At 38.1% G+C, this 132,748-nt stretch overlaps 8 protein-coding genes, 2 long non-coding RNA genes and 1 pseudogene across 19 annotated transcripts; 9 read left to right on the top strand and 2 right to left on the bottom strand.

Annotated features, from left to right (window-relative positions):
• Positions 1-7,907: 7,907 nt before the first annotated feature.
• Positions 7,908-31,937, top strand: gne (glucosamine (UDP-N-acetyl)-2-epimerase/N-acetylmannosamine kinase). Of its 7 annotated transcripts, XM_084930840.1 has the most exons (16): positions 7,908-8,051; positions 14,752-14,820; positions 19,493-19,516; positions 19,623-19,694; positions 19,934-20,082; positions 20,752-20,998; positions 21,499-21,706; positions 21,793-21,945; positions 22,052-22,264; positions 22,746-22,833; positions 23,561-23,771; positions 23,879-24,008; positions 24,095-24,316; positions 25,398-25,580; positions 26,761-26,877; positions 29,832-31,937. In XM_084930840.1, the coding sequence occupies exons 4-16, from the start codon at positions 19,641-19,643 to the stop codon at positions 30,065-30,067; spliced, it is 2,211 nt and encodes a 736-aa protein (XP_084786966.1). In that variant the 5' UTR covers positions 7,908-8,051; positions 14,752-14,820; positions 19,493-19,516; positions 19,623-19,640; the 3' UTR covers positions 30,068-31,937. The 7 variants fall into 7 exon arrangements, with proteins under 7 accessions (XP_084786966.1, XP_084786963.1, XP_084786965.1 ...); XM_084930837.1 differs by lacking the exon at positions 14,752-14,820; XM_084930839.1 differs by lacking the exon at positions 14,752-14,820 and having other exon boundaries at positions 7,908-8,061.
• Positions 31,938-35,476: 3,539 nt separating this feature from the next.
• On the top strand, positions 35,477-46,822 carry clta (clathrin, light chain A). Of its 3 annotated transcripts, XM_084930831.1 has the most exons (7): positions 35,479-35,771; positions 36,430-36,458; positions 37,505-37,622; positions 38,170-38,281; positions 41,385-41,438; positions 44,231-44,266; positions 45,658-46,822. In XM_084930831.1, exons 1-7 carry the CDS (start codon positions 35,594-35,596, stop codon positions 45,827-45,829), a joined length of 699 nt encoding a protein of 232 aa, XP_084786957.1. In that variant the 5' UTR covers positions 35,479-35,593; the 3' UTR covers positions 45,830-46,822. The 3 variants fall into 3 exon arrangements, with proteins under 3 accessions (XP_084786958.1, XP_084786959.1, XP_084786957.1); XM_084930832.1 differs by lacking the exon at positions 44,231-44,266 and having other exon boundaries at positions 35,477-35,771; XM_084930833.1 differs by lacking the exons at positions 41,385-41,438; positions 44,231-44,266 and having other exon boundaries at positions 35,477-35,771.
• Positions 46,823-53,074: 6,252 nt separating this feature from the next.
• LOC146385227 (N-acetylneuraminate-9-phosphate synthase-like) lies at positions 53,075-62,959 on the top strand. The gene is made up of 6 exons (XM_084929970.1): positions 53,075-53,271; positions 53,379-53,594; positions 53,911-54,008; positions 54,989-55,145; positions 61,769-62,035; positions 62,229-62,959. Exons 1-6 carry the CDS (start codon positions 53,140-53,142, stop codon positions 62,412-62,414), a joined length of 1,056 nt encoding a protein of 351 aa, XP_084786096.1. The 5' UTR covers positions 53,075-53,139; the 3' UTR covers positions 62,415-62,959.
• Positions 62,960-63,590: 631 nt separating this feature from the next.
• LOC146385226 (uncharacterized) lies at positions 63,591-64,990 on the bottom strand (annotated as a pseudogene).
• A 3,454-nt stretch (positions 64,991-68,444) lies between these two features.
• LOC146385225 (uncharacterized) lies at positions 68,445-70,007 on the top strand. Its single transcript, XR_014800467.1, has 2 exons — positions 68,445-69,562; positions 69,738-70,007. It is a non-coding gene; the product is annotated as an uncharacterized LOC146385225 (long non-coding RNA).
• A 1,301-nt stretch (positions 70,008-71,308) lies between these two features.
• LOC146385224 (uncharacterized) lies at positions 71,309-72,250 on the top strand. The gene is made up of 2 exons (XR_014800465.1): positions 71,309-72,044; positions 72,144-72,250. It is a non-coding gene; the product is annotated as an uncharacterized LOC146385224 (long non-coding RNA).
• A 2,265-nt stretch (positions 72,251-74,515) lies between these two features.
• On the top strand, positions 74,516-77,075 carry LOC146385223 (N-acetylneuraminate-9-phosphate synthase-like). The gene is made up of 3 exons (XM_084929923.1): positions 74,516-74,536; positions 75,704-75,970; positions 76,890-77,075. Exons 1-3 carry the CDS (start codon positions 74,516-74,518, stop codon positions 77,073-77,075), a joined length of 474 nt encoding a protein of 157 aa, XP_084786049.1.
• Positions 77,076-85,110: 8,035 nt separating this feature from the next.
• On the top strand, positions 85,111-90,634 carry LOC146385222 (N-acetylneuraminate-9-phosphate synthase-like). 2 transcript variants are annotated; one of them, XR_014800464.1, is made up of 7 exons: positions 85,111-85,365; positions 85,982-86,197; positions 86,276-86,375; positions 87,404-87,558; positions 88,539-88,805; positions 88,934-89,196; positions 90,528-90,634. XR_014800464.1 is itself a non-coding variant. In XM_084930830.1 (6 exons), exons 1-6 carry the CDS (start codon positions 85,234-85,236, stop codon positions 89,141-89,143), a joined length of 1,080 nt encoding a protein of 359 aa, XP_084786956.1. In that variant the 5' UTR covers positions 85,111-85,233; the 3' UTR covers positions 89,144-89,759. The 2 variants fall into 2 exon arrangements, 1 of the variants encoding a protein (XP_084786956.1); XM_084930830.1 differs by lacking the exon at positions 90,528-90,634 and having other exon boundaries at positions 88,934-89,759.
• A 6,061-nt stretch (positions 90,635-96,695) lies between these two features.
• slc24a2b (solute carrier family 24 member 2b) lies at positions 96,696-111,694 on the top strand. The gene is made up of 9 exons (XM_084930829.1): positions 96,696-97,616; positions 104,428-104,463; positions 104,816-104,927; positions 106,174-106,257; positions 107,108-107,187; positions 107,345-107,482; positions 107,700-107,789; positions 109,026-109,192; positions 109,305-111,694. Exons 1-9 carry the CDS (start codon positions 96,696-96,698, stop codon positions 109,552-109,554), a joined length of 1,878 nt encoding a protein of 625 aa, XP_084786955.1. The 3' UTR covers positions 109,555-111,694.
• Positions 111,695-114,110: 2,416 nt separating this feature from the next.
• Positions 114,111-117,329, top strand: xpa (xeroderma pigmentosum, complementation group A). The gene is made up of 5 exons (XM_084930828.1): positions 114,111-114,517; positions 114,608-114,713; positions 115,243-115,408; positions 116,225-116,342; positions 116,437-117,329. The coding sequence occupies exons 1-5, from the start codon at positions 114,247-114,249 to the stop codon at positions 116,589-116,591; spliced, it is 816 nt and encodes a 271-aa protein (XP_084786954.1). The 5' UTR covers positions 114,111-114,246; the 3' UTR covers positions 116,592-117,329.
• Positions 117,330-118,675: 1,346 nt separating this feature from the next.
• Positions 118,676-122,517, bottom strand: kpna7 (karyopherin alpha 7 (importin alpha 8)). Its single transcript, XM_084930827.1, has 12 exons — positions 122,381-122,517; positions 122,141-122,284; positions 121,984-122,069; positions 121,556-121,724; positions 121,279-121,378; positions 120,985-121,067; positions 120,466-120,552; positions 120,195-120,371; positions 119,778-120,011; positions 119,208-119,390; positions 118,941-119,087; positions 118,676-118,823 (listed from the first exon to the last, which is right to left on the bottom strand). The coding sequence occupies exons 1-12, from the start codon at positions 122,444-122,446 to the stop codon at positions 118,737-118,739; spliced, it is 1,563 nt and encodes a 520-aa protein (XP_084786953.1). The 5' UTR covers positions 122,447-122,517; the 3' UTR covers positions 118,676-118,736.
• Positions 122,518-132,748: the final 10,231 nt, after the last annotated feature.

Here is a 132,748-nt window from a genome sequence, read left to right as displayed (position 1 = left end):
GAATCTGATACGTCAATTTCCATTATACAAAATGGACACACGTGATTAAAAATGAATGATGAAATGCTTTATGGCTGTACGTGACAAATTATAAAAGACATTGTGGTTCAAGTGTAGTTTATGTTTAAGCTAGATCAAAAGCTACTGTGAATGCTCAAATTAGCCTGCTCTTATAAAGTGACACCCCCTTCTCAGCCCCTGGAAAGGAATGAAAAACAAAGCGCAGAGAATCAGGTCCAAAGTGTCTTGTTTCCTGTGGGGAAGCATTTTCCAGTGCACTACATCTGACAGTCTGACTGTCTAACCAGCTTCTCATTTAAGATACCAGAGAGAGCTGCTTGCTGTCAGACATTCTGCAGTGCAGTCATTCACACAAATATTGAAGAGATAAATGCATGAAAAGCAAGGAAATAGGATTTTAGTTTTTCAGGAGCAATCTAATCTTTTTCATGGCTTCATTTGTTTTTTTGTTTGTTGAGACCAACCAGACTGGATATTTTTTAACATGTTTTTAAATTACATCTACCCCCACATCAACACCAGCATCCTGGTGTTGATGTGGGGGTAGAAAGTATGGACAAAAAGCAGAGCACAACAGACTTGTGATTCAGGTGAGAGAGAAAAAATGTGAGTGTGATACATGGGATAAGAGACGCACCACCCCCACCTTTTAGAGACTGAGAATAGTGTGTTTGTGTGTGTGTTTTTGGCTGGTCTGTGAAGTCAGCCTAATTAATAGCCAGGAGTGTTTGGCTTAAAGCAGTATTCTTAAATTAGAAAAAGCTTTCTGGTGTCCAGCTTGCCAGAATAAAGCAGCCACATTACTGCTATGTTCCTGAAAGATATGTAAAATATATTTTCTGAATGTTTTACTTTCTTAAACAAAATAATACAAAGCTGTATTCATCACATACCTGTCTTTCAGTCTGCCTGTCTATCTATTAAATAGATGCTTCATTGCAGCCCCAGTTACACAGGTCTACAGACTGGTTGGTGACCATCTGCCAACCATCAGTTGCAAGGGTATAATGTGTATTCTCCGACTGATGTTGAGTGATTATTGGCAATATCTGTGAAACTGATTGCTTAAGCCCCATTGAGACCAGTCGGAGACTCCCTGGTAACCACCAGTGAAAGTGTATTCCATGACCATCAGGTGACTGGCTGCTGGAGGTTACCTGCAGTTGCTAGTGTGAAACTGGTTGTAAAGAGATATAAAGTGATCTGCCCAAAACCTTGCGATTGCTTTGATTGGCAATATTTCGCATGGAAGATGTCAACTTGTCTTCAATCAAAAACTAATCACCAAGGGATAGTGAAATTGAAAAGTACCACTTAAACCAGAAATGGAGAATATTTGCCTTTAAAGGAAAAGCTGGGCCTTCTGAAATGTGATGGCAAAACTTCTGCTTTGTAGATGAATGTTTTCAGTGCAAACCATAAGCAGCATTAATTATGTTAACTAATAAGTTCCGTAACAGTTTTCGTCAACAACTTTTCTTTTTCTGACAAAAAGGAAATGATAACTAAATAAAAACTAAGGCATGGGGACAAAAACTATTACGAAATGTATTGACATAACTGAAAATATATTGGAGAAGCAACATCCAATCTAAACTAATTAAGTTGGGTAGAAAGGCAGGATAAGTTTGGAATTGACCCGATCAGAAGTAATCTCCTTGTTTTGTAAGGTTATTTGCTTGGGAGGAAGAGAAGAGTAGACATATGGGCACATTTTGCATTTCATGTCAAGGAAAATAAAATGCTTCATGTCAGTCACGTTTCTGGCTCTAAGCCTCTGCAAGATCAGTATTAACCACACCAAAGGGGAGGACTCTAAGCAATATGGTGGATTGGTGAATCTAAAGATGTGTGGGTCTTTTGGTATGTGCATGTTGATTAAAGTAGCCTGACTGTAGTGATCAATACTCTATGGGTCACAGTAGCTATATAAGCTATGGTCCTTTTACTGCTTTTATTTCATGTGTCAGTCACCAATGTGCGTTGTTTCTTTCTCTCTGTCTCACACACTGATCCACAGCACCTATCCTTTGAGGATAAAGATTCTGCTGACAGAGCAATCTTGCATTAACCACCCCATGGCTCATGTCCAGTGATAGTGTGTGTGTGTGTGTGTGTGTGTGTGTGTGTGTGTGTGTGTGTGTGTGTGTGTGTGTGTGTGTGCGCGCATTTCTTCCATGTATCATTACTGAGTATAAGCCCTCTTGGGTGTACTGACAGTAGTGTCATTCAAACATTTTTTAAGTATCATTTTAAAAGTTTGAAAAGGTTTACTTCCTGCTGCCAACATTGCCACTTAGTGAACCATACAAATCCTGCACAAAATGTCAGAGACCCAAAAGTACAGTGAAGTCATGGAATATGATGCACTTCTCAATCGGCTTTAATAAGAAAATATATAAAGTCATAGAGTTAAAAATCAGTTTTCAAATTAAGTTTACTTATTATTTCAGTTTTGTTAGTAACCCATATATGAGAAAGCATTGTTTTTTATTCTTTTTGATGATTGCACAAGCTTTTAGATATACAGAAATGTTTGCATTTTTAGTGAAATTTGGTTAAAAGCCTGAGAACTAGAGCCCCACAGAGCTGTGTGTTCTGTGTGCTGAGCACATATGATTACTCTGATTTCAGCAAAACATTCACCAAATTTCCAGATGACACTGCAGTGGTGGGGCTTATTTCTTGGGGGAGGAGTCTGCTTACCAAGATGAGGTGGAGCAGCTGTTTCAGTTGTGCAGAGGCAGAAACCTGATCTCTAACGTGTCTAATACTAAAGAAGTGCTCATTAGCTTCAGGAAGACATTAAAAATATTAAGCCTTTATTTATCAGCAAGGAGTATGTGGACAGAGTCACAGACTTCCATTTTCTGGTGGTTTCGGGGAAATAAACACCACAGAGCTGGTTGGGAAGGCATAGCTGAGACTTTACTTCCTGAGGGTCATCAGAAAGAGCAAAAAAGACTGTTGGTGTCCTTCTACTGCTGCTCCATATTTGAACATATTGCTTCTGTGTGTGGTTCTCCTGTTCACAGCGGCACAGATAAAGGAGCTCCAGAGGGTTATCAATATAGCCCGGGAAAATTATTTCTTGCCCCTCTCTGGATGACCTATACATGTCTGGCTACCTCAACAAAGGGCAGTGACATCATAAGGGATGGATTGTTAATGTCAGTTGGATAGTACTGAAAATTTTTTAAAAAAGGATAAAAAGACTGAAAAACCATTTTGGTCCCAGAGCAGTACAAGCATTAAATGCTGCAATAACAATATCCATATAATTGTGCTTGGTGCAATAAGAGATTTGTGAAGTTTGGGAGAATATAGAAGGGTTGTGTTTGTCCTGGTGTGGTTTCATCTCGTAGATGGTTTTATATAGTTTATATTTTTATATAGGTTTTCTCATGATTGTTGTGATCTTCACACTGTTGAGAAAAAACATTTAATTTCGTTGCACATGTTCCATGTTACAATGAAAAAGATATTCTATTCTATTAAAATGAAAATACATTACACTTTTGTTGACATATTCAGAACAAGCAGTCCAAAGCTGCTCACGCTACGCCTTTCTTCCAGAATGGGTCTTCCATGAATCATTTTATTGATTAGGTTTTCTGTCTTATTCTGAAGATGCACACACAAACTGCTGATGCAGGGTTTCCAGTGTGCTGCAGATCTGTGAATACATTATATATACACACTCAGAGGGACCATACATATTTGATGACTATAAAAAGGTAAGACCGGGGGAGAGCTATGATGGCTCTCCTGCCCTTTCAGGTTGAATAACACAGCTTCTACCTTACTATGCATCACTATGTGTAATAGCACATAGATTTTCATTAGAAGCAGCGCAGCAAGGATGCTGTCTGTCATTACCTTGATTGAAAATCTAATTTCTTGCAAAACAAGATGCATTTGTCATATATGCATCTGTCCTTTTTTTTTTTTTCATGTCAGCATGTTAGTAAATATCCTTTATCTGCTAAACCTACATGCTTGCAATTTATGTTTACTGGAAATTAAGGTTTCGCCCTTGAATATTTGCAACTACAACAAGGTGTCAGTGAGTGATTTGTGATTAGATATTTAGTGACTGTCTAGACTAAGCTTCAGCATTCTCTGCCCTACTGCATAGTCTGTGTGATAAGCCGAAAACGCCCATACAGCCTCTCCCTGCTTTACATGTGACTTTGCAGATATGATGTGTGCCCTTGAAAGAAACCTTGGCTTGCATTGCAGTCACGATGATGGCTATGAGAGCAGCAATGTGGCTGCGCTGCTGCTCCCCTGTGGACAAAATGAAGAAGTGCAACTGCAGAGGTTTTTATTTTTTTTAAAATGTGCTGCAAATAGTTTCAGCGTAAGTACAGAGGGGAAAACCCATTGAATGAGCTGAGCTCCTCTAGCACTGTTACCCACATCTATGATAATGATGATTAAAATGAGAGATGTGTTATGAGGATTATTTTTGATAAATTTTATGTGTGACAAAACCAGAACAAGTAAAGATAGGACTCGTTATCTTTATCTCTTCCTTTTCCCACCTCTTCTTCTGCCTTTCCTTCTTTTTCTTCTCTTACCTGCCATCTCTCCACCAACCTCTCTCCACTTTCCTGGAATCCCAACTGCCCATATACCCCTCCAGATCACATTCTCAAGAAACAAACAAGTAAAGTCTCCAAATCAAATTGGGAAAAACTGCAAGAGTTTGTCAAACTCATCTTGGTCACCACTAGCCTCTTTGGCATACAAACACTTCTGCAGATTAACTACCTGTCAGTGCCACTGACCTGCTGATTAAACTCTGCTCTCACTATTCAAATAGAGTTGGTAAAACTGCTGTCGGCTTCTGGGTTCTGATGCTTGAGTCCAAGCTCCGGTTTAGTATGACAAATTTCTGACTAAACATCTTAGGGAAAACTTTGGGTTCAATGTGAGTTTAAAAAAAAATTGATGTGGGCTTATTGTGAATTTGTGGGGAAAAACACCCTAATTAAAAACGAGCCACTACTGACAGAGCATATTGCGTGTTACTGTGCTGGCTGCTCACACCCAGATATCAAACTGCTCCAAATCTGTCAGCAGCTCTCAAAAGGAAATTACCCTGTTCTTCGGTGAGCGCTCTCAAATAAAAAAAAACAAACAAACCAGGCATCATTCTTTTTTTTTCAGACACAAGAAGTCTGACGCTTAATTCTGGATTCTTTTCCTTTATTTATTCCTAATGCACCTGGAGGGATGTATTGACCAGTGAAAGCAGATAGTGACAATGGGCCATAACAACTGATAACATGTGTATCTGGGTTTTGTTTGTCTGCTGTTTGTTTTGCTGATCTTGTGTAGGTGTTTGTCTTCAGGAAATCTGACACTCTCTGTTATCTCACAGAGCCGCTGTGATAAGCTTCTTTCTGCACCCCAACTGGGTTAGTCACGAAGAGAAATACAACATAGAGATGCTCAAGCCTGCAATGGCATGGATATAAAAGGAAGAGGTGGTGTGATTAAGGAAGAAAGAAATGCTTTGTGGGTATCCTGGAGCACATGCTCACAGCTGGATAAGGAAGGAGGTGTAATGTGTAAATGGGCTCACGGCCCTCATTTCTTTGCTGGTCCTTTGTTACCATAATTTTAAAATCTTTTAAACTCCAACAAATTGTTTGTCAGACCAATTTCACTGTATAAAGATTTTACATTTACAGGTAAAAAGAAAGGCACTGTCTTTGCGAGTTGGTCTGTCGAAATGGTACTATGCCTAGAACTGTAGCTTTAATCATGCCTATGCACATAAGCAAATCCACATGATGCAGTCACAAGTTCCCCACATGACTGTGTCACTCAAGCCTATTTTTCCTCATTCTCTCTCTCCCATCATTTACAGCAGATGTTCGGTGGCTTTTTAAAATCATTGTCAGATATCAAAAGCTGTCATTTGTGCAGGATTAAAATACCCAAATGTACACATTTCCCCAGTGTTCAATTTATTAATATGGTATAAACACTGATATAAACTTGTTTAAATGGGTAACATTTTTTCATCAGAGATTAATTTAACATATATCTGTGCAAATTTTATGATTTTAATAAATATAGTTTTTTCTCTTGATACATTTTTCTACATGTTTTTCAAGCTCCTCAGCAACTCTTCATCTGCCAAATGGTACAAGTAAATCTGACACTGAATGCAGTGGACTGCTCTTTTACACAGGCAAGCACTCTCATGCAGCTTCTGTTTTCTGTTTTGGTTCATTTCAGCAGCTGGGAAAACAGGTATTTTTTTACCCCTCAGCCATAAAAGTCTAATGGGGTATTGTTTTCACCATGCTGGACGGGTGGGTTGGCAGGCAGCGTACACACCAAAGTTTATGAACGTGATAACTTGAGAATGAGGCCACATGGGAATTTTCAATTCATACTATAGGTGCATCATCTAAAAATCTTGGACAAGTTAGAATCACTGTGATCTTGACTTGGTCAAAGTCAAATGTCAAGTTTTCATAAAATCATCCAGGATTTTCAAATTTATACAACAGGTGCATCTACTAGGAGGCTAAGGGATAGCACTGGTGGCCGCCAGTATTTTTTAATATATTAAAAATGATGGCACCATGTCGGTTGTGACAGCACATGGGACAGCTTTTACCCAACCACTATCAGGCTGTTTAATTCAGAATATACATCATAATTGGATATAGTACAAAAGCTGAGCACACCTTAGTCATGTATAGTTTTTATGTAATGTTCTTATACAGTGCAATATCATCTTTTATTTTATTGTTCATTATGTAATAGACAGTTGCATTACAGTCCTTGAACCAGGTCGACATAATTTCACACATACACAATACAACACTGCCGGGTGTTTTGTGAAATCTTAAGGCTAATTGGGAGGAGGAAAGAGCAAAGGGGGGAGGGCATGTATGAGTGTATCTCCTAATGCATTTCACACACTCACTCCTTTACTTGCTTCCTTGACTTCACAGGCCAGTTCAGTGCTCAGTCCTACACTTTTCATGCTTTTCAAACGTCTTTCCACCCTCTGCTGAGTTTCCTCTAAGGGTCTATCCAAACCACCATGATGCAGTCAGTTCATGCTACTTCAGTCCTGCTTTTCAGGGAATGAACTCTGCAATGCAGCAGTTATAAAATAGCATCAGTCATTGTGGGGGCTGCATCCAAGACGAAAACACTGCTATGTAAAGGTACTGCTTAGAAAGACATTCATTTATGTGTTTCTCTAGCTGACTAGGTTCATGCCCAAAGAAATAATGTCGTCGCAATGTTTTCCTCAAGGTTAAATCATTGTAACCTGCTAGTGCTACAATTTCTAGATTCAACATGCCCGTGCGTGTTGCACTATGTACTGTAACATAGTTTTAAATAAGTTTTAACAATTCCAAACCATGCGTTCAGTTTTCATTTACACAATATAACCAGTGTGTACAAATCTTTCCAGAAGAGATGTGCAGCATTCCGACTTCCCCCACCATATTTGACTACGTGTAAAGTCTAACTGCGTTATCCATATGCGCAATTTCGTTTAATTCTACGTTGTTGCCGGGTTTTTTAACGTATCTTAGCATTCCCCTGGAGTAATAATAAAGCTTAGGGGGAAAACTCAACCAATAGCACTTCCGGGTAGGGTTCAATAAAATAAAAGCTTAAAAGCGTGCACAATTGTGTTTTTAGCTACTATAGGACAGTAACTTTACAAGGGTAAAAATAACACACACACACACACACGACCGGTATTGTTACAGATTGTGTTGTTGAGTCCCGCCGTGTAAAAGGCATTTTACCAGGCGTTGATCGTGAGCGCTCTCGCTTTTATTTTGAAGGTCCAAACTATGTGCATCTGGTGTCGTCGCGATTTGCTTCATGTTTGTGTTAGCTTGAAACCCCCTCGTGTGAGAGCACCAATGTACAGTACTGGGGACGTAATCACAGAAACCCAAAAGCGGAATAGAAAAAAAGTGTGGCCATCGATGGTTTTAGCGTGAGATGAGGACGGCGTTTCTGGAGGATTCATGGTGAGTTTCTGTAAGTGGATTTCCACAGCAATCTGATTAAAAATGATGGCTACACAGATGGAAACTTCACGGAACTTTAGTATAATTTCGCCAGCTAACCATAGCTAGCTTGGAGTATCAGGCCACTCCGAAACGTTTGTTCACTTTTTGGGGATTGTCCGGATAAAGTGTCACTCACTCAAACTGGGAAACAGCACGCTGTTAGGGGTGTGCTTGTGTTAGCAGCACTCTTAGCTCATTTACTATATTGATTTCTAACGTGCTAGCTAACCCTAGCATAAGTTTCTGGCTAAACCAGGCGACAGCCGCCCTCATTTAAAACAGTTAAACTTCCTTGAGACAGCTATTCGTTTGAACATAAGGCGAAAATAACAAATTAGTCCGATTGTACCCGCCCGAGCATGTCTTGAATTCTTTAAACATTATTTTACGTTTAGAGAAGTCCGAAGGCAATCATTTTAATCTTTATCTAGTCTAAAAATATTTCTGGTTGCAGAAGGATGACTTTCTGCAACTGAGTTCAGCGATACGTAGTGGTGATTAATTTTTAAATAGAAATCAGGGCTTGCACTTGCAAACTTGCATTATGTAAGGGGCTGTTAAGTTAACGGTCAGTCACTGGGTGTCCCTGTACCCTCTGAGCTTTACTGGGCCGTGTATATTTTTACTGACCTCCTGAAAACAACTGAAAAAAATTATAATGGTTAAGGTTGGCATTTAGTGTGTTATGTTGCACCGATTGCACCGGCCACCTATAAAACATCCACACAAGAGCATTGATGTAATTTGAGCAGGTGTGTGTGGATGAAAGTTCCAGTTAGTAGTGTAACCACATCTACAAGACACCAGTGGTAGAACTGCCCTAAAAAGCTTGCTTTCTTAAAAACGACATTAGATGGCAGTGTGGTATTAATGTAACGTCTCAATTTGTCTGAACTGGATGACTTGAAGATTATGGTTGGTTGGATAGAATACTCTGTCCATATTGTAGATGTCTGCATGTTGTGTGTAAGCCTTTACAGGACAAGTGAATGAATATCATAATTGTAAAGTAAAGATCCTACAATAATACAAAGAAGACAGCAGAAAACAACCCCAACAGTCATATGACCCCCTATGAGCAAGTGCTTTGGCGATAACCGGTCGGGGTTATGAATGAGTGATGTAAAGGTGAAATAAAAATACCAGAGTGTAATGGATTGAAAATTGTAATACATTTATAAGGTATTCCTGCATATATTCAAACAGGTGTGATTACATAGCAAACCAGTAAAGAAGGATGGAAGCAGGATGTGTGCACATTTCCTGATTTATTGCTTTGTTTGCTCAGAAAAAGTATGGGAATAGTTGCTGCATATTTAAGAGTCATTTATGATTGTGTTTTATGATGTAAGCTCCACCACCACTGTTCCACCCTTGTAGATAATTATAGACAAGCAGTATTTACTCGGTCTTGTTTGAATGCTTCAATATGTTAAGACAGTGGTTCCCAAAATTTTTTGCTAGGCCTCCCTAGCACATCCTCCAACCACACACACACCCTTCTTTAACAACAATTAAGCAGATACAAGTAAACTGCAATAAATTACAGGTAGTGCTAAAATAAACTACTAACTCTTTTACGCTACGTCCACACCTATATGAGTATTTCTGAAAACGCAGCTGTTTCTATGCGTTTGGGTCTTTCGTCCACACGTAAACGGCGTTTCGAATCACTGAAAACTTTGATTTTTAAAAACTCCCTTTTTGTGTTTACGTGTGGACGAGGAATACAGAGTTCGTCACGCAACGTCAAAGGTATGTGCCTTTTTTCACGTCACGCTGTTCGACATGTTATTGTTTACATGAGATGAATTGCAGAATGGCAGATAGAGACAAAATACTGTTGCTGTTAATCTGACTATCTGCAGGTTTTACACGTTTACATATACACACGCAGTTACTGTCCCTCCATTTAGAAAGGCAGAGGCGTCACGGTGTAATTATTTTACGTGTGGTTGTGTTTTTTTCCTGTGTAATAATATTCAACATTGCTATCAATACATTTTTCAAAAAATGCCTCTCTGTGCAAAATAGGTTCAAAAACATAAACAACTGTGGGATGCTGTTTGTCCGTGATTTGAACCGGGGAAACAAATTGTGGCAGGATCAGCCTGATATTATTTGCATCCCACTGTAACTTTACTGTATAAAGAGCTAACATCTCCAACATGTCAGGAGTAGTTAGTCATTACAAGAAGTGTTTGTGAACTAAAAATCAAGAATGTGGGATACTGTTTGTCCGTGATTTGAAGAGCCCAGTGCTGCTCCCGACGCAGGGAAAACCAATTCTGCAGGGGAGACCTACCTTGGCACTTGTGCAGGTGAAGCCAAATGGAAGATATGCTTCACCATATTTTCTAGTCTTTGGCTTGGAAGGAAGTTGGTTTGGAAACACATTTATCTCCTGCATATATTTATATTCATCTCCTGCTTTGCGTTTGTGTGGAAGCCCCGTCAAAAGTCTGTCCATTATGCTAGCAGTGTCCAAGCACTCTTTTTTTTTTTTTCTTCTTCATACCGCACCCCCCCTGCAATGGCTTAAAACAGCTGAATAAATTATAACGTTTAAATATTTAAATATTTAATTAATTTATTATTTAATTTTATAAGTGTGCATCTACATTGAAACTAATCTTGAAACAGTGGATGTGGTATAATCTGTCAGGGATTGGAGGATTTCTGGGCTGAAAGCTTCATGGACAGAGAAATAGAGAGCTACTGAGTGGGCTGTGGGCTGGAAATCTCTGTACAACATGTTCAAGTCTTTGCAGCACAGTGTAAAACAATGTCCACACAGGAAGACCCTTACATTCAGTTCTTGGTCAGCTTAATGGGAAAAAAATGCAGATTATTCATGATGCCTTTTTACTCTCTTGGTCTTACCTGGGAGCTGCTTTTGACTCTGTATTGCTATTTTTGTGTTATTTGTCAGTCAGCACACCTGATCTGTTTAATTTGTATACCAGGATGTTCCAGCTGTATGCGGATGGTAATGTATTTGCATAGTTCTTAATAGAATTGACAGCTTGTTGAGGATGTGCAAACCCTGATGTCAAATATTTAGCTATCATGTGTCATAACCATTATACAGTACCATAAGGTTGGTAATAGTATTCTCAGTATTTCCTTTACATGGAAGTGTCACTAAGGTTACATCGTAGTTGTCTTTAAGGTCCTCAACTGTCATTTTGTCAGGCTTTATTTGCAGTTTTTATGAGCAGTGTGCAGGAGAGAAGCAATCATGTGACTACGTCTGGGCTTAGTTGTGACTGCTCCCTATTCTTTGGAAGACGGTGTGCTATACTGGTTGGCATTATACCACTGTGTTACATAGATTGGTAATACAAGAAAAGCCTAGACTGCAAATAAGGTGCTGTTGGCATTTTGGCAGCCATATTTAATAAATATTTGGTGTGGACTTTGGCCTATTTGTGTCTTTGCAAACATTTTAACTGCACAACAGAACTACAGAAACTGTGTACCTTTGAAAAGGAAAGCAGTTAGATCAACTTTTAAATTCAAAGATTACTGTCATGGATGAAGAGTGTTCTTCGTGTGGATTTCTTTGTGTTGCAACATATTTACTTAGGGCAAAGCAGGAAGTACTTCCCTCTGTGCTTTTTAATGAAGACTTTATATATCTGAATGAACATTTTAGCTGCTGTTGTTCCTATTTTTCAGTGTTCTGTCACTTTTTTCCCTGTAAATAGATAATTTTTCTAAGTTACCTTGAACTCCTATGCAAATTGAGTGAAGCAGGATCCTGCAGGTCCCTGAACTACTTAAATAAACAAAGTCCTACGGAGCCAGTGAGCACTATGACTCTCAATCCGGTATGGCAGAATGGAGTACGGTGCATCGTATTTGTGTCCGTTTTAATTTGAGCTCCCACAGTAATTCAGTCTTATGGGAGTAGGCGGCCACTTGGGATGGTTTTGACACATGAGGTAACAGCTTGCACACACATTCCAAGTTCAACTGTAACTTTTCAAGGGTTTGTCTGTGCCAGTAAGTGGGTGTGTGCACTGGCATGCAACCAGTCTTTATCAGACAATAAAAATGCTTTAGAAGTCTTAAGAGTTGAAATAACACAACACTTGCAAGGTTCCTGCCATTGTATTACAAGTCAGATGACTAGATAAGAAAACTGAAATATTCTCTTACCTCATGAACACAGACCGTAACTCAGACAAGGGAGGCCTACAGTTCTTTAGTTGTTTGGGATTCTTTTGTGAGCTCTTGGATGAGTTGACAATAGACTCTTATTTTGATTGGCTGGCCACTCCTGGGAATGTTCACCACTGTTCCAGGTTTGCTCCATTTATGGAGAATGGCTCTCACCATGGCTTGTTGCCGTCCCAAAGTGTAAAAATGGCTTTGTAGCCCTTTTTACACTGATAAATGTCAATAACATTGTTCTTGAGTCTCTTTAGATCATAGCAGTAGCAGATAGGGCTGGGCTATATCACACCGTTCAAAATGAAATATCGCGATAGAATATGGGTAAAACGCGCATGCGCAGTGCCTTTGTTTACATACTCACATGGCGCGACGCAGAATGAGAAGAGCGAAAGGGGATCGTTAAATGAAACGGATGAACCAGAATTGGTTTGTAAAAATGCTGCAACTTCAGTGGTGTGGAACTGGTTTAGCTTTCGTCCGTCAGATACACAAAGCGCTATTTTTGGTAGAGCATGCTAGCGGGCCGTCGTTATTACCGTGTTGTTTGGAAAATGCACACTTAAAATCAATCCTTTGATTTTTCTGAAAATCGACAGTGCCCCTTATAATCCCGTGTGCCTTATGTATGAATTCTGGTTGTGTTTACTGACCTAGAAACGATTTTATGTGGTACGCGGCGCTCGAAAATCTGTCAAATGTTTTAGTACGACTTTGCTAAGCTACGAAGCCGCACCGCTTGATGGATTGTCGGAGCATTACGGCTATATTAGGCAGGCGCCTTGCGGAGTGATACGTACTGTGCTTCAACATAATATTAGCGTATTGTGTGTGTATAACCTTTTTTTAAGTTTTGTGGATATTATACATGGTTATGCTGAGGATATGTCGGCCAATTTCCACTGGAAATGCCTTTTGGTTAAACTGTCAGCAAGGAATTTGCATTTGCACTGTTAAATTTTTATATAACTTTAATGCACATAAAAAACAGCTGCTTGTTTAAGTGAAAATACATTGATGGGGTTTTTTGCACTAATAAAGTTGTGGAGTTGTAAAGTATTTTGTCTAGTGTCAATTATATAGTCAGTTATATCGTTGTCGCAAAATTTTCAAATGTATATCGTGATAAATATTTTTGGTCACATCGCCCTGCTCTAGTAGCAGAATAAGTTTTTTGGCATTATTTAGCACAGAAGATTTGGCGTGATTTTCATCGGTGCAACACAACTCTGTTACTTAACCAAAAAATCTATTTTCCTTACAAATGTAAAACGTACTGTGAATAGGCATTGTCACAGTAAACAAATAATCGACCAAACACAAATTACTTACTTTTTGTGCCAAGTTATATAAGTGATTTTTTGAATCAGTAGGTTAACAGTCAACAGCTCTTGAATGAGTTGACAATAGACTCTTATTTTGGTTGGCTGGCCACTCCTGGGAATGTTCACCACTGTTTTATTTTTAATTTTATTTCAGAATATGTGCTTTCTTTGGTCAATATAATGGCAGTGAGAGATATTTCAAAAAAGTAAAACCTCTTTAAGAAAGCAACTTAACAATGTGTTACATTTCCTTTTCTTTTAACGTGTTGTGAACTTGGGAAGCTTGTTGTATAGGTTGCATGTATCGCCCGCTTAGCTGTTTAGCACTGCCTTTGCATATTATTGATTTTGCATAAAAAGAAAGTCCTGCTTCAATATTTATTGAAAAATACATTACATTCAGAATTATTTGTATTTATTGAATAGCATAAAGACCGATATATTTCAGAAATAAGCTGAAATAAGAAATAAGCACTGTCACATTCAGTGATTGATATGACTGGCTTTTGAACTGTACACAGATTTCAAGCTAGATTCTCCAACTCCTCTTTAGCGTGTTTTTTAAAGATGCGTTCAAATTTTTGTATAAGCCCACGCAGCTTTCAGCTTCACCTATTGATCTTCAGTCAGCTTGGGCCCAGGCAAAGCTGGATCCTTTACAAATGGTATAATATTTGCGTGTTTGCATGCTAAAGTGTTAGCTGTTGATGCAAGGACGAGCTGTTTCCTGATATTGTGATTTTTCACTACATAAACATATCTGTTTTCATTGCTTCCTTAAAGCCGTTTTAAGAGATGCAATGCATAGTGACGTTTCTGTCAGTTGTGAAATGTCCCTCATTCATCACTTTATTCAGACATCCCCACATAATTAAAAAATATAGTACGGTTGCCTCCTCTTATGATTCTCTCTCAAGTCTCATGCCCTATAGGGAGAATGGTCAAAACCTGTCTGAACATAAGAATTGCCTGAGTTGCACATGTCTGCTTACAAAAGGTTAATAATTAGACCCACCACTGAATGTAACCTTTCCCTACTGGTCAGTTACAAGTCGAGGTTGTATTTGTATCCAGCTATTTGACTTTAATAAATACTTTCAGCTTCATAGGATTAATAGCGTGCTGCTTTAAATGTGAATGTTGCATGTTTTTAGGCACATGGCCCAGCACTGATGACCTCCTTAATTATTCAGAGAGAGAGAAAGGATCGTTAGGGCCTAACGGTAAATTTCAATCTGTTTTTCTTCTTCTACTGACATAGGTAAGCTGTGACACAGACTAAAAGATTAGTTGTCAAATAATTTGTTAAACATAATGTTGTAGTCTGTTTTTTTTTTTTTTTATTCTTTGTATTTTTTTTGCAAAAGTAAAAATATATTTGTAAAGTTAACATGTTTATATGTATAAAGTCAAAGTCAGTATTTGCAGTAGTGGTTATTGTATCAATATATTGTGCATAAACGTTTTCCTGTAACTATCCCTACTGTGACCCCTTTAATCATTCATTTAAATTGACTTAATTAATGTAGTTCAATTCAGTTTCATGCTGACAGCAGATTTGGTTTGATAATCACTGAATTAATTGGAGTAAAATTCTTGCACCTTTTAAATGTACAGTGGCAGCTAAACACTATTTAAAGCTGCTTTAATATTTTTTGAAATTATTAGTAAATCATTACTATGTGTTTTCATTTTAGTTTAACATTGCATAGACGTTTTTTTTCTTTCTTTTTTTTAAACAGGGTCATGAAAAACAGCACTTAACAATTTCATGTCTATTACTGCAATAGGGAATTACTTTATTTTGTCATAATAACTAGAGGCATATGATATAGAGTATGAAGTGCTAAGCCTTTCTTCTTCATTGTTTGCTGTCACATACTCGGTGAATCATTGGCATTATTTCAATTGAACCCTACCCTCGTCTCCTGCAGCTCCTCCCCCAGCTCTATGTCTGTGTCGGGCTACCTCTCTCACTTCCTTTCTCTCCTGCTGTGTGCTGGGTTGCGCATGCTCTCCCTTCGTTCCTCAATACGTCCATGATAACGGCCAAAAACAAATCCTTGGATAATAAGAATATAATAATAACAATCAAAGATTGCTTTTTAGCCAAGAATCTGTAGAGGTGTGGCATGGATATGCATCTGGGTTCTGTGCAGATAAGTCCTCACGTAAGTCAGATGGGCCTTTTTCTCATTTAGCATGATTCTATATATATTTTTGTTCGTTTGTTTTAAATCATCATCTGATTATTGCTGCTCATTTTATTTTCTCCCTTCTGTACGTTGAGCATCTCTGTCTGCCTCCTATTGCTGTGTCATTCCTGCCTTTGCGTTCTGCATGCATCCCTGCCCCCTCCCACACCTTAATGCTGGCTGCTGATGCTGTCTTGTGATGCTTGAGTGGAACCAACCGCATGCTGAATAAAATTTAGGGTAAATTACAGGATTTACCAGTGTATGTAACACCAGAATTAATGTTGCTTTAACTAAATCACAGATATAACACTTGGCATGAATACTTGGTTGAAATTGGGTTGAAGAACATGGTGCACCACACTGCTGTGATAGCTGATTGAATTCTTAATAATTAAAGTGAGGGTGCCTTTTCCTGCAGCAAAGCCCTCATTCTGAACAAAACAAAACCAGCTTTTCTATTACTTAACGGTTAACAACAGACATCATCCACATTTCTTTCAAGGTACTTGATTTTGGAGGCAATGATGGAAAGCTACAAAATGCTACTGAAAACATACACTATATTTGAAAGATGTAGAGGTCCAGGCCTGAAAGTGAAGCCAATGTGGATACACCTTATACCTGCTATCTTAGCAGAAGGAAGTGGATTGTGTAGAACGCTATACATGGAAAATAGCGCTACTACCCATTTGATTTGTGACCCCAGTAAACACTTTCAGTGGAGCTCAGTGGCTAGATTCATGGCTCTGTCCTTCAGGGTAGCACCATCTTATGATACTTAAGCTTCTCAGTCTCAAACCTTGATTGTCAGATGTGGTTTCAATAGACTAGCTGCAGTTATTTCTTCAAGGCCATGCCTAGCTTACTAGTTTCTCTTGTGTTATTTCCATTAAACTCAAAAGTTTGCAACAGAGGCAGCATAATGATAACAACACACTGACTATCTGTGAGTTGCTAGCTGTATGTTCTGTGGAAGAAATATTGGCTAAAGTTTTAGGATTTCTGCTTTAAAATGGTGTTGGCACCTGACAAGAGCAAGACTGTTGATTTAGAGCTATATGCTAACAAGTGAAATGTTTAAATCTTTACCGTTGTACTCAAATGCCAAGGAAAAGAAAATGTTAAGCATCACTGCATTAGTTACATTATTGTATAACGATAGACTAACTTGGTTGTAGTTTCATATTCAAATCTTTCTCAATTTCACGATTTATTTGCATTTTTATATGTAAACATGGGTTTAAATAATTTGAATAACATCTATTTATGATTTTATTTAGATTTAACACACTATATTGTATACACGATATAGTGTGTATACAATATATATTGCCCTTGGTGCTAAACAAATTTCCCCTTGTGGGACAATAAAGTACTGAATTGAATTCAAACTTGTTTTTTTTCTCTAATCTGTAACCATAACATTATTCTATAAGGCAGAGATCATAGAAATTGATAAAATTAAGAACAAATTTGACAGCCTGGAACTTTTACCCCTTATGTCCTTATGTAAATTGGTCTTATTTATCTTTAGTGACAAAGGAAGATGAATGTCAAGATTTGAACAGGCTCATCTTTTACTATTGTGTTTTTAGGTGTGTCATTTATGTGCCTATTACTTCCCTTAAATGACATCGTTCAGGTTGTTTCCTTAAGACTAGCAGGATCTGGAACAACCTGTTTAAGCAACAGAAAGACACAGAGGATGTTTCTTAGACAGTACTACAAGGCAAGATCATCACAACCAGGCCATTTTACATTAGCAGTCAGGATAAACAGGTGCACAAAAGTGTTTAACCCAGGGTAACTTAACCCAAGCTAAAAGGAGTATTTCACAGGTCATATGGCCTCCTCCACAAAAAACAATCCCTATGAGTGACAGCTGTTCTATAGAAGTTATCAAATGGTGATTAAAAATCTATAAAGAACAAATAAAAACCAGTAAAATGCAACACTGGCAGAAGAAATTGCTGCATAAATGCATAAATCTAGTTATTTATCATGCAGAGCAGTAAGATAAACATTTTAATTCCAGTTAATTAATGTATGGCCTAGCATATTTTCAGTGCTGCTGTTTATTTTTAAGGTGATGGCTACACATTAGAGCTCTGAAATTTTAAACTGGATCCATTTAAAAACTTGAAGCTTACTGTCCCACAGTTTAATAAATGAGTCGATAAAAGTGAAATCAATTTCAGTGATTGAACGGGCATTCTTAGTGTGGATTAGTAAATGTAATTCCAGCAGTTTAAAATAAAGTTGCATTTAAGAATGAATTGGTCAATAGGTGGTGATTTGTTGCTGCTGATCTCTAATCTTATAGCACAAAAAACACAGGTTAACCATAAGGTTATCTGGATAAGCCAAAATCCTGATTCATAATAATGGCCTCTGGACTACCCCCCTGTTAATACTTATATTGTCTATGGCTGCATTTGTGTTGCAGTTGAACTACCTGGACACAGGACACATTTTAGGGTTGGTCATTCTGAGTTGCAGAATTATGATTTAGATATGTTTTTATTATGTAGAAACTTGGACTAAATTCTATATATGCCATCCAAATTGTTTGTCTTGTAGCTTTGTTAAGCTCTTTCACAGAACATCTCAAGCACATTATGGATAAACAGGGTTTTGAAACCTTCATCCATGCCACGGCTCCTCCTCCACCTTATCCTGGACTTTTTAAAAAAAGTATTTTTTGAGACATTTTTTGAGACTTTGTAATTTGACCAACTAAATGTAATACAAAGTTTTGGCTTATCCAGATAACTTTGTAGTAAAATAAAACAATACAAGCAGTTAAAACTAAAGGTCTTTCATTTACTGGAGTATATCACCCCTGAAAATATGCTGCAGAACTGAACTGCCCCATAGATTGGTATGTTCAAAATTAGAGAGCATGACTCTAAAGCAGCTAAACTAGGCCTATGTTTGATTTTTTTTTTCTTCAATACTTGCTCTGTAAAGTCTCTGTCTTCTTGATGGGGCAGTGATACTGTGTTAACTTGCATTCACACGCTTCTTTCTTTGCTTTAATAGGCTCGATTTAATCAACTAAATTATACAGCACGCATTCATACAGCACTTTTATTATGACTTATTATGAATATTAGTAGCTTGCTGCTACTACTGCACATTCACCCATTCACCCAATGTATATACTATATATATATATATATATAATGTTCTCTTCCCCCACCCCCCCACCCCCATTTTTGCACATGTCGAGGAGCGTGTCAGGCTACATTTCACTGTGTGTTATACTTGTATAACTATGCATGTGACAAATAAAGAACCTTGAACCTTGAATATTATATGTTACCAGCATTAGTGATATACCTCATTTGCCTAGATATATAGACACTTGGACTGGTAAAACACAACTGATATGGTTTCTTCCTTGCAGCAAATGGAAGCAATATTGTCTAGTGAATAAACAAAGCTATGAGGAATTCAGCACATTATATTTCAGCTGTGTTGGAGGAGCTATAAATCCTTTAAAATGACATATTGCAGGATCTGGTATTTAGTCAGAATAATGGGTGAACGGAAGAGGAGCAATATATTTTTTTCTCACAGAAGACAGTATGACAGTTTGCATTTAAAAAGTACTATAAATTATGTCTCTAAACTGTGTTCTTCATGTTAAATATGAATCATTTTTAGTGTAGTTTTGTTTATTTTCATGCTTCAGCCTCTGAATATTTGGAAGGCCCAAGTGAGTATGATCTGTGGGTGTTGTGTATAAAGAAAATAATGTATAAGATAATGTTTTACACATTCTTATTTTGATCTTACCTACAGCATTTTTATTTTTTCTCCAGGAGCAGTATTTTCTGAGAATGCAAAGGAACAAAGAGAAGAAATCAATGGAAAAGATGGGAGAGTCAAATCAGGTATGATTTTATGTCTTGGCTCAATTAAAAAAAAAATGTATACAGTTGTTGTGAAGCAGATGCATATGTAGTATATAGTTGAAATTCAAGGATGTGTGGAGATGATAATATTCCTTCAGACCTCAGTGAAATAACTGAGAGGAACGTATTTCTTTGTTTTGCATACTAAATTAAAATGACAAAAACTGTCTGTGTGTGTCTCTGTGTGCGTGTGGTGGTTACACTGTTTTCTGGTTTAGTGTAAGAGGAAACTGAGGGTGTGTGTGGCAACATGCAACAGAGCAGATTATTCCAAGCTGGCACCCATCATGTCTGGGATCAAATCCCACCCAGAAGACTTTGAACTGGAAGTTGTGGTGCTTGGTTCACATCTCATTGATGACTACGGGTAAGACGACCCAACTTTTTTCCTTTGCAAATGCCACTTTTTCTTTTCTTTTTCACTTGTGGACCTTCAGAAGATGCTCACAAAATAGCCAACAACATTTTGTTTGCTCGGTGACCTGTAAAATAAATAAACCCTCTAGAGTTGAAGGACACCAGTGCATCCAAACCACATAACTGATTTACTAGGAGTAAAATTACATAGCAACTCATGGGGTTTGGTTGCTGAGGAAAAGATTACAGTTGTGGAGTGATGGCAAAAAAACATTGATATCAATAGTGAGTTTGAGATTTGTGATATTTATCCAGTTTTGGTGTCTAACGGATGGGATTCGAACATTTGTAAAGGAGTCAAACAACTGCACAGACAGTATAACAATGGTCTGCATGTTTTTAAGCAAGACAGAGTATATAAGCCTAGAATATTCATAGAGACGTCATATTTTCCATACTCACTCAATATTTGTGTGCAAAAGATAACTCGGATAACTTGGTCAGCATTTAAAATTTGAATCTCACATTGCCAAGTTCCAAAAATAAGCTTCCAGTCTTTTTTTTTTCTTGCATCTCAAAAACATTGCAAAAATTAAACCTTTTGTTGCCATCCCATGATTTGGAACTTTCAGTATACATTGTGCTGTTTGCAACTTACCGAAATGTTTTGTTTTTGCAGAAACACTTTTCGGATGATTGAGCAGGACGACTTTGACATTGGCTCGAAGCTCCACACTATTGTGAGAGGAGAGGACGAGGCTGCCATGGTGGAAAGTGTTGGGCTGGCACTTGTAAAACTCCCTGATGTTATACAGAGACTGAAACCTGACATCCTGGTCGTACACGGTGATCGTTTCGATGCTCTCGCTTTGGCAACTGCTGCAGCATTAATGAATATTAGAATACTTCACCTGGAGGGAGGAGAGGTGAGCAAACCCAGTTGAACAGTTTCTCCTTCATTAGAGGCAATTACATTTCTTGAAAGCAGCACACAATGAAAAGAAAATTAAAATATGGGGGCAATATTGCATCATAAGTACTTAGATTTTTTATGCATTCTGCCAGTGCAGAATCTTTTCTTCTTTTTGTTTTACCCCTCAGCTGTAAAAGGCTGATGGGCTGGGCAGGTGGACAGCTTGGATACCCAACTATGACATAACAGTATCTCAAAAGTTGTCACCTAGAGTTTTCTAATTCATACAATAGGTGCATCTTCAAAAACATGCCAGAGGAGTTTGAATTTTGGTGACCTTGACCTTGAGATCAAGTTCAGAGGTCAAGTTTTCTGAAAATCTTGTTAATGTGATAACAAAAGAAGGGAGTCACCTAGAATTTATAACATAGGGGGTACTAGCTACTGGAGGATGGGGGTGGTTACATCATTATTTTTATTATTTTTAACTCTATCCTGTGCTGCTTGTTCCAGGTTAGTGGTACAATTGATGACTCAATCCGCCATGCTATCAGTAAACTTGCCCATTACCACGCCTGCTGCACACGGATGGCAGAGCAGCACCTCATAGCTATGTGTGAGGACCACTCTCGTATCCTCCTTGCTGGCTGCCCTTCATATGACAAGCTGCTATTGTCTCATCACAGAGAGGACTACATGGATATCATCAAAAGCTGGTTGGGTATGCAGAAATATATTCACAGGACAAAATTATTTAATGAGAAATAAGTCTACGTTTGTATTTTATGTCATATTTGCATCTTGCAGGTGACAAGGTCCAGGAAGGTGACTATATTGTAGCATTGCAGCACCCGGTCACGACGGACATCCAGCACTCTATTAAAATCTATGGGCTGATGCTGGATGCGTTGATTTCCTTCAACAAGAAGACTCTCATCCTCTTTCCTAACATTGATGCCGGTTAGCTCCACCTGTGGTTACTGTTTTTAAAGTCCTCTTTTCAATAAGGTTTGGACACTCAAACAAAAGTTGAGAAAAATAACATAAGCATTTCTCCTATAAACAGGAAGTAAGGAGATGGTACGTGTTATGCGAAGAAAGGGGATTGAGCAACACCCTAACTTCCGAGCAGTGAAGCACATTCCTTTTGAGCAGTTCATCCAGCTTGTGTCACATGCTGGCTGCATGATTGGAAACAGCAGCTGCGGGGTACGAGAGGCTGGGGCCTTTGGCACACCTGTCATTAACCTGGGAACAAGACAAACAGGCAGAGAAACAGGTAAGTGTAACAAGAATGTCAATTGCCCTGAGCTTATCTCATACAAAGCTTCACAGGAGCTAAACAAAGGCGCAACGTTTTCTTCTTCTTCTTTTTTTTTTTAAGTCACGCAATATCAAGAGGAAAAGGTGAAAACAAGTTACAGCGGGAATGATTATCCCATCATGAACTTTCTCATACTATTCCCATAATATACGCTATCAATCCCATTTCCAGGAGACAAACACCCAGCACTATTAGTAGACAGTCAGGTCATCATAGTCCAAAAGACTCCACTGAGACTCATGTTTTATTTATTTTTTTAGTATATGTTAATGATTGAGTAATATAATGTCAGTATGTGTGGTATAGCTGGAAAGAATCATTTACTGGGACAAAAACATCAAGGTTATTTTCCTCAACCTACCAAGCTGTATTGTTCTGCTAAATCTGTCTCAGGTTGTTTTTCTTATTAACTTGAGGACATTTTTTTTTCTCCCAGGTGAAAATGTTTTACATGTCAGAGATGCCGACACTCACAATAAAATCTACCATGCTCTGGAGCTCCAGTTTGGAAAGAGATACCCCTGGTATGGCCAGTGTACAATTTTCATTTGTCCCCTGGGTGTTTGACCAAATTTTTAACTGTGTATTTTCATTTGCCAAGCCTTCTTTCAATGAAGGAACTGCTGTATATTTTCAATAACTTTACTTACCGTGCCAGCTAAAGTCCTGTTGAACAGGATTTCAATAATATGTTGGAAATTACAGTCTGTCATTATCAGTTTGTCACATTCAAGTTGTGTGACCTGTTTTTCCTCTGCCAGCCAGTACTTACTTTTTGCATATCTATCAAATGAGTCAGTTGATGAATTGTCTTTGTTAAAGCCCTTTAAGATATTAGAAGTAGCAGGAAATGGCAAGATGTATATCCTAGGGTATGTTTAACATAACATGTTTTGTACAGAATCAGGTCAGGCTCATTAACCAACAATAGACATGCAGATGAATGTTATATACGTCTGTGATTATTGTGTGCAGTCTTGGAAAGAAGAAAACTGTTACTTTACCAAACTGTTCGTCTATAAGGCAGATTTTATCCAAATTATTTAAAAAAAAAAAAAAAAAAAAGGGGTTATGGCAGAGTCACTGTCTGTGACATAATTAAAAAAAAGGTTTGAGAATCAGGAGAAGGTAATAATGTAACAATGGGTTACACTGAACTGTATTTGGAGTCAAAACAAAATTTAAAAAAATGTTTATATTAGCATAATGCAAACACGCAAATATGTTTGTTTGTTTGTTTGTTTAAATCAGTTCTAAGATTTATGGTGATGGCAACGCAGTGCCTCGTATTCTCAAGTTTCTCCGTTCTATTGACCTGGACGAGCCTCTCCAAAAGACCTTCTGCTTCCCTCCTGTGAAAGATCCGATTTCCCAGGATATTGATCATATCCTAGAGACCCAAAGTGCTTTGGCCGTCGACCTGGGAGGGACCAACCTCAGAGTGGCCATTGTCTGCATGAGGGTAGGCTGGATGAACACTAAACTTTAAATGTTTTTTTAAATGTTTCTTCATTTTCACTTTCAAAAGCTTTTGTCTGTTCTGCTGTTTTGTTTTTTAAACTTTTCCAGGGCACCATAGTGAAGAAATACAGCCAGCCCAATCCAAAGACTTTCGAGGCCAGAATGGAACTCATATTAAAGATGTGCAATGATGCCATGCGGGATGCTGTGGGCCTTAACTGTAGAATACTTGGTGTCGGTATGAAAACACACTAATACTAAAACACGTTTACACATAGGAAAAAAACCCAGCACAACAATTTCAGATTTATTTCTGCTCTTTAGGAGTGTCCACTGGTGGGCGTGTAAACCCCCAAGATGGTGTGGTCCTTCACTCCACAAAGCTGATTCAGGAGTGGTCTTCTGTGGACCTAAGAACGCCCATATCAGATGCTTTACACCTACCCGTCTGGGTTGACAATGACGGCAACTGTGCTGCACTGGCAGAGAGGAAGTTTGGTCACGGCAAAGGAGTGGAGAACTTTGTCACAGTCATCACAGGAACAGGTGAGAAGTTTTTGTTTTTTTTAAGTTTTTCAGATGAGGATCTTCATCTATTTGCATGATAACTAGTGGTGCAGCGGATCACGGTTGATCCGTAATCCGAACCGATCCCACTCCACGGTTCGGCACGCACGTGATCCGAAGATTCGAAAAAGAAGAAAAAAAAAGTATGTGTATGGTGCGCGTGGTGGGTCTGTCAAGCGATAGTTATGGCCAGCGCTAGCGGTCCAAGTGGAGGAGCAGAGGAGTTTGCGGTATTTAAGCAGCCCTTTGCTGCCCAGTCCAACCGGGCTAAAGCTATTACAAAAGCTATTGGGGTGTTCAGCTGCAGACGGGATGCCGTATTCCATTGTGCTAAACAAGGGGTTTAAACTATGATGAACATGCTTGAAGTTGAGCCACACTATGATATCCCGTTCGCGTCCACTTTAGTGGCAAGATCGTTCCAAGCATGTATGAGCAGGAAAAGATTTAAGTTGTGGCTGAACTGTCCCAGGCATCTTCTGTTGCCCTAACTACTACAAATGGGTGGACCTCCAGGGCAACGGAAAGCTACGTGACCGTGACAGCTCATTATATCACAGCGGAGTGCGATATAATGAGTGGTATAGTGTATTATTGTAGGGTCTACCTTACAATATAAAGCGCCTTGAGCCCACTGTTGTTGTGATTTGGCGCTTTATAAATAAAATTGAATTGAATTGAGTGGTAGATACAAAGCCCTATACTGCCCTATATTGTACCATAATTTTTTTTTAATAATTGCGTGGAATGAGTCTTGAGTTGAATGTTTTTAAACAGGCAAAAAATACTTCAACAAGTGAATGTTAAATTTTTGTCTTTTTTCTTTTTTTGCTAATCCGAAAATTGATCCGATCCGAGACTTAAAACCATGATCCGATCCGAACCGTGAGATATTTGATCCGTTGCACCACTAATGATAACTGTGAGACCTGTATGAATTCAAACAAACTACGATGATGATATTTACAGCTGAAATAATATTTACTGCCTTATTCTTTTTGTAAATTACATCGTCTGGTTAAGTCTCAGGAAGTAAAAAATATTTTGACTCTGTGTGCAGGTATTGGAGGAGGAATTATCCATCACAATGAGTTGGTCCATGGTAGTACCTTCTGTGCTGCTGAGCTGGGTCACATCATAGTTTCCCTGGAAGGCCCAGAGTGTATGTGTGGCAGCCGTGGCTGTATAGAGGCCTATGCATCCGGGATGGCCCTTCAGAGAGAGGCCAAAAAACTGCATGATGGTGAGCGATTTGTTTTTTTTTTTTGTATAGTGGATATTGGCTATGCGCTTACCAACACTTGGCTTTAGAAACCTTTGAAAATGTAAAAATTGAAATCTCTCCACAAAAACATAAACACAAAATAAATCTTTATCCAGCAGCTAATCTTTTACAAGTTTTCTTACGATACCAGAGCAACAGAAAGTGCAACTAAATTTTACACCATCAACTTTTTTTTTTTAATAGAGCATTGGCAGGATCGCCTCTAACGAAATGAAAATACTTTGTCAGTGTCGTCAGGAGCAGGGTTCATATCCATGTTGCTTGTTATGCTGCTGTCATGATGACAGACTACCCAAGAGTGTGAATGTATTGACACTAAGTGGTAGCAGCAGCAATCAGCATTATAGTGCAATAGTACTGAAACAGCATAAGTTCAATGTAAGCACAGAAGTAGCCTAAGTAGTGTTTACCCAGGAAATTTTAAGCAGATGTTAACACATGGCTCCTTCTTTGAGTGATAGAGATTTATCCTGCATTGATAGATGGAGTGGTCAACCTTTTATCCCCAATCATGTTTCTGACCTGTTGCCAGTTAATATTAGTGTAATTAGTTCCCAACTTTTGAGATGCGTTGCTGGCATCAAATTCAAAATGAGCAAATATTTTTCATTAAATAGTAAAGTGACTATGTTAAAATGTTTGATACGATTTTATATTTTCTGTTTTGAGTAAAATGTGGGTTTATGGGTTTGGGAAAGTGTTGTATTCTGTTTTTATTTACATTTTACACAGAAGGCCGGGGTGGGGTTTTTTTGTTTGTTTGTTTGTTTGTTTTTAAATTGGGGCATGTATTTTCTTGATGGGGTAGAGAAAATTGTACCTCAACTCTTATGGTTTTATGTTGTATTCTATAATCTTTTTAAACAAATATATATTTATTGAGTTTTTGTTTAGCAACTCAGTCATCCATCACATGATAATCTGGTAAACAGTGAGATTGGTATTATTTAGATAAAACTGTATCCTGCAATGCTAGTTCCTGTTTCTTAAGCTGTAAAGTCAATTTAAATCCAGCACAGGAATGAACGACGTCAGGAAGTAATTAAACATAACCCTTCTTGTTGTATGTCTCAAGTGGCTTCATTCCATTTATCATTATCCATGTTCATTATCCATGTGGTTTGTTTGTTTTTTACAGAGGATCTGTTGAAGGTGGAGGGGATGGATATGAAACTCTCAGAGCCAATCACTGCTGCACATCTTATCAGTGCAGCCAAAATGGGAAACTCCAAAGCCGACGCTGTTCTGACCAAGGGTTAGTTCACAAAGGACACAGAGAAAATAGTAGAGAATAGTAGGTTCACCTAGCTTGAAAATGGGGTTGACAATATTTCTACCTCAGCAGTGGTCTAAATTAGAGATGGCACGATACCACTTTTTTGTCTGATACCAATATCATAAATTTGGATAGTTCATACTCATACTAATAAACAACAACACTAAAGCTATTCTGTTATACCTGTATGTAAAAAATACACTGCACCCAAAATATTTCATAGTTCAGCAGTACTGATCAATCTAATAAACTTAAACCTACTCCATCCTTCCTATTCTGGTATTTTAAAGAGTACTTAGCAGAAATATTAAGCAACCTAACTAATAGGGTTGCAAACTCCCAGCAAAAAAAAAAAATAGGGAACCACCCTCCACCTCATGGTGCTTAATCGACGTAATCAACTTTAATTTGATGCAGGTTGGAAAAAAAATGCACAGAAATAAATTATTTTTCAAGAATAATTAAATAGATTCAACATCTTTCTTCTACAGAATCGCAGACTGCACAGATGGTATCTTCCCAAAGGAAAAAGCACTATAGCTTACTAGGGTATATTAGACTTAACAGTTACTATATACAGTAATGGACTTCTATATATCTTACATCAGATTAAAACTTTGGGTGTAAGATTCAGATAATTATTTATTAAAAGCTAGACATTTTAAATGAGAATAAGAAATAAAAGTATGTCTTTGTGCCCCCTTTTCCCTGTGAATGCCATATAGAGATTGACAGACCACGTGACTTTCGCGCATTGCATGCCGGGAACTCGTGGCAAAACAATCCAAGTACCGCATTAAATGCAAGCATTTGCAGCACCGCAAAACGTTCATTCTCCGGTTCCAATAAATTCTTGCTTTTTCTTTGCCCCCCAAAAAAGGAATGTACAAAACAAAGGAGAACAATGCCGGTCCGTACAAAGACGGACTTGATGAAAAGTCAAAGAAAAGATACGAGGAAAAAAATCAAAGGAGTGAAAGAGTTAGACCCTTAGGAGCACACAGAGTGGACAAAAGACGTTAGCGTGGTGACCAACTTTCACCACGCTCACATTTATAATTATACGGTTCTTGGAGTGAGTGCATACACTCATGAAGTTTTTAGTAACTTCAGGTCACTGCAACAAGCCCAGGTACAGTTTACCGACGGATGGGTACAGGACCTTGAAATACACCGTGTAGAACGAAAGACCATCGTACGTATCATAAGTTTACCAGTCTCACAAATCGTCTTCATAAATGCACGTTCGTTAACCGTTTATTAATAGGACCTTTGAGCTCAACGGTAATTAATTAGTAGTGGAAATAATTTCTGGTACGGATTACAGAAATGTAGCAGTGACAATAATATTGTATGCTGTAATCGTACTGGGCAATTAGTGATACAAAAAAACCTGTTTTATCCTGTGAATAAAAGTATATGTTTTTGTCAATGTACCATGGTAATAAATGAAGCGAAACGCAATATTGTGTCAGGACAATTCACTATTTATGCACAATAAACAAAGGAGCATAGCGCGACAATTTCTGTTCAGCGCCAGACTTGCTTGTAACCTATATCACCAATTATGTTAAGAAAAATGACGTATTAACTACAACAGAAGACTGACCTTTGTGGAAATGCTTGGAGCAGACTAACCTGTGAGCTGGAGTGTTCTGGGACGTTATATTTGGTCTTTGAATGGCTGCAATCCAGGCCATCCGTCGCCTCTTTGTTACTTCGGAAACATGGCTCGAACAATTTCTCTTCAACGACGTAATCCGATAACAACCGATCTCTTTACCCGTCGGCTTCCCGTGGCTGACATGCGACCGGCTATTGCAGTTAATAATACAACAGCTTCTTGCCATTTTTTGTGTTTCTTTTTATCGCTGCGTAACTGATTTCAATTGAAAGCCTGCGTGCGCTAGTACCTCTTGCCACGAGTTCCCAGAATTCTTTGCGGTTTTACCCCTGAATGACGTCACATTTTCAATCTCTATAGGCCCCCCTGGCTAAACTTTGCTAGATCCGCCCCTGCACAGTTACCAGCCGTCAGCTACGTAGAAAAAGATCCTGGTCTAGAAAGTAATATTAAATAAATTCTAACAACAGCTTATCAAGCTTAAACGTGCTGCTGTTGTTCAGCCACTGGTTTCCTCTTTCTGGTGCAAAGTGGGCCAAAAACAAAGAAGAGAAACGGACTCGCGACAGAAAAGCCGATCAGCTGATCATTAAGCAGTTTCATGATTGAAGTAGCAACAGGAGAGGGAGAGAGAGAGAGGCAGTCGCTCCATATATCGGTTGTTAAGCTTAACGTGGGAATGCTTTACAAACATTCAGAGATGAACTTACACACTTGCTTTGCTTCTCTCTGGGATCACAGATGAAATGCCGGTTGAGGCTACAAATACACACAGCCGCTCTATCACGTGAGCACACTGCTCCGACGTGCTACGGTTATGGGCCGAGTTACGCCGTGTCGCAAGTTTTGTGAGGTGCTTTTTTGATATTTAATGGATCGGATTACATTTTTTATTTCTCTCCGATATCCGATCCAGTAATTTACGTCAGTATCGGACCGATACCAATACGTAATATCGGATCGGTCCATCTCTAGTCTAAATCTGATTTATTTTCACATGTACACAACAGCCTGAATTTAACTTAAGAGTCAATACTATAAATAAATTACTCGTGGACATATTACTGTGCATCTTACATTTACAGTAGGCATTATTTGAGTAGGAGTTCTTCTGTGGGGTTAACACAGCCGTGTGTTACCGTTTATAAAGAAAATTTCCCCTTTTGTTATATGAAAGAAATCTCAAAACCTGGCATTCCACAGATGGAAATAGGCAGCCTGTTATTTAGATTATGTGGTAATGTTTTAAAAGATATATTTAAAAAAAGATAAAATATATAACTTCCTTATGTGTTCTTACCCTTTTTAGCCGCCACTGCACTGGGTGTGGGCATCATCAACATCCTCCACATAGTCAACCCTTCACAGGTGATTCTGTCTGGAGTCTTGGCCTCTTACTACCAGGCGCCAGTGCAGCATGTCATCTCGCAGAGAGCGCTCTTCTCTGTCCAAAACATCAAGGTTGTAACATCAGACTTGGAAGAACCAGCTTTACTTGGAGCAGCCAGCATGGTGTTAGACTATGCAACCAGAAGAATATATTAAAGAACAAAATCATTAAAACCTGCAAGGCAGTTTTGTCCCTGTGGTCTAACAAACATACAAGTACAGTTACTATTCTCCAAAGTTGAAGTCTGTTAGTCGGATTAAAATCCGGAAACACATGTGAAGTGGGAGTGGGTCTAGTGCACGAACCAGAAATCCTAATTCTCTTTTGTACAGTGCCTATAGTATCGAGGTTGAATTAATCTCCAAAACTTATCTGTACAAGCCAGAACCTTCCTTCTGTGCTTGTGGTGTGGATGGATGGAATAGTCTATTTATAGAAACCTTGTGACCAAATTATAGCTGAATCTTGCTTCTGTTGCTTTCTTTCTATTGTAACTTTAGTTTTCTATCAATTTCGTGCAGATGTTGCATTTCCAATTGTATCTGTTTTCAACATTACACAATTTACATTTTTAGTTTTTTTGTGTGTTGTTCTTCTTCTTCTTCTTCTTCTTCTTTTTTTATGAATGAAATAATCTAAAATGGTATTAAGTAACTTTAAATATACACCAATCTGTCACAACATTAAAACTACTGTGAGGTGAAGTCAGTAGCAGCAATTATCAAATTGTTCCTTTGTTGATATTGTTGGCACAAACAACTCACTTACATGAAGAACACCCAACAATGTGGTAGTAGTCCCCAACAGCAGCACCAGCCTTGCCTTACTATAAAGATTCAAAGGAACCCACAAGACCTAAAGGATTCACCATCAACATCATGGTGTCAGATACCACATGACACTCGTAGAGTTTAAAAATCTTTGCCCCATTTAGAGGACAAGTGGGACATGCAGAGTACTAGGCAGGTGGTTTTAATGTTGTTGGTGTTTGGTGTATAATAAACATGATTAAAACTGCTTTGGATCTATGGATGCTATAGTATGATAAAAGGTTGGGGGGGGGGGGTTGTTTGTTTTGTTTAAGTTTTTCCCAGGCTTGTTATGAAGATGTTATTCTTCTGAAGATGTACAACATGGTTTTTATGTACACCTTTATACTGCATTGCACAATACATGCTATTTGTAAGTTTTAAATACATTTCTGTGGATGTTTGTTTAATATTCATCGAGAAAATAAGTTTTAGACAATTGTAAGAAGTAGGCTGAAGTTAATTAAGTATTTATTATTCAACTTTTTAGTTAGTGTCCAAAGAAAAATTGAAACTACATAGCAGTTCAAACATTTTTTCTTTGCATCTTTGAAAGATTACAGTGATTATACATCTAAGGTGTCATTTGACCAGATTAAAATATTTACTGATTAGAAGGCAAAATGTTGAAACACCTATTTAATCAATTATTTATTTATTTTTTTAATTAATTTTCAAATTTTGATGTCTTCAGTTTTGTTTTAAAACTTATAAATGTTTAATTTATGCATTAAACATGCATTGAGGTCTTTATGAGTTTTTCACCTGAAATGCTTTTCCAGTGGACCTGAAAGAATTCCTACAAATGTTGAGCACTCGATAGTGGCTCCTTTCCTATCTGTTGACCAGATCAGTTTTAATATTAACGAACAAACACTGAACACTTTACGCCGATTCATCTGCTTGTTAACGCAAATATCTAATCACGTCACAAAGCTCAGAACTTCTTAAACTTGTTTCATGAACACGCCAGTGTAGTCAAAAAAACCTCCAAAGTCACCAGATGTCAATCCAACGCAGCAACTTTGGGATGTGGTGAAAGGGGAAGACTGGCTTCATGGATGTCTAGCCGACAAATCTGCAGCAACTGCGAGAGGCTATCAACATGGACCAAGATGTTTATTTTATCTTGTTGAATCTGTGCTACCAACAGTTAAGCCAGTTTTGAATCTAAAAGGCTGTTGATATTTGTGTAATAAAGAACTTTTAATTACCACCGTTTGCAAGTTTCACTGCCGAGAATATGAGGCTGTTTTTTTTTTTACACCTGCTTTGTTCTTTTTGCTCATTGATGAAATCAATGACTGAAAAAGCAAGAATTAATAAGTCGAAAAAAAGCCAATGGTGATAACTTCTAACAAGTTAGGTCTACGTCCAATGTCAAATATAAAGATGAATTGCACTAAAAATGTATGCAAAATTCTGCCAGGCAGTATCTTGAAAGAAAGTGCATCTTGTAGTAGAGTGTAAGTCTATGAAAAAAAATATCAAGCTATCAATTTTCATCTCATTTATGATCCCTTTCAAAGCCACCAGACCGCAAAAATAAGTCTTCCTACCCTCACCCCCTACTGGTCGCAGTAAAAGGCTACTGCCACCAGATTTTTAACTGTTAGATTGTGATTTCTAACTGTTAAAAGGGAGTTTTTTTCTTTCCACTATTGCCAGTACTTGTTGTTGGGGTGGAATCCCCAAGAAAGATCTGCTGACTTCAAAAGGACAGAAGAAATGTGGCTTATCAGACATTGGTGATCCAAGGACACTGACATAAAGGCTCTTAAACAATACATTTAAGACAGTCAGTTATGTTTGTGGCTACAAGCTGGTATGCCCCAAACACCCCTATTTAACTACTGTTGCAATTTACATTATGGAAGTAGTTGCTAAACTAAGTAAAGATTTTTTAAAAAGTCCATCATTATTTTAGACAGGAAGCCTCTTCAAGCACATTCACAAAAATTAACTGCTACAACTACAAAGCATGAATGCGATGATGGAATTGAATAGTAAAACAATGGGCAATTTATTTACTACAAGGCAATCTAATCCGGTTTGTGTTTAGTGGGAGAAACTGTGCTGCTTGGTTCCAGAAAGAAGGAAACAGAGTTGTGAACCACATGACCTGTAGTGCAGCAGATCATCTAGCTTCTCCATTTAGGGGTTGCCACAGCAGCTCATCTCTTTCATCTTCTTCTGTTACACCAACCCCTTGCATGTCTTTGTTCACTACATCCATGAACCTCCTCTGAGGTCTTCCTTTTTTATCATGACTGGCAGCTCTATATTTAACATCTTTTGCTCAGTGTATCCACTATCCCTCCGTACGTCCAACCCAGACTCAGCCTTGTCTTCCAACTGCTCAACCTGAGCTGCCCTTTTGATGTACTCTTTGTAAATGTCTAGAAACATAGTCCACTAAGACTCACGCCTCCTCTGTCAAATATGCTGAAGCCATCATTGTTTGACCTTATCTGTCAACCTGTATATCACAATTGCAAACAAGAAGGGGCTCAGAATTTACCCCATCTGTCACCCCTACCACACACCCCTCCAGTGTCTCTCTGTCCACAAACATGTCCTGCACCAGCCTCACATACTTCTCTGTCACTCTTGACTTCCTCATGTAGTACCACAACTCCTCTTTTGGCACCCTATCATTTGTGTTCTAAAGAACACAGGGTGGCCATCCACTATTTGGTGGTTCCCAGCTGCTCCAGCCTGCATGCCAAAGTATCCTTGGGAAAGATACTGAACCCCAATTTGCTCTGCAATGCTTTGATTCAGTAGTGTTTGATTGTGTACAAATGTTAGGAAGCACTTGGGCATAGAAAAAAAGCACTTGTATGAATGGGTGAATGAAGCATGTTCTATACAGCACTTTGAGTGCATCACTGGAGCAGAAAAGGACTGTATGAGAGACAATCCATTTACCGTTAGATCCACAAAAAATACAGTGAACCTTCTGTATGTGCCACACACACTTTCAAAATAAACATTAAATTTGTAGTGTTCTTTCTTGGCATGATGCTTTACAGCTTCTCACTGATCATTGCCCCTTTTCTCAGAATGTGAGTCAAACCAGAAGAAACCAAAATGGCTTTTGGTCTATCCCCATCAAGGGCCAGGGAAGGGGGGTGAGCAATAATTAAGAACCAATTAGAAAAACAAGCCAAACAGGGTAGTTTGTATAAACTAAAGGGTTTATATATATATAATGTATATATATATATATATATATATATATATATATATATATATATATATATATATATATATATATATATATATATATTATATATATATGTATATATTTTATATATATATGTATATGTATATATATGTATATATATTATATATATGTGTGTATATATATATATATAGATACACATATATATATATATATAAAGACCAAACACAAAGAGATGCCTACACTACTATAGCAGCAAAGAAAAATACCTCAGCAAACCGAAACTGACACCCAACTAACACTAGTCTCAAGGACAGATGCACAAAGGACACCTGAACACCTCTCCACTTTCAAGGCCAGTTCACACACTAACTAACCAAGTAGCTCCTAGCCAGCATTTATATTGTTGGGCAGCTGATTGGGGACAGGTGGACACTGAAAAATGTGTGGCAGCTGAGTTCAACAGAGAGTCAGAATACACCGAAAACACCCACACACACACAAGGCATGCTGAGAGCCTTTAAGAGATTGCAACTATTGTGCAAAGCTATCATCTGTGAAACTGTGAATACTGTGAGTTTAGCTGATACAGTAAATTGCAGCATAATATTAATTTAGATTAAAGCATTGTAAAGGGCGATTTTTCATGGAGAAGTCATGGCCATGATAATATAGTCTTTTGTCAGTAAAGTAATTCATATTTCAGTAGTGTACAGTTCACTCAGCATATGTATTAGTAATTCAAATCAGTTGTGGTGGAGTTTTTGAACTGCTTTGAATGTTATCTTTCAATTACTATAAAAATAAACAAACTAATAGTTTAAGTCTTCCCTGAGTAACTCCGATAGTATTCCTGTTTTAAAACAGCAGTTGCACCCAGCTATATAACCTGAGTCAGGTGAACGCTTGCCACCTGAGCCCTTTGATACTGTCAGAACTGTGAATAATTAACCAGCGCGGAATTATACTGGGGCTGGACACAACTGCTGCCAGGGTTATGAAGAGGAAGCTGGAAAACTTTTTGACAGAAGACAACAGAAGTCTTAGTCCTAAGACTAAAATAATTGGAATAACGATCTGTGATCGAATAGGACAGTTCAAGACAATTTTCCAAAATAAGGGTTAAGCAATATCAGGGAGTTAAATCAATAACAGGCCTTGTAAAGTTAGAGGGTAAACGAAAAACCTGAGGAAATAAAACAGAAAAAAATGCTGAAATTTGTAAAGAAACAACCAAAATCTGATTTGTTCTTTCTTGCAGAAACAAAAACAAATGTTTGTATTTTTGGATTTGCACAAAAATAAATTGATGGTTTTATTTTTCTTATCTGACGAATTCACAATCATGACTATGCAAACAGTTGTGTGTTAAGTGTGCAGCAGATTAAAAAAAATACTGCAGATTTTTCTCTATTTCTGACAGCAGCACCCAGCAGGTCATGGGATCCGCATGAAACGCTTTCAAATATTTGATTGGTCCCGTTATGAGAAAGTTGTTACATGATTGGCCATGACTACTGCCAGTAATCCATTCTTGCTTGTGATTGGTTACTCTACTGTTTCCGCTACGCCAGCTTTTACCGTTTTTTCCTCTTTCGTCCTTCTTCCTGCTGGTCTCATCGGTTTCAGTGGTGCTACACCTGCTCGTTGTTTCACACTTTTATCCCTCTGTCACTACAGACAACATGGACGATTTTGACATGCTGAACGCGCCCAGTGCTGGAAACGGTGTCGGCTCGGAGGAGGACCCCGCTGCTGCTTTCCTGGCCCAGCAGGAGAGCGAAATTGCGGGCATTGAAAACGACGAAGGCTTCAGCATCTTGGACAGTGGAGATGTCCCCTCTTCGCTAGGAGACACTAACGGTGCGTGGCTGTTATGCTCAAGCGAAGAAAATGTCGCTGTATGTTGTCTGTTTGGCGTCATTAGTGATAGAGGATTTTGTGTATGTGTAACTAAACGTTCAACATGCGGTTAATCTAGACGCTATTTTGGCCCTGAATGGACACTAAAGCTAAGGCTAACTGAGCTAGCAGATTAGCCAAGTGGACATGGTTAGCGTTGATATTAACCTGTGTAAGATTACTTTGAACTCCACAAGAAACACGTACAGGTGAAACTTGAACTCCTTTATTAATACGTGCTATTTTATGCTGAAATAAGCTACTGCTGCTGGCACTGCCACTCATTGCTTTCCAATTAACTTCATTGCTTGCGGCTACATTTACAGCAGTTTGTGTCAGCCACTTAGGAAATGGGCACAGCTTAACAACCTTTGTTCATGACTTACTCATTTCCTCCAATCTAGCCTCAGTTGTAGGAATTGTTGGTCAGAAATGCTGACATCCATTATTACGAAACAGGAGTGCATTTAGCAACAGTAATTGGTGCTCCGTTAGACAAGTTCAAGGCATGGTAAAAAATCTCTTTTAGGACATTTAATATTTCAAGATGTTTTGTCATGTTTATGCCTTTATTTGTCTGTTTGATTTCTAACTGCAGTCTCACCTCTACCTGTTTTAGATGGTGCCATCAATGGAGAGCTTCATGGGGTAATGTCATCTGCTCTTTAGTTATCATGTTGGAAATCACCTTGTATTTGTTCCTCTGTGTTTTGTGTGTATAAGTGCACAAAGGATTAAAATCTTTTAATACAGAAATTATTGTTTGTGTATGCACTAACGTATAGTGTTAAAGGAAGAATAAATAGAGGAATGAAAAGGATAGTCTGTACTAAATGCCTGCACCATAAAGGAGGATTTGAATCTACAAAACAAAAAGATACCCTCAGTGTGTTGAAGTTGCTTCATAGTACAGGGCCCACGGATGCATTGATATACAACAATGGGAGGGGCCTTTTCTGGTACAGACCTATTTGAAATTGGTCAGACTGCAGACTTTCAGCACCATGGCTGCTCATGGATGACCTGCAACCAGTTCAGTGACTCAAAGTAGTGCCTGATGGCAGGCAATTGGCCTTCAGTAAAGATCAAAGGGGGTGATTTATTTAAAAAAAACATTTCACTCTGTACAGCTTACTAGCATCAGTTTAAAAACATGACACTGAAGATTCTCATGTTTGGATTTAAACTTCTTTGCTTCTTGACACATTTCATTTTAGTTATGTTCCTTGATTTCCTGGATAATTGCTGTTTGTTATATAAATATAACAAACAGCAATTATCCTTGAAATTCATTTACTTGAATACTAAGATTTGCTCAAGAGATGTTTATATATCAATTCTGCTGAATTTTCACTGTGTGCGTCATTGTGGAAAATACTAATTTCCTTTTAACACCGTAACAGTGATTTTTAGTATCCGAGCTTTTGAATATTTGTCTGTTAGTAACTTCAGCTTCCTTTTCCTGTGCTGTCATTGCAACATTTCTTCCTTTCCTGTCAGTGAGACAATCTTCTAAGAGTACATGTACGGTATGCGTATTGGGGTGTGGGGGTGGGGAAGCCAATTCCACTTTAATGACAACTTTCACATACGGGTTAGAAAAATGAAACACTGAACATGAATGATAAATAGCCAAATCACTGGAAATATTGATAAAACTGTAAACTGTGCTTACCATTTTGCTCCTTTCTCAGGAAAGCAATGGTCCATCAGATGCCTATGCAGCAATTTCTAATGCAGACCGACTGCAGGCTGAACCAGAAAGTCTACGTAAGTGGAGGGAGGAGCAAAGAGAGAGGCTGGAGGAGCTAGGTAAGCACCCAGAAGAACGCTTTATTATAGGGTAGGACAGAACACTGATCTGTGAGATGTGATAAGTAAAGGTGGAGATTTGGGCTGTGCTGTCAACAATAATATTGGTAACAATTTTTACATGATATAAATTATCATGTTGCAATACCGTTGCTATAGCAATGCAAGGGGTTTACTTTCTCTGTGAGTGACAGTGTGAGAACCCCAGGCATCTCTGATTGCTAAGCATTAGATCCTTATAACAATTTAGTACCTTTTTAATTGCTTTTGAACTAGCCACTTTTGTAACATCAATTTGTCTTGTTGTCACTGTATGCAAGTATCATCAGAAATATTATCACAGATTTTTTTATTGAAATATTGTTGTATAATTTTTCTGTCTAAATGACCTTCCTTTACTGGATATTCCACATATAGTGTTAACCAATTATTTCTGTCCCTGTTTCCTTTCACATCATTATGTTTATCATCTTTTTGGGGATGTTTATTCTTTTATCAGTCTCTGCTCTTGTGCGTGATTTCTGTATTTTTGCATTTACTTCTGCAGATGCTAACTCTCGCCAGCAGGAGACGGAATGGAAGGAGAAGGCCAAGGTGGAGCTGGAGGAATGGCATGCCAGGCAGAATGAGCAGCTGGAGAAAACCAAAACCAATAACAGGTACTGTAGTCCTGGATGCATAGAAACAGGATGGAAGATCAATAAAAATGAAAGAAGACTGTGGGGATATGTGAGTTATCCCGGCTTAAAAAGAATGTAGATCTGTCAGTTGTGGCAGGGGAAAAAATGATGGCCATCCGGTCACTCAACTTCTGTGCCCTTGAGTAAGTTTACAACTAATTACTGAAATTTGTATCCATATGTTGTTTTTTCAGGAAGAATTGGAATAACCTATCCTTGAATTTCAAGAAACACAGTATGCTGGTGTTCCCATTTGTGTGTGGCATCAGATTTTGTTTCAGTTGTCTACAGGTTCATATTTTAAAGAAAATCCATTCTCTCTAAGGGGAAATCTCATGTGGCTTTTCACCACCTTTTTAGTTAAAATGCTATTTGACCTCCACTTACCTTATTTTTCGCACTAAAAGGCACACTTAAAATCCTTTAATTTTCTCAAAAATCGACAGTGCGCCTTATAATCTGGGGCGACTTATGTATGAAAATGGACCCATTCATCGACAGTGCACCTTATGGTCCAAAAAATATGGTAATACGGTGGAACCCCGGCTTACAAAGACCCCATTTAACGAAAAATTCAAGTTACGAAGGCACTTAACGGCAATATTTCTGCCCGTGGTACAGCAAAATGCCCGCGTAACGAAATCCGCTGGCTGAGCCCAGAATGCTCACAATGCCTTCCGAATCATGTGAAACTCCTTGGCTTTCGTACTTGCGTTTCGCTGTTCCACGTGAAAGACGTATTGTTGTTGCAGTGCGCTATTTTGTGTGCTTTTCGTTTGCAATTAGCCTATCGTTCATTCATAATGTGGCCGAAAAAACTTTCTGCAAGTAATTCAAGTGAAAAGAAGAAGCGTAAAGTGCTCTCGATGGAAACAAAGAAATTATTGATAAATATGAGCGAGGTCCTCCTCCACCAAGAACTTCGTCTTCAGCCAGCATCAGCATCGCCTCACTCAAAAGGCGATGGAAAAAGGTGCTTCGACTTACGAAAATTTTGACTTACGAAAGACCCTCTGGAATGAATTTATTTCGTAAGTTGGGGTTCCACTGTATTAAGTTTCCCAGACACTGGAGTTATTGTTCACTGCATGTCTTCAGTCATTAAAATTACCAATATCTAAGACAAGTCTATGCAATTTGCTGTTATTTCTGGAAATTTAATAACTAATTTGTGATATTTTAAGGAAAACAAATGGAGTCAAATATTTCCTGTGAGGTAAAAACACTTTTTACCGTCTTTTATTATCACAGGAAGGTTCTGTATAGAGATGCACCGATTGCAATTTTCTTGGTCAGTTTAGATGTTTTTCTGATCTGCCGTTACTGATTTTTGCAGGCTTTTAACTGACAACAGTTACACACAAAACTCCACCTTTCTTCCGTGTAAAATAAACTGTAATTGTCAATAAACTTGACAATTACAGGATCTTTTTTTAAAATTTAAACTACTTCAGTGCAGTATAAATAATTAACTGAAAATAAGCTGTTGTACACCCACATTTACCTGAAATGACTTCACCAGATAACAAGACATTGTCTTCTTTTTCTCTGTAATTTTCCTCATAACCACTTTGATCCTCCATCCTGAGGCTGCCTCTGAGCTCTGGATAGCTTTAGCTACTTTTCCTCTGTTAGTTTCTTTAAAATGTCCATGTTTAAATATCTCTTTAGATTTGTTGTTCTGAACGTTTTTTTTTTTGTTGTTGTTTGATTAAGCCACCCTTGTTTCTTATCTCACTTCCGTGCTAACAGTGTAGCATGTGGGTGGGTGTGCAACTAATAGCCTGTGCTGCTGTATGTGAGTCATACGTGCATTAAAAGGACTGGCTTATTATCATATGGGAGTCTGACTGATCACCAGACAAGGTGTAAAACACTGAAAATAAGCTGATTCCAATTTATGAACGGTCAATCGGTGCATCTCTACTTTTGCATTCATGACTTGATGCAGGTAATTTACTAAAAAGGTCATGATATCTCACGACACATCCTGTGGGTGACTAACAGTTTTCGAGGTAATCTGCAGAGCTCCTTTTACCGTATTCTGGCTTCAGAAACGTATAAGGTGTAGAACAGGGTAATGGGTTTTAAAAAATGAAAGAAAAAAAAAAAAGTCTTATAACCCGATATACTCCAGAGGTATACCTATACAATAGTGACGGGTAGATGGTGCCTAATGGAGTGTGTAGCACATTACCCCTATTGTGTCGATGGGGTGTTGAGGTGTTCATTAATAGCGACATCTACTGGATTTAACAGTGCATTGCAGGCAGTGTGGAGAGAGACTGAACTAGGTTCTGAACACTAAATGAGTGAAGGGTCCTTCTTTATGTAACCAGCTGGTGATATAGTCCAATTAATTTGATTATAACAAAATAATGTAATTGAATAATATAGTATGCCAAATGCAGAATTCACAAAAATCTTTTTTTCTTTTCTTTCTTGTGTATGTGGGCGGAGAAGGTAGAGTTAAATGATCCCAGATTGGAAAAATGTTCTTTTTCCTCCATGGTCCCTTTGTGTAGTGGGTGATGACAAGCCAAAAATGTAAAAACACAAATGGCACTTAAAGTGGTCTCGTCTACTCCTCAGCACAAATGCGAATGATTCAAAAGTTGCGCTTACGTGTCAGACACTGCACTGCTGTCTAGCACAGCAGCTGTTTCACCTGTCACATGATTTTTCTTACAGCGTTGCATGCACCGATGTGGGATTATGCTTTTTGTGCTTCATGCACGCACCGACGCTAATTGTTATAGCTATAACATACTGGGTTAAGAGGTTCCACTATTTGGCTAATTAGTTAAAAATGTGTCAAGTATTCAAAATGTGAGAGAGGTACGAAGAGCTAAAAGTGTGTTGTGCATGACTGGTGCCATGGCATTAAATATGTAAAACTTTCTTTAAACAGTCTTTAAATCCCTCTGACACTGATCAAACACCTGATTGGTTATATCCCTAAGCATATTATTGTATGGTAACTTGCAGTGCTTGTGTTTCCATTCCTCTTCTCCCTTTTACCGCTTTCTCTCTTTTCTCCTGCCTTCTTGCTGCTCTGTCGTTTGGGTGGATATTTGTCCAGGGTGTTGGATGAAGACTTCTACAAGCAACCCTTCTCTGAGCTCATTGGTTATGTGTATGTTGCTCCAACTAACATCCTCCTCTTATTGTTTATTTGTTTTTGTTTTTTTTCCCCATTGTCAACAGCCATTGACATCACACATCTCTTTAGTTAGAGCATCAGTTTACCTTCTTTCTGCTGCCATGTGTTACTTTCTCCTTCAGCCATACATTTGAAATGCCTGGATTCATAATCGTTACTTTGCCTATCCAGCTTGAACTTTTTTCAAATATAAACTGCATTTATAATTTGAACTCCATATCCATATCATCTGCATGGCATTTGTGAGTTGATGCCTGTCGGTATATTTCAGTAACGCATGCCATCACATCCATGGAAATCAAATTAATACTTTCACAACTGTGCCCATGTTAATTTCTCATTCATTTCTCTTTGATTCTCTTCAGCAACTCATTATCCAAATGCATTTCATAAATTTCTAACAATTAACACCTGCTTTAACCAACTGCGTAAAAATTAATGAAAATGTTTTGGTTTTTTTTTCCACTTAACAACTTTATTAATGTTGGTTTTCTTGTTTTACTTACAAGTAAGATATGTAGAGATGGTTTGAAGCAATTGTGTGTGGTTTTTCTTTTCCTTAATCTCATATATTATAATCATGGCCAAAAGTTTTGAGAATGACACACTTACTGGTTTTCAAAGTTTGCTGCTTCATTGTTTTTAGATTTTTTTTTTTTCTCAGTTGTTTCTGTGATGTAAACCAGTATAATTACAAGCACTTCATAAGTTTCACAGGCTTTTATTGATAATTACATCAACTTTATGCAAAGAGTCAATATTTGCTGGCCCTTCTTTTTCAAGGCCTCTGCAGTCGCCTGGGCATGCTGTCAGTCGACTTCTGGGCCAAATCCTGAGTGATGGCAGGGCTCGCAAAATCGCTAGCCCGACGTCCCAGAGCTAGCGATATCTCCGGTCGGGCGACCAAAATCTATCTGAGCCCCGCCCGTCGGGTTATCATATAGCCCGACGGGCGGGGTTCAGATAGATTTTGGTCGCCCGACCGGAGATATCGCTAGCTCCGGGACATCGGGCTAGCGATTTTGCGAGCCCTGGATGGCAACACATTCTTTCATAATCACTGCTTGGAGTTTGTCACAGTTAGCAGGTTTTTGCTTGTTCACCCACCTCTTGAGGATTGACCACACGTTCTCAATTGGATTAAGGTCTGGATAGTTTCCTGGTCATGGACCTTAAATTTCAATGTTTTGTTCCCTGAGCCACTTAGTTATCACTTTGGCCTTACGGTATGGTATTCCATCATTCTGGCAAAGGCATTGTTATTCACCAAACTGTTCTTGGGTGGTTGGAAGAAGTTGCTGTTGCAGGATGTTTTGGTAGCATTCTTTATTGGGTGAATGCCATAGGCCAGGAGTGTTGAACTCCAGGCCTCGAAAGCCGGATATATCTTCAGACACTCCTGACACTCACGGTTAAAGAATTTTTTTGATACCGTTTCCCCATGAATTACGTTTGTTTCAGGATAGGAAATCTGTCCTTCTCTCAGATTTCAAACTCTGGAATTGAAGCGCTTTTTTTCTCTCGTATTCGTTCGTTTTCACGGCAAAGAAGGAAATTACTAAACTGAAGCAGCAAACTTTGTGTAGACGGTAAATCATTTCACTTCACAATGGTACTTTTGAGGTTTCTTAGTATTATGTAAACATCAGATAGCCTATAAATAATTAAGAAAACCGTAATTATTTAGAAACACATGCCAGGTTTTTTCTTAAATGCTGAATGAGCCTGGAGTTTGTTTCCAGGCAGTAGTAATTATTGCATTTATTTATTTATTTTTTTATATATAAGAAATGTGAAGATATCAAATCGTGGATACACAACTGCTTCAAACTGAGCTGTGTTCATGCTTTATTAGAATGTTAAGATGACCTGCTGATACGCCCAGCTAGCTATCGAATAGCTTGAGCTGTGCAGCCTTTGGTTCTGCTATCAAATTACTTGGGTGTATCCATTAGCCTTCATTGTGGTGTGCACGTTTTGTTGCTGTCAGCTTAGTTGCCAAATGTAAGAATTTAGATTGGTGCAAAACCTGGTTTCATGTAAAGAAATTCCAGGCCTCTTGTTATTCCTACATTGCCTCCAGCATTTTAAAGTGTTTAGTTTCTTTCTTGTTGAGCTGCTCATCTAAAAATTAGCATCACGTTTCTGCTGTCTTTGTGTTATTTGAATAGTCCTTTTCTCAAAATGTGCACACCCGTGAAGCTTTCCAACTTATTGTTAGCTTGTACTCACCTAAACACAGAATGAAATTTTAGTCTTAGTATTGCAGAATGACACTGAATCTTAATCGCTCCACTTCCGTCTTCCTCCATCTGATTGGTGTCACTCTATGATACCTACTACTTGGAGGAAGTGAGAATTGGAGTGTTATTTACAAATGTAGGAACATTGTGTGTTTATAATTCATGAAAAATAGATATAGAAGAAGTGAGCTGTTGGACTCTGTAGATCAGATTACTGAGATGATGCAGATGGTTAAATTTATTAACTTTATTACAGATTGAGAAGCTGATATTTTATTTATAGAAAACATAGAAGATCAGTTCAGTTTAGCAAACCAAAGGCTGCACACTAATCATTTTCATTTTTAGGAAAATAAAGCCAAAAGAAAAATGTTGCTTTTGCATGCTGACTTTAAACATCTGCATTTGAGCTCATTTTTGTTGTCTTTTATTTCACCCCCCCTCTCTCTTTCTCTCTCTCTCTCCTAAATTCTGACTTGTGAAACTGTTTCTCCCTGTTTTCTTTTCCTATGCACCTTAAAGCACACATATTAACCATCCTTGCTACCGCCTAGACCAGTTAAGTAAAAATATAAAACCCCAGAATTTCAAAATACTTTATCATTTTCACAGGGGTTAGATGCAGTTCTGTCTGTGTATGTGTTTATAGTGCATTGCAGAGGTACCCAGTTGAATAGCACAAGAGTTAGATCCAGAGCCTAGAGTTTGGTATAATGTTCCTCCTGTGATGTTGTGGTCCTTCTAGTCCCTTGTGTATTGTAGATGGTTGTGAAAGTGAATGCTCATTAGCTTCTCACCTGCCCTATTTTTCTTTGTGTACTGTGTTTAAGTTATTAGCTCAGGTGGGGTGGAGACTACAAAAGATCATTTTAAGTAGAACCAAAGAATAGCATTGGAGTTTCATGTTTGTGGGTGGGGTGTCACAAGAGTTTAGCCATATCTGTGGCTTGCATCTCAAATTGCCTTGTAATAGTGGAACTGATCCATTTAAAAAAATTTTTTATTTTTATTTATTTATTTTTGTTCTTGTTTTTATTTGTTTAACTACATAAGTAATCTTTGTAAAGGCCTTTTTTGGTCTTTGATGGATTTAATGAAGCCACACCCGTGCCTAAATATTTTAAAGTTAATTATCTGTTTGGCATTTGAGACACATAATTTCAACGTCAGCGCATTCCTTGCCACAGCCGAAACACCCCGCTTTTCTGCTTGCCAATGCATGCCTAATGCATTTTTTTTTTTTTTTGTTTTGTTTTTTTTCTGCTAGGCTTGATTAAAAATCTGAACATGTATTACTGTTCCTATTAATCAAGGACAAGTATACAGATAACTACATATCACTATACTTGGTTCTTGTTGAGTTCCTTTATGAACAGCACTTTTATCCAGCTAGAAATACATTTTTCTTAATTTATTATTGTTATTGTTATGATTATTATTATTATTTGGGGGGGCTGGTTGGTTGTTTTTGGCTTGAGCTTGATTTCTCATTGTTGTGTATATATCTCCCCCTGATGTTGTTGAGAGTAGAATATACAGGTGACTTGCTGTATTCTGTAAAGTGGGGGGCATGCCACAGGTAATGAAGCTGGGAAAGCTTGTTCCTTGTTGATTACTCAGTTTTGGGAGTAAAGATAGATGGATGTTTGTGTGTAGTGATTGGACTGTCCAGCCCTGAGGTAGACGCTGCTGAACTAAAGTCCAACCCAGACAAAATCAGATGGAAAAACTGAGCTTTTAATGCCAGGCTTAAAGTTCAATTTCAGTGTAACCAAAACTGAGAACTTCAGTCAAAATTTCACTGTTGGCGCCTCTGACTTTGTCTAAAAAACTTGTATGTGGTGTTAGTCAGCAGAGATCTTTTTCAGGGCTGCACAGCTGTGTATCTTACGACTTCACACACTGATGGGCTCGCTCTTCTTTGTCTTTTCCTCCTTTAATGCTTACAGGGCGGCTGAGGAAGCCATGATTTCAGATCTGGATGAGAACAACCCAGGCACAGAGTGGGAGCGGGTGGCACGGCTCTGTGACTTTAATCCCAAGTCCAGCAAGCAGGCTAAGGATGTGTCCCGCATGCGTTCGGTCCTCATCTCCCTGAAGCAGTCCCCACTAGTCCGCTAGGCACCCAAGGCTGCTCGGGAAATCATTCCATATCATCTTTTTCCATGACACGTCAACGAAACCAACTACTCATGCCCCTCCATTTGTATTCTGATATCAAGGGGCACTTACACCCCTGTGTCCATATCTGTCAGTCATGCACAGCCTTGTTTCCCCACCTCACAGGGTATAGTCACTTGCCTTACTCTGACGTATTTCCTCCTGGCAGGGCTGTAAAGATTAGCCTTGATGTACCTGCTCACTATTTTCTGCCCCTTAAAGATTTTACCTATACACCTCTTTAATAAATCAGTCAAGACTTTGTTTCCCTTGTTGTTTAGTAAAAATGAAATCAAGGACAGATTTACACAAGGTCTCATGGTGTGTGTGACAGTTGTGCAAGGGTGGTGAGTTGGGACACTAAAAGGGAAGGGCTGACATTTGTTTGGGCCAACAGCTACACTACAGTGCTTTACAATGCCCCCCCCCCATATCATTCCTATAATGCTGTGTTGTCACTGTTAATCTGTCAGCCTCATTAATATTTTTACTTTTGAGGGTTGATATTAAATGGTTTCATTCACATTTCTTTCCGCAGCATGTCCAGTACAAAGTATTTCATTTTGATTTGAAGGACCAAACTCTTCAGACAGAACTCCAAATTCAGTGTGTGTACTTTGAACTGTGTGTAGAGCCTGCTTGTGGCATATTGTGTTAAACTATGCATTTCTTTTGAAAGCCTCTCCCCCTCCTAGTCAGGAACTGAACTGAAGTCCAGTCATTACAATAAATGTGACCTATTTGTATGTGTGTTTAAACCTCAGCAGTGTATGTACTTGATGCGTGTACCTATGTACATATACAGAAGGCAATATATATACATTATATAAAACATTTATGTCACTGAAATTAGACATTTGTGGTTTTAAAGAGAACTAGATCCTAGCCAGATGTTGGTTGACCATGTTTGTTCGATGTCCATTTGATTTCAATATCAATAAAAAGTAAATTAAAGATGTTGTTCTGCTGTCCTTCAACTTCATATTGAATATCTAGTCTTTGTTTACCTTTTTTTTTTTTTTTAACTTTTTTTTTTATCTTGAGGTCAGAGTATAACTCGATATTGCTTCAAACTAAGGGGAAAACAATCTCAGATTTGCATTAAATGTTTTTATATGAACTTTACCACATTGAAGACTCCTTTTTACTGTCATCTAATGTAAATGTATTGATCAATATTTTATTTATTTATTTTTTGCAACAATGGTGACATTGCAACATCATGCAGATGTCATATAAAACCTTAAGGTCATAACACGGTCTACCTGCTATTAAATGATATGAACACCTATGTACTATTACACTATCAAAAGTACACAACCCCCCATTATTGGGACACCGTTAACAGAACGCAATGATGTAAAAGTCTCAAACTCATATTCTCATACTCACAAGATGAATAAGTTTCAACTGACAGATTTTACTATTTTACTTAGAACTCTGTTCAAAATGGTTTGGGTGTTCATATGTGGAAGTTGCAGATTGTAATTGCTCCTCAGTCAGATGTAAGACTCAAAAACCAGTCTTATTTGTAATCATGTATTGTCCACCTGAGCCTTACAGAGTTTGTTTGATTTCTCAGACTTTTCATCTGATTTAGTGCTCAGCTCAAATAAAAATCTTTATTTTGGGCAATTTTAACATCCATGTAGATACTAAAAATGACAGCCTCGACACAGCATTTAATCTGTTAGTAGACTAACAGATTAAATGCTGTGTAGATTTAGTAAAATGTAAAAGAACCCACCCACCACTTTAATCACACTCTAGATGTTGTTTTAACATATGGCGTAGAAACTGAACCTTTAATAGTGTTTCCTGGAAACCCTCTCCTCTGTGGTCATTTCCAGCTAACATTTAAATTTACAATAATTGATTACACAGCAGTGGGGAGTAGATTTCACCACAGTAGATGTCTTTCTGAAAGTGCTGTAACTGATTTTAAGAATATAATCCACCTACTGTTGTCATCTTCAATGCCCTGTACCAACATAGAGCAGAGCAGCTACCTGAACGTTACTCCAAAAGAGGTCGATTATCTTGTTAATAATTTTACCTCCTCACTACGTACGACTCTGAATACTGTAGCTCCGCTGAAAACTAAGGCCTCAAATCAGAAGTACCTGACTCCGTGGTATAATTCTCAAACACGTAGCCTAAAGCAGATAACTCGTAAGCTGGAGAGGAAATGGCGTGTCGCAAATTTAGAAGATCATCCTTTAGCCTGGAGAAATAGTTTGCTGCTTTATAAGAAAGCCCTCTGTAAAGCTAGAACATCTTACTATTCGTCACTGATTCAAGGAAATAAGAACAACCCTTGGTTTCTTTTAAGCACTGAAGCCAGGCTAAAAAGTGTACTGCTGAGCCAACTATTCCTTTAGTGTTAACTAGTAATGACTTCATGAACTTCTTCACAAATATAATTTAACCATTAGAGAAAAAAATACTCATAATCATCTCAAAGATGTGTGGCTACTTTTAGTACCATTGATATTCATTGAGTCTTTTTCTCCAATTGATCTTTCTGAGTTAACTTCAATAATTACTTCCTCCAAACCATCAACATGTCTTTTAGACCCCATTCCTACAAAACCACTCAAAGAAGTCCTGCCATTAAATAATCCTTCAATCTTAAATATAATCAACCTATCTCTAATAATCAGTTATGTACCACAGGCCTTCAAGCTGGCAGTAGTTAAACCTTTATTTAAAAAGCCATCTCTAGACCCAGCTGTAATAGCTAATTATAGGCCAATCTCCAACCTTCCTTTCATATCAAAAATCCTTGAAAGAGTAGTTGTCAAACAGCTAACAGATCATCTGCAGAGGAATGGTTTATTTGAAGAGTTTCAGTCAGGTTTCAGAGCTCATCACAGCACAGAAACAGCTTTAGTGAAGGTTACAAATGATCTTCTTATGGCCTCTGACAGTGGACTCATCTCTGTGCTTGTCCTGCTAGACCTTAGTGCAGCATTCGATACGGTTGACCATAATTTTCTATTAGAGCGATTAGAGCACGTTGTAGGTATTACAGGTACTGCGTTGCAGTGGGTTTGTATCATATCTATCTAATAGACTCCAATTTGTTCATGTAAATGGAGAATCCTCTTCACAGGTCAATTATGGAGTTCCACAGGGTTCAGTGCTGGGACCAATTCTGTTTACATTATACATTCTTCCCTTGGGCAGTATCATTAGAAGGCATAGCATACATTTTCACTGCTATGCAGATGACACCCAGCTCTATCTATCCATGAAGTCAGATAACACACACCAATTAGTTAAACTGCAAGAATGACATAAAGACCTAGATGGCCTATAATGTTCTGCTTCTAAGTTCAGATAAAACTAAGGTTATTGTACTCGGCCCTGAAAATCTAAGAAATATGGTATCTAACCAGATTCTTACTCTGGATGGCATTACCTTGACCCCAGTAACACTGTCAGGAACCTTGGAGTCATTTTTGACCAGGACATGTCCTTCAACGCACATATTAAACAAATATGTAGGACTGCTTTCTTCCATTTGCACAACATCTCTAAAGTTAGAAATATCCTGTCTCAGAGTGACGCTGAAAAACTAGTTCATGCATTTATTACTTCCAGGCTGGACTACTGTAATTCATTATTATCAAAAACTCCCTGAAAAGCCTTCAGTTAATTCAAAATGCTGCAGCAAGAGTCCTGACAGGGACTAGAAAGCATATTTCTCTTACATTGGCTTCCCAATAAAATGTTTAAAGTTTAAAAATTTGATATGTTTTATGTGTCCTATATTGTAAATACAAGATGTGTAGGATATTTTTGTTTTGCTTTTTGTTTACAGTTTACACAAAGACATAATTTCTGTAGTTTTGTTGGTATGTGGTGTACAGAGTAAAAAACACACACAGTAAGTTGTGCCTGAAGTGAAAACTCAGCTTTCAGGTATTGTTTGAGAATTACAGACATTTTTATATGTATTCCCCCATGCTTGACAAGTAATACCATTGCATTTCCATCAGTTGAATTGATCAGACTAGGTCTGTTAAATCTGATGGCTGAGCAAAAATCTATTACAATCACTAATGCTTGAAATGGTGTGCTGTTTGCAACGGCAGGTGCCTACTCTCTGGACAACAGAACCTACAAGGCTTTGTTATAGTGGAATATAATAATGTAATACCATAAAAGCCGTTGTGGTATCAACATAGATTGAATTAGACCCTTTCATAAGGTCAATAATACAAGTGAAACTTCACGAACTAAGTAAACATTTTTGGTTTCCTAGGGGCATTCTTTCTTTGTCCTCTAAGACAATGGTAATGGAAGCTTCAAAGTTTGAAGTTATATGGGAGTCATAGAGATGAATTAAAGTAACAGAGCAACTGAAGATAAAAAGTCACTGGAGATGAAACCGTTTGCACAGGGTGTATCTAATATAACTGGTATGAAATAATTAGCGTTGTTCCTGAATCAGCATGTTTGTCCAGGTTCAACATTACAAGTGAGTCACACTTGTAATGATGTTATAGGTTTACCAATTTCCACTCAGGGAAAAAACTAAAGGCTGTTAGGGGTTAGTATGTATCAGGGTTACAGGCCTAGAGATAGGGTTCAGGTTTTGTGTGTGGTGTGATGGTGTTTCGACGTTGCAAAACGATGATGACTTAAAACAAGTAAGATAAATATTGCAGAAGTATTAAGAAAATAACATGCTTTCCAAATTGGATAAGCAGAAGAAAATGTTCACATATTAATGAATAAATTAAGAATTCATTGAACAACCTGATTGGAAGGAAACACTATAATTTAGATGTTTCTGCAAAAGTTTCATCTTAATCTCGGTTATGCAAATCGACAATTTCTACAAGCACAGAAGAAGAGACATTTTGTTTTCACATTCTGTCCAAGTCAAAACCTATTAGTATGATGACAAAAAACTTTAAGACTGGCCAAATCAACATTCTGGCAGACGTGATTCTTGAAAAGAAAGAATGAATTGGCCAGCTCAGCAACACCAAAAGAATATAACTGAACTGTGGGAAGAGATCATTCTTTCCTTGGTTAAGAAAAAAACTTTACAACATCTAGACAATTTTTCTGGAGGTGGGGCTGTATTTTTTTTTCCAATTTTTTTAATCAAGCTTATACAGAGGGTCTAGAACAAGTTCGAGACCAAGAACAAGAAGGCCAGGTTAGACTTTGCCACCAACATCTAAAACAGCCTGGGTATTTCTGACTTTTACATTTCTGAGAGATGAAACCAGAGTTAAAACTTGGATCAGAATAATGGGAAGAAGAAGGTTTGGAAAAAGAGAGAAACAGCTCATGATCCAAAGCATACCACAGGGCTAGAACAGGGTTATCCAGTCAGTCTCTGACTGCTAGTTGCACTGATATCTGAAGAATCCTAATCAGAATGCTTTAATAATCCCTAAGTAAATTATGTAGAAGGTGAAGACTTAGGTGAGATATATTATTGAAGAAGGCCTCTGGGCAAATCAATTTTTATTCTACACACTATTTTGTAATTATGCATTTTCATTATATCCCTATAAACAAGGCATTTTTGGAGAAGTTTAAACAGATTTAAAAGTATTTGAGATGCAGAGATAAATTTTACTTGACTATACTTTGGAAACTGATATCCAAAGGATTATTTCAGTTATATTTGCCAATATCTAATATTATAAATAAAAACGTTTAAGTTGTAACCACTATCTTTTACATCATTTTATAGATGAGATTTTATTTTCATCCAACAAATAATTGTATATTTTATTTGCACTTGGTGTAAGGTACCAATCAATGTAGAAATGTGTACATTTCTTATTAAAAATATTATTAAAATGTAAAAAGTAGCTTGCACATAATTCATCAATCTTGCACAAAATTGCAAACTGTAAATAGAATACTGATCTATGTCTGTGCAGTTTTATATTTTTAGTGTTGGCATGGATTGCAGCATTGAAGTAGTGAGACGCCAAGTCTCTGCCGGCACTCCTTTTAACAATATTTGTTAACAAAATTGTTGACTCAGTTGGAGTATGAATAGAAAATGTTCTTCCTTAAGAAAAATAAAAGACAAATGTCAGTATTGAATTCCTGTTTTAAACATCTGCATTTGTGTTCATTTTTGTTGTCTTCCATGCACATTAGCTTCTCACCCCCTATTTGACTTTGTTTACTGTGTTTCATTTAGCATCTCAGTTTATGTCAGCTTTGAAACAGAGACTACAAATGATCCTTTTTAATAAAACATGACAAGCATGACAATTGTAGGTGTGGTGTCACAACTTTTTATATAGTGGTTCTGATCCATTTTATTTTCCATTTATTTGTTTGTCTTATCATGACAGTTATTATTGGTTTGTTGAATGAGTTGAAAAAGCCACACCTCTTCCCAGAAAGCTTCTGAAACTAATGATCTGTTTGGCACTTAAACACTTGGCACTTAATGACTTTAATGTCAATATATTCTTTGCCAAATAAAGTTCTTTTTTGCTTCAGCAAAATGCATGCCTTATGCATGTCTTTTGGTTTTATTGCACAAAGCACAAGAGTGAAATAGTAGAATGGAGAACGTGTGCAGGTCATAAATCCCTGTAGCATACTGCTAATACAACTTTAGCTTTTTGCACACATCTGCACAGGGGGCATTCTAACACAACACAAAGCGAACCAGAAACCTGGAGTAATGATAGAGCTTAGTGCATGTCAATCTCAACCCAGCAGCCAGAGCTTGGTTAACAAACTGGTAACAAACTGCGTCAAAATGCTTCAGTTGTGTAATCAGGCTTGTAGCCTCTGTTTCTATCTGTTCTGTCATTCATACACCACACAGCAAGTGATTACACAGATTATCCCAAACTGCGGCAACATATACACAGCCACAAAGGCTCAACCGTAGAAATGATGGCACCACTCCACACTATGCTAGACCAGCACCATTTATGGAAGAATAATGGTCCCTGACTGAAATTTGGCAGAAATTGCTAAATGACCTATTTAGATACAGGATCATCCAGTCATCCTCAACAATCTATCTGGGCAGAAGAAATGGATCACTGCTAGTTCTCATGGATAGAAAAAAACAAACAAACAGTAGGTGTATTCAAACCTGAATAACATGTAAATTTAGGTGTTGCAGAGGCGGGTCTCCCCAGGATTATAAATAGCAATGTGTCCAACAGCATCTTCCTCTCAACCTGGAAGCGTTCGTCATTTGAGATTCACCTGTGAATTTGACTCCACTCAGAATTTTAGCCTGTTAACTTTCTGTCGCCACTATGCCTCTGCAGTTTGAACTGTGTCCTGGCAGAATGATCGGGGGCTCCCATCCATGTTTCATTATTGCTGAAATTGGACAAAATCACCAGGGAGACATTGAGATTGCCAAGAAAATGATCAAGATGGCAAAGGTAAATTTAGGAGGTGATAGTCTGCCTGTGAATGATGATGAAAAAATATTTGAACTGTAAAATCACTATGTTGCCTTGCTATCTCTTCTCATCTCTTCTCTCATCAGGACTGTGGTGCTGACTGTGCCAAATTCCATAAAAGTGAATTAGAGTACAAATTCAGCAAGCGAGCCTTGGAGCGCCCCTACAATTCAAAGCATTCCTGGGGGAAAACGTACGGTGACCACAAGCGTCACTTGGAGTTCAGTCATGATCAATACAGGGAACTAAAAAAGTATGCAGAGGACATCGGCATCTTTCTCACGGCCTCTGGTATGGATGAGGTATGAGCTGCAAATAACTATGTATTGTCAGGAACATTCACTTTAAATGTTTTATTACTTTTGATGCGGTAATGTATGTGTAACCCTGAAAAAAACAAAACTTGGAAGAAAATGTACAAAAAATGATGATAATGATTTCATCATGCACAGAGCATCAGAGATTAATGAAAGTTTCAAATTCTGTCCTGAAAATGTAGAATTAATAGAGTGTTTACATTCTTTTTCATACTGTAGCTAAATAACTAACACGTAGAACAGTACATATATCACAGATCACTGATGATACTCTGTGCCTTAATTACCTTGATATTCATAGATGGCTGTGGAGTTTCTTCATGAGCTGGATGTGCCGTTCTTCAAAGTTGCGTCCTGCGATGCAAACAACTTCCCATATCTGGAAAAGACAGCCAGAAATGTTACAGGCCTTTGTTGTATTACACCTCAACAGCACTCTTGCCTCAATGTTAAGGAAACACGAAACTGAGGGTGTGCAGTGAATTAAACACTGTGTAACAGAGTGAGTGTGGTCCTTAGTAAAAAAAAAAAAGAAAAAAGAACAAAATGAAAAATGTGAAACTGCATTGGACAGGTATAAAAGTGGGCAGGATTAAAAGTGTAACAACGGCGATAAATTTCAAACAATAGTCTCTTTCACAGGTTCTCTAGTTTTTAAGCTATTTGTGGCTATTTTTTATTCAAGTATTGATTCAGTTAGTATGAATGAATTTAAACTGTACAATAACACAAATGTAGAAAGGCCATATTTCTGTGGAGCTGATGATGTCATGCATGAGAATGTGTCTCTAAGTTGAAGAGAAAAAAAAAGGCCTGACCATAGATGCTAATTTATGGCCAGGCCTGGATTCTCCCACATTTCAGTCATTCAGTGAATAAAAGAATATGAACTTTCAATATTCATTTAGATGGTTTTTGATTCAAAATTTTCTTTTGTAATTAGTCGGCTTTTTCCAATGTACATTTTAAATAAGCTCGGCTACCTGCTAACTTCAAAACCCATTTCAGGTCATTCAACATTTTTTCACCAAACATTTCACACACACACACACACACACACACACGCACGCACGCACACACACACACACACATTCTCAACTGTCAGGAATCACATGCACTGTGAATGGAAGTTTGTTTGCTGTTTGTATTGCAGACTATTTCAACATGCAGCTGTATAAATCCAGTGGGAGTATAAAAATAATGACATAATACATTTTAAATATGAATTAATTATGTGTAATTAAGTTTAATAAATAATTAATTGTGAATTATTTACCTATAATAAAACAATTATTAGCATGATTTATTTATTGCTTAAAATATTAACTACATTTATTAATAAGTCTGTTGGGTTACATATATACAAATCTATCATTGTCAGGGCGACCAATGGTGGTATCCACTGGGATGCAGTCCATGGAAACCATACGTCGTGTCTACAAGACAGTAAAGGAGCACAACCAGAAATTTACTCTCCTGCAGTGCACCAGCGCCTACCCACTGGATCCTAAAGATGTCAACCTCAGTGTGATCAGGGTAAGACGAATGAACATCATCATCATCTCCTCTGGGTAAAATGTGGAGAAATAATCAATATGCCAAAAACTACATGAAATGTACGAAACAATATTTTTATATTGTTTTTCACATATGATTGTATCAGATATATTAGCTTTTTATTAGTTATAGATTTGAAGTGGGAAATAGGTTCAGCAGATACTATTTTGTTTACTCCAAAAGTCAAGGATTTGCTCTAATCAGATCAACATAAACTAGTCTAAATTCAATTCCTATCTGTCCTTTGTGTTCACATATACTTAGAATTAGGGCTGGGTATCGTCACTGATATCTAGAATCGATTCGTTTCCGCAGTGGCGGCCCTAGCCTGTTTGGCGCCCTGGGCGAACACTCCCTCTGCCCCCCCCCCCCCACCACACACACACACACACACACACACACAAAAAACATATTAAGGATTGTACATTAACATAAAACTGTTGTACACACACACACACACACACACATATATGAAGAGAGAGTATGCATAGTATGCAAACGGCTACCAGACAGCCATCATAATTTGTCATACAATGAGAGCAGGACAAATCAACAGTTGACAATGACTAATTAATATTAAAATCTGTAACATAATGTATTGTTTGGAGTTTAGTCTGTTACTGTTGCTATTTTTACTTCCTTAGGGATTAATAAAGTATTCTGATTCTGATTGTTTCAGGATACATGACCTGCCATTATCCAATGACACATCTGCTTACCTGTATCTTTTGCTTGTTTCTCCTCCTCTTCTTTTCTCTTTTTTCTAAACTGAGGACCTGATGGCTTTGAACTTTTCTTGTCCATCTTCCATTGGTTTTAATTTTGCACTCCAGTATGAACACCCATCCCTCAACCCGAGGATCACCACAACATGATCTAACAGACCTACACCTTAGTTCACAGATTCACTTTGTCTAGGGTGCATTTCTGAGATTTCACACAACCCAGGATTCAGATCATGAATACATAATGGGCTTGGATTTACAACATTATGAATGAAATGTGCTCTATTTGGAAGCAGCAGGGCCCCTCCCCTTTCGACGGCTTGTGTGTGAGACTTTAAATCATCAAACTGTAAATTATGAATTTTAAATTGTTATTGATCCCTTTACCCCTGGTCCTAAAGTATATATTTATTTTCTTACTCTTCTTATTGTTTGTTTACTTGCACTGTTGTAACTGGAGCCTCGTCGTCTAGTCTCTCTATATACTGGACTGTAGCGGAGATGACAATAAAGTTTACTTTGACTTCAGCAGCGAGCAGGCGCACCGAGGGCTCTCGCGCTCACTTTTCATGTATAGAATTTTGAAAAAACATCGGTTCAAATTATAAGTCTGTATTATAATGTCTGGTGTTTTCGTGTTTGTTGGTTTGTTTTTATTTTGTTTTATTTTGCGAGTTGGTTATTAGATGCTGCTCCAGCCGGTCAGAGAATACCCCGCCGCCCCGCCCTCTCCTCCCTGTGCCGCAAGCAGCAGGCGCACCTCGCAAACGGCCAGCAAATGGCCGATAGAAAACCAATCGGTGCCTATGCCATTCCCAATATGAGCTGGCTGACGTCGGGGCAGCATGAGTAGGGCCGTGATGCCGCCCCCCACCACGATGCCGCCCCGGGCAACCGCCCGTGTCGCCCGTATCTAAAACCGCTACTGCGTTTCCGATTCACAAGGTCCCGAATCGATTCGATCCACGATTCGATTCAATTCGATTCGATTCGATTCAATTCAATTCGAATCTGGGAAATTTTGACAGTCAGAAATATTATAATTCAGATCAGAACATTTACATATTTTAGTATCTATAAAAAGGAAGCATCACAGTGAATGCCTTTGTGTCAAAGTAGCTGAAGATAAAACAGAAAAACATGAAGGTGGTTTTCCTGGCCTGGGATTTTATAAAAATATTCTGCAGTACATCAAAAATGAAAGAAAACCATTAATCAACATGTGAACGTTACCTCTGACGTTACCGCGGTTTTATTAGAGACACGGCTAAGCGTTTTGCATTTTGCGTAATTTTAAAATCTGCGATGCAAACAACTTCCCATACCTGGAAAAGACAGCCAGAAAAGGTACAGGCCTTTGTTGTATTACACCTCAACAGCACTCTTGCCTCAATGTTAAGGAAACATGAAACTGACGGTGTGCAGTGAATTAAACACTGTGTAACAAGGTGGGTGTGGTCCTTAGTAAAAAAAAAGAAAAAAAAAGAACGAAAAGAAAAATGAGAAACTGCATTAGACAGGTATAAAAGTGGGCAGGATTAAAAGTGTAACGACGGCAATAAATTTCAAACAATAACAATGGTCTCCTTCACCGGTTCTCTAGTTTTTAAGCTATTTGTGGCTATTTTTTATTCAATTATTAATTCAGTTCATCAGTGTAAAATCAGTGAGCTGATGTCATGCATGAGAATGTGTCTCTACAAGCTGAAGGAAAAAAAAAGGCCTGGCCATAGATGCTAATTTGAGTGTTTGTGTGTGTGTACCCACGGCGCCCCACATACATCCATATGCATGCGCACAAACACGCACACACACACAGTCTCTGTTCTTACCAGAAGTTTGTTTGCTATAATTTATTTATTGCTTAAAATATTGACAACGTTTAATAATAAGTTAAATGTAGAATATAAATTATATCATTAGTTTAACCCTCCTCAGATTATTGACATTGCATCACGAAACACTCTACAACACAAACAACAATCAAAACAGGAACTGACTGTAAAGCTGGGCATACACTGTGCGATTTTTTTCAGTCGCGTTATTCAGCTTCTGCTCAAACTGCACGATTGACTCGCAGGGGTTATAAGTTCGTAGGTCACGATGCAGGGTCTCACACTATACGGCCCGATGCTCTGATGCGACCTGAGTGCTCACACTGTGCGTCCATAAAATGAAGGTTATAACAGAAAATCTGTCGCTCGCTCTCCCCCTCTCTCCCTGTCTGTCTTTCACTCACACAGACACGCACACCACCAGTACCGGTTTTTGATACGTGCGACACGGGCGGTTGCCCGGGGCGGCATCGTGGTGAGGGGCGGCATCACCTAGCCTAATTGGCGCCCTGGGCGAACACTCCCTCTGGCGCCACACACCCACACACACACACACACACACACACACACACACACACACACACACACAGAGGATTGTACATTAACCTAAAACTGTTGTCGGAACCATACTGAATTTCACCAGAGAAACATACACACACACATATGAAAAGAGAGAGAGTATGCATAGTATGCAAACGGCCAAACAGCCATCATAATTCGTCATACAATGAGAACAGGACAAATCAAAAATTGACAATGACTAATTAATATTAAAATCTTTAACATAATGTATTGTTTGGAGTTTAGTCTGTTACTGTTACTATTTTTACAATTTCTTCTTGGAACAACTGTAATCCACATAATTTCCTTGGGGATTAATAAAGTATTCTGATTCTGATTGTTTCAGGATACATGACCTGCCATTATCCAATGACACATCTGCTTACCTGTATCTTTTGCTCGTTTATCCTCCACTTCTTTTCTCTTTTTTCTAAACTGAGCACCTGATGGCTTTGAACTTTTCTTGTCCATCTTGGTTTTAATTTTGCACTCCAGTATAAACACAAATCCCCAACCCGAGGATCACCGCAACATAACCTAATAGACCTACACCTTAGGTCACAGATTCACTTTGTCTAGGGTTTATTTCTGGGATTTCGCACAACCCAGGATTCAAATCATGAATACATAACGGACTTGGATTTACAGCATTATGAATGAAATGTGCTCTATTTGGAAGCAGCAGGGCCCCTCCCCTTTCGACGGGTTGTGTGTGAGACTTTAAATCATCAAACTATAAATTATAAATTTTAAATTGTTATTGATCCCTTTACCCCTAGTCCTAAAGTGTATATTTATTTTCTTACTCTTCTTATATTTATTGTTTGTTTACTTGCACTGTTGTAACTGAAGCCTCGTCGTCTCGTCTCTCTATATACTGTACTGTAGCGGAGATGACAATAAAGTTTACTTTGACTTCAGCAGTAAGCAGGCGCACCGAGGGCTCTCGCGCTCACTTTTCGCGTATAGAATTTCGAAAAAACATCGGTGCAAATTATAAGTCTGTATCATAATGTCTGGTGTTTTCGTGTTTGTTGGTTTGTTTTTATTTTATTTTATTTTGCGAGTTGGTTATTAGATGCTGCTCCAGCCAGCCAGTGAATCCTCCGCCGCCCCGCCCTCTCCTCCCTGTGCCGCAAGCAGCAGGCACACCTCGCAAACGGAGGGCGCCCTTACTCCCAGCAAATGGGCGATAGAAAACCGATTGGTGCCTATGACATCCCCAGTATGCGGTGGCATAGCCAGCTCTTTCGGCTCCAAACTGGCTCTTCAGGTTGTTTTGTTGCTTTAATTAATTTATTATTAACAATAATATAAAAATTAAGCAGAAAAGGAATTACTAATGTAAAAAAAGTGGTTTTATTCATATATGTTTTTTATATAAATATATGCGGTGGCCCCCTACAGACAAAGCATGTCCAAAGCACGTCCAAACTCCCAAACACATTTCTAGCGTTAACTGAACTTCCTTAACAGAGCTACCTAGATCACTTAAATTACACAATTGAAAGCATATGTGTATTGTTTGTGTATTTAAAAAAAAGTGTGAGAGAGAGGGTGAGAGAAAAAAAAAAACACGGCTCGCGATAAGGAGCCGGCTCGCGTCGTTCACTTCAAAGACCCGGCTCTAAGAGCCGTTTCGTTCGCGACAGACACATCACTAGTAACACCCTCACGACGGTCGTGAGGAAGCAATTGATGATCGGTAGCTGGTCGTGAGGTGTTAATCGCTTCTCATTACCCCACGTATACTACACAATGCACAACGCACGATGAAGGCCAAAATCGGGCCGATCACCAAAACGGTCGCACGACTCAAAAATTGGCCCAAATGGGCCAAAAATCGCACAGTGTAAGCCCAGCATAACGCGACTGAAAAAATCGCACAGTCTATGCCCAGCTTTACTTTAATGACATCCCGTGGCTCAAGAGTTGGCAGTTCGTCTTGTAATCGGAGGTTGCCGGTTCGAGCCCCGACTCGGACAGTCTCGGTCGTTGTGTCCTTGGGCAAGACACTTCACCTACCGCCTACTGGTGTTGGCCAGAGGGGCCGATGGCGCAATATGGCAGCCTTGCTTTTGTCAGTCTGCCCCAGGGCAGCTGTGGCTACAACTGTAGCTTGCCTTTGCCAGTGTGTGAATGTGAGAGTGAATGAATAGTGGAATTGTAAAGCGCTTTGAGGGTCCCGAAAAGCACTATATAAATGCAATTCATTATTATTATTATTATCCCATTTTTTCAGTCTGTTGGGTTACGTATATATCAACTCTATCAATTTCAGGGCGACCAATGGTGGTATCCACTGGGATGCAGTCCATGGAAACAATACGTCGTGTCTACAAGACAGTAAAGGAGCACAACCAGAAATTTACTCTCCTGCAGTGCACCAGCGCCTACCCACTGGATCCTAAAGATGTCAACCTCAGTGTGATCAGGGTAAGACGAATGAACATCATCATCATCTCCTCTGGGTCAACTATGGTGAAAAAATCAATATGCCCTTATTCCCCACTTTTTTACATTTTTTTAATACAGTAATTCATTCTGACTGTGTGTTCTGCCTTTGTTTTGTCTAATTTAGTTTACATGTTAAAAAGATACCCACCCTATGAACTTGACACTTTAGTTTCCACTGCCATTTTAGGATTGATTTTCCACTTCAGATTTTATAATTACTGGGATGTATCAGACGTGACTCCCTTGTAGAACATCACACAGATCCAATTAGTAACCAGTGTTAACACTTACAGGTACATAATTGTTCAACTTTATTTTTTAGTTAGACTGGTAGACAGTGAAAAACATCCTTTCAGGATCATGATGGACGTTCCCAAAAGAGGCAGAAACAATATGAAATGTAATTGAAAATATTTTTGCATTGTTTCTCACATACAATCATATTGTTTCTCACATATGATTGTATAAGACCACTGTGTAATCAATTTATTTCAACAAAGTAACTGTATTCTGAATATCACCTTTTTAAATAGTAACTGTAACTGAATACAGTTACTCGTATTTTGTATTTTAAATACGTAACACCGGTACATATATTCCATTACTCCCCAACACTGTTGACAGATGATGTTGACAAACTACATTAATGTTTTTCACAGATGCTTAGAACATAATTATTAACATATATCATGAATGAAAGCTTCATTGCCGTAGTATACAGAGGATACAAATGGCCAGTGCACCGGGCATTTCATGGCACATTATTATAAACCATAGCAGTTTTATAGTACACAACAGCTAGCTGAACAATTACTTTCAAATCCAGCCCCTAAATGATATATGATTTTACAGTATCATATAACACAATCACAAAGTAGGTGTTGATTCTGGAGCAAAGACACCTGTCAATGAAAACCAGTGATTGTGTTGGGCAATACAAGACATTTGACTTTAATATGCTCAGACTCAGTCTGTGTAATACTATAGTTTTTTTTTTTCTTTTTCCTTTTTTTTTTTTTAAAAGAAATACCAGGAGGAATTTCCAGATGTTCCAATTGGATATTCTGGTCATGAGAAAGGGATCTACATCACTGTGGCTGCCGTGGCGATGGGAGCAAAAGTTGTGGAACGCCATGTGACCCTGGATAAGACCTGGAAGGGAAACGACCATGAGGCATCCCTGGAGCCCTCCGAGCTGGTGGAGCTGGTCCGAGCAATACGACTGGTGGAAACAGCAATGGGGTCACCAGTCAAGCAAATGTTACCATGTGAGAAGACCTGCCATGATAAGGTCAGTTTGAGTCATTTGACTTGAGTTTTGAAATTCTATCATGTCATAACAGTGTCAAACCAGTCATTGTTAACTGTGTTTACTTCCACCCTCTTCAGTTCACTGAACATCCATAACTGTACAAATTTGCAAAACGTACATGAGCTGGATTAAAATATATCTTTTATATATTTATATTCTTTTTCTACTCCAGTTGGGCAAGTCAGTCATTGCTAAGGTGAAAATCCCTAAAGGAACAGTGCTGAGCCTGGACATGTTTGCAGTGAAGGTTGGTGAGCCAAAGGGTATCCCTCCAGAACATATGCAGCAGCTCGTGGGCAAGAAGCTCAAAGTGGACGTTGAAGAAGATGACAGCATCTTGGCAGACATGATAGAATAAAGGATCTTCCCAAACTATTGGGACAGAGAGGCAGGCAAATAGAGAAGGATAGAAAATAAAATAGAGTTACATAGGCAGGTAGCTAGAAAATGGACAGATAATAATGTCATTTATGAACAGAAAGGGATATGGTGCATTTAATGAGGGATAAGACAAATGTGAATATTATTGAACTTGAAACATATGTCTGGGTGAAGTTACATGGCAGTTATATGACCTTTATGTAATTTGAATAAATGTAAACACTATTTTCTGAAGGCCACAGGCCTTTCATGAGGAAATATTCACACTACCAGCCTTGTCCAAATTGAGACATCTATCAGAGTTTCTCAACCAGTGATAAGATTCACACATTTGTCATACTAATCCAGTTTGACACAATTTCTCCCAATTATACAAAACACCTATATGCATGCAGTGCATATGTCAGGAAAAATATTGTGAAATGATCTAGGGGACTTCATATACAATTTCTCTTAATCATCCAGGTGTCACATGTGGGGCTATAACTGTAATCAAATGTTTCTGTAATTTTAATACTTCAAATAAACAAGGCTTTAAAGAGCTCTGTATTCTTGATTGTTCATTAACAGTTTACAAATAACACTGAAATATTTCCTTTAACTAAATGAACTTTTTTTGTTTACACTCACTCTTTCAAATAGATGCAAGTAAAATACAGCAATAAAATACAACAATAATACCTTTTAACAGTTGGTACAGTGTGGAGGAGTAATAATTAGCCATCCATCCGCTTCTCCTTTTCAGGGTCGCGGGGGGCGCTGGAGCCTATCCCAGCCGTCATAGGGCGAGAGGCGGGGTACACCTTGGACAAGTCTCCAGTCCGTTGCAGGGCTAACACACAGAGACAGACAACCATTCACACCTATGGGCAATTTAGATTAATCAATTAACCTATCCCCACAAACTGCATGTCTTTGGACGGTAGGAGGAAGCCTGAGTACCTGAGGAGAACCCATGCAAACACGGGGAGAACATGCAAACTCCACACAGAAAGAATTGAACTCAGGACCTTCTCGCTGGGCAGCAACAGTGCTAACCACCGTGCTGCCCCCAAACTTTACCAAATTAACAAAACAGAAAATGCTATTGCATGCTACATTTAGGCTGTTGATACAGTCTCATTTTGTGGCTACCCAGAAAATTACCTATGCTTTATTGTTTTCTTTTGGTGATTATATCACAGTGATTATATCGCATCTGCAGAAGCTTCTCAAACCTTCTATCAGATAGTCTGTACCTTTCGAAGAAAAGCACCAATCCACCTAAACTCAACAGCCATTCCACTGGTGCACTGGATGGAGTTGGAGTGTTGTATTGCGTGTACATCCTTTTGAGATTTGGGAACAGATTCAGAATCTCAAGCTCATACACTGAGGGCTGGTTCTCAAATTCAAACAAGTCAATTTCGGCTGGGCTGGCTGGCCGTTGGGACACATAAACATTGTCAGTTGCAGGAGCAACTTTATGACACTCTGCTGTGAGAAGTTCCTTCATCCTTCCTTCTTCCTTCACATGCTCTCTCCAACACTCATCTCTCAGTCAAGGAAGTTTAAACTTGGGACAAGTGGCGGCTGCGAGAAGTCCTTCTTAGCTATCCAGAACAGCATCAAAACAAGTCTCGATTGCCTGTAACATACAATATGATGCAACTAAGAATAACAATAATTTACTATATAATTAGCTGTTGTAATTATTTTGTAGGTTTTACTGCCCTAAACCATCTTTTGTGCTCTCAATACTGTATGAGATTTAAATTTTGTTGAGGCTTCTGTTGATATTATGATTAATATTCATGATTAATGATGATCAATATCCCTGATATTTAACAAGGGGTGGATATTTAGTTTATTCTGTCTTATAATTGCACGCACAGCTTAAAACAAAGTGTAACATTCGCCCACCATGAATGGTCTAATAAATTCAACAAATCCACTCAAAGCAATCTTACCTTTACAATGACATCTGGTTATTCTAGAGATCTTTCAGGGCAAGTGTCTTTGACATCATGCTTGTGAGTATTGGTAGTAAAGCTCCATAGGTCACTCATCCACTTGTAAGATGTCCAGAGCTACTGTCAGGGACTTCATCACAGTGCAGTACTCTTTCAAGAATTTGTACTTCCTTTCGTTAAGGCACTTAATTCTCATTTTTACACACAGGGGATTAAGTTAATTCAAGGGAATTGTGATGATTCTGGCAATGGCCCCAAAAGGGAATTCCACCTTTTGGATGTGGGTACCATTAGCTTCCTGCAGCTGACTTCCTCCACCTGTTCAGAGGCTAATGTTGATTGACATGCTTTAGGCCAAAGAGCAGAGCATTTTGCAATGCTACTCCTATATACAGCCTTTTTGTCTGCACGGGAATTTAGATGTTTGTCAACTTGTTGAAATCAGATTTATTGTGTGCGATGAACATCTGTACTGTGGAGGGCGTCTAAACTGTGAATAACCAGATGAGGTTGAAAGAGCTTCTATGACATCAGTAAAAGTTGGTTCATCGTCATCACCTTCTTCATTTTCAGATTCAGACTCCAAATCCAGGGCTGACATACTCTAAATGCTTTGGCAAAATTGGATGCATTGACAGTTACAGTGGCAACCTTGAAGTCCATATGATGGGAATCTCTGCTCCATTTACATCATAGGTATGGCTGCCTCTGATTCTCTTGCATGCTAGGGTGACCTTGTTGCAGTGTTAAGTGGAATTAATCCAGTAAAATGTTACACCCATAAAACTTTTATTATTTACTGTCAAGATGTTAGCAGTGGTGGAAACAAAGTCTACCTCTCAGAGTGTAGCCTTCAAATTAGAGTTTATTATATCGTATTCTCTCTCAAGGTATCTTACAAATCACTTTCTCTGGGGCAGCTTGACACCACTTTTAGTCTGTATTTTTTCTATGATGTGTTGGAAATTTTTCGCTGTAGAAAGAAGTTTTCTTCCCACGCAGAGTGTGAATGTTTTTTTTTTATCACTTTTTGGTACTCTAAAGCTTTAAACGCTGCATGGTCGTACTCTCCCCCACACTCCCTATTATGCATTGTTGATCTACACACATGTCTGTTGCTACCACGGATGTCGCACGCTCGTACTTCATTATCATGAGACATTCTCAGAAACAAAATCGCAGTTTAGTAACGCATCATTGCAGCGTGCTTATGGGAAAATAACAGTATCTAATTACTTTTTTTCAATAGTAATCCCTTACTTTACTCGTTACTTGAAAAAATAATCAGATTCCGAATTTTTGACATGAAAGGAAAGTTGGAGATTGGCCTATAATTAGCTATGACCACTGGGTCAAAACATGGCTTTTTAGGCAGTGGTTTTACTGCTGCCACCTTGAAGGCTGTGGTACATAGCTGATTATTAGAGATTGGTTGATCCTATTTAAGATTGAAGCATTAATTAATGGCAGAACTTCTTTGAGCAGTTTTGTAGGAATGGCGGCTAAAAGACACGTTAATGGTTTGGAGGAAGTAATTACTGAAGTTAACTCAGGAAGATCAATTGGAGAAAGAGTAGCTGTAGATAATGTCACATCTGTGAGATGGTTAGGAGTAATTTCTGAGCCAAGGTGTGAAAATGGGTGTAGGTCACAATCAGCCAAGGTTTTGGGTGAGCTCATTGTGAAACCTAGCCCCACCCTATCATGTGTGAGGCCCCACCCCACCCTATCACCTTCTCGGATGAGAGGTGACAGGTCTTCAAGCAACTTCATGACCTGGATGACTGAGAACCTTGACAGACAAGTCATTACTAGTTAAATTTAAAGGGATGGTTGGCTCAACAGTGCTATGACTTTTATTCAGCCTGGCTGCAGTGCTGAAGATAAACCTAGGGTTGTTCATATTTTCTTCAATCAGTGATGAATAGTAAGATGTTCTAGGACTTTCTAGGACTTTCTTATAAAACAACAAGCAGGCTAAATGATGATCTTCTAAATTTGTGACACGCCGTTTACTCTCCAGCTTATTAGTTATCTGCTTTAGGCTACGTTTTTGAGAATTATACCAGGGAGTTAGGTACTTCTGATTTGAGGTTCATTCTTGACAGCAGCTACAGTACCCAGTGTCATACGTAGTGAGGAGGCAAAATCATTAACAACATAATCAACCTCTGTTTTAGTGTTCAGGTAGCTGCTCTGCTCTGTGTTGGTACAGGGTATTGACAATGATAACAGCATGCAAATTATTTTCTTAAACTCAGTTACAACACTTTCAGAAAGACATCGTCTGTGAAGAAATCTACTCTCCACTGGTTTGTAATCAATTATTGTTAATGTAAATGTTATCAGGTGCTGTGTGGGTTCTTTTACATTTTGAGAAAAGCCAATTAAGTCTAATAACAGATTAAGTGCTGTGTTGAGGCTTTCATTTTTAGCATCTGCATGGATGTTATAATCGCTAACAATAATTATTTTATCTGAGCTGAGCACTATCAGATAAAAAGTCTGAGAAATCAGAGAGACACTCTGTGTCATGCCCAGGTGGTGTCACAGCTGGGGCAGCAGTCGTGTGGAGGTGAGAAGGAGGATCCAAATAGGAGACAACGGCAGAGGTGCAAGTGAGTTTATTTACAGTGAAAAATAACCTTGGCGAGGGCCGAACTGAACATAAACCTAAACTGGGAAAAGCTAATAATAACAAAACCATAACTCACGAAGGTACACAGAAAAGACATGGAGAAAGCAGCGCGGAGAAAGCAGGGCAAAGAGGGACAGAGAGGGACAGAGAGATGCAGAGAAACACTGAGTAACACAGAGTAATGCAGACGACGCGACAAGGAACACAGGCAAATACACACTATAAATACAGACATGGTAATAAGGGAATGACACACAGGAGGGGAGCACAGCTGAACCTAATTCACAAGACAAGACACAAACCTTCAAAGTAAAACAGGAAACACGCAGACCGTTTTACAACACAAACTCAGGGACACGAACAGAGCACAGAGGACAGACACAGGTAGGGCTGATAAAACACTAAACACAAAAACCAAACCCTAAGAACTAATACAAAATATGAATTAACACAAAACATAAGATGCCCATACAGAACATAATTATGACATGGCTCATCGGAAGCTGCTCACAGTGAAGTTGGCGCTGGAGAAATGGCATCACTGGCTGTAGGGAGCCGAGTGTAGTGACAGATCACAAGAACCTCACTTACCTTACAACCAGTGTTGGGAAGGTTACTTTTAAAATGTATTTCACTACATATTACAGAATACTTGGCCCAAAATGTATTTTGCAACGTATTCCGTTAAATTACTTAATGAGAGTAACGTATTCTGAATACTTTGAATTACTTAATATTAGTGCTGTCAGCGTTACTCTCGTTAAAATGACGTTAATGCCATAACTGCATAACGCTGCAAATCTCCGTTAGCGAGTTAGTGTGGATCACCCTGTGCGTGGGGCTGCACAATGTCAACGCGTTAGCACGTTAAAGCATTAGCGCTGTACATAATACATCTTGTTAGGGTGGACAAGGTTAAGAATTCGGCTTTCAAATTAATTAAAACTTTGTCTGGAATCATTTAAGCAAATATAATTATGGTGCCGTAACTGGGTTTCTGTAAAGCAGAGTACATCAATATGTTGCTCAATTATTAAATCATATACCAACAGGGACTTAAAAGAGAGAGACCCCATGTTTAATAGTCCACATTTAACTGTTTTACTCTTTGGTGCCACAGAATAAATTTCAACAGGTTTTTAGAAAACGAGCTGCTCTATCCAAAGTGGGATGGATTCCGTCTCACTTAACAAGACAAGGTTTTCCCCAGAAAATTATCCAATTATCTATAAAACCCACATTTATTTTTGGATGCCACTCAGCCAGCAACATGTTACGCCTTGTAACGGTGTGTTCACACCGAACGCGATAGAGGCGGCCAGAGCGTCAGGTTTACATGTAAAGTCAATGGAAAGGCGCGATGACCCGCGATTGCGGCTCCCGCGAAAATTCGGAAGCAGATTTGCGTCGCCAAAACGCCAGAAACTCGCGTCAGTCTAGCGCGTTTGGAGCGTTTGACTCGCGAAAAAAACCACGCGCGTGAGTTTTTGTGTTGCATTTTGTGCATACGCGTGTTACGCGTCTACCGCTCGAGTTGGAAAAATCTGAACTCCAGCGTCAAATCGCGCCGCGACAACCAATCAGGAGCCTGGTGACGTGGCTGTGACCTAGGTCAAAGGGGCAGATCCAACCAAAGCCCTTCATACTTCAATGGAGGGAAGGCTAATCAATGCCGTAGCAAACAACCCGGAGCTGTACGACACCAGCTGCTTTCTGTACCGAGACAGGAATATAAAGGACCGAGCTTGGAGGAAGATATGTAAAGAGATCGGGCAACCTGGTAAGTTCATTCATTTCTCTTTTGAAAGTTTTCGCTGACCCGGGGAAGCCGCACAAAAGCTAGCAAGCCACCGCTATTTTCCCACTGACGTACAAATACCGTTCTGCTTTTATGCATGTTGTCATATAGGAATATATTTTGTTTATTAATAAACAGCACACAGTGGTCCCGCTGTTCATCCGTCACTGCTTCGCTTTTTCGCTGATTTTCTTTTTCTTTTCTTTTTTTTGCACAGTACAGCATTGCATTCTGCAGCCTGATTGACAAATCTCCTCCGTGTGGTGTCTCCTGCGCTTGCCAAATTTATCATGTTTGGTTTTGATAACCATCACGTCCAATAGAAAAAACAGCACAAAAATATCCATAACTATGAGCCTCATTCGGAAATAAACACCTGCACCGCGAGGGAAAAAGGCGCACGAAAGTGGCAGGCAGATGAAGACAAACCACGGCATAATAATACTTTTACGTTTTGCAATCTACAAAGGTTTGCACTTTGAGAATCAATTGTGAGAACTGTGACCAATATTCATGTGTGTGGGGAAAACAGTGTATAAAGTGCGTGGCCAGGGGCTAGTTATTCTGAGAACCCCTGCTGCAATAAATGAGGGACCACTGTATATACTTTCTCTGATTATATTCAACATGTTAACATTTAATACTGTATTGATAGAGCCAACTGATTCTGCAGCAGAGCATCCCCTGTTGCTTCTCCTGGCTCCCCAGTCCCTGAGCTCCTGCTGCTGCACCCACAGGTATGTACAGCAAGCACTGATACCTTTTTAGTCGGTGGGATTGCCTTGTGATCACCTTTACTAAATATCTACAACCAATCTGATTATATCCTGTTTTTGTTTTGTTTTTTTCAATGTTGAAATTAAAATCTAGCAGCAGCCTTCTCATTTCTTTGTGTTTTGTGCTGTTTTACAGGCCCACAGAGGAGGACGGCTCCGAGGCAGATGAGGGACGGGTCCCAGGACGGTCCATCGGCGGTGGAGCTGGCCATCCTGGAGTCCCTGAAGAGGCCACACCAGTCTCCAATGGAGCATTTCCTCCTCAGCCTTGTTCCTGCTCTGGAGAGCAGCTGGGTCCTTTTTATTCCTGTCTCTCTGTAAATACTTATATTTTATAGATTTATGTTTAATGTTTTTCTGTTTGAGAATTTTAATATTATTTCAAATAAATTTTTATAATGACTAATGTCTCAGCTCTACTACACAGCAAATGTTGGCACACGACTTGACACATGTAGAATTTATTTCATATTATACTAATGACAAAATATACTAATACAGTGGGATGCAAAAGTTTGGGAAACCTTGTTAATAGACATTATTTTCCTGTATGAATCGTTGGTTGTTACAATAAGTAAGACATTAATAGAAATAAAGAGTTGTATGTTGACATGTAGCCCTTTCCTTGCTTAAATCATTAATATTTTTGAAAAATGAATCTGTGATAAGACATAGCTTATCAAGATAGAACCATGTAACTAAAGATGAACCAAACTGTTCAGTTTTATCTAACTGTTTTAATAAAGGCTGGTGACCCCTGTTATAGAGTCTGACAGCTGCAGGGATTATATACAAATATTCAACTATCCCAGAATTAAACCAGGTCTAAATAAAAAGGAGTGAGTATCACTACAAAGGTTAACTCAGTGGTCCTAATGCTACAGTTTGATATCAGCAAACACCGAGCGCATACATTGATGTGACACCACAGCCATGCTATCATTGCAAACACTGATAACAGCATAAATCGAATTAAATCGGGACTTGATGAGAGCTTCTGAGTATCACTAGAAATATTATAAACAGTCGTCTCCGTACCACAGTTTGCTATCAGTAAACACCGAGAGCATTCACTGTTAGCATAGCACATCCATATTAGCAGTGTATAAATGGATGGTTTAGCATATATTAGCACAGGTATCAATAAAGGACTACCGTATTAAATACTTTTACTAACCTCAGGCAGATGGACAGGTGGGATTGAGTGCCTGTAATTGGTGTCTAGGCGGGCGATGCTGGGACCGACGAGGGAAAGCAGGTCCTCAAACTGGCCGGTGATATCGCTGGAATTGGCCGTCATCCAGGCGCAGCTCCTGGAGCAAATGGTGAAACTCACCAAACTGCTCACGCCTCTGGAGGACCTGATGGACCCAGGTACGGCGAGGACGTCTTTTACGCCGCTGCTCTGCTCTCCACAGTACATAGAGAAGGGAGACTCTCTCTTCAAGCGCTAGCTCGACAGCTGCCATCTTGCAAAGATACCGGTCTGGCACAACTTCCTCCCACATTCCTCCCACATTTCCGGTTCACGCTATGGATTTTTCTTGGACACGCGTTGAGGCGCGAATGTGCACGCGTCAAATTAGGGGCGTTTGGGGCGTTTTGTTCGCGTCCATCGCGTTCGGTGTGAACACACCGTTATATATCAATAATTTATCTCAATTACATCGCTGGAAGCCAAACTTGTTGTTGAAATTAAAATTCTAAACTCAAAGTAACAAAACGTCCAATTTACAGTGAACACCTCATCTGTATCTGACACAGGGCTGAAGATATACCACGGGCCTTGAATGCAGCAGAGCTCTCATCAGGTAAGCACAGGAAGACACCTGGACTGTGTTTAATGTGGCGTCTGTATCGATGCTGCAGGAAGCAGAGAAGAATCTGAAAGGGTCACAACAAACTCAGAAAAGGTTTCAATTTTTTGTTCAACATCAGGAACCAGGAAGTCCAGGAAGAGCAAGTTCTAGTTCTGGGAAGCTCTTCCTCTGAGCAGGAGGAGCTAGTATCAAACAGATGCTCCAAGTTTCTCAGCTCAGTGAACCGACACAGATCTGCTCACCTCACAGGTTAACATGACGTCGACAAACAGATGCTGCGTTTGATGTTATTGATGCTTTTGGACCAACAAAACAGCTTTTTACACCTGCACTCGGAGCGATCTGATTGGTCAGTAGGTGATTTTGTTGATGCCTGGTCTTGAACGCGACCGTCTTCAGCGCAGGTTAGGCCTCGACAGCGAGTCGGCACAACGGTCTCCTGATAGGCGGGTCTTCAGGACTTCTCAGCCTCTGTACGCCGCGCTGATGAGCCCACGCTCTGACGCCGGTTTCAGCAGAAACACTGAAACCTTAATAAATAGACTGTACGATGTGATGGCCGACCTGGTGCAGACATGAACTCCACCTGGTTCCTGTGAGCTGCAGGTAAACACGGTGGACAGGTGAGTGTGCTGTGCAGGTGCTAGCACTGATCATTATTAGGGAGCTTCAGCATAATTCAGATAAAAATTCACTCGCTTGTATTTCCTGGTTTTCATCAGCCTTTCCGTTCGTCCTGTTGGGAATAACTGAGGAAACAAGGAGCATGCACACTTTCACTTTCACAGATTGTGGAATGAAATATTTGAATAAAGGCTTTAAAATCTGATCCTAAAGCAGAGCAGCTGTTTGTACTCGCTGACTTACATGGTATTTGTCATGAACTCAGTTACTTTCCTCTCAGAGTTAAAAGCTGCGTCCTGAAATCTGTCAGATCTGATAGTTTAACAGAGTCTCACAGGTGGAGGCAGTTTTTTATACTTTTACATACATTTGAAGAGCTCAGGTGGGTCTCAGGAGTTTTACCAGGATCGCTGATTTGACAGACTTGACCTGAGAAAATGAGCTTAGCTGATCTGAGCTCAGTGAACTGTCTGAATAATAAACCAGGGGCGGAGACCTGTCAATCACAGACAGGCCCACCCACTTCCAAAAGTGGGCGGGCCTGTAGCTAAATGTAGCTACATTGTAGCTACAATGTAGCTGAATGTAGCTACATTGTAGCTACAATGTAACTACATTTAGCTTCAATGTAACTACATTTAGCTACAATGTAACTACCCTTAGCTACAATGTAGCTACATTTAGCTACAATGTAACTACATTCAGCTACAATGTGGCTACATTTAGCTACATTGTAGCTACATTTAGCTACATTCAGCTACAATGTAACTACATTTAGCTACAATGTAGCTACATTGTAGCTACAATGTAGCTACATTGTAGCTACAATGTAATTACATTCAGCTACAATGTAACTACATTTAGCTACATTGTTGCTACATTTAGCTTCATTTAGCTACAATGTAGCTACATTTAGCTACAATGTAACTACATTCAGCTACAATGTAACTACATTTAGCTACATTGTAGCTAAATGTAGCTACATTGTACCTGTCAATGTAACTACATTTAGCTAACCCTAACCCCCATTCAGCTACAATGTAACTACATTTAGCTACAATGTAGCTACATTTGGCTACAATGTAACTACATTTAGCTACATTGTTGCTACATTTAGCTACAATGTAGCTACATTCAGCTACAATGTAACTACATTTAGCTACATTGTAGCTACATTTAGCTACAATGTAACTACATTCAGCTACATTGTAACTACATTTAGCTACATTGTAGCTACATTGTAGCTAAATTATAGCTACATTTACCTACATTACAACAGTCACAACAAACCAGGGCTGGACTGGGACAAAAAATCGGCCGGGCATTTTGACTAGAGACCGGCCCACCAAAAATGTGACGTCATTCAGGGGTAAAACCGCAAAGGATTCTGGGAACTTGTGGCAAGAGGTACTAGCGCATGCAGGCTTTCAATTGAACTCAGTTACACAGCGATAAAAAGAAACACAAAAAATGGCAAGAAGCTGTTGTATTATTAACTGCAATAGCCGGTGTTGTGCCAAAAGGTGATTGTCTGCCAAAAACTGATTTCCGGTATTTGCCAAAAACTGATTGCTCGTATTTAAATTGCTATAAGTAACTTGTTGGGCTATAACATGTGAAACATATGTCAAATGCATCCCTCATGGATGACATAAAGTCATCTCTCCATCTCCATCTCTCTCTCCTGCTCTTTTATTTGTCTCGCTCCATCTCTCTCTGCTGCTCTTCTGTCTCCTCTGTCACAGACTTCTCCACTTTTGATGATAAATCAGCCTGGTGCAACATGTAAGGATTGGCACAATTTGTTAAGATTTTGAGGAGTTTGAGAAACTAACCTTAAGCATAAAATAAAATTTACTATCAGTAACTTCATAGCACCCGCCCAGCAGTATATAAACTCCGTCATGCTAGCTAGTACGCAGTACCAGTTATTCTAAGCGACTGTAAAAAGTCAGCACAACGAAAACAAACTACAACTAAACTTGGTTTATATCTGACACAGATAGACAGCAGGTCATAACTTCTTACCTGAAGTTCAGTTCCTCTGCCACTATGACCTGCGGCCGCCTCCCCTTTCCCTTATCCACCTGCTGGCCTCCACCACTTGCTGATGTTGCTAAATCTGTGGAAGCTATGCCATAGCTACCGCCAAACAATTCAGTTATTTTTACACATTTGGCAGCATCTGCCTGAAGGGCTTGTTTCTTTTTGGCCCTAATTTTTTCTGCACCTCCTTTCCTTTTTTTGTCCTCCATTTTCTTTAGTTCGTCTATAAGATTGCTAAACAAGGGGGAGGGTGCATCCGACCTCCTCGGCTGTAATTGGTCTAGCCCAGAGTCGATCATGACCAATTGGCCAATCCAACACCTTTCATTATTTATACCCTTCCAAAAAAAAAAAAAAAAAATCGATCGGCCCATAAAAACAAAAAATCGCCAGCGGCCCACCGGGCAAATGCCCGGTATGCCCGATGGCCAGTCCAGCTATGCCAGTGAGAATCAATAAGTGATGTCAATAATGGAATTGGAATTGTTAAATTCTTATCAACAGTTTATAAAATAAATACAGTATTTTCTTTACTCTGCCCTATTTTATACATTTTCATAAACTTCGATGTTGTTCTACTCTGGTACTGAGCCGTTTAGCCTTTTGCACTTGACTCTTTGCAAAAAGTTTAATCTAGTGCCTTTTTAAAGATTTATTATTTTCTGCAATTATACCATTAATTGGTCCTATCATTAACGATACAGATTTCGCAGCTTTGTGCAATTAAGGAAAAGACTGCCCAAATGTATGCTAGCTTAGCCTGTTATAAGGATCGGCTGTATTAGCATGCCTTCTGAAACATACCTTCTTAAAGTTACTAATACCAAACAGATCCCACATTATATATCCCACTGTCTATACCATGATTTGAATTGGTCATTCAGATCATTAAATGCTCTTACAAAAAGTAAATGTACCTTGGTTTGCTGAAAGAGGAAATCATTGAAAATAGCAGATCAAGGGTCTATGGAGCCTTGGCAGTTTCCAGCTGGACCAGTTAGTGACCGGTGTTGTGTCCATTCAAGTAATCACATCACTGTGGTTGCTGAGAAGGTTTTAAACTGTCTAAACAATAAAGAAAATTCTCTCTGGAATATGGTGAACAGTCCCAAAGGAAACTAAAAGTCATATGAAATGGAGTGCACTGGAGAGGCAGGATGTGGGATTGTTTTTCCATCTCTTCATACATGGCACATTGCCAGAGATGAAGACTCATTAACCACATTAGTAGAGCAGGTCATTGTAGTAATAATTTCGAAAGTCCTTCTTGTCAACTGTAAACATCTTGTTGTCAACAAGAGAACAAGACGTACAAGCTAACACAACATTTAGCTCAACAGTTACTTAACTTCAAATCCACTCTTTAAATGTTATATGATATTACAGTGTCGTCTTACACTATCACAAAGTTTTGTAGGTACTGTTTTCTAGAGAGAAGGAACCTGCCAATGAAAGACTTGAGAAACCAGTGTTTGTTTACACACTTTGCTTAGATGTTAAATTAAATTGTGTATGTGTGACCACTGTATTGTATGAAAGTGGTGGGTACACAAACAGGCAGCAAACAAAATGCAAAAGTTTTTTACTCTGATTTTTCCATTTTTTCTGGAAGACATTCCAGGAAGAATTTCCAGATGTTCCAATTGGATATTCTGGACATGAGCAAGGCATCTACATCACTGTGGCTGCTGTTGCGATGGGAGCAAAAGTTGTGGAGCGCCATGTGACCCTAGATAAGACCTGGAAGGGAAATGACCATGAGGCATCCCTGGAGCCCTCCGAGCTGGCAGAGCTGATCCGAGCAATCCGACTGGTGGAGACGGCAATGGGATCACCAGTCAAACAAATGTTGCCATGTGAGAAGACCTGCCATGGTAAGGTTAGTTTGATTCATTTAGGATGAACTTTAGCAAAAAGCTAAATGTTGAGACTGGAAGTCTGCATTTCAAGCTTGATTTTTTATTATTTCTCACAAGTGCCACTTCTTTAATTTAATTCAATTCAGTTTTATTTATATATCACCAAATCACAACAACAGTTGCATCAAGGCACATTATATTATAAGATAAATAACGCCACAATAATACAGAGAAAACTCCAATAATCACATAAACCCCCATAGCTGAATTAAGGTGCACAAAAAAATTACTGGAGTCCCTTTTGTACAACCACACACATTTCACATGTCTTTGTGCAAGATATTTCTCTGTTATTCTGTTCCAAATATGTCTATCTTTTTACTTTAAGTGCATATGTGCCAGAAATTAGACACTTGGTTGCTGTTGCATAAAAGAAGATTTATAGTAAGTCTCATTTCATGTAGGGTCTATCCATCACGTTTATTTTAAAGTACCTTTTGAATTTTCTGCCAAATGGGGCTTGGGCCTCTCCCTACCATCACTGGGCATGAGACAGGTTACAGCCTGGACAAACAGAGAGACAACAATACAATGTCACATCCATGATCAATTTAAAATCAATCATTAACCTAAGAAGTCCTTGCACTTTGGAAGAAAACTCACTGTGGGAACTTGCAAACACAAATAGATTCATACATTAATAGTGCTAACAATTTCAGTGCCACGTTGTGTAATAGCAGCTTATAATTACCATAAAATACATACTTATGGTATAAATTTTATTTAGAGAAACAAAGACTAAACCTTGGCAACATTTGGCAATGTGGCAATACCTTATTTGTGAGCTAGATCAAGTTGTTCCCATAAAAATGATAAATGTTTAGTATTTATATGTTGTTAATCTATCTGTGATTTCTGTATTCTTTGTTTTCTGCACAGCTGGGCAAGTCAGTGATAGCTAAGGTGGCCATTTCCAAAGGTACAGTGCTCAGCCCAGACATGTTTGCCGTGAAGGTTGGTGAGCCAAAGGGCATCCCTCCAGAGAACATGCAGAACCTAGTGGGCAAGAAGATCAAAGTGGATGTGAAGGACGATGACAGCATCTTGGCAGACATGATAGAATGAATAACCTTCAAAACTGCTGGAATAGAGGCAGGCAGAAAGAGAGGGTTAGAAAATGTAGAAAGAAATTGGACAGGTGATGTGAACAGATAGAGAAACAACAAATAAGGGAAGAAAATATGGGCTTAAATGAAGATAAGGTGTGTATCTGGTCAAATTAATGGGAAGAGTGGAATTGTCATTCCTCTGCATAATTTGCACAAATAAAGCAAATTAAATGTGAACATGTCTGTACTTCAGAATTAGAATGCAGCTTAAGGTGCTCTATCTGTATGCTTCCATGCACTGTTTGCATGTAAAGGCAAAAATATCTGCATATTCTCATGTTAGGAATGAATGTTTACATTTATAGCATCAGATGCAAATGTATCTGATATGCAAACATTTCCCCCAAAATAAGGAAACAACTGTGTATGAGATTTGTCAAAACTGACACGTGACAGTTTGCATCATCTTTATTCTGGAGTGATTTATCCCTTCCCATCCAAACATTTAAATATAGCAAAATGTGTCAATACAGAGGCTTCACACCAATTAGACACAGATTAATAAACCCAAGCTGGTAACATTAGATATAAGTATGCAGTACTGAGTATAATTAGGTGTTAGGTACACATTAGTGTGTAATTTACAAACACAGTTTACAAAAACAGTTTATAAGTTTAAATATAATAATGACATTTTTTTAACCTTAGAAACAGTGGAATCAACATTTAAACAGTTGTCTCTATTAATTGTTCATGCCATCACGAAAATGGTCAAAGTATTTATATGCAAAATAGTTAAATGTACATTTATAACTAAAACAAATTTTGTCAGGTTTTATAAACATTTATTGCAATCCATGGCTAATTCAGGGAGTTAATAGTTGTTAGTTAAATACAATGGGTGACCTCATCAAAAGTGAAGATCATCTATCGCTTAAGCATTTGTTAGTGGAAGGCCAGCAGTACCACAAAAGTCTCGGCTATTTTTGACATGACAAAAGAGAAAAGAAAAAAATGGAAACAGGCAAAGGACAAAGTGATGAACAGCATACAAATCTTTATTGCAAGAGTCAACCTTAACCTGCTTCAGCTTTACAGAATACTGCAATGTATGTAGGATGAGAGTGTGAAGGATTGGGAGGGGTTTAGGAGAGAAGCATTGAGCAACTTAAGGCACAGGCTACTCTCAGCTTGAATATACTGAACCTCCTGCAGTTAAAATTCAACGTTAATTAGGTTATGCTTCTGTGGACTCATTTTCCACAGTAGCACAGAAGCTGAGGGGCAGCTCGTCCCACAGCATAGCTTAAAGTTCATTGTTAGCATGGAGGAATTTGGGGCAATTTGGACATTTCATAGGTTTTGCTTTAAATAGTAAACTCAAACACCACTTTAATGTTGTAAAACATCGGGTTGTAGGTAACAAAAAAAGCTAACTATTATAAATAATAAATAGTGTTACATTTCTAATTAAGTTGGCAAGGAAATAGCAGGTAAAGTTTACTCTAATGAAAAAGACACGAGCTAAAATGAATAATAAAATTCTTACTTTCTAACTGCTGCTTGCCAGGTAAAAATTACTGCAGCTTCAATTTGTTTCAATTTAAACCCAACTACAAGACAAAAACAAAAAACAAACAAAAAAAGCTAGCTAGTCATAGAATCAAAGAGGATATTTGGTTATTATTTTTGTTTACAATTCCTATGGGGTTGACTAACAAACTGACAAAAAACTGCATTTTCTCAATTCAATTTTATTTATATAGTGCCAAATCATAATACCAAATGTTTCAAGGTGCTTCTAAGAAAAAAAATGTTTCGCAATCATTATCCTCTAAATAGCAGGTCAGGTTAGCATTAACTGTGGCTATTGACTATTAAGTATTTTCAAATACAACTTTGATGTAAAAAATCCAACTGTCAAATTAATTCACATAGAATCAATAAATAGTACCTTTATCCTGTGTCATTTGTTTCTCCAATTTTCTTTCTTTTCATCCTTCAGCAACACTTCCAAATTCTTTTCAGGAGTCATTAATGCAACATTAGGGTAACCTAAAATTCTAATTGAGATCTAACATTGATGTTAGCGTTGATGTTAGTGATGGTGGCGCTGTTCCGATCTTTCCCAGCCATTGCTGGCTGGTTGGAACCAGGGGCGATTTTAGCCCATTTTTGGGGGTGCTTCAGCACCCCCAAAAATGAATCAAACCACCCCCAAAGATTTCTTACTTTTTTGACAATATTTGCTGTTTGTGTGACACACTACTAAAAATATAAAAAGCATACAGTACTTGGTTGAGACGTAACACTTTAACAACAAAAGTATAGATAACCCCTCCCCTCCCAAAATGGTTTGTTCCAGCTCTCCCCTGCTCTGACTCTAGCGCTCTGTCTGCCAGAGCGATGGTGGCTGAGATGCAGCAGAGCGGAGGTGTAAGTACCTGGCTTAAAACAGGACATGTTGGCTGCATTTAACCTTCAGTTACTCTTTATATAGTTGGGTAGGAGTCAGACCATATTTCTTTTTAGCTGAAAAACATTACACCAGGTAACCTGCAGGGTTGAAAACGTATTTCCCAACGATGTTTGCTACCCTACAATCAGTCCTGCTCTGTAGTAAAATCAGCGACATTTGACCGTCCTGTTGCTCCCATTGAAATGTATACAGCCTATTTAAAATCTAAAAAATTGTTCGTAGCCTGCTGTTGTTACCACTGTCCTGTTTTAAATGGATACTTACTAGCTAACTGACTGGATGCCCATTAACCTTATAACTCCTGTTGTGTGTGTGTATGTGTGTGTGTGTGTGTGTGTGTGTGTGTGTAGAGAGAGGCAGCCAGGTTCATAATGGATATAAGGAAGTTTTTTCAAAAAAAGGAGCCACATTCAGGTAAAAGTGTAAAATCAAATGATCCGTCAATCAAGAATAATGTTGGATCAGTGTTTCAGTATTTATATCTTTTATGCGGTTTGGTTATTTGCCTTTTGGTTGAAAGTAGTAGGCCAACTTTTGGACCGTCCAGTTGTCTGTATGACTGCCGCAGTACGTACATCACATTTGCACACTATCAGAAAGAGCCAAACAGCCCTGGTGGAGTGAGGAGCTGTAAAGAGAAGCAGAAGCTCTGTTTATATTCTAAAAACGTTTTAAGCTTGTTTCAAAGATTATGTACAGCAGCTTTAAATGTTTTCCAAAAGCACACATACACTTATCAGTGTTTCTCAAACTTTTTACAGTGTGTAACACCTGAGAAAATGTCAAGCTCTCCCAAGTACCACTGTGAAAACATGAAACTCATAAGTCTTACAACACAAAATTAGTATTATTAAATTAGTAAAATTAGTATCTGCAGTAAAGATTTTTTCATGCATGGTATACATTCTACCACAGGCAAAGTTGCCTCCATTTTTATATATGTTTTTAAATATTTTGTAATAATTTATTTGTAATAATTTATTCTGTTTTGGGAGTGGTTTTTTTTTTATGTATCTGTATTATATTATACATACACATTAAAAGTGAATCTCTGTCCAAAAAATGCACTCAGTTTACTTTTTACTCACTGTGAGCATCATTCATAATTTTCCCCCAGTAATTAAGGAACTATATGTATTTTTTTTTTTATTCCAATCCATTCTTCTTTTGCAGCATTTAAATAACCTTTATCAGATTTGATGGTTTTGTTACAGACTTTTCAAAAAAAGTGTTTTTCTTTTCTTTCACAAATGTGGGGATTAAATTGTGTTAAAATGTACAAAACAGTGATGTCATGTTTTGTGACGAGGACCCAGGCACAGAGAGACTTGATGAATTTAAGAATCTTATGATTTAATAAAGAAATTTGCAGACTTGCACAGAGATGGTAAAATTATGATGACTGATAACGGAGACGAAGATAACAGACGATGAGGACAGGGAGGAACAGGGGTTTAAATGCACCAAAGTGACAGTCAGAGAGAACTCGGGACAACTGGAGGCATTTAGGGATGCAGGGACTGACAGAGATGGGGAAGAAGTCTCATTGTGACAAGTAAAGTTTATCTTGCCTGACTAGGCAGCTCTCCTGGTGCTCAGCACCCCCAAAGCTCTGATCCTAGAATCACCCTTGGTTGGAACCCTCCAGACAAACAAAACTCTGAACCTCCACCATCACCTTTTGCACATGAACTCTTGACCACAAACACTGATTGTGTTGCTCACTGTTGTTTATCTAAAATTGTATTGTATTGTGTTGTACAAAAGACTTAAAAAAAAATCTTTATATCTTTATATTGTTTTAGTCTACACTGAAGGCCGTGGGAGCATTGCAATTTCAAATTCCGGTGTATGACCGATACACATGATTTTTGACAATAAAGCTGACTTTGACTTTGATATTGTTAATCTGTCACTAATTTCTATATTCTATGTTTTCTCCATGGTTGTACAAATCAGTGGGGGCTAAAGTGGACATTTCCAAAGGTACACTGGATATGTTTGCAGGGAAGGTTGGCAAGCCAACTGGCATCCCGTCAGAGCACATGCAGCAACTAGTGGGCCAGAAGATCATCATGGATGTGAAGGATAGACAGCTGCATTTTGGTTGACATGATAGAATAAATAAAAAGAGTGAGATAGACATGAAAACAGAAAATGGACTGAAAATGTGTGTGAACAGAAAAGGATACAAAGAAAACTAACCACAATGCTCTATATGTACCTGTTGAATGCTGTGATGAGCATGAGGCGACTGCTAAAGGAAGCAACTGAAAGAAGAAGAAAGCTCTCTCTTATGTAGCATACAGCCATAGATAGTTGGCTTCAGAAACTTTGGCAGTTATGGAAATTCTCTGTGTGCTTTAGGCAAGGGGACTGTTTGGCAAAAACAGGAAGTTACTAATAAAATCTTTTTAACCAACCAGTCTCTCAATCAGTTTCTCAAAACTTAATCATAAAATGGAAAGAATTAATTACTTTGTGACAATTCGACACATTTCTTGCAAAATGAAACACCAAAGCAATACACACAGCTATTTCACACAGCTGTGATAAACTCAAAACACTACCACGAACGTATTCATGTACATTTTGGCTTCACTGAGTCATATTACATATACAACTGAATACAAGTGCCTTGAAATAAAATACAAATAAGTCAGAATTGTGTGCATAGTTCCATTTCTTTCCATTTTCTAAAAGGCAATGAATGTTTCTTGTATGGCTTTGGACTTTGTAAGACACTTTATAATATTGAATTCAAAGTCCAGGTGCCATTCCTGGGCTTCTGGAAGAAGCCCTGTGTTATTATATAGGTACTAATGTGTGACATGAACCAGCTTGTTTGCATTTTCTGTCTTGGGGTTCTCAAAATATACAGAAAAAAATAAATAAATAAGAAGTACAATCTGTACATCCTTTAAGAAACAAATATGCAGACCAGACAGCAGAGGACACCACAGAACATCCATGTATCATCCACCAAACAACACCATAACACTCCTTGAGTGTCTTTAAAACAAGTCTCTTAAAAAAACTCTTTGAAAAAATGTTAAAGAAAGGGAAAAAACGGTGTCCGTTTTTTTAATTTAAGGTCTTCCCCGTTTAAGGCCACCTTCCCTTCCCTGTGAGCAATGATTCTCAAACTGTGGGCGCCCTCTACTGGTGGCCATCCAGCCATTTAAGAATGGGTGCAGACAACCAGAGGAAAATTATTGTGAAATTATTTTGAATTAATATAATAATTCCTTAGCAAAAATATAGAATAGTAATTGATGCTGTTGTCCCCATCTTAAAAAAAAAACAAAACACATCTAACCTCAGATCCTTTTTCATTAATAACTGTTGATTTAAAGAGCACAATAATAAATACACTTAAAAGGTGGAGTTTTTTTTTCAGTTACCTTGAAAAAACAACACTAACTCTTACTGGCTTCTCTTCAGAAATAGAAGGTTTGATTAACTGGTATATGAGAATACTGTACTTACATTCAAAGCTTCACTGACTATTCACACAGTTCTGAAAGTATGTATCAACCAACTGACTCAAGATTTCAAAACTCTAAACACAGTTCTATTGGTCTCATCAATATTAACTTTATAAATCTTTAAAAATTCCATAATTTAGATGTGTTCAGTCGAGGTAGAAACACTGGTGTTCAAAATGCAACATACTGATTACCAATTAATCTTACTCATGTTGCGCCTGAGCACACTCAATTGGAAGGACAATTCAGCCATGTGTCTGGATAAAAACAAGGCCTCAAGTGACTTATACAGGTGTTACAAAACAAGATGGAGAAGCAAGAGCACAGAGGAAGAGTGATTGGAAGAGGCCTGTGAGGCAACAGAAGGCGATGTTCAAATTGTTTTTGTCTTTTAAACGGAGCAATTTGTGTAGCAAAAACAAATAAATATTTCTTATGTTATCTTTGTGATTTTCTTTGTAGTATTTCCTGCCACACCTACATTAAATTAAAGTACTCAGGTTTGCTACATACACTGAAAAGTTGCTCATACATGTTCTTCTAGAACCATTTTCTTAATTCTGTTGTATAAACAGGTTAAACATGAATTTTCAGTTTTTCTGCACTGAGTCATCTCAAGTGGGTGGATTTATTTATTTAATAAATTCGTCAGACATTGTTTGCTTTGTGTTAAGACTGTCCTCTCTTTGTTTTACTTTCTGTTTTAAGACCACAGGCTGTTTATGTGAGACCAGGACCTTCATGTCTTTGAATAGGCTAAATCAGTTACTGCTGTTGGGCAGGGCTGAACTGAGATAAAATAATCAGCCCAGGCATTTGTGGTCCAGGCGACTCACCATGATCTCTATATATCATTTCATTTTGTTTGACTATTGATATTAACATAGGTATTAATCGGGTCGGTACAGTTGTTGTTGGGTTATTTCTCAGTTGCACTGCAGTGTGTGATAATAATTAAAATCTACTATTAGCAAATAGATGGAGGGACATAATTAGGAAGGGATAGATTCAGGGATTCGGGGAAATCAATGGCTGCTTTGACCATAAACCATTTTCTTACCATGGAAGGTGAAATTCACGTGGTAAGAAATTCACGTGTCTCTTCCTCAGCACCAGCAGCCTTCTGTGATTGTAAAGCTTGATGTGCAATTCACTTGTATTTTTATTTTTATTCCTATTTATTATATTTATCCCCTTCGTATATTTTATTTATATATGTCTCTGTATTTATATGTGTGTGTGTGTGTGTGTGTATATATATATATATATATATATATATATATATATATATATATATATATATATATATATATATATAATATTCTGTAACTGTAACTTCTGTCGGTGCTGTGCTTTTGGAAACAGAATTTCCCAGAGGAACCCACCCGAGGGATTAATAAAGTTTTATCTTATCTTATCTTATCTTATCTTATCTTATCTTATCTTATCTTAACTTATTAGATGCTGCTGGTACTTCTGTTACAGTCACAGCCAGACCGATGCTAACATGTCGGTTAATCTGACACATTTAGCTGCATCTCATATTAGTTTGTTTCAGTGTTCTCTCTCGGCTTTCCAGCTCCACCTTCTCGCTGTTTGCTCCACACCAAACATTTTCTTCAAGGTGCAGCGAAGGTAGGAGAGGGGCCGGTAGCGTTAGGACATTTGATTGGGTAATCCAGCTTCACTAATGAAAATGAACGAATGGGCTGCTGCCATTTCTTGTATGGCTGGTGCGCAGCGGGCACTTCAGGCCGGCCCATCGGCCCAAAAGTGAGTCGGCTCACCGGGAAAATGCTCGGTATGTGCCCTGCCACTGGGCTAAATTTCATATATATATATGTATATGTATATATATATATATTTGCTTGTAGCTTTGAACTTGGAAGCTCAAAGCTTTGGTTGGAAAATATCTATTCAACCACTTGTTTCACGGGAAGTTTGTATCTATAAATATAAATGTACATATCCATAAATATGATTTTCCATAGCTATAAATTTGTCGATGCAAATAAAAACAGAACAGAATGGTTGCTTTTATTTTGAAAGAAAATCCGCGATTGCTACGTTGATCCACAAAGGCGGAAGTTGCGGCACATCCTGTTTGTGCATGACGTTAACTGTTCCGGTTATATACCCGGGTTGACACTTTTTAGTTGTCTTTATTACTTTCACTGGTTGTACTTGCTTTCTTTTCTACTAACAAAATGCCGTTAGAGTTTGAGCTGTGTCCCGGTCGTATGATCGGAGGGAACCATCCGTGTTTCATCATAGCTGAGATTGGACAGAACCACCAAGGAGACATTGAGATCGCAAAGAAAATGATAAAAATGGCAAAGGTAATGTAAAAAAGCAAACACGTATCGGTTTGTCTTTTAGGTATATTTACGCACAGACAATCAAACACACGCACGCACACGATATACCGTCTGTCTCCTGAACTTCATTCATAAGAAAGCAATATGACACGTTCCTCTGCTTCACCCAAGCAAATCATAAATTTTTCGGTTCAGACATGAAATCCTGAAATCAAAGTTGGATGCTTCATTTAACCTGTTTATGCCATTTAAACGGTGTTTCTGGCATAAGTTGCAAAATATTAAATTACTAGATTTATGAATGGAGTTTGGCTTCTCTTTCTGTGCCTGTCCTATAGCGCCCTCTTGTGCCTGCTGCTTGATTCAAACCAGACGTGAATTGTATTCAATTGTAGTAAAATATGTCTTAAATTCGTTAGCTGTGTTCATATGCCCATTAAACCTGTTATGAAGGATTTTTATCATGTCCACATCTTTTTAGTACAACACATACCATTTTCTTTCCAGAACACTATAAAGTTACAGGTATTTATCAAGTGTGTCTTGTAGGATCTTAAAAGATACGTGAGAGCAACTCAAGAAACTAGTACCATTAAAAAAATTAAAAAAATCAAAAATCTTCTCCCCACCTCCTCAGGACTGTGGTGCAGACTGTGCCAAATTTCAGAAGAGTGAATTAGAGTTTAAGTTCAACAAGAAAGCCTTGGCCCGCCCATACACCTCCAAACACTCCTGGGGGGAAACCTACGGTGAGCACAAGCGCCATCTGGAGTTCAGCCACGATCAGTACAGGGGACTGCAGAAATATGCAGAAGAGGTGGGGATCTACTTTACTGCATCGGGAATGGATGAGGTAAGAGAGAGTTTTGTTCATAGTATTATGGTACTTTACTCAGTGGAGAAGTTTAACCATAAGCTTTTCTGTCTTCAGATGGCGGTGGAGTTTCTTCATGAGCTTAATGTGCCTTTCTTCAAAGTGGGTTCTGGAGACACCAACAACTTCCCCTATCTAGTTAAAACTGCCAAAAAAGGTGAGAGTGAAAGTGTGGAGAAATTGCTCAAGTTTGAAACTCAATCATCGGCATCAGTGTTCAAAATTTATATATATATATATATATATATATATATATATATATATATATATATATATATATATATATATATATATATATATATAAGTTAAATAAATCAAATACTGAGTTGTAGTGAGAGTTATATTACTTTAATGACAGTTATGTTATGCTAGTTTCCAGTGCCACATTTGAAATCTTTTTAATTGAGTACCTTTTCATAATATATATATATTTTTTAAAAATCCTGATTTAAATTCTACTAATTCTTAGTGAACACCTAATTCATCCTCTCTGTTTAAGGCCACTGTCCCTTTAAGTCACATTTCTTCTGGTTCCCCCTTACAAATAAAAGATTTGAGCAGCACCTGATTGAGGCTTCTGTAACCAGAGCCAGAGTTGTATACCTAAGATTATGGTTCTGTGAATAGTTGCTCTTATACAGCAGTAGAATGTTAGGAAAAAACTGTGAAATTGTTTAGCTAAAGTTGTTTAAAACATGAACTTAATGCTCAGAGATTACCTTTGCATATACATACCTCATCATTTAAAGCTTTGGTTTTGTTTAATTTGACCATCCATCATTTTAATTAGATATAGATTAAATAGATAGACTATATTACAGAAATCAAGAAAAAGCACAGGTACACTTTAAAAAGGAAAAAAAGAGAAAACGATAGACAACTCAATACATGCACCATGTAATATATAAAATGTGTCTTAAAGGAAGCATACATTTATAATTTTATAAAATGTGACACAGAATTACAATTTAATATTTAGAATGTAATTTAAACTTTAAATATAGTTGGACCTCGAGGAGTCTGTGTCTGTTTTCATTCTGCATAAATATGGATGACATGAACTCTACACTGTACAAGCAAGGCAGTGTACAATAACTCCAGAGGAATACTGAGGGGTGTCGTAGCGCTTAGCTTACTGCCAGTAACATGAGGTTTCTTATAGTGTTGCTGTTTTTCATTTGCCAGGACGCCCCATGGTGGTGTCCAGCGGGATGCAGTCCATGGAGACGATGCGTCGGGTCTACAAGACGGTCAAGGAACACAACAAAAACTTTGCCATCCTGCAGTGTACCAGCGCCTATCCTCTGGAAGCTGAAGATGTCAACCTCAGAGTGATTACGGTGAATGCAGTACAATGTTCCTCTCATCTAATCCAAACTGCATGTGGGATTATTTCGAAGGGTGTGTTCCTTTGGGTATCAGTAAAATAATCCAGAGAGTCCAGAATGATCCAGTTTTACGGGTTATGAAGCTTATTTTTTATCCCTCAGCCTGAAAGGCTTGGGGTATTGTTGTCACCCTGCCAGGTGGATGGTTGGGCAGTGTGGGCAGAGGTCAACTTTACTGAAAATCTTGTAAACACAAAAAAGACAATGTTGCATGTTTTGATGTTTAAAAAAAAAACATAGCTAATATACCAGGAATATGTCTTTTCATTTTATGACCACCAAGCCAAAATCTCATCAAAAAAATATTTCACCTTCATACGAACAGGCCTGTTATGACAGATAAAATGTGTCTCAGAGTTTGCTGATACATGTAATAGCTCATCCAATTACTCTAGTAACTCGGCTTTCGTTGTTATCTCTACGACATATAACATATAAAAACTTATATGTGAACATATTATTGGGTTGAATTATGGAAAATGACATCTAACCACAATAATACCACAGAAAGTGACAGCATTCTCAGTGGTTTATATTTATTATGAGTTTTGCATTTCTTATTCCTGGTTCTTAGTTAGCCATTTACTTTTGAATTGATATGGTGAATAAAATCACTAAGGCTCATATGCTCCTGATTAGGATCTACTGAGACCTTACATTTATGTTTTCTATAACTTGTTCTTTGTTCCAGGAGGCTTAGGGGTTGCACTGATCACCGCCATTAATTTTACCATTAAATTCCCTTTGTCTTTAAGAGCTGGACTTAAAATGACTGGTGATCTGCACAACAGCATTTTTATATCATGTCAATAGCAACTGCCTGTAGCATCTTGGCAAAAAAAAATCCCCACGTGAACATGAGTACATGTTGCAAATTGTAAAATGACTAACTTTTAAGAATAACATGTATGTCACCCATTTGTTGGCTGCAGGAATACCAGAAGGACTTTCCAGATATTCCCATTGGGTATTCAGGCCATGAGTCTGGAGTCAGTATAACAGTGGCGGCTGTGGCTCTGGGAGCAAAGGTTGTTGAGCGCCACATAACCTTGGACAAGACGTGGAAAGGAAGTGACCACGAAGCATCACTTGAGCCCGCTGAACTGGCTGAGCTGGTTCGCTCTATCCGACTGGTGGAGAGGGCACTGGGAAGCGGAATCAAGCGGATGTTACCCTGTGAGAAGCCGTGCCACGACAAGGTCAGAACACCTTTCTCTAAAAAAAATAAAATAAATTAAAAATACTCAGCTTTACTGTTTAGCAAGCTTTTCAAGCAAATGTCCAACTTTTTCCTTTAATAATGTTGCTTTGTTTGCTGTTCCTTCAGCTGGGTAAGTCAGTGGTAGCCAAAGTAAAGATCCCCAAAGGAACAGTTCTGACTGAGGACATGTTGACGGTGAAGGTGGCAGAGCCCATGGGCGTTGTAGCTGAGGACATTTTCCAGTTGGTCGGAAAGACCGTCAAAGATGACGTGGAAAAGGATGACAGCATCGTGCCTGAGGTCGTCGATTGTTATGCCAAGAAGGCAAAGTACTGAAAATGGAAGGGAAGACCGAAGTCACTAGAGAAAGTGTAGTTGATTCATTGAAGGTTAGTTCTGAAGGTGCTTAATCTGAAACGTGGATGAGAGTAAGGGTTATTTTGCTTGGTGTTGCTGAAAGGCATGGGTGATCAGTAATTTGTTACATAATTGGACGGTTCATCAGATGGTTTTAATGTTATCACGGCCCCTGCTTTAGTTCTCTTCAGCCAAAGAGTTTTTACATTTTCTACAAGTGGTCTCACATAATGCACTTTCTGGCAAACACTTTGATCTCAGCATCCGGTTTAAGTCCAACACTTTGAGAGATGGCACAAGAGTTGTTACCGCTAACCTTGCGTTCTTTGTGCTACCGTTTTTGCCTACACTTGAGTGATTATATAAATGTTGAATATGCACTGCTGTGGCCCCGTCATCTCATCCCATAGCAGTGATGTCACGGAGCCTATTTGCTCTTTGTGTACGACTTCATTGACCAGCTGAGGTTGTCAACTTTTGCCAGAAAGAAGTTGTATTTATATAGTTTCTTCAGAAAGAGCAAAATGAGACTATCTGTTGAGGTCTGTAATGTAATGGAAGAATGAAAATTTTTCAAATTAAAATTTTGCCTCAACACTGATGTTGTTTTGTTTTTTGTTCTTTACATAGATGAACTAATTCTCATGGATGAGAATGTTCATGTCATGGATCATTTACTACTACTACTATAGTTGTCATATATGAAGATATAATAATTTCCACATCTTGGGTAATACACATTATTTAGAAATGGAAAAATATTTTAAATACTGAGGTGAATAATTACACTATTTTCAAAGTAAATGCTTAGTGAATTCTTATAGATGAGGTTTTTTTCAAGTAAGTCTCTAATACACTCTTATATTGTACTTGTTATTTAAATATATTTCATACTATTTCTGTTGTTAAGGTTTAATATTTTTATGCCTGTGTGCAGCTTTGCTTTAGTTTAACTTTTTCCACATCACAGGTAAATCATTTAGACACATTTGATACATTAAATAAATTTGACGGAATATTTACTTCTCTGATTGAACACTGTAGCTTAGCAGCCGCAAAGAAATGTGAGATATTTCTAGCTTTGCATTTCTCCTGAAACTGCAATCTGCATGGTTTAAATTCATTTCATTGTTATAGGGAATGCAAACATAATACAAATATATTACTCAAAGAAAATTAAAAGAATACTTTGTAAACAGAGCGACAAGTGGCATGTTGATCTGGTCAGTTAAGTAGTAAAAGGGGTTATTAATTAGTTTCAGTTGATTTAGTGCAATAATGAGACAACCCCCAAAACAGCTATTATTTGGGGCCACTGAACTTTTTTTTTTTCTGACTGTGTTTCTTTTTTGTTTTTTTTCAGTGTCACTGTGATACCATGAGGCGATACCTGGATCGTACATAGGTTGCACAAGTTGTTCATCTTCTCCAGGATGCCACATCAATGCGTTCCATTGCCAGAAGGTTTGCTGTGTCTCCCAGCACAGTCTCAAGGAGATACCAGGAGACAGACAGTTACTCTAGGGGAGGTGGACAGGACTGTAGAGGTCCTTAACCTGAAAGGAGGACTACTCTAGTACCTTAATCATTAATCATAAATCAGTGCTTCATGATCTGTGAATCACTGTGAAACATGTTTTTATGTTAATGGAGTATTTTCTGTAAAGAAAAGGTTTTACATTGGGACTGTAAAAAAATAATTTCATTCTCCACTAGATGGAGATGTTTGCTCTGGATCCTCCCGTAACTCCATTCACAGCATGACTGCCATTTCAGTAAATGTGAAACATAAATATATCAGATAAGAAACTTTTGTCCTATTGAGCCCCCTGAGCCAGAGCTGAACCAACTTGCTGCTGATTTCCCTGACAATATCATAAAATATATAAGGTTCTGGTTTTGTGGTGTGGGTTGGAAATTAAACTGAAGCTAATGCAAACTAATCACTACTCTGGTCTGGCCTTCTAACATCGTTCCTAGCTACCAATATCACAATCTTCATGTGTAACAGAACTTTATCAGTTTGCTGTTGAGAGGAAATACCCTGTTGACAAAATAAGATTAATCTCTAACTGCTGTCGACAGAAATACGAGGAGAAACATTTGCTCCACAATCTTAAAATAAAGTGTCAGCTGCAGAGGAAGCAGGTGCAGTCCTGTGGTAAATGTTGGTTTCGTTCCAGTAAGAACGAAGCATACAGAATTTACCCATTCTGTATGCTAAGTGATTATGCCAAATGACATGCAGTATATATTAGGGTTATATACTGCTAGGGTTATATTAGTTTTTTTTTTTCAAGTAAGTCTCTAATACACTCTTATATTGCACTTGTTATTTAAATATATTTCATACTATTTCTGTTGTCGAGGTTTAATATTTTTATGCCTGTGTGCAGCGTTGCTTTAGTTGAACTTTTCCCACATCACAGTTAAATCATTTAGATACATTAAATAAATTTGACGAAATATTTACTTCTCTGATTGAACACTGTAGCTTAGCAGCCGCAAAGAAATGTGAGATATTTCTAGCTTTGCATTTCTCCAGAAACCGCAATCTGCATGGTTTAAATTCATTTAGTTGTTATTGGGAACTAAGCTCAATAGTAACAGCTCAGCTCAAGGCTTAGTGTTATTAGCTATATGCATTATAGGGTTTACGTTACAGTGAGAAGCCTTATTCATGACAAGTACAAAGACTGTATCTGACCTGCTCAGAGGCCAGTATAAAACTCATGTGTGAACAGGGACAGTCCTGCAAACTTTACTGTGATCCTAATGATTGAAATGTTTGAACTGAGCATCATTATCTGCTCAAAACATGCATTCATGAATTTGCTATACATTAGTGTCTCTATCTGCAATCTGAAAATGTAAACTCTACAGTGGATGATCTGGTTACGCTGTTATGTGGTGCGAGACATTTTGCTGGCATGGGTCTACTTGTCCTGTCAGACAAAAGAATTACTGCAAATCAATACAAATTTATTTTAATTGGTCACTGTAACCCTTTAATTAAACATTTTTTCCTGATTGAATCATCAGTAGGCTGCATCATAAATATTTGGTGAATTATTATTATTGTTATTGTTTTAGTTCATATCTTTGGATATATATAAATATACAACATATAATATAAAATACATTTGAATTTCCTGGTCATTTTCAAATTTTGTGTTCAAACCTTTCAGTTTTTCAACAATTATTCTTATGTCAAATTATTTCTATATTTCTATTAACAGCTAAAGCTGATAAATTTGCCACTAACAGTTGAGAGAGACTAACAGCGAACTAGAAATGATCACTGAGCACTTACAAATTACATTTTCTTTTTTAAATGAGTGTTATATCTAGAAGTCTTTATGACTGTAAATTGCTTTTGTGCCTGGCAGGTGTGGTGACTGAAGGGGTGAGCTTATTGAAAGGTCACTTTTTGGAGAGTAAGTGAACTCAGCTATTCATAGACTCATTATATAGATCTCACCAATTACCTGGGCCGTCCCTGTTCACAGAGAAAATGTCCCTCCCTTTCCAACTTAGCTGCTATTTCAGACAGGAGCTTTTAGCCAATAAGCTGCTGCTGATCCCAGCTTCACAGAAGAACATCCATTTTGCGTTCTTTTCATTGACCTACCAAGGAAACCCACTTCAGCTCTTAACCTAATATAAAAAATATATATGCAGTTAATTGTGCAGCTTCTTTTTCATGCAAAAGTTCTGCAGGTATATTTATGTTTGCTTAGGTTTGATCAAATTCAGTCACCCAGATGTGGCTAGACCTTTGCACGGAATCTACATCTATTTAAGGGTTATTCCCTAGATTGTGTTATTGCTCATTGTGATTGTAATTATTTATATTTCAAATTATATACTAGGTGTACCTCGCCTACCCCAAAGGTTAGGTTAGCTTGGCTGATTATGCAACACATTTAGCCTTGCTAGGACTTTACATAGCTCTTAATCTCTCAGCTATAGATACACAGTCACTACAGAGGTCAAACTTGTCTGCACAAAACCAAGTGTCTCTTCAGGACATGGCAATACTATGCTTTCCCATGTGGAAATATATAACCAGAGAGAATGCAAAGTTTTTATAGTTTGTAAGTTCCTTTTTCCTTCCTTCCTTCCTTCCTTTATGTGACATTGTCTTAGAGAGTATGCAAACCACCTGGACAAACATTAGAAATAATATCTTTCTTATCCTTTCAAGAAAATTTAACAAAAGTCTCAGTCATGATATTAAAAGGTAATTAAGATTTTAAATAGTCTTGGTTTGGTGAGAAAACAAAGAAATGAAGATGCAGATTTTGCTTACAAAGGAAAATAAGCAGTCCACTCCATTAAGTATACTCACATTTAATTGGATAAGAGCAATTGGAGGTGAGAAAGGTCCCATAGGATTTAATCCCAGCAGGGTTTGTGGTTACAAGGGAACTGAAACAGCATTATTCGGATTATTCTTATTCTACATGTTATTCTGATTACACGATTCAAAGTGAGTATGTCTTTAGAAGAATTTTCTGAGTGAGATTTTTTATAACGAGGCTAAATCTGTATTTTTTTTGTTACAATACATTTGCCTATTCCATGCTTATTCTCCCTCATACATCTGTCTTAGAGACAGATGGCAGCATCATTTGATCTTGCCCTCAGGTAGCTGCTCTGGCTTAACCCTGACCTGACATTAAGAGTGTAGGACTGTTTCCTAAGAGTGGGTGTGGCATTCAAAGCCCATTACATACATTCAGTAAATAAAAGACAGCATGGTGATATCACTTCCATAACAACTTGTTATTTATGACATTAGCATAACTGATCAATCCCAACATCAAAACTACTTACCTAATATCAGATGATTCTTGTGCTGCCAAAACAGCTCTAATGTAAATTCTTTGAGAGGGGGAGGGGTTAAAGGTCAGTTTTGTTTGACTGCTAAATCTTAGCAGTGAATTGCAGAGTGGGACATCTTTGGAGCCCACTACATTGAATGGATCTTCCAAATGCTTGATTGGATTGGGTTCTAGGGAGTGTAGAGGTCAGGTCATCAATTTGGACTCTTTGTTATGTTCCTCAAGCAGTTCCTGAACAGCTTTTGCAGCTTTGTACTGCCCAGCAAGAATCCAAGAATTCGCCACTAAAAGGAAAATATATGCTTGTATACATCAGAGCCTTTTTATTTATTTATTAATTTATTTTGAAAACCAGTCTAATATGTACACAAGATATATGCTGAAGTTTGTTACAAAAACATAAAATCTAAAGTTTGGGGGAAGAAGCACCCAAAGGCTTCTTGTTTCATGAATCATTCTGATCTATTTAAACTTGGTATTTATACATAAGGTTAAATGTTTTTCTTAAATTGTTTTTGGTTTTGCTACCTACAAAATAAATGTTAAGTTATTTAGGTTTCTTCTCTGTTAATTGAGTTTTTTGGTGTGGAAGTAGGGGAGATTAGGTAAGAAAAAGCAGAGCTGCATCATATTTCAAATTTGAAATGTGAAATTTATGGTTTGTCCATCTTTGTAAGAAATCACAGTGACTTATTTTGTACTTTCAAAGTATATACATACCTCAGAATCTATTCTCTCACATGTAAATATGTTTTATGCAGCTTAATAAGGTATCTAACCCTCTAAGAAAAAAATTACTTAAATTAATAAAACTAAATGGCAAAATGACATCCTATAACTTTCATTTTTTAAAATAGTTTGGCATCCTGTTTATAGGTTATAAACCTCTAACGCATACAAATATCATGCAGCATCTATTGTGAACTATGCTGCAGAGTATTGCATAACAGAGTAAGTAGGATCATTTTCAAGCGCTTTATACACAAGACTGTGATCTGATAATTTCAGCCTCATCAAGCTGTAAGCTTATTGTTCTCAATCCATTATCTGTTCGCTTGTTTGTAGAGCTAGGAAGGAATTATGCAGGTGATGTGGAGAGGTGGGGCGATAGGAAGGGTGGCCAGAGGAAGCAGATACGATTGACAGATATAGTGATCCTCATTTTTTAACAGTGACTTGGCAACAGAGAGGACAAGGAAGGAGGAGAAAGTAAAAGGAGGTGGCCAATGTCAATGGGGGAGGAACACTGAAAAAGAGGGAGGAGCTCCTTCAGGACATGCTGTCCTGAAGCTTTCTGTGCTTAGAGAAGAAAATCTCACTGAGGATTTACTGTTGAGACCTGCACTGAACACCTGGGATCATTTTGTTTTAAGAGTCAATTTACAGGAATATTCACTCAGAGATTCAGGATCTGACAAGCTGTTGACTGCTGTACTTTTCTCCACCGAACTGGAGATATCCAAGAGTGGTATGAGAACCTAAAAGATGAATGTGTGTGTTTGGTGTGTAGCTGCAATTTGTCTTCACTCTAATAACCTAAAAGATTCAGTATTCATCTGACAGCAAATTGTTGCTGTTTTAAAACATTTAAATGATAAAAATGAGGATGCACAAAATTGTAAGACTTCAGAGATTATTGTTGCTTTTGTAGAATAGAATAAGTGTTTAATAACTCTAATGTGCAAAATAATCTCATCAGGTCTCATTTTTCATTCTGTTCATTTTGTTGGTGTCTACCTTTTGGTACCTGTGTGCAGGACGTGAGGCTAATCTAAGTATATCCTATGGGGGATTAAAAAGCTCTCTAATGCGATTTCACTAATGTTCTAGCTATAGTTAAAGAAAAGCTTTCACTGCATTTTCTCAGGACCAATTACAACACCAAAATTACAAAAACTACAAGTGAAAAAAAAATGTTGCTATATGTGATTTTAACTGTTATTTAAAATTAAGTTCTACCAAAATAAAATAATATATTTGAAGGTTTATGTGTTTGAATAAAATATAATTTACTCTAGATTTGAGAATAGCTATTTCTGAAGCTGCTTTTTAACAAGGGTTTTAGTTTGTGACACTGTTACAAAAACAATACTTGCAGGATGCTTGAAAGGAAACAAGAATGCTTGAAAGACTAAAGAATCAGAAGGGAACAACTCATCAAACTCATGAGTAAAGTTAAACCAACAAAGTTTCTCTCTGAGAAATAGCAAAGAAGTAGGTGAATGGGCATACTCGAGCCAAGGAGGCCACAGTAAAGCTGATAGCAGGAGTGAAAATGTTTTTTTTTTTTTAAGGAAAGAAATAAAAGGGGAAAAAAGGGTACTCATTAAGATTGCTGATTATTATTGTCATTGGAGGGAAATGGCTCGTGGGATTTCCATTTGATAGATAAATAGTTAATTATTATGCATATCTTTTTATGTCTATATTTCATTTGCACACTTGTATTATAACTTCTGTTTTCTCTGTCTTGCAGTGTGTAATATGGGGAAACCTTTAAATGGCATAGATCCTGGAATCAGACTGAAGGGCTTCCGTTGTGTTTAAACCTGGCAGCAGCATGCAAACCAATTGGTAAACCGCCGTGGCCTGTCAAACCCCCACCCAATATAGCCAATATCACCACCAACCCAGCTTTTGGGGGATTCCAGACACTTCCACTCTGACAACCTGCACCAAACAGAATGGATTTCATTCTACCCATAAGAAATCAAGACCTGATAGCATATTCCAGCTCACCACCTCGCCTGGGCCCTCAAAGTAGGAGTACCATGCACTTGTACCATGGTGTCAAGAGAAAGCTACGGCCTGGACGGATTTTGGGCTTTATCATCAGCCTGGTGGTTGTCTGCACAGTCTGTTCATGGAGTGCCTTGATGCTGGCCAAATCAGTGACCACTCAGGTAGATTCAGCTGCTGAACGCTCAGCTGAGGGAGCAATGCCCCAAAGAACTCTTCTGCAGTACCGGAACCTTTCAGCAGCACCAGAGGATACACCGGTGGCCATGAAATCCTCCAGTATAGAGATGAATCATGGGGACTACCCAACGGACTATTTCAGTGTGGAGGACAGGCGCCAGGGCTACGTAGTGCTTCATATGTTTGGCATGTTGTACATGTTCATAGCTTTAGCCATTGTCTGTGATGAGTTCTTTGTTCCTGCACTCACGGTCATCACAGAGAAGCTGGAGATCTCTGATGATGTAGCAGGAGCCACCTTCATGGCTGCAGGTGGGTCTGCCCCAGAACTCTTCACATCTGTTATAGGAGTCTTCATCTCCCACAGCAATGTGGGTATTGGTACCATTGTGGGATCGGCTGTCTTCAACATCCTATTTGTAATTGGGATGTGCGCCTTGTTCTCCAAAGAGGTGCTGAATCTCACCTGGTGGCCTCTGTTCAGAGATGTCTCATTCTATATCGTTGGCTTGCTCATGCTCATCTATTTCTTTTTGGATAATCAAATTGTGTTGGAAGAAAGTGTTAGTCTGCTGCTATTCTACACCTTCTATGTAACTTTCATGAAGTTCAATGCCAAATGTGAATTCATCATCAGAAGCATTTTGGGCAGCAACCAGGTGGACGAGCTGGAGAATGCACAGAAGGTGAGCTGACTCCACCCATCCATCCATCCATCCATCCATCCATCCATCCATCCATTTATCCTCCCTACTCTTACCCAGATGTTTTCTACTCAACAACACCCTTGATCATTGTCAAGCGACAGCTTTGTATAGACTATAAATATTCTTCCAAGGTTAAGTTCCAAAACGTAAAACATAAATAAATAAATAAATAAATAGAAATGCCAAAAAATTTCACAAAAGATTTTCATCCACACTTCAATCTACTGGGTCAAACAACCATGAAGACTTTAAATTAAAAGAGTGTATCAGGAGAATGAGTCTTACATCTTGGATACTAAAACTAGGGAGTTTCTCAGAAAGAAAAATGTCTAATTTGAAATGAAGAAACTGATTGATTGATAGATAGATTGATTGATTTACATGAAATCAATCAATCAAAAAACAACAACATCATGTATATAAAATTAACCAAGAAAAGTGCACTGTAAATAAGTAAACAAAGAAAAAGGACACTGAATCTTCTCCAGCAACACTATACCACTTGATTTGCATACTTGGAAAGGAGTGGTACAAAGTATAAGCTTCAAAGTGGTTTATTTTGTTGTTGTTGTTGCTCTTGTTGTTTTGCTGTTTAAAATTTTTCCCAAGTAAATTACATAACAGGGAAAACTTACATAGACTGCTGAGCCTTAGAATAATAGTATTCATGGTTTGAGAATTTGAGAGGGTGTTAAAAGAGACCTGAGTACTAAACAGACAGCATTCTGTCATCCATCGTAAATCTCCTTAATTTCACTTTCAAAGGATATAAACATTTGTGCACCTGTGTACTTCAGATGATGTTTGATAGACAGCCAGATTACACCATATTCATGCTGACTAAGACCAGGCTTCATCTTTAATCATTACTTTTAGTAATGGAGTTCAGACCAGAGTCCAGCAGGGCTCTTAGAACAGTAGTGATGTAACAGAGCTAGTCAATGTCCCCATTTAAACTGGATTACAAGACTTAAGATTTTTTATGTTTGAAAACTTAAGTAAGTTAAAGATTAGATTAATCTGTCATGCATTTAATTTCATTCAAATTTTGTATTTTTATTAGGGTTTTACTGTATTCCCATCTATCGAGATCATCACAGGTATTATTGAACATTTGCCAAAGACTTGCATCAGCCAAGTTGGTGGTCCAAACTACTTAACCACAAAGTTTTGCTTGAACAGATTTAACATATACACTCACTTTACAATTTATTTCAGATAATAACAGGAAAAGGCATGTCATGCAGAAATTGCCACCAAAGTGCCACACTAAGATTTTTTTGTGATGACTTAACCATCAATTGGACTCTTTTATTGTTAATTCCTTCATGTATTCCATATAGTCTAAAACGCCAAAACCGAAGCAATGATGTGAGAAGGAAAAGTACTATTAGTACAAACCTCCGTGTGCATTTCTGTGCTCTGTTAAGTCCTGTCCCTCATTTAGCTCTCCCAGCTGTGTCCTTACATTAGAAAAAAAGTGGGCGGGAGCTGTTATCTATGATAGAGTAATGTTTGGCCCTGTTTTTTTTTTTTATTTAAGCATCAGTTTCTGTCATTATTCACATCGTTAATCATTTAAACAAATGGAAACAGAAACAGTTGTTCAGTGACTCACCATCTATCCTATTATTGTTTGGGTACAGCTGGAGTTGAATCTGTTGCTCTGCGATTTCTTAATCATATGTGTGTAACCTCATCTGCCATCATCCACTATCAGTCCATCAGGGTCATATTCAATCCATTGCTATACATGCTGCTTCAGTAATACTCACATTTTACATTGCATATTAGCTCTTGGCCTCTGATGTGATGGTATTTGCTTTAAAGTTCCTCCCATGAAATTTTCTTGTAGGTCTAAACCAGACAAAATGTTCTCCAAATATTACTCCAAGTGGTTTTATTTCAGCATTTTTACCATTAATGGCAAAGGGCATATGAAATATGATATAAATATATTTAAGCTTTTTCAACACAATTTCTTAAGAATTAATTTCCGTTGTAGAGTTGTTATATTTTAGTTCATACTGAATTATTTAAACCTTTGATTACATACACATGTGTTCTAATCAAACTTAATATCACTGTTATTACAGAAGCTCTGTTTGACATCTGTGCCCTTCTGGGAATCAGCTGTTCCCCGAGCTGCCTCACTTGAACCAAAGAACAGCTTTCTTCTTTTGCTGTCCAGCACTGGATGTCAAGCTGTCTTGCTCTCATGTGTTGGTAGCTCCTAAATAATCCCTCAGGTTAATGCTCTCTAATCCCATTAGAGCCACTAATAATAGTCAGGTGGTACCTGGAGGAGCAGGAATCAGCAGATCTCAGAGAGAAACAATCCTGCACAGTTCATTCTCTGCCTGCAGTTATGCTCATAGTGTTGTGAAGCTTGTATTTTGTATGTACTTTGGACTTTTTCAAGTTGGTTTGCTCAGTGCATGCATTTCATTTGGGTAGCAGGAGATGATGAGAAGACTTGCTGGTTTGCTTACTGATGGGACTAAAGATGCTAATTCTCTCTAATCCCCTTATCAACTGCTTACCTGCAGTGACGACAGCAAACATACATTCAAGCACACTTTCACACAGTGTCTGCAGAGCACTGAAGAAATGTTCAAATTACATTTCTCTCATGTACTACAAGGCAGCAGAGGGCAGTGGGATTAAACAGAAAACACCTTTCCATTAGTGCATGAATAAAGAAGGAGGATATTTTGGAATTACATTGTGTTGTCCTAGATTTTTAATACTTTTGCTGTGGTTCATAACTACATTTTTAAATGCTTGTTACCCAGAATGCAAATTTCATTTGATTTATTTATGATAGAAATTGTAGCTGATCTTTTCAGGTTTTTAGAGTGAGTCAGTGTGCAGCTGTGAATATTTTATTATTTATTTATAATAATTTTTAAAGCAGTGAGGATGATCTCACAGATGAGAGTGCAAGCAAGTTCTTTAACAGCACTTTGACCTGTGTGGGTTTCTGCATGACTTCACATGAGGGCTTGAAAATTGCTGGTCTAAAAGTGGTGATCTCTGCTGATTAATCCTGGCTAAGTCCCACAGCTCAAATGGTCAGGAAGAGAGAGACAGAGGGGAAGAGAGAGGAAGAGAGAGACGTGTACTTTATGTAATTTCTACTTTATGTTTATTATGAAAAGGTGATCTGATTTTGCACCAGTGACATGATGGTCAGTAGAATGATGGGAAATCCATGTGTAAACGTGCTGATCTGAGGTCAGCACTTTACATCTTGGCTGTCTTCCAGTGTCTATAGTTACCTGCTCGGAGAAGATGAGATCACCAAACTTGAACAGCAGCTTAGTACAATAAATTGTTTAGTAAATCTTTTAATAGCTATAGCTTTAATAGCTAAACAATAGCTATACCAACATAAGGAAAGCTGACCCTGAAAAGAAAAACAAGACTATATGCACTTACTGAAGTTATAGCTGTTAATCCAGAAACTGGCCTGTGCTGAGCTGGTGATTTTTTACATAGCACAGAGGAACTGCTTAACGCTAAATATCACAAAGTTAGTCATCTAAAATAAAAAATGTGTAAAACATGTTTTTCAACTAATCTCATAGCATCCCTTGGTGCAAGGAGCTCCACCTCAACTAGCTCTACCATAGCTGAGATGGAGGCGAGTGTATTATTTCCCAATAAACCCGTAAAAAATATGGAAACCAGTATGTTATTAATATCTGTTTTACATATCAACAGTCCAAAATCAAAACCTTTACACATATACACATATATTTGTACTCTCTTAGGTACTCTCTTTGGTTCTCTATTTTACAAATGTATTATTAGAAATACCAAAACCAAAATTACTGTCATTCATAAAATTTTATTTAACACTCTGTAGTCACAGGAAATGTCACTACTGAAAATCACATCTTGGAAAATACAGGTTAGTTATACATTTTTGAGTCTGCTGGCATTAAATTTTAAAAAGCTGTGGTGGATGGTTGTTGTGCAGGGCAGGTTTACGTGTAAACAACTTGCAGAAGAATTTTATGTGATATTATCACAATGATTATAGAAATTTAAAAAATGACAACAATCATTTTTTGGGCAAGATAGTTTTAGAAATCTCAAAATACAACATGTGGGCTGAAACTGTGCTGCAAAGAGAAAAAATTACTCCATTATTTACAATTTTATTAAATGTAGATTACTAACACAATAGGGATTTTGTTATTATGACACATAATAAGAGCTTGGTAAAATTGTAATATGTTATGTAAAATGCAAAAAAACACCCAAACTTTATAAATGATAGTTACTTGTCAGATTGCAGTATCTAATTAACAACTTCAATCAGAAAATAAATTGAAATTAAAAAAAAAAATGCTTCTTTCAAAGAGGAATTACCAAAGAACAGCTTCAGGCTCAACAGATTCTACAGCAGGCTGCAAGTGTCTTCTGTCATCCAGCCACTCTTATGAGCCATGTGAGCATTAGCTAACATGACCTAATGCCAAGCTGGCTTCTGCTTACAGTGCTCAGAAATCACGAGGCCAGGAAAGACAGGTGACAACAAAAGGCAAGCTTCCTTAACTTTAGGTTTGGTCCTTCATTTGACCATGTTTTTCTCGCTATCATCCCCATCATTATTATTACCATTATCATCATCATCATCATCATCATCCATATTATTACAAGGGTAAGATGAATGCTGTGAAGTATTCACATCTTCCATCTTCAACCATCAAATGGTTTTAGAAGATTGGCCAAAACCTTCTAAAATTATGTTGTTTAGCTGAGTTTAATAAGTCTAATGAGAAATATGATACAATGTTTGAACTCACAACAATATAAAAAGGAAGAAAAGGCTCTGACTGATAAGATACATAGTTTTACTAGATTTAAATTGAAAACTGATCTCTAACAATTGTTATTACCAAACAACCAGGTGGACCAAAGCAATTTGGTAGTGATGACTTCAAAAAACAATACTTAACCACCCGTGTCTTGGTTTAGCAACCCTAGCAGCGGCAGGTGTTTTAATTAAAGGGATTATCTGCTCAATCTCTGGAGACTCAGTCATGAAAACGTGCCAGGTGTGGTATTTTGTCTGTGTTTGTATATTTCTCAGAGACCACTTTAGTGCTCGATTTTGTTCATGAGATACTTGTTGAGTATATGATGACTTTGTGGCTCCAGAGTGTGCCGGTTTAATGGTTTAAGCTTTTGCTTGGCAAGTGAAATGTTGCTGGTTTTGTTTCATTTGGAGACATAAATTCCATTTTGGTGTTGTGGCAGGAAGGGCACCTGTTGTTAAAAATAAAACCAACCATCAAGTTAGTTAGAAAACCCTCTGTTGTTGAGTTTAGCATGTTCACTCTGTGTTTGTAAAACACCTCATTTAGATTAAGTGGAGACCATTTAGCAATAGGATCACACCAGCAGTGACACCAATGAGGTCTTGGACCACATCCAGTATTGAAACTGTACTTTATTATGATGTCACTTGCATCATTTACACTACTTTATGGTACCATGGCTTCCTCTTGCACAGTTGTGACCCAGTCAGGTTTCTGGACCACACTGTCATGATTATAAACAACAGACAAGCACAATCACACAACAAATAGGTAAAAGGACCAGAAAATCTATACTAATCTAATATTCGTCTAAATCGTTTTTGGGGTTTTTTTTGGCTGTTGCTTTGCTAATGGAGCTATAATTGCACTCAGGATAGTAACTATATCTTCTCATTTATCTTGTTCTTTGGTTCTTTGGAAGCTATTTTACCTTTAATAAGATTTTCATCTTTGGAACAAAGTGAGTAAAAATACAGCATTATCATGTTTATACAAACCTGTCAGAAGTAATATTTTGGGAGACAACTTTGGAACAGTAAACACTGAGAATTTATATTATTTTAATTTGCCTTTCACCTTGGAAATGGTGCAAAAAATCTTCTATAGCCTTTAATATGAATCCAATTTGTGATTCCCCCCCCCCCCCCCCCCCCCAAAAGCCAAATGGTTTGGTAGTTTGTATATATAGTTATGCTGCTCATGGTTTGTCCTTTTAGTCTGTGTGCATGTTTTCTTTTCTTTGTTTTATCCTTGCTAGTTTTTCTGGAGTAAAATCCAGCTTTTTTGTTTTCTTTCACCACGGGTGTAGCTCAGTGGCACAGTGTGAGTTAGGACTGAGGGAGCTTTGACATGTATATATGTATGTAGCTATATAGTGACATGGCTGTGATGTATATGCCATCTAAAAACATGGCTGGGATTGAGATTAGTGTGAGATCCTCCTGTGTGTGTAGTCTTCGTGTTGGAAAGGTGCCTAAAACGTGCAATGGTTTACTTTCATGAGGAAGTTTAAATAAATACTGGACATGAACAGCGTGATGTAATCTCCACTGAAGTTATACATCTAAAATAGCTGGGATACTGAAAAAGAAGGTGATGATAAATCTTGAGTAAATATTTTTTAATCTTTTCATTTTTGCATAATTACTTGATTAATGGTGTCTTTACCCTCCCCGCTGTAAGAAAAAATTTACATATACTTGATCTAAAAATGCCTTCCAAAGTGCTTTGTGAATAACTCAAGCTCAAGCTTCCATGTTTATTTTAATTAACATTTGTTTAAATGCAATCCAATCCAGTGCCACAAATACAAAAAGTGTTGGTGGCATTTTATTAAATATACTGAATATACTGACTACATATTTAATATGTTTATTATATTCTCCATTACAGTAATCTATTATTATGTCTATTATTATATTTTTATTATATTATTGTCTCTGTATTCTTTCCTAAAGGTAAATGCCCCAAGTGATGACGAGAACAAGCTTACGGTAAGTTTATTTGTACTGTTTTATATGCATAACATAGTATACCACTTCTATATTTCACTGTATATTTCAAATCTTTCAAAAGGGTTTATTTAAAAATGTGTTTCTTCTGCTTTCATTTAATTTTTAAATAGTAGCTTAACGTCTTATTATCTTTTTTTCCCCTTTGGAACATTGCAAATTTAATTTTATTTATTTAAAGAACTGAAGCTGTGACCGGCACCACCTGACAATGGTTTACAACTATAATAAACCCATGAGTGGACACAGAGAGAAATAATGATGCGTAAAATAAGTGTGCATTTACATTTGAATCCATAAAAACATTTGGTATTTGTGCTTTTATGTTTTACAGGCTAAACCCAGGCTGCAGAGGGAAGGCAGCTGTGCTTCTCTACACAACTCGCTGATGAGAAACAGCATCTTCCAGCTCATGATACACACACTGGATCCCCTCAGTAATGAGGGTATGAGTGAGCATGTGCAGATACAAATCACGTACACTCTCACAAACATTATAGTCCTCCCAAATTAGAAATGTTTCAAATAAACACAGAATGTGACACATACAATGTGCTGACATAAAGATTACATTCCTTCACCACAACAAATTCAAATGTGACTTATCTTGAGATTAAATAAAGGTTAATAACTTCAGGTTTCCAAGAAACAGATTAAGCCTAGCCCAAGATCAAAAGGATATCCTATGAAAGGTTTATATCTAGGATTAGGTTTAAGAGCATAGACAGTTAAGAGAGTTGCAGAATGGCTGCAATCACAGCATTGCAATAAAGATGCACCCTTAGGCCTTCTCCTTGATTCAGAGATGGTCCTTCCCTTGGCCTCCTTGACTCCCCGCTCAAACCAGCATTCCTCCCTGTCCAGGATGTGTATGTCCTCCTTACTGAAAGAGTGTCCGCTGGCCTGTATGTGTAAATAGACTGAGGAGGTGGTGGCTCTTCTGTGTTGTGCCATCGGCTGAAACAGAGGTTGTTTGGTTTCCCCGATGTATAAATCATGGGAATCCTCCTGGCATTATACTGTAGGGGACCAGTGGACCAGATCCTTGGGGAACACCAATTTTTGTTGCAGCCTGTTTTGGGGTTTAAAAACAACAGAGGCGCTGTGTTTAGAAAAATGTGTCTCAGCTGTTCCAATACTAACCCTAGCCCTTTTTCCCACTTCTTCCATGTACAAGTTGGCCACAGTGGGTGTAAAAGGGGAACCCACGGCATGCCCATATTTCTGCCTGTAGTAATGACCCTTGTATGTGAAATATGCGTAATGAAGACACAGTTCCAAGAACAAACACACTGTTTGTGCTGAGAGTGGTCCTGATGCTGAGGTTAGGGCCATCCTGAAATCTCTTACGAACTACAAACAACACAAGTTAAGAGAGATGTAACATCATACGAGACCATTGTTTCATCTGCCTTCATGATGACACCATAGCCACTGATCAATGGTCATGACAATTTACATTGTTCATTCAGTGGGCTAGTTTCAGTCATTGTGCAAATGTGCTGTTTATAAGGTTGGGGAAACCTACAGTCAGCTGAGACTAAAGGAGTCACTTGGATGAGTGACGAAACGTCTCCCCCACTGAAAACGCTACGTCCAAATGAACAGAATCAACTTTTTGGGATTTCCATAACTGGATGATTGAGCTTGTATTAAGACATGTTGCATTAAGGACTGTTTCTTTTGTTTTAGGACATTTTAAAGAGAAGGCTTCAATCCTTCACAAAATGGCCAAGAAGAAGTGTAAAGAAGATGGTGCCACTGCCAACGGAGTAGGTGTGTACCAGTGAATACTGAAACGCCAATGTACTTTTGGTCAACCCCCATCGATAAAGTGACAAATCAGTTGTGCAATTATTTATCAGTTTATAGATGAATGATTGAAACAGCACACAAATTTATCAGTATGTTAATTTAAAAAATAGTGGAATAGATCATGGGCAGGCTACACAAGAAAGAATTGTTCAGGCAATAAAGCTTTGAAAAAGAAAACTAAATGCTACCTTTTCATTTCACGAGAAGACTAAATCTTTTTTTTTTAATGTTTTCCCTCATTAATGTAAGTAATGTGACTGTCCCTTGCTTCACTGATGTTAAAGAAACAGTTAAAATGATAAAAGTTTTATATTTTTATAGACAGTGATTGCATTAATACATTTATGTGTCAGGCTGTAATTTAGAGGGTTTTTTTTTTCTGGTTGTGGATTAATCTCTGATTTATTTCATTCAATACATTTTAGTTGAACAGCTGATCTGTTATCATCCAAGAATTTTTACACAAAGATGCACAAACTGCTTTATACTTGTAAAAAAAAGTAAACAAAGAGATTATCTTTTCTTTTTCTCAGTAGAGGAGATTAAATATGATCTTTGATTATTTTATTGGACTACATTTCTAATTTGTTATTTTATATTAACTAACTATATTATAATTAATATTGATAAATTATTGCCATGATATTATTGCTCTTTTTTATTGCCAGTATTGTCCCTCTATCTTTCTTGCTTCTTTCTTCTTCTTCTTTTTTGTTTCAACACACCTTTTATTGCTTGTTTTAAGCACAGTTTTTAACTGTGCTATATAAATAAAATGCACTTACTTTTTTTACTTACTTTCTACCTCCAGCTGATAAAAAGATCACAAACAGTACAAATGTTGCAGTGGAAGTTACACCACCAATGAATGGTGCTGCAGGAGGAGATGAGGTATGGAAGCATCACTCCTTTTCAAAAGCAAAATGTTTGACCTATAAACAATCAGGAGATTTAACTTAGTTATGTTTACCCAAAGAAATATGTCCAAATATATTTATGTACAACATAGGCACAATATTACAATGTAAGGTCATGAACTAATCCTCAGGATGGTGAGGAAGATGAAGATGAAGACAAGCCTTTGAGCCTGGCATGGCCTGACACTCCCAGGAAACAAATCACCTACCTCTTGATCCTGCCAATCATCCTCCCTCTCTGGCTCACGCTGCCTGATGTCAGGAGAGAGGTAGATATACACACAACCAAATATAAAAATACAAACTGAAACCCTATTTGAAAATAGAATAGAGCTCCACAGCTCTACTGAATATTACATACAGCTTTAATTTAGGGGTATAGGGCTGTGCTTTGAATGCTCTCTACTGCTTAATTTTACATGTTAAGTTAGACGAAAAAGAAGTGATAGGCTAAGAAGCTACATTGCCTTATTTTATGTTTTTTAGACCTCAGAAAGGTTCTTCCCGGTCACTTTCCTCGGCTCCATCCTTTGGATTGCGTTCTTTTCCTACCTGATGGTGTGGTGGGCTCATCAGGTATTTCCCACACAACGCACTCACAAACAAATGTTAGAGTATGATTGTTTGCAGCATACAACAACCCTGTTGTCTATACACACTATATCTGAGGCCTTTCTCGTCAGAGTGCAGCTGTCAGGGTGTTAAATGTGTGACCGTGGGAACTAATCCTGGCTAATCTGTCTTGAGCCACAGTCAGATCAACCTGTAGCGCTCTATTTTAAGAGCACAAGTGCAGCGACAGGACAAAAGCACAAGGTTACTGACAAAGTGCACCTGCTAATTTAGCTTCTACAGGTGCAGCACGCCACGTGAAAAAGCATTGCCAAAAGTGCAATAAGAATTAGTCATTATGCTCTCACCTTGTCCCATGTATTCAAACTGTGAGTGGCAATGAGTAAATGAGTACATTTTCAGATATTGAAAGCCTCATGTCATTTTTAGTTTTTAAAGCAGCATCCATGGACTGATTTCCTTTATCTTCTAAAATACATGAAATATAATTGTTCTCTTAGGTTTGTTTTAATGAAATTATTATAATATTTTTTTTTAAATAGGATTAGATTATATTTAGATATTATTATTTGTTTGTATAGCAGATTTAACTCAATGCATGCAGATGAATGTGCGTTATCCAGAAATATTTATTAATGAAAAAAAAACCCATAAATGTTATGTTAGGCTAGTTAGTTATTCTGTCTTGGCCGTAGTTGTGAATGTGAGTGTGACTGATGCTGTCTTTTATGTTAGCTCTGGAACAGACTGGTGGTCCAGGGCCACGTATCTTGCCCTGTGACAACTGGGATAGGCTCCAGCACCAGTCCAACCCTGTACTGGACATGTCTAATGAGCTACATTTATCATCTGAAACTTAAAATGTTTCTTCTTGGTGATTTTTCCTGATACAGAAGATATTTCTCAATTTCTGAAATTCTGTGTGAGGGACAAGAGCAGCTGATACAGTGTGCAACACACACACACACACACACACACACACACACACACACACACACACACAGACTTACAAACCCTGCTCTTAGTGACACTTGTTGACTAAACTAAATGTAACGTCACGTCACAATTACTGTGAAGTGTAGGGGCCCTGTCTTTCACTTTCATGCATACGTCTGAATGACAGAGTTATCATAACTTTAACCTATGTTTTCCTTGACAGAATGCTGTCACATTAGTAGATTTAGGTTTTGTGTGGCTGAAAAGAACTGAAGATTTGAGTTGGAATATTATTCATTTTAGGTTGGAGAAACTTTCTGGATCACAGAAGAAATCATGGGTTTGACAATATTAGCAGCTGGCACTTCAATTCCTGACTTGATCACCAGTGTGATTGTAGCTCGAAAGGGCCTCGGTGACATGGCTGTGTCCAGCTCAGTGGGCTCCAACATCTTTGACATCACTGTGGGGTGAGTCTGGCAATAAACAAGAACACACAAGCCATTCATTTTTAAATAAGAATGCGCCAAGAAAACCCAATTCTTCTCTGTTGTCTTTTCTATGCCTCTGTCCTCCCTCCAGTCTGCCATTGCCCTGGCTCATTTTCAACATTATCAATGACTTGAAGCCAGTGGAGGTGAGCAGCAATGGCCTGTTCTGCGCCATCGTCCTTCTCTTCCTCATGCTGCTGTTTGTCATCATGTCCATTGCCGCTTGCAAGTGGAGAATGAGCAAGAGTCTGGGCTTTCTTATGTTTTTGCTGTACTTTGTTTTCCTCGTTGTCAGTGTCATGCTGGAGGACAGAATTATTGTCTGCCCCGTTACAGTCTGAGGGAGGGACTCTGGTTAACTGCTGGTCAAACAGCAGAAATTAAGCATAACAGCACATATTGACCATTACATAAAACAAACATATACACACTGTCACTTAATATGCACACAGTAGAGGTCTGCATAGCCACTGTCCACACACAGACATACAAGTTTGCACCCACACACCCACACCCACACACACGCACACACACACACACACGGTTGTTGATGTCAGCTAGGCAGAAGCCGTGACATAAATCAATCTTGCAAATTCAGGCTGGTGCATCACAGGCGTTTATCCGTGGAAAACAGACCTGTGCTTCTTTTATGGATTTCATGCCATCGAATAAGAAGAATTCTCTTTCTCCGACGTGACTGCAAGCAGTTTCTGTTGTTGGCTGAAACATGCTGAAAATAATTGATGGTCAGTGAAAGAAAAGCCAGATTGAAATGTCAGCTGAAGATCTCAGAAGAAATCTTCAGCTGTTTTTGGTTTGTTGATGAAGATGTCTCAAACCAAGTATGAGACATCATTACTCTTACAAGCAGATATTTAGTATATAAGATCATTATGAGGGCGATGTCCAATACTCCACGTACTTTGCTACATCAGAGAAATGTTATGTGTTTTTAAATACATTTTGACATTTGGGGTCATATTTGGCAGAATTGCTACCCATCCACTGAAATCTATTGTAGCACATATCAAATACTAAATAGTTGCTGTACATGGATAAAACTGGCTATGGTTGTCAGTACTGCCTAAATATGTATATCCCAACTATCTATAACGAGCTTGTGAACATGACTTCTTTGGTTCTGGCTGCCTTTACATTGCATGACTTTAATGAAGGGTTGATTCCCAGAGATGCAGTTTGGACAACGAGTGCTGGACTAAAGATTAACAGAGGTTGTTTTATTTTACTTGTTAAACTTCAAGGTTATTTTTCAACTTATATGTTCCTGAAAAAAGAGTGTTCAATATAAGCGATATCACTGCTTTTCATCTGTATTATTTTGATATAAAACAACTAATGTACTGTAAAAGATAACACAGATTTGTGTTATTTCTGTTAGACTTACAGGTTGTAAGCCATTGTTCAGTTAGTGACATAACGCTGAGTAAAAAGCATGGAATTTTACATCCCTAGTAGTAGTAAGAAAACACAGTACAATGTTTCCATTCAAATGTATGCAAATGTTAAAAAATTTTCTTCAGGATTGAATGGAAATGTTTAAGGAGGTTGTAATTTTAAATACTTACAGAAAAATACAATAAAGAAATGTTAAACTGAAGAAAGGCTTTTATTTCTTTGGCATTTTCTCTGATGGTGCGAAATTTTTACTCTATTGTTGTTGTTTCATGAGCAAAATCCAACTGCTGTGGCCCATTTAGTAACATGGGGCCTTGCTAAAAAGGCAAGTTAGTATCCATATTGTCCATCTTGAGCATTTTGCACCACCTGTTGCTACCAACCGCCTGTCCTCATATACAGCATAGACCTCAGATGGCTTAAAATCTCTTCTAACCTGCCCCTAAATACTCAAAATAAATAAATCACAAAAAAAAGTTCTAAAGGAAATATTATTTTCCCCTCGGTTCTCAGGAGAATTTGAAGCAGACTTTAATCTGGGCAATAATTTATAATTCTTGAAGAAATGAAAAATAGTTTATCTGAATTTCAGGAGCATGTCCACACCGCAAACAATGCCCTTTCAGTCATACACCTATTTACTTTAACTTTATTCTTATTTTTTTTTAAATAAGTGTACAGTTTATTTCCATAAAACTGATACCAACTATTCCGAACGTCAAAATGTGTGTTTATTGTGTATTTTTATGTATACTACTTTTTTGTAATCGTTAATTGAGACTAATGTGATTGTAAGCATTTGTATGTCAAAGTTATAACATACAGCAGCTTATAAAACTCAGCACAATGTTCTCAGACTCCAGCTCAGATTTAGCCAGTCTATGCAGTATCACTACTACATTTTTTGTGCTTTGATGGATCATAAGAATGTGAGGAATGTATGTGAATGAGTGCATTTAGAAAGATTCATTCTGACCAGTTTCAACAACAATGTTATAATGTTCTACTTGAAACATGTATTATACTGTAAAAACATATATAATTTATCTCTGTATAAAATGTTATATGGTCAAATAAAAAATAAAAAAATCAATGTCGGTGAACTTTTTTAGTTAATATTAAGAAATAGATGCTCCCGACAGCCTTGTCAGCCTAATTTAACTGCAGTATATTTGCAATTTGTGAATGAAAATCATATGAATTACTCTGCAGATCTTGGAATACTTTGCCTGCTAGATTCTTAACTAAATGTGACATTGACATATTTAAATCACGTAAATAGGGAGGTCAGTTTACCACTCAACCTTCCTCATAACACAGATTAGCAGTGTCATCCATCAGGATGTGGTCTGCTTTACATAGACACAAGCCTCTTACAAAAGCAGGCATGGCCCGCTGCAAAGACCAGTGAGATGCAACCAAGATTAAATGGACAGCTGAGGACAGCAGTAAAGGTTGTTCTTGGGGGATATCTGAGGACATTTACTCACTACCTATAAATTTAGGTAGTGAGTAACTCAAGTACCTGTCTGCCAGTTAACAAGCTACAAAATCACCCCAGGCAAATTCCCATATATGTATCAAGTGTCTTTGTCAGTAACTGAGTAAATGTGTGTGCTATTGATTGCTATAAAAGAATGATCATTTTTGGGGTGGAACTGTTTTAGGACTACAGAAGTTGTATACAGATATAAGTATGATGACATTTAAAATGTGCTTGTTAGGGAGTAACTGAATAACTGAACTGAATATAACTAATGTTGAGTGTGGACACACACAAGCTAATGAGTTTTGCCCTGTAAAGGTTCAAGGGCATTGGGTCAGTGAAAGTCGTAATAGCATGAGTGGCATTCTGGTGCAGCGATAATGAGTTTACATTCTCACAAAACCAGGATTAAGAAAGATTTATAATTTGAAATACTATATTTAGAAGCCATTAAGGGTGCAAGTGTTTTACTTTTGTGCAGGTTCCTTTTCATATTGGAGATCGTTTAAAAAAAAAAAGAAAAAGAAAAAGGAAAGCAAGATTATTTAGGAAAAAGAGTTTTGAATGGTGTGAGATATCATATTAGCCATAATTCCTCTGACTAATACTTCTTGAAATTACAAATAATTTAAAAAAAAAATTACATTCACATTTCCATGACACTTTCCAGTCAAAATGCTTTACTCTTAGATTAGTATGACAGGACTGGTTATAACTGTTGGATAAATTAATAATAAATTAATAATAACTCAGCAGAGGCACAAGCTGATTGTCTCCAGGCCATGCTACGCTGATGCTGTAATTTGCGGCAATCTTTAAGAAGTTTACAAATATAAAGCTCTTCTTTGATGTTGGCGGTGTTTTGCTCCACTCTCTGCCAAGATGATCTCACATAACTTCACTAATATTGAGGTCTGCGCTCTGGGGAAGCCAATTCATGACTGATAGTCTTCCAATGTGTGTTTTTCTATTTGGGAATGCTTTTGCTGCATTACCAGTGTCTTTGGGATCATTGTTAATAGTAAATGGTCTGGTTCTTATGTAGCACTGTTCTACTCGAGTATTCAAAGCACTTTATATGACATTACTCATGGACCCATTTAAACCCATTCATACAATTTTTTAAAATGCTATTTCTACCTAAGTGCTTTCTATCTAATATACAGACTACAATGAAAGCATCTGAGAGCAACTCAGGGTTCAATATCTTCCACAAGGATACTTTGGCATGCAGACTGGAGCAGCTAGTAATGAAAACACCAATCTTCTGATTAGTAGATAATCTGATAATCTGAGCAGCCAATCAGATGTTTTCCAGATGATAATACACAGTGGATCAGAATCTTACCATACTTTTTCTGTTTGTACATCCATCAATTCTGACAAGACCGCTGACTAAAATGTAACCCCAAACAATAACAGTGCCTCCCCTGTGTGTGACAAATGACTGTAGGCTCTGCTTAGCTCTTCTTTCCTAATATCCACTATCAGGTCCATAAACCCTGTTGCTACTGAAGGACCATATGCACCTGTCAGGCCCTGGGTCTCTGTTGTTTCTTCAAGACATAACTTTCAGATACTGTATGCTGTAGATAGTTTAGATTGTGTTTCAGGCCTGACAATTCTTTTGAATGAAGAAAAAGTCTGGATAGCTGTTATCAGACAGTAACTGAAACATTTTAAGAAACTCTGGCTCATTGGGAGCTTTTTTTAAGGATACATTGTATCCTTTCTTTTTGACTAGGTTTAGAAAATAATAATAATAATAATTGGAAATATTGAATTTCTGGTTTTACAATCACTAAGCCATAATAATCAAAATGAATATGCAATATTTTATTTTATAAAGTGTAATAAATAGATATGTGGACGTTTTTGAATTCAGTTACTATTAGTCCGATAGCGGTGTGCTTTAGTCCACACGGGGTCAGACAGAAGGTGGCGGTATTGCCCCCGAAAGCTGTTTGAAACTCACCAAAAGACCCAAAAGAAAAAGAAGCCGGAAGCATACAGCTGTCAGTTTTGTAACAATCTAGTGCTGGACTTTGCATGGAGCGAGAGAGACCGGGGCAAGTTCTGCAGAGTAATTTAATTCATTGCTCTGCCGTGATCGCTGTGTTTAGAGAGCACCATGGATCCGTCACAGGCCGAGACAGTGGATGGTGGTTCTTCGAGTCCCAAACTCGAGCTTTCCCCGGCGATGCGGGCTAAAATCGAGAGGAACCGGCAGCGGGCGTTGATGCTCCGACAAGCCCGTCTTGCGAGTCGTCCTTTGTCCGCTGTGGAGGGCGCAACAGCGGCCAAAGTTTCCAAGACCATCGACTCCGGAGCTGGGTTCTTTATCGACGAGGAGGGAAATATAGAGGGAGAGCAGAAGATCAAGGTAGTGGTGCATCAGCCAGGTGTGTGTTTAGTTAGAAAATTACGTGCTCGTCTCGTACTTACATTATTTACCTTTGTTCTTGATCACTGTGGGTCTGCGTTGTTTTCAGCTCCGGTGATTGAACCAGAGTACCTGATGTGTGATGAATGTCAGAAACCCTTTATGGACTCGTACCTGAGCAACAGCTTTGACCTGTCTGTGTGCGACAACTGCAGGTATACACTTACACACACACCTGATGTGTTTGCTGCAGTCTATGTGCACAATTAATACTTTTATATTTATTAGATTTATTTGGCGACTTATATTTTAACACTTTGAACCATAAACACCTGCAAGCCTCACTGATTTCCGGTGTTTAACAGCTATTTACAGTCATGCTCCCTGAGATCTGGAAGAATTTGGAGGATGAATTAACACCTCCTCATGTTACATGTTACATGTACTGAACCTTTTTTTTTTTTTTTTTTTTTTTTAACAAAACTAAACTCAGGCTTCATCATGACGAAATTAAAAAAAAGGATGATTTGCTGTCATTTACTGTATTTGCTTGTGCATTTTATATTGAGCATTAAGATACCTAAACATTTTGTGCTGGTGTCCATCACAGTCTATGTATTTAGGGGCTTTAAAGTGCAATGTTTTGGTCATTTAGTTGCCTCAAACTTTTTTGTGTATAACTGTCAACTTTTTTATATATAGTCGTACAACTAAAGCTCTATTTTAAACCTATTAACTTTTCAGGGACAATGAGGAAAAGCACAAGCTGATCTCCAGGACTGAGGCTAAGCAGCGCTACCTGCTGAAGGACTGTGACCTGGACAAGAGGGAGCCTCCTCTCAGGTTTATACTGAAGAAAAACCCCCATAACCCACGTTGGGGAGATATGAAGCTCTACCTCCAGCTGCAGGTATGAAAATATGTGAAGGGCAGTTCATACAACTTTTTTTAACCTATATTTACGTTATGCTAATATTCTTTAGCATTCAGTGTTGTGTGGCTAGACTGCTCACTGTGAACTTAAATATAGTATTTCTATCTTAAAAAGCTTAATGTATGTGAAACTTTATTCATATTAAAAAAATGCGAAGTGATTGGTTCGTAAATCTTCACTAAAAACAAGCAGATAATTGTTTTGTTTTGTTTTAAGTTTACAATGCACACGTTTTACGACACAAGCTTACCAATTAACTCAATCACTGTGTGTTAAAAATCGTTAGTCATTAGATTTGTGATAACATAAATAATGTGAAAATACTATTACCCAAGAAATGAGAGGCTGAGGTGTGAGTAAACCAAAGTACTGCTAAATGTTCAGTAAATGTATTAGGGTGTATGTTTTGTAGATTATGTAAAAGTCTCTTTTACATAATCTAAAAGTGAAGAAGATGGTAAAAGTGATTTAAACTTGCAGTCTTTCTAATGGACAGCAGGGGGCGATTCCTTTGGTTACAAAAAGATCTATGAAAAAAAACTTAGTTCCCACTTGGTTTAATAACTTATTAATCACTTTTAAACATTTAGAATTTACTGGCTACAGTGTGGCTGACTAGTCCCCGGTTTTCCAGATATTAGCTTCAACCCAAAACCAAAGATGGCTGCAGCGAAATGCTTAAATTTCAACTTCAAAGCAGAATTTTACAATTCCAAGGGGGGCATCATGGTGCCAGTGTCCATCTTACCTGTACAGTCTATGGACCTGCTAAAAGGTTTTTGTATATTACAGGTGGAGAAAAGATGTATGGAGGTGTGGGGTTCAGAGGAAGCTCTAGAAGAAGCCATAGAAACAAGAGAAGAGAACAGAGAGGTGCAGAAACAAAAACGCTTCAACAAGAAGGTCAAAGGTTGGTGTTTGCTTTGAGCCAAAATTCTCCCCTCTCAAATGGGTTACACTGAGCATTGTTAAACATCAGCTGTGTGTCTCTGTGCGTGTATTAGAGCTACGCAGAGCAGTAAGGAGCAGTATGTGGACCAAAAACACCACCGCTCACCAGCATGAGTATGGACCAGAAGAGGTTGTAGATGAAGAGGAAGACCTCTACAAGAAAACGTGCCTCACTTGTGGACATGAGCTTAGCTATGAGAAAATGTAGAGACACACATCCACAAACACTGTTAAAGACTGATGTCTGGTGCTTCGACAGGAACACAAGTTTCCAAATTCCTATTTGTATTTTTTCCATTTATAATAAATAGCAATAAAATGCTCCACCTAGCTCACATAATAGGGGCCAAAATCACCATTGTATTCAACACATTAGCAGTAAGTTCTTTTTTTTTAATGGCTGTTGCACATCTTAGCTTGATTGCTGACTCAGTTGTGTTTTTAGCCATACCTTTGCACATTGCTTTTCATTGTTCTGCATCATTTGAAATTTGGCAAGTCAAGGAAAGCATGATACTGAAACTTTTTGTGTAAAATATTGTGTAAAAAATTGTAGGTCTTCCTTGTGACAAATAGGACATTTTCCAAAGCTGCTGCCTTCTTAGAAAAAGTTATATCTTAGGAGGGCAGTTATGAAAGAAGTCTGCAGCTGTTGCCAGATGTCTAAGACTAGAAGTTCACATCACCTGCTGTAGTTTTGTTTTCATCGTGGCTTTATGCTCAAGGCATTCTGGGAGTCAGTCCAGTGCCAGTCTGCCAAGAGTATCAATTTTCAATTGATAAAGACATTATCAAATAGCACTGGACAGATGCAACAGTGCACAAACTTCAGCCTGGTCTGACCATTGTGAATTTTCACATCTTGGTTTTTATAAATGTAATTTTGTATTAGCTTTAAGGAAATGTGTAAATTTCTTTATGTTATTAAAAATTCTCTAGTTGTAAAGTTCTGAAAATGCTTTATTTTTAGGTCACTTCTGTTAGCTAGGTCGTCTGTAATGCTATTCTACAGAACAAAGGTGTAGTTCGTGATCAGTGTGCAGCCACATCTCAACTACATTTCAGTGGTATGTGAAGAGGATAGGTGGCTTTGGCAATTCATGCTTTTGTCTTAGTCTTCTACTTCCTCCTAGCACTTTCCTTGGGCTGAAAAGGGGGAAATTAGATTCAAGAGCTTTATTGTCAATACAACAGTATACAGCGTACCAAAATGCTGTTTCACCCCAAGCCCCCCATGGTGCATTTAAATATATAAAATATATCTCCAAGAGATATAACTAGGATTTACAAATAAATAACATGCTGCATTTCGGTAAAATTAAGGGATAGAAAGGTACTAATAACTACAATAATAACTATGATAAACAGGACAGAGACAATACGAAGTGGATTGTGCAGTAGTTATTGAATACCTGGTTCAAGTTATTGGCAGGATATTGTAGACAAGACACGTGCAAGATGCAAAATATAGTATAATCTAGGTGTTCAGTAACTATGTGACTGATTATGCAAATAAGCATATTGTTCCCAGGTCCAGTTTGTAGTGGATTTGTGGAAGTTTTTGAATCCTTTGGTCAGTATTGTAAGGAGTTTGTAGAGGTGCATGTGTATATCAGTCCTTTGGTGGTAGTGAGTTGAGGGCTCTGACTGCTTGGGGGAAGAAGCTCTTGCAGTGTCTGGTCGTTACGGTTTTGATGCTGCGAAACCGTCTGCCAGATGGAAGGAGGGAGAACAGTGCATGTGAGGGGTGGAAAGTGTACTTCATTATACTGTTTGCACGTCTGAGTGTCTGTTTGAATTACCAGTTTAAAGTGTAGTCAGCCAGACTTGAATGCTTACATTTCAGTAAAGGAGGGATTGCCAAGTCATGTTCAGTTTTAAACTTCAGAGTCACCACCAACTGTAGGAAGCAGGACATGATCCTGACAGTTTAGACACTGGTGGTAGTAAAGATGAAGCAGGTGGGGACGGGATAAAGCAGAGATTGCCACAAATGTTTGAGAGGCAGAAATAAAGCACCTTTAACTGAGGCCAATTTTCTTGTCAGTCTTCTGCAAGCTAATGATTTGCCCAGAGTGACACAGAATGAAGTTACAGCGCAGGATAGTAGTAAAGTGAAACTAGCAACCCGAATTCCAGCAATACAGTTGACATCTAGCCCTTATTCAAGTTTACACTTGAGAAGTTGCAGATTTAACCATTTTAAATGTTGGAAAACTTTTGTAACATTTTAGTTTGCTGTGGTTCACAGGTGCAATGAGATTTGCCCAAGTTACCCATGACTGTTGAGTACCATTGAGATCATTCCTTTATTTAAATTTTCAACATGAATTCAAAACATACATAGTCAGTTTTAAAATTCAAAAGCTTTCTGGACATCAGGGCTTTGAAAAACAAATTCATCCTCTGTTGCATCAACCTTCTCACCATGAGTGTCACTCTAGATAGAGAGGGGAAGAAAAAAAAAATTATATTTTTACACATACAAGTTCCCAACTTCAGATTACAAAGTTTAAGGCTTACATTATAACTGGTCATCCACACAGCTAAGACTTACATCACTAAAGTACTTCTCAATTATGTTGTGTGCAGCCTGATACACCATTTCATTGTCATGGTTCTGCAGCATCTCAATGCGGTCCAGTCCTCCCAGCTCTTCAATCAACAGGCTAAGCTTCTCCATCTCACCAAGCTTTTCTGCAGCCTGAAAAGTCACAGCCAAACCCACCAAACATAGTATCATTTAGACTTAAATCTCACTGCATTTTAATTTTCAGTTGCCAAATTAATGCATTTTATAATCTGCGACATCTTCTGCCCTCACCATGAAGATGTTGTTTATAGCATCCAATATGACCAGAATGACTTTAGCATCTTTGACCTGAAGTAGGTTGATGATTGCTTCCAGAGCACCACTCTGCACCAACTGGACTACCTGCTCCACAGTAGCCCCACTAGTCAAGTTTGTCACAGCCCAAACAGCTTCCCTCTGAGTTTTGAAGTCACCCTGAGACGAGGAAGAATATTTTTAAAAATATATAAAATAAAATATTTGGCAGCTGAACAGATAAACCCATTGTTACTTGTGAAATTGTTTTTTCTTTAATACAGAAAATTGTCCAAACAAAAAACCTAACATACTGACGGCTAGCTTACTCAGAATCTGAACGGCACTAGTGTTTAAGTTGCAAGCCCACTGTCGGTGTTGATTTCAGCCCATTTATCACAACTTCACTTTGAAAAGAACCAAACTCCTACACTTCATTGTGGCCTTTATCCACAGAGTGATGGCTCATTAACACTACGTTGGATCAAGTAACCCAGTAAACACAAACATGGTGTACTCAAACAGTTTTACACTTTAAATTCAGACTACAGATTGAAGGCTACTCACATTTCTCAGTAAGTGTACTAGAGGAGGAAGCAGACCACAGGTGATCAGCTGTTGGATTTGCTTGCATGGACCTGCAGCAATGTTGGACAAGGCCCATGCTGCCTCCTTCTGAATACTGGCCTTTGAATGCCTCATTAACTTGGGTAAGACATTTAGAACTCCAGCATCAATTGCAGTCTGGGTCTGTAGGTCAGAGCCACTCACTATGTTCCCAATGGAGCGGAGAGCTGGGGTCTGGTTGTCAAAGATTTATGAAAAAAAAAAAAAAAAATTATATGAAGTGATCATTCATATTCAAATGCAACACTGAGTAATGACGGAGGGGAAAGTATTAAATCTTCGTATCTCATGTCAGATTTTTAACTTATGCTCAAGTGACAGACCCTTAAGTTCAGAGTAGGTGTGTGTATACACTACCATGACACCAAGCTCCTGGTGACTCATGAGCTCCACCAGTCGAGGAACAATACCAGTTTTCACTACAATTTCAATGCGGTCATTGTCACCATCAGAAAGGTAGGAGATTGCCCAGCATGCATCAGATAAGATGTCCTTGTCACTTAGATGAAGCAGCTGGACCAGTGAAGGAAGCATCTACAGAAGCAGAAGATGTAGCTTATCAACTGGTGGATTTGGAATTAAGATGTGCAATCTGATCACGTGTCAATACAAGAGTTCCTGATCTTACCTGCTGGACTGCAGACAAGGGTGGAAATGGATTCTTGTTTCGACACAGGTTGGACAGAGTCCATGTCAGGTTACGCAAATAGCCAACCTAGAGTTAGAGTCAATTACAGTTTAGACTTGAAGTTTCTTTCACCATTTTACTAGTTATCTGATAAGACTATTTTAGTTTAAGAATCATGCAGTTGAATCATCATCACTCATTAGAACTTATTTCATCACATTTGACCAATTTGATGCACTCATTGGCATTGAAAGCCATCAACATGAATTACTATACACTAGAACCAGTTAAAGGCAGTCAAGTTCCTTTGTGGGAACTTCAGTTTGACAAATTAAAACCGTATATTTTTCAGCATAATGCATTTAAACAAGTCATGATTTGTCAGTGTGGTTAAAGTGCAAAGCTAAACCTATACTCTACCAAGTGCAGGACAATCTCAAATCCAGAATATTGAATATTTAGAAGTTATCAGAAAAAGAGAAAAACGACAAGCACAAACAAAGCTTGCATAAAACTTACCGGTGTGTCTGGAGAGATTCGAGACAACAAGGCTGGGATGACATTGCACTCAATCAGGACATCGCGATAAGTTGCACCATCACCTGAGGAGTAGTTACATTGTAAGCATGAGCAACAATGAAACTGAAGTAGAGGACTGGATTTTATTTTCCATATTCCTTTGTTTAGTGGAAAGACCTCAGAGTTACTCAGCAACTGAGGCACTTTTTGAAACTCATCTCAGATTCCCATTTTCAACACCCCCTTTGTTAGAGCAAAGCCAGACATGACAATACATTGCATTTAAGATTTAACCTGCAATGTTCCCAAGAGCCCAGACAGCCTGTTCACTAATGTGCAGCATTGGCGAGGACAGCAAAGAGATGAAAGCTGGTACAGCCCCATGTTCCACCACCTGAGGGTAGACACACACATTTAGTCTGCTCTGAAAATGGCTTGAGGTTACAAGGTTAACCCAAAGCAGACATGTGACATGTCACTATAATATGTTGAATATTGACAATATCCAACATGTTGATAGATTACTGTGAAATCTGTCCAACATAACATTAATATCAGACAGCTTTAATACCTGCTGTGTATGCCAAGAGGTCCCGGAGGCAATGTTTGTTAGAGCCCAAGCTGCTTCAAACTGCAGAGTTGGCTCATCGTCCATAGACAGGAAGGACACAAAGTTAGACAGCAAACCAGCATCTATAATCTCCTTCAGAGGAGGGTTACGCTCTTGAGAAAGCAGCTTCCTGAGGAGACGATTTAAAAAAAAAAAGTTAAGGTACAGGCTTTACTTTGCTCAGTTCACTTGTACCCAATAAATTCTTGGGTGTCATTAACATTGTATAAACGCCCATTACGGTTTCCCCACAGGTCCCATGTGATCCCTGAAATTGATGTTTTTCTTTACAGACAGACTGAGCTGGTAATCATCTGTGAGATGGCAAAAAGCAAGGGTTACATTTGAAGACAGTATCAGACAGATCATAATCATCCCTGAACACTCACCGGGCTGCCTGACAGCCTCGGGTCTGGGACTTCCTGCAGTCGCTGTTCACGTCTTTAATTATGTCCTCAATGGATAAGTGGGTCACCTGGATTACAGGTATGTTGTTAGAGTCTCTGCTAGTTTTAGTAGAGTTATTAAAGGTTTCTGGAAACTTACCATCTCGTTGGGGATGTAGTCTGGAGACAGGGCCTCCTCGTCCGGGAGGGACGACAGCGTTAGATTTCTTCTTTTCAAGAAATTTTCATTCTTGTGAGCTTTGCGCAACTCCACGCACTCCGTGATCCTTTTCTCCCGAAGTTTCTACAGGAGTAGATGGTGTAGCTCAGATAAAATAACCCATTACATAGAACCTAAAAAAAAAAAAAAAAAAAAAAAAAAAAATCATAGTCAACTTACTGCTGGATCTTTCCCCTTATTTTTAAATTTGGAGAGCCGTTCGTCGGTAACGTTTTTGGTGGGCATGTTGGCCTTTGAGCGCACGGTAATCCAAGCTCCTGAAATAAAAACTCAATGAAACCAACCGCCGGGTGATTATATTTGTCAAAGCCGCCTCAGGTGAATCAAGTTAGATGTGATTATTGGAGGAGCCGTGCTGATTCATTCAAGCGCAGCTGTGCAAGTTTCAATTAAGTAACGAACTTTAGGGCTCCCGCAAGGTCACTTTCAGTCTACAGCAAGAATAGAACGAACTGCTTCTTTTAAAAATATTCGCAAAAACAATAAAATAAAATAAAAGCAAAAAATGTAATTCTACTACAGACTGCCTTTTACTAGATTTTAATTTTATACGGATCATAGCTCAAATTAAAGGCTGGGGATTTCCATTTTTAAATATTTTTTTCCTATAATGCACTCTGGAATACACATGATACATGCATAATAATACATATATATGTACACAGTTATGAGAAATAATTAAACGCTAGCAGCCTAAATTCCGCACTGGAAATTTTGGGGGCTGCAGACGCTTTTGCGTAGGATTAATCTTAGACAGCAGAGGGCAGCACAACATAACAGACAAACTGCTTGCATTTGATCAAAAGAACTGTGACGAAGTTAAAGTCCCTGCTAAATAAAAAGAAGATTTTAAAATGTATCATTAATTAGTTCGTGTCTATCGAACAGTTGGTTTTAATTCAGTGGTTTATTTTAGCATGAAGAATAAAAGAAAAAGAAAAAAAGGTGGAGCTAAACAGTGAAAATGAGAAAATAAATAGATCGAAGTAGTGAAAGAGAAGAAAGTCACTGACAGAAAAAGCGAGCTAGAGAAAAAGTGACAGTGATGGAGTCTCGTCTTCCTCTGACCAGGAAGGGCCGAACAATAGTCAGAGGTTTCCCTCTGACCAAGTTATACAGTAATCACTTCCTCTTGGTAACACTCACACACGCAGAGGGTCATGCGACTGTAAGGGCTCAGACTCATGCTGTACTGTGCTGTATAAACACACTAATTTTTTCTACTTCCTCGCCTACAATCAAATGCACAACACAATGCTCATCACAGTTGTTTCCTCTAATGCAGCACCTCAAGAGTCTTTCCCACACCAACTGCCTCTCTTCTACACACACACACACACACACACACACACACACACACACACACACACACACACACACACACATATATATATATATATATATAGGGCATGCAAACATAAATCTATCCAGCTCAGGTTTACTTTAAATGTGCTTTATATATACAGATATAACAGCTCAGCCCACTGCAGCTCGACCTTTGCCCACCTGTATAGCCCACTGAGAAGGTCACCAAGCAGCTACAAGGCAGATGTTATACTGAAAAGGTTTTGATGCTGAATATTATACATCAGTGTCAGTCATTTGAATGAATCATTAAAAATTTAATTATAAAACAAGGAAAAAGAAAGTAAATTCTCCATTTGTGTCATCCCTCCCTGTGTCTGTTTCTCCGGCTCTGCTGTTTTCTCAGTCCTGCTTCACTGTTACTGTCAGATGCAGGAAACCACAGAGGATAATAGAGATGAATGACTTCTCATGCTCTCTGACAACTTATTTTATTGTCATTAAGAGGTCAGAATGTCCTTGAGTGGACAACCAAGCAGCTGTGAGCCTTCAGCAAAAGTGTTATAAGAAACACAAAGACTTAAGGCATCCCTCTCTATGAAGACCCACTTGTTTAACGAAATGTGAACTTTCTGGACAATTACCTGGTGAATTAGAGTGTGCTACCATGTGTTTGTTTCTGTTGGACTTTTGACCTGGAAGTGCTTATGGTTCCTCAGAGACACCCCTGAGGGTGTGGAGTGTTTCTGTCCTGCCCTGTTGCTTTGACTCGTTGTTCGTGTGAACAATGTGGAGTGATTGGAGGAAATTCCACTGTGCAAGTTCAAGGCATTCACACAGTCACACCATACATACAGAGCCCACATACAAGTTAGCAGAAATGCTTGCTCTTACACTACACAGTATCATATATCAGGAACTCCAATGCTGACCTTAACAGAAAAGTGTTAGTTCAATTTTATAATTTATCATAAAAACATTTCTTACCAAATTACAGATGTAAAAATGTACTGAAATGACAAAATATCACTTTCAATTCAATTTTAACAGTTTTCCATAAATAAAAACATTTCAAAAAAGTTCAAATGAAATAACAAAACAAGCAAAGACAATAAATGCATTTTAGTAATTAATGAAAAACCCCCACAACATATATTAGAAATGCTAAACAGATAAAAACTGAGAAGGGAAAGAAAGACAGAGGTAGATATAGACAAGGGAAACAAACAGAAGGAGAAGGCCAGTATGATATATATGAAGAAAGTATGCATCTGCTCTGCATCTACCTGATTACCAAATGGCTATTTTCAAATTAATAAAGAATGGCTCTAAGAGTTTCTTAAAATGCTCCCCTAATATTTTGCCATATAGGCAGAGTTTGTGGACACATGCAAAGTGATTTCTCATATTTGGGGACTTTCAGTACTGTAAAACCAGTCCCTTTCATATTTTTCCTTTTACCATATTAAGTGTACTTTAATGGCGTGGACAACTTTTACTATATGATGAAAGTGCAGCATGACATTTACGCTCACAAAAAGACACATAATCATTACGGTGATTAATACATTGTTTATTGATGCTTTATTGGTCAGTTGTGAGGTATTTCTAAAAGTTTTTTAGTACCAAGATTTTTGTTACTGAATGAGCGGTACAGCTTTTACTGGTGCAGCATCTGGGCTACAAACTACAAACTGTATTTAAGAATTTATTAGCAGCTGCTAGAATGAGAGTTGCCATTTACACTCAACAAACATTTCATTAGGTACACATCACTACCAGTGGGTTGGAACCTTTTCCCAACTGCCTTCGTTGTGTCATAGATTCAACAAGGTGTTGGAAACATTCCCCAGAGATCTCAGTCGTCCATACTGACATGATGGTTGATCTGGTTGCTGTAGATTTACCGACACCACATCTGAATCTCCCATTCCACAAAATCCACCACATCCCAAAGGCACTCTTCTGGATTCAGGTTTGGTGACTGTGAAGTCCATTTGAGTACAGTGAACTCACTGTCACTGTTCAAGAAACAAATTTGAGGTCATTTGAGCTTTGCAATGTTGTTGCAATATTTTTCCAATTTTGTTTTGTCTATTTTTAATGAGTCAGTGTGAACTGTAGCCTATTTCCTATTCTTACATCAGTTGCACCACGTATGGTCTTCTGCTGCTGTAGCCCATCTGCTTGAAGGTGGTGCCTTCAGAGATGCTCTTCTGCATACTTTGGTTGTTACTGTTACAAGTTATTTTTTACTTATTTGAGTTACTGTTGCTTTCTGTCTTTCTGTCCCCTGGCCATCAACAAGGAAGTTTTTCAGAGCATTCTCTGTAAATGGCTGTGAAAATGTGAAAATCCCAGTAGATCAGCCATTACTGAAATAATCAGACCAGCTTGTCTTAAGCCAAAAACCTGCCACATCCAGAGTGATTTTACCCGTCTTCCCAATTCTGTTTGAACTCAGTTTGAACTTCAGCAAGCCGTCTTGACTATGTTTACATGCTTAAATGCATTGAGTTACTGTCATACAATTTGCTGGTTAGATATTTGTGTTAAACAGTTAAACAGGTGTATCTACTCTGTAGACTATGACTGTATAAGTAAAGGTGACTATTTACCTTTATACAACATTTATACATAACATTTTTACTAAAAGCCTCCCTAATATTCTAATAATGACAGTTAATGGCTTACTATCAAAAGGTAAGTCTAAAGTTCTAAGTATTTCATTACCTTTTAGTAACGTCATCATTTATGGCTTATAAACCCTGTGCAGGGCTCTCAATGTTGCAGCTTAAAAGGTAGCACATGTTTAAACTGTGGCTTGTGCATTAAGTGTGATAATATTGGTAATAATCCTTTTACAACTTCCCTCCCTTCCTCCGTGCTGGCCCTTCCTTCCTTCAGTCTGTCTCCCTATAGATCTATCTTATCATTCGTCTCTTTTGACTTCTCTCCCTCCCATCCTCCCTGATTCTCAGAACAACTTGAGGTGTCTATGGGAAATCATTAGTATAGATTGCTCTGCAGTGCTGCATCAATACACACACACAAAAACACACCCACACAGACATCAAGATAACATGCCCTTCCCACTTCTAGCAGGGGAGATATGTTGCAGCCCTCTTTGCTGTTTAAAGTGCATTACCAAGGACAGATTCTTGGCAGGACTTTACTTGTTCTAAGTGTGTTAGTCGCTATTGTTTTTTAGAAATGGCCTGGACGCAGTCGAACAAACGCATTTCCAAAAACGATGACAAACACTCGTGCAGTGTGGCAAAGACAAAGGTGTCCCTTGTCTGTCTGTGAAAGTCAGCGGTTCTCAGATATCAAAGCCTAGGAGAGAGCAAGAACCACAACAGGATATGGGTTAGAGTGACAGAGAGAGATTTGAGTGTGTGTGTTTATGCGAGATGTGTCAAAGATGGAGGGAATTTCCATTGAGAAAACGAAAAATTTGATACTGATATTAGACATCTTTCAAATTCTCAAACAAACTTACACGAATGCTTGCATTTTTTTATCACTATGCACAGTTTGTACTTGCTATCAAGCCTCAGGTACAACCAATTGCATTTCAAACATCTCTCTTTTTTGCCCTTCTCTTTCTCCTTCTCACTCTATGTCAGATCTGCATTTAGCTCCTGCCTATTAATATTTCATGTTGGCCCTCCAATACCTGCCTATCAATAACCCAGACATGACACACCTCAGGTGCAATCCATCATACTCATTACTGACCAGGCTGCAGAATTGTGTTTGTGTGTGTGCATGTGTTTGTGTGTGTTGATGGATCATTTCTTTTTGCTGACAAAGCCATAGTTGTTGGTCTGTATAGACAGACTCAACAGCTGGGAGATCGAAAGCCATTCATCATTTACTTTAAAAATACACATTAACACTGTTACGTGCGCACATAAATGCATAGACATTCACATAAATACACAACAGATGTTTACTGTCAATCAGGCAACTAAGGAAAAAAATATGAAAACTTAACAAACACTGAATACATTTTTTTTTAGCTGGGTTTAATTAACGGATCATTTCATTCTTTAATATTAGTAACCGAAATTGATTTTAAAAAAAATGCAATTCAGTGCAGCTCTTTGCATTTCTGGTGTACTGTATGAAAAAGATATAAAGTGGTCAGGCTTTAGTATGGGGAGAACCAAACAATTTGCCTGGATCGTGTTGCCCTGCTGTCATACTCCTCTGATGTCAAATGTGTTGAACAGACTTTTCTGCCTTCATGTTATTGAAATGCTTAAATCCGGAGAGTTGTAGCCCTCCTTATTTGAGCTAAGCATACCTGCTGTGCAGCCATGCACACCACATGTCTAAATAGATAATTCCCTGATTTTTGCCCACGTTGCTACATTAATATGTATAAATATACCAAGTTTATGTTGCTGTAAACACAAAATCGGTCAAGTTTGTGTGTATTTATTTTGATGAATTATAAAAAACTGGCTGTTCACTGATACCAGCTGCAGTCAGACCAGTTGTGGTTAGGAAATTTGAAATGTTTACATTGGCTCTGTGAACTAGCGAGAAAAAGAATAAGAATATTTCATGAAGGTTTTTGACTTTTATTATGCTACACTGATGCTTGGTGAGAATACAGAACTGCTTCAAAGTCAAGGTTGAATTTTCCATTTTAGATAAAATCACAGCTACTGTTTCAGGAAAGTTATTCACTGCAGAAATCCAATTTAAGTTTTCATTTTTCTCAGTCAAAGATGTAAACTGCACAGGAGGTCAAACCAAAAATAAGAGTGTTCCTGAAACATGAAGGCAACATAAGTACAGCGTTTTGTCCTGAAAAGAAAGATACTGCTGTGCCAACTTGACACAGATGTGCGATAGTTAACACCTGTGATAACTGTTTGTGGATGTAGTAAAAGGGAATGAAGACGTTTCATTATATTGTTCTTGGGCCAGTCCAGTCAAACTATCATCAGCATGCAAATGTTAGTCTTGTTTTAATCCATTTGTGTGCTTTCAAAGCAGCTGTGCTATTTCAGCACCTTGGTGACACGCTGTAAAACGTGGAGTTTGTGGAAAAAGTGCACCAATTAACCCAGTCCAGTAATGGTGCCATGGTTCTTACCCATCCATCCATTTTATTAACACATTTTTAGCCTGCGCACCTGTTGGCCCCAATTTGTGGCTGCATACTTAAGCAAATAAATCCTCAAATTAACAAAGTTTAGTTAGGCTCTGAGCTGTATAGGCTCTGCTCCTGAATCATACATTGATTTGTATTTTTCAAGTAACATGCAGCCTCGGAGAGACCAAGTGGCATTATCTGTGGATCAGCCAACTCCCCGTAACAAGAAAGGGAATCAAAGCAGTGAGAGAGACAGGGCGGGGCGGAGGGGGTGCAGAGATGCATGGTAGAGAACTTCAAAGGTGAACACAGAGTTCACACAGATATGAGGCTCAGACAACAGGGCAGAGCCCACATAGACATACAAAAAAGAGACGGGGCAGAACTAAGAACATACGTACAACATACAGAGTGTGTGTGTGCGTGTGTGTGTGTGCGTGTGGTGGGGGGTCTGCATTGCCGATACTGTCAACAATAACTTCTTTCACTCTTGTTGTGAGTCTGTGCGTACCAAAAAAAAAAAAAAAAAAAAAAAGCAGCTGGCAGGCTGTCAAGAGAAGTTGGGGGGCTTTAGGAGTCCAGTCAGGTCTTTGGAAGGTTAGGTGGTGGATAGATTTTATTGTGGGGGTCTGAGCCAGGTATCAGGTGTATCTAGGCTGAGAGGCCCCTTACATGGGCATCCTATTCACCTGCTGCCTGGATCTGGACAAAGACTGGGGCTCTGCTGGGCCACAGACAAACCAAGTAACCCTAGAAGGTCTTAATGGCTCCAAGATGAAGGGAAGATGGTTGAAAGATTACAACATGGGAAAATGTTGGGTTAAAAACACGGCTTTTTGATGATCTGAGGTGCTGCCGTCAACAACGTGACTTGTTTCCCACACTGCTATTTTAAATGTTGATTCTCAGAAACCAGTTCAGTTTTTGCAAGACTACACCTGGTGTTGCCAGTTTCATTACTTGTGTGATTAAAAAATGTAAAGACCAAATTTATCTGATTACTGCAAAAAAAAAGCCTTTCATGTGCCTTTCATGCACTGAGCACTCTGATCAGTTTATAAAAAGCTTTTTTCAAAATTGAATGTATGAATTTTCTTTAGTTTTATTTTTTATTTTTTTTGTACACATCTTTAAAATTAATTATTATTAATTATCAGTGTTTCTTTTAATTTTGTTTCTTTAATTGGGGCAATGCAGAGAGACACATGTTGAATTTGGTTTAAATTAGTTTTGTGGAAGGGATAATAAAAATGAAACCTTATTAGTGTAGTTAGTAAGTAAATTGTATTTATATAGCACAATTAAAACCAAACTGCTTTATAAAAAACTAGAATAAATAGTTTCCTAAAAAACGTATGCTACATGTATGTACAGTGTTTATGCAATAACTCAGTAGCTCAACAGCAGCTGATTCAGAAATCAGAAGTTTATAAAAGCGTGACAGAAGAGGTATGTCTTTAGCTTACAGTTCACGTCTGTGTCAGGTGACTGAGGAGCTCATTCCAAGGTCTTGGTGCAACAAATACACTTTGACTGTGGGATCATCCGGAGTGACTGAAACGCAGACTTTAATAATTTCAAAGGAGTATAGGGCACATCATATCTACCACATATGCAGGTGCAAGACCAGATAAGGCTTATACTGAATTCTGTAATGCACAGGGAGCCAGTGCAAGGCTGCTAACACTGGAGTAATGTCCTCTCTCTTTTCTGTCCCAGTCAGTAATCTGATGACAGCATTTTGGGCTAGTTACTAAAAAAATACTAAAAACAAGCAATAGATGACTAATTCCAGTATACCAAGCAGTACAGTAGACCAGTTTAGATGTAACAAAGGAATGCTTAAACGTTTCGATCAGGAAGTTTTAAATAAGGATTACTCCGGAGATTGTTCTCAGTCGGAAAAATACTGCATTTATTTGTTTCCAAAATTTCAAATTTGCATAAAAGATTATCCCACAGTTCTTAACCTTTGTTTGAATAAAAAGGGTAAAAAAAAAAAGTCCAGGTTAGTGGAGAGGTTAACCCTATAACCCCATGTTTCCAGCTAAAATTAGATAATGGTATTGCCCAACTTGCCCAATTGGATTTAAGCAGAATAACAGTAATTATAGAAAGTCATAATAGAAAGGGGAGATGGTTCACATGTTGTATTAACAGGGATATATGTGCACATTTGTATTATGATATTCTAAAGGTGAAAAAGTTCAAACGTAGAACATTTGCTCACCACAAGCCTTGCTAATAATGGCATGTGTGATGTCTCACAAAATATTAACCAAAACAGTGGTTTGCGTCTTATTCATGTCATATAATAAGTTATTAAAACAACTCTTACAGCTGTTTTTGATTGTGAAGTTGGGAAAAAAATCCAAGTACATCAAGGAGTGAACAGATGAGACTAGGCCTTGTGCAAGTACTTCAAATGCTCAGCTGTGTTGGAATGATGGAAAAAATTGTTTAATGTAATTCTATTACATCTCTGTGTGTGTTCTTGTTGAAAGAGATTGTGTGTGTGTGTGAAACCGATCCTTGTTTCAGCACCAGCCTGCCTCTGAGACGCCATTAATAAAGTTTATGAAAGAAAAGACGTTTTGATTTCTGCATTGTTCAGTACGTTTTGCTGCTGAAACATACCTACTGCAGTAAAGTAAATCTAAACAATAATTATCATACCTCACTGACATACAGACGTACAGAAGTTTTTGTTGAGGACTAAATAAAAACGAGGTCTAAGGCTATACTCACACCAGGCATGTTTGCCTTGTTCCGTGCCAAAGCACATTGTCCCTGCTCCCATGCTGACATGCACTCACACTTCTCGTAACAATCTAGCCTCCTGTCTCTAATTCGTAGGCTCACTTTCATAAAACAGTGCCAACATACACCTTTGAAAATCACACTTCAAGAGAAAAATGAATTTCAGGATTTCATGCATTTTTTGGCTTTATTGGGGACATTTTATAGACAGTGAAACACCATCCTTACGTGCCTTATATACATTTGTTAACTACTTAACAAAGCAGTTTTTCATGAAGGCAGCTGTACTGGGTGAACATTCATGATTATACTACATGAAATCTAACTGAACCACACCAAAACTCACCTCTTCAAGCAGTCCAGCGCACAATATGCTTTCCTGCACCTGTGCAGAAACCACACTTGTCAAACGAACTGGACTTTGGAAGTCAGATGTGCTCAGGAATGATACAGATCAATTAGTGTGAGTCATATAATTAGGTCCATCTTTGAAAGATAAATTAGGTCCATCTTTCGCACATTTGAAAATATTTCCATATTTTTACAGTGGCACGGTTTTTTGTAATTTTGGCACCGAACGCTACAACAGTGGATTTCAAATCAAAGAAAATATGACTGAAGTGCAAGTTTTGAGATATTTTGGCCAAGACACTTTTGCAAAATAGATTTTTAATCTACTCTAATCAATCCCTTTGCACACAGGTCTGATTGTTGGGGTTTTCTAATGCTGTGATGTCTTTACATTACAATATAAAGTGCCTTGAGGCAATAGTTGTTGTGATTTGCTCCATAAATCACAATTAAATTGAATCAAATTTCACCCAATAGAGTTTTCTGTGATTAGTTTTTTGATCATTATTAAGGATTACCAAATTTTAAAAAATCCATTTTAAAATGCATTAATAGTAAATTGTGGGCTGTTTTGCAAACAGGAATTGTTTGCAAGGAAGGTTTTATGGAATTGTGTAGACTGCACAAACTGTGACATTACGTTGACAGAGGATTTCTATTTTTTTTTTAAAAAAAAGCTGTAGTTATAGGAGATGAAAAGGTGAAAGCTGCACTGGGGAATGATGAGAGAGAGAGATGCAACTATGGTTGGTAGAATGAAAAAAGTACAGACATCAAAGGGTAGAAACAGCTGGTCAGTGCATGTGTGCCTGTCTGTGTACATGAACACACCTTCAAAGAGGACCCTGATTTCAACATGGCTACAGGGACACGAACACTCATGCACCCATGCACCACTGTCCCACATACACATGCTGCATTTGCAAACCCCACCTGTCATTGCATCTGTGCATGCACCTGCATGAGTGTGTGTGTTCCTTGTCCGTGATTAAAACACA

The sequence above is a fragment of the Perissodus microlepis genome, chromosome 6, assembly GCF_051167445.1.
Source record: "Perissodus microlepis isolate ML-2025 ecotype Zambia chromosome 6, ASM5116744v1, whole genome shotgun sequence".
Taxonomy (NCBI): domain Eukaryota; kingdom Metazoa; phylum Chordata; class Actinopteri; order Cichliformes; family Cichlidae; genus Perissodus; species Perissodus microlepis.
The sequence above is the reverse complement of the archived record's forward strand: the minus strand, read 5'-3'. Positions and strand labels throughout refer to the sequence as shown.

Excerpts from the sequence above, each read along its gene's own strand:
- gne (XM_084930835.1), top strand. The coding sequence starts at position 15,730 with ATGGATATGCATCTGGGTTCTGTGCAGATAAGTCCTCAC. Across the intron at positions 15,769-19,492 it reads CTGTGCAGATAAGTCCTCAC|CCTCTGAATATTTGGAAGGC; the intron begins GTAAGTCAGATG and ends TTCATGCTTCAG. Across the intron at positions 26,878-29,831 it reads CGACGCTGTTCTGACCAAGG|CCGCCACTGCACTGGGTGTG; the intron begins GTTAGTTCACAA and ends TACCCTTTTTAG.
- clta (XM_084930831.1), top strand. The coding sequence starts at position 35,594 with ATGGACGATTTTGACATGCTGAACGCGCCCAGTGCTGGAAACGGTGTC. Across the intron at positions 38,282-41,384 it reads AAAACCAAAACCAATAACAG|GGTGTTGGATGAAGACTTCT; the intron begins GTACTGTAGTCC and ends ATATTTGTCCAG. Across the intron at positions 44,267-45,657 it reads CCTTGCTACCGCCTAGACCA|GGCGGCTGAGGAAGCCATGA; the intron begins GTTAAGTAAAAA and ends TAATGCTTACAG.
- LOC146385227 (XM_084929970.1), top strand. The coding sequence starts at position 53,140 with ATGCCTCTGCAGTTTGAACTGTGTCCTGGCAGAATGATCGGGGGCTCC. Across the intron at positions 53,272-53,378 it reads AAATGATCAAGATGGCAAAG|GACTGTGGTGCTGACTGTGC; the intron begins GTAAATTTAGGA and ends TTCTCTCATCAG. Across the intron at positions 55,146-61,768 it reads TCAACCTCAGTGTGATCAGG|AAATACCAGGAGGAATTTCC; the intron begins GTAAGACGAATG and ends TTTTTTTAAAAG.
- LOC146385223 (XM_084929923.1), top strand. The coding sequence starts at position 74,516 with ATGGCCAGTCCAGCTATGCCA. Across the intron at positions 74,537-75,703 it reads TGGCCAGTCCAGCTATGCCA|ACATTCCAGGAAGAATTTCC; the intron begins GTGAGAATCAAT and ends TTTTTCTGGAAG. Across the intron at positions 75,971-76,889 it reads AGAAGACCTGCCATGGTAAG|CTGGGCAAGTCAGTGATAGC; the intron begins GTTAGTTTGATT and ends TTTTCTGCACAG.
- LOC146385222 (XM_084930830.1), top strand. The coding sequence starts at position 85,234 with ATGCCGTTAGAGTTTGAGCTGTGTCCCGGTCGTATGATCGGAGGGAAC. Across the intron at positions 85,366-85,981 it reads AAATGATAAAAATGGCAAAG|GACTGTGGTGCAGACTGTGC; the intron begins GTAATGTAAAAA and ends CCACCTCCTCAG. Across the intron at positions 87,559-88,538 it reads TCAACCTCAGAGTGATTACG|GAATACCAGAAGGACTTTCC; the intron begins GTGAATGCAGTA and ends TGTTGGCTGCAG.
- slc24a2b (XM_084930829.1), top strand. The coding sequence starts at position 96,696 with ATGGATTTCATTCTACCCATAAGAAATCAAGACCTGATAGCATATTCC. Across the intron at positions 97,617-104,427 it reads AGCTGGAGAATGCACAGAAG|GTAAATGCCCCAAGTGATGA; the intron begins GTGAGCTGACTC and ends TCTTTCCTAAAG. Across the intron at positions 104,928-106,173 it reads GGATCCCCTCAGTAATGAGG|GACATTTTAAAGAGAAGGCT; the intron begins GTATGAGTGAGC and ends CTTTTGTTTTAG.
- xpa (XM_084930828.1), top strand. The coding sequence starts at position 114,247 with ATGGATCCGTCACAGGCCGAGACAGTGGATGGTGGTTCTTCGAGTCCC. Across the intron at positions 114,518-114,607 it reads GGTAGTGGTGCATCAGCCAG|CTCCGGTGATTGAACCAGAG; the intron begins GTGTGTGTTTAG and ends CGTTGTTTTCAG. Across the intron at positions 114,714-115,242 it reads TCTGTGTGCGACAACTGCAG|GGACAATGAGGAAAAGCACA; the intron begins GTATACACTTAC and ends TTAACTTTTCAG.
- kpna7 (XM_084930827.1), bottom strand. The coding sequence starts at position 122,446 with ATGCCCACCAAAAACGTTACCGACGAACGGCTCTCCAAATTTAAAAAT. Across the intron at positions 122,070-122,140 it reads ACTACATCCCCAACGAGATG|GTGACCCACTTATCCATTGA; the intron begins GTAAGTTTCCAG and ends CCTGTAATCCAG. Across the intron at positions 121,068-121,278 it reads GGCTCTTGGGAACATTGCAG|GTGATGGTGCAACTTATCGC; the intron begins GTTAAATCTTAA and ends ACTACTCCTCAG.